Genomic DNA, 138,455 nt, shown 5'->3' on the forward strand with positions numbered 1-138,455 from the left:
ACACATTTTGGCACATTTAACACATTTTAGCACGTTTAACACGTTTTGACACGTTTAGCATATTTTTTACATTTTTTACACGTTTTTCACGTTTTTGGCACGTTTTGACATGTTTAACACGTTTTCCATGTTTTTGAGACGTTTTGACACGTTTAACACATTTTCACCTTTTCGACACGTTTAATACGTTTTTCACATTATTGACACGTTTCACCCGATTTTCACATTTTTGGCACGTTTAACACGTTTTGACACGTTTAACACGTTTTGACACGTTTAATACGTTTTCCACGTTTTGAGACGTTTAACACCTTTTTGACACGTTTTTCACGTTTTCGACATGTTTAATACGTTTTCGACACGTTTAATACGTTTTTCACACATTCAACACGTTTAATACATTTGACACGTCGGACACTATTTTCATGTTTTGACATGTTTAACACGTTTTTAACACGTTTAACACATTTTTCACGATTACGACACATTTAACACATTTTGACACATATTTCACGTTTTTGGCACATTTAACACGTTTTGACATGTTTAACATGTTTTTCACGTTTTTCACATTTTTCACATTATTAACACGTTTAACACGTTTGTAACATGTTTAACATGTTTTTCACACGTTTTTCACGGTTTTCACGTTTTTGGCACGTTTAACACGTTTTGACACATATTCCACGTTTTTGGCACGTTTAACACGTTTTCCACGTTTTTGGCATATTTTGATATGTTTAACACGTTTTTGATACGTTTAACATGTTTTTCACATTTTTAACACGTTTAATACATTTTCACACTTTTGATGTCAAACGTGTGAAAAACATATTAAACGTGTCAAAAATGCCAAAAACGTGTTAAACGTGACAAAAAAGTGTTAAAACTTATCAAAACATGTTAACGTGCAAAAAAATATGTTAAACATGTCAAAAATATGTTAAATGTGTAAAACGTGTTAAAATGTCAAAAACGTGTTAAACATGCCAAAAACGTGAAAAACGTGTTAAACATGTTATAAACGTATTAAAATGTTACAAACATGTTAAACGTGTTAAGAATGTGAAAAACATGTTAAACATGTCAAAAACTTATTAAACGTACCAAAATGTGAAAAACGTGTTAATGTGTGAAAACGTGTCAAATATATCAAAAATGTGTTAAACATGCCAACAACGTGAAAAACATATTAAACGTGTGAAAAACGTGTTAAACATATCAAAAACATGTTAAAATGTTAAAAACGTGTTAAACGTGCCAAAAACGTGAAAACCGTGTTAGACTTATCAAAAACGTGTTAACGTGTTAGTTATGTTAAAAACATGTTAAACGTAAAAAAAACGTGTTAAATTTGTCAAAAACGCGTTAAACGTATTAATCATGTCAAAAACGTGTTATTAGTATGAAAACCTGTTAAACATGTCAAAATTTTGTTAAACGTGCCAAAAATGTAAAAACGTGTTAAACGTGTGAATAACATGTTTTAAGTGTGAAAACGTGTTAAAAATATTAAAAACGTATTAAACGTGTGAAAACGTGTTAAATATATCAAAAACGTGTTAAAATGTCAAAAACGTGTTAAATGTGTCAAAAAACGTGAAAATCGTGTTAAACTTATCAAAAACGTGTTAAATATGTTTAAAACATGTTAAACGTGCCAAAAACGTGAAAATTGTGTTAAACTTATCAAAAACGTGTTAACGTGTTAAATATGTTAAAAACGTGTTAAACGTGCCAAAAACGTAAAAAAACGTGTTAAACTTGTCAAAAACGCGTTAAACGTATTAAACATGTCAAAAACGTGTTCAACGTGACAAAAACGTGAAAAACGTGTTATTAGTGTGAAAATGTGTTAAACATGTCAAAAATGTGTTAAACGTGTCAAAACGTGAAAACGTGTCAAAACGTGTCAAAAACGTGAAAACGTGTCAAAAATGTGAAAACGTGTTAAACGTGTGAAAATTGTGTTAAACGTGTGAGAAACGTGTTAAACGTGTGAAAAACGTGTTAAACGTGTGAAAAACATGTTATAAGTGAAAAAATATTACAAACGTGTTAGATGTGTGAAAAACGTGTTAAACATGTGAAAAATATGTTAAACATGTCAAAAACGTGTTCAACTTAAAATTTGAATATGATTAGTTTATATTGGATTAATAATAGAGAATTAAAATAAATTTATATAATTTGGGTAATTTGGGTAACCCTAACCCAACCCAAATTAAACTCAGCCCATACTCAACCCAACCCATACTCAACTCAACCCATATTAACCAACCCAAATTAATATTTTGGGTTTGGGTTTGGGTAAACCCATATTATGCTCACCCCTACCCACATTAAAAAAAATGCAATAATTAGTGGAGACAATTATATTTTCTAATAATGATTTTATTTTTGAATTATCAGGATACACGTTTAAATTGAAAACACTTTCAGATGGAATTTAAATGACATTTTGGTTTCTTAAACTAATTTTTACCATTAGACTATTTGATCTACTCTTACCACTATGTTACCCGATGCATGTTACATGGTGGGATAACTTTGAGTGTATTGTGTTATATTAATTTATTTATTTTTAAATATGAAAAACCAAAATCAATATATTTATATACATTTTAAAACAATGTGCAACACATATATTACAACACAATTATAGTATGGAATTCATTCTAATTTAAAGATGTGCAAATTTCATATTTCAATGCTCAAACCTTTGTAATTTATTCTTAAAAAGTTAATAATACCTTCTAATTTATATTGTCTGCCCTCATTTTAATTTAATGCATTTTTATTAATTACGTATTTTCTTTTTAAGTAAAAATCAAATTTAAGAATTGTTTAATATAACAATAATTTTGATATTTGATCAAATGTATAACACACAAAGCCAGGGTATATTTGAATGTGTGAAATTTAAATTTAAATTAACATTCAATTTAATTTCTATGCTTGAGAAAGCTATAAAATTGTAATTTAATCACAATTTATATGTTTGAAAAAATATATAATAAAAATAATTTTAATATATATTATTTATTTTATTAAAATATTAATTTGACATAACCAATTAGTATTGCTCAAGTATTAAAAAAAAAATTTAATTTAATTTCTTAAATTAATATATATATATATATTATAGTCCAAAATATTAACTTATTAGAAGGAAAAAAAAATATCGATTTAATATTTTAAAATTCTAAATTAAAAAAAAATATTATCTATTGAAAATTTTAATGTGTTCTAATAATAAAATAAAATTTGTAATTATAATTTCGACCTAAAAATAATTGAATTGAGAATTATAAAATTATACTATATTTTAAAATTCAAATTACAATTCTTAATATTAAATGATTATCCAAGAATTGAAATTAGAATTCCAATATCAATTTTAGATTTAACATACGCCTAACATTATCAATTTTAGATTTAACATACGCCTAACATAAACAAAATAAACATTAGAGTCAAAACTATTATAATATAACAAATTTTACTGAGAATAATATAATTGAAAAAAGAAAAAAGAAAATAAATAATTTCATTTAGTTCATATTATTATTTTTATATTGAGAAGGATGTAGAAATATGATGGGCTTTTTTTGTCGGAATATTTGGGCCTTAATAAATACCTAGTTTTCGTTCCCTTTTCCCTCATTTTAAAACATCTTTTTCTCCTTTCTCCCTCTTCTTCTTCTTCGCATACACACGATCCGATCAGGCACCAACGACGAGAAAAGAAGAAGAAGAATTGATCAATCAAACAATGAGGAGATTATTCTCAAGAGGCTCCAACGAATCACCTTCCCAGTCCTCTCCTGAATCCTCTACTCAACTTCCTTCGTCTTCTTCCACCGGTCCTCCAAGACCCATCCGTCTCATTTACTGTGACGACAAGGGCAAATTCAAAATCGATCCTGAGGCTGTTTCCATTCTTCAACTAGTCAAGGAACCCATTGGCGTCATTTCAGTTTGCGGTCGTTCTCGCCAAGGCAAGAGCTTCATTTTGAATCAGGTTCCCTCCTCCTCAATTTTCTCTATTTAGGGTTTTTTTTAGTTTTTTATTTGGCAATTGTATAATACTTTTTTGAATCTTCTGTTTTCTTTAGCTTCTTGGCAGAAGCAGTGGTTTTCAAGTTGCATCAACTCATAAACCATGTACCAAAGGGCTTTGGTTATGGAGTGCTCCCATAAAGAGAACTGCTCTTGATGGAACTGAATATAAACTTCTTTTATTGGACAGTGAAGGAATCGAAGCTTATGATCAAACAGTAAAGATCTTACCTTTCATATGTTTTGTTTGTTTGTTTGTTTGTTGGTCTTGGATACCCAATTAAACTATCTACTTGATTAGGAGCAGTTTGCTTCAAAATCATTTCCTTTTTTAAAATTTATTTTGCTGGTAGTCTGGGCATTATATCCAAGGAATGAGAAAGAAGTTGAAACATGTGAGAGTTATATGTCATGTTCCAATCAGAATCATTTTGATTGTTGAAATAGCTAACTATGTATTTTTTTTTTTGTTTGTTTCAAATGCAAGATTTCTCATAATTTATTTCTCAAAACTCTATGCAGGGAACTTACAGCACACAAATATTTTCCTTAGCTGTTCTTTTATCAAGCATGTTCGTATATAACCAGGTTTGGACTTCTTTTATAAATATTGCTTGAGATTGGTTTTCTCAACAAAACATAGAATTCGTAGTGTACACATATCTAATTCAAATGAATTCTACTAAACCAGATGGGTGGTATCGATGAAGGAGCACTTGATCGTCTTTCGCTTGTAACCGAGATGACTAAACATATCCGTGTAAGAGCCTCTGGAGGACAAAGTACAGCTTCTGAGCTCGGACAGTTCTCTCCTGTATTTGTCTGGCTTCTGCGGGTAATCTTTCTCAATTTGATGTTGCTTCAAATTATTATCAGGATAATAATATATTCTGTATAATCATTATAATGTCAAATTGTGTAAAAGATGTTGCCTCTAAAATTGTGTTAAAGATATACCTTTGAGTGTGTATGTGAATGAGATGGGGGTTGAAGGAGAGATTCTGAACTGAATCTAAGGATTGAATGCATTTAAGATTAATTTCCAAACAAATTTATGTTTTTAAAGTATAAAAAACCCAATATTTTTCTACCTGTATATTAGTATAAATGCCAATGTGTTTTCTTTCCAAACAGAATTTTAATGGTTTCAGTTGATTGAATTGCATGAAGGCATGATCCTCTTACACTAATTATTGTGATTTTCAGGACTTCTATTTGGACTTGGTGGAGGATAACAGGAGGATTACACCTCGTGACTACTTGGAACTTTCCCTGAGGCCAGTACAAGGCACTGGAAGAGATATAGGTTTCAAGAATGAGGTTATCATTTAGATCTTGACTTATTGTGTTCTACTTTGACCATTAAAGGTGTTTAAAAATTTAGCACCAAAGTGCTAGACATTTTAATGCTTGTGTTTGTTATCTCTAGATTCGAGAGTCTATTCGAGCCCTTTTCCCCGACAGAGAGTGCTTTCAACTTGTGCGGCCGTTAACCAATGAGAGTGATTTACAGAGACTTGAGCAAATTCCAGTGAGTACCTAGTATATTTCTCATGTGTGTTTGTTGATTTGTTTTTTTATGTCTATTATTTCTTCCCCTGATGTAGTTGGAAAAGTTAAGGCCAGAATTTAGATCCGGTCTAGATGCATTGACGAAGTATATTTTCGAAAAGACAAAGCCAAAACAAGTTGGTGGCACAGTAATGACAGGTCCTATTTTTGCCCGTATAACAGAGTCATTTCTAGATGCTTTAAATAAAGGTGCTGTGCCCACAATAACTTCATCGTGGCAGGTAAATACCGACTTAAGATTCTCTTTGATCTTTACTGTTGTCGATTCTATACCGAGGTTTTGAAGCATGGCTTTTTGCAGAGTGTTGAAGAAGCCGAGTGTCAAAGAGCGTATACTTTGGCTACTGAAGCTTACATGAAGTTCTTTGACCGGTCTAAGCCTCCCGAAGAAGTAAATATATTGTTTTGTTTTCAAAAACATAGATTGTATAGTTTTCTGATTTTGTTTGAATTTAGGTTGAGTTGAGGGAAGCACATGAAGAAGCAGTTCAGAAATCTATGGCCATTTTTAAGGATAATGCTGTTGGGGGTGGTTCAGTGAGGCTTAATTTTGAAAAGCGTCTCCAGAAGTTTGTAAAGAAGGCATTTGAGGTAGGTGTAGTTCCAAAAGGAAACATTTAATATATGCATTTGAACATAATGATATTTGTACTGCTTAAAAATCGTTGCTTCTGTTCCTATTCCTTATTATTTTTTAAATATGATGTGTACTGTGCAACCCATTGCTCCCACACTGTTTTAACCTCTAAGGGTTGGTGATATAGGACATAAAAAAAGATGCTTTTCGGGAGGCGTACCTGCAATGCTCCAAAGAGATTCAGAACATGGAAAAGACACTACGAGCAGTTTCTCGTGGTCCTGATGCAAAATTTGGTGCTGTCATTAAGGTAAAAAAGTCATTACCATATGAATGTTGTTTTTTATTGCTCCTTGCTTATTGAAGCGGTAGTTCTTGTGATTTTTATGAGAAAAAGGTTATAGTTTTGTTATTAATTGTCCTTTTATCTAGGGAAGACCAGATACAAGTACTACCCTTTAAAATTCAGATCCCTATGTTTTTAATTTGGGTGTTTTTCTCCTTTGAGATGATCTTAAGCTTTCACAACTTAATATGAATAGTATAGTACATACTTTCCTACTTTCTCCAAAAAAGTAAATTCCTGTTTCAAGTAATTTTATTAGAATTAATTGCTGCCTTGCTCAATATGACATGCAATCGTGTAAACTTGGCCTTTGGAATTATGTGATGTATTAACTCTTTAGATGCCGAGATATTTTAGGAGTTTTTAGAGGGATGCATGTATGCTACATATGGACTTTATATTTTCTTCTTCATAAGCATAATTTAACTGTAATTTTTTTTAAGGTTCTTGATGACATTGTATCCAAGTATGAAGCTTCATGTAATGGCCCTGAAAAATGGGGGAAGTTGGCAGCATTCCTAAAACAGAGGTACTTTTTCTTTTCTTTTTTTGTTTACTGGAGTCACTTATTTCAATGAATTTTCTTTTGATTCTCCTCTTATATTTCCAGCTTAGAAGGTCCACTCCTTGACCTGGTCAATAAGCAAATAGATCAGGTTGTGTCGGAGAAGAATTCTCTAGCACTGAGATACCGCTCAATTGAAGATAAAATGTTGTTGCTAAATAAGCAGCTAGAAGCCAGTGAGGCTTATAAAGTCAAGTACTCGAAGCGTTATGAGGAGGCTATAAACGACAAAAAGAAGCTTGCTGAAGAGTATACTAACATAATAACAAATATAGAGAATAAATCTAGCTCAATGGAGGAGAGGTGTTCCAGTTTGACGAAAACATTGGAATCTTCAAGGCAGGAATCAGTAGATTGGAAAAGGAAATATGAACAAGTTTTGTCAAGTAAGAAAGCTTTTGATGACCAGGCGAATTCAGAGATAACTATTTTGAAATCGCGGTGCAGCGCTGCTGATGCAAGATTAGCTGCTTCAAAAGAACAAGCTGAGTCTGCTCAAGAGGAGGCTGTGGAATGGAAAAGGAAATATGATATTGCTTTCAGGGAAGCTAAAGCTGCTTTAGAAAAGGCAGCTGTTGTTCAGGAACGCGCGCATAAGCAGACTCAAGAAAGGGAAGATGATTTAAGAGCAGAATGGTCGGTGGCTTTGGCTGAAAAGGTTTCTTCTTACTTGATTTCTATCTGCAAATTTCTTCTTATGCAGTTTTGTTGAGAACTTAAATGATATTATTGGTTGGTTACTGTAGGAAGAAGAAATTAAAGACAAGTCATCAAAACTCGAAAATGCAGAGCAACGTATGGCAACTTTGAATTTGGAGTTGAAGGTGAGTATGATATTATTATGCATCGTTTCCTGCTCAAATATCGCAGTTGATCTTACTTTAGATGTTTTTATATGTAGTCTGCAGAGTCAAAGATAAGGAGTTTCGATCATGAAATCTCCAATATGAAGCTCGAAATGAAGGAATTAATGGAAAGGTTGCAATCCGCTAACGCTACAACTCAATCATACGAAAGAGAAGCAAAGATATTAGAACAAGAAAAAACCTATCTAGAAGAGAAGTACAAGACAGAGTTCGACAGGTTCGAGGAAATCCAAGAAAGATGCAGAATAGCTGAAAGGGAAGCTAAAAGAACAACTGAAGTAGCCGACATGGCTAGATCAGAAGCTGTTCTTTCACAGAAAGAGAAGAGTGAGATTCAGCAAATAGCTATGGAAAGGCTAACACGAATCGAAAGAACTGAAAGACAATTGGAAACCCTGGAGAGAAGAAATAAAGACCTAAATAACGAACTAGAGAGACTCCGCCTAGCCGAAACAGACGCTCAATCAAAAGTGGCAATGTTGGAAGGAATGGTCGACGAACGGGAGAAAGAAATAGAATCGCTTGTGAAATCTAACAACGAACAGAGAACTGATACGGTTCAAGTGCTTCAGACTTTGTTAGACGCTGAGAGAAAATCGCAAGTAGAAGCTAACAACAGGGCTGAGGCACTCTCTATTCAGTTACAAGCAACACAAGGAAAACTCGATCAACTACAGCAAAAGCTGACTGAAACTCGTCTGAATGAATCAGCACTCGATAGCAAGCTTAGAAGTGCTTCTCATGGGAAACGGTCTAGAGTCGATGATTTCGATATGGGCGTGGAATCTGAAATGGAAAATCGATCGGTGAGACCAAATAAACGATCTAGAAGTACGAATACGACACAACAACATACTGAAGATGGAGGGTCGGTTTTTAAGGGAGATGATATCGACAGTCAGACTAACTCGGAGGATTACACAAGATTTACGATTCCGAGACTCAAACAGGAGCTTACCAAGTATAATTTCGGGGCTGAATTGCTCAAACTGAAGAATCCCACCAAGAAAGATTTTCTGTCTCTTTATGAAAAATATGTTCTTCCCCAGAAATCTTAGTGGTAAGTAAAGTAACCAAATTTTTAGAAATATATGCATTTGTTTTTTCTGGTTTAGTGTGTTTTTGGATAACATTTGTACTATGTTTGTGTATTATCTCAAAACTGTTGTGGTATTAAGTAAGTCACTGTTTTTATTTAATCATGATTTCTCATTTATAAACATTGAATAATAATAATTTTATATATTAATCAATTATATACTATAATGATGAAATAGATTTCTATGAACTATTATATCTTTTAAATTTCTCTACAAATTGTTTCAACTCTAATACAAACAATTTAAGAAAAAAAAATGGCTCATCAATTTTTTTTTTTCAAAACTGCTTTTTTTCATCCACATTAAATAACACTTTTCAAAAAAGATAATAAGTGACAAAACAAAATTTCACTAAAAGTGGTGAAAATTCCAAAATCAGACACAAACAAGTTACAAAGTTTCCAATGTTACTACAAAATCGCATTTTTCATGCATTCTTAAGAATTGCAAAATATCAAGTGACAAAATCTCTAACCGGACAGATATCGCCATATCAGGGGAAAACAACTTGACACGGTTTGGTATTATTCGTGTTGTTTTTACCCTCGATTAAGGGAAAACCAAATAGTCTACAAGAATGTGTAGCTCTTTCACCTTCGGTTGATGTTGCCATAAACTTAATAAACGTGTCCTTTTCTTTAACCATAGCTCTAACCGGTAATATTTCTTGACCTTGCAAGACCCTATTGTTGAATCCCATCGATTCAAAGAATCCCACGCTTCTGCCCCCATCATTATGGGTGATACACCTTGAATTGATCGGGTTATGATTCCGATCAATGATTTCTTGACCTTGCAAGACCTTCTGGAACCTCAATGGTTCGCCAAAGTCTGGTGGTTTCGTATGGGGCATATCAACTCGACTCCTCTTCACACCATATGGAATCAAATTGTTCGTTTTGGAAACCATTCCAGACAGCTCAATTTCCCATGGAGAAACTCTGTTGTTTCGAATTGTTTCTCTGTTGTCCCACCTTACCTGTTTTATGTATAAAAAACATTTCAGTCAACACATGCTACAAAACGAGAATGATAATGAAGAAAATACCTCGAGGCACCTCCACTTTGAGCATGGCCAACGAACAGGATCCACATCACTAACCCCGGTAATCACTCCAGCAGACCTACAACACAAGTGGGCAGTTATTAAACTAAATTGGCACGACCATTTCAAATTCCAACTCGAATTTCTCACCTTCTATCATCTCCATCTTCTGCATCAGCACACATTACGAACCTCGATCCAGCAACAAAGTTATGAGCAAGACTTCTAGCAAATCTATGGTATGGTATAAGAAAATCCAACATGATAGCCCTATAAACATCTTCAAATATTAGAACAACAAAGATTTATTTTATCATAATCGTGATCTTTAACAAAGAAAGACATACTTTGGATTGTAACAAATGTTAAAAACTCTTCCCATAGATACAGCATGAACAACATCACTCATCGTGCTACCCATACTATATACATTCGTAGAGTCACGGCAGTTCTTAAACTGATTTGCTCTTCTGATTCCTAATCTTAACTCGCCATCATTACCTCTGTTATCAACAAATCAAATTAATCATATTGTTTAATTTTGTTAGGGTTTCCAATTTTCCATACCTCAGAAAGAGCACAGCATCTCCAGAAATAAGCTTGTTCTTGTTCACAAATGCACTCCAGCCAGTGGTGAGTAGATGCCTTCGAGGTTGACCGCGATAGATATGGCGAAACCTCCATTCAATCCCATGCAAATCTTTCGCCACGAGTTCTTGAGACGGTCTCTGTTGTTTGTAGTCCTGCGGTTACTCAACAACAATAATCAGTTACAGAAACGGAATATCGTTTTGTAACTTCCATGACGGTTACTCAACAACAATAATCAGTTAAAGTAATAGATTAATTACCAATGGAGGAAAACAGTCTTCTGCAGCACGACGAGGGACGGAGAAACCGCCATGAGAGCTAGTATCAGAAGCGGTTAGAGTCTTGCAGAACATGTGAGGCGTGATTGATTTTTCATCTTCTTCTTCTTCCTTCTCACATTGTTCCACAATCTGAGAACAGAAGAGATTTCATAATTTCATTTTACAATCATTAATGAAAACGGTTACATACCTCGGGATCAGGAATGAGAAAAACTTGAGCATAAACATCATCAATGGCGGCATCTGCCTACAAAAGAGTAACAACAACATATTCGTAAAACTGAATGAAATAACACAATGAAGCAGTAGTTTACCAAAATTCAACTTACATGAAGGAGTTTTACATGAAGAACTCGACAGAAAACGTGAGGAGGAAGATCGGAGAGGAATTGGAGATGTGCTTGTGGAAAGTAAACCATAGGAGTTCCTTTCTTAGGAAGAGAAATGAGAGGACCGGCACAAGCTTGCCAGAGATCCAAACATAGCGATGCTGAAGGTGAATCGAACGGTGATGGTTCATCGTCGTGATGGATGGAGTTGAGATCGAACATAATGGAACCCTAGATGAAAGCGAGAAATGGAAATTGAAGAAGAAAGTATAGCTTAAAAGCAGAGAAGAGAAGGAGAATCCTCCGGAAATTCCGGTTTCGTTTACTACTACTGATGCAGATACACAGATACAGTGAATGAGTGATGGTGATTAAGAAACAGTAATGAAATCTCAAACTAAGCATGAACTGATCTCGCCTGCAAGAAGCTAGAGAGCTAGCCTGCTACCTGTTACCTGCTTCTGCGCTGCCATTGAGAACGGGTGGGAACAGCTATTGACGTGTGGCCTGGAGAAAGAAAGAAAGAGAGAGATAATAAATAAATAATTTTAGTAACTGTTTTTTCAAAATTATAAATTAACATTTTCAAACACTTTATTTTAATTGAACGAAATATTTTATTATTAAAATAAATTTATGTGAAATTATTTTAACCAAAAATTTGTAACTATCTCTCAAAAATTATCAATATTAGTCATTTTTTTTATTCAAGACGGTGATAATTGATTATGTCCTAAAATTAAAACTCTATTACAAGAAGGAGTGTCTGTAATGTTTAATTTTTTTCGATATATAATTCAGTCAATTCAGTAAGTGAAATCACGAAACCATTAGACCGGTGATTAAACAGGTGGAATTTCAACATATATGTCTTGTTTGGATTTGAATTTTTCAAATAATCCAACAAAATTAAATATCACTCTACTCTCCGTCTCATTTATTAATTCAATTAATTAACCAAAATACTAAAATATACTCTATTTGTAATTATTATTTATTTATTTATATCAATACATTTTAAGTTTTTTTTTATCAAAAAAAATATAATTATCTCCTCAAAATCATCATCAATAATTATATTTTTTTCACTCCAGGTTATTTAAATAACCAGGACGGAACAATGCCATAACAATGAAAATAAGTTCATAATACATCGTAGTTAAACTTTTAACACTACACCAAATGTGGTATAAAAATTTAAGTTTTGAAGTTATTTAAATACATTGGATTATTTGAAAATTAATGATCGGTGATGATTTTTTATAATAAATAAATAAAATTGATAAAAAAAAACTTAAAAGATATTAATATATAATGATAAAAAAATAAAAATAAAAAATAAAAAATATTTTTGTAATGAATTGAGTAGTGTAATCAAAGAGAAAAAAATGAAAAAAATGTTTTTTTTATTTGAATTATTGAAATATTTCAAACCAAATAAGGTAAACGTTTATGTTTATGTTTATTTATTTATTTATGCTAAATTAATATTTGTAGTGTGGTATAGATATTATTTAATGTGAAGTTGATGAAAGTATTAAATTTTTTTAATTCTCTCATGTTTATTTGTAAAATTAAAATAAAAATCATTTAGATTTTCGTAAAATTTATTTAAATTAATTTTGAGTTTACTTAAAAAGGTTGATTTTAAAGATTTAAATATATTTATTTATTTAAAAAAATTAAAAATATATTAATATACAATAATGAAAGTAAGAAAATATATGGATTTGATTGATAAAAAATTTGATAGAGGAACATTTTATTATTATTTGATTTTAAAAAAACTAACATTAGTATTTTGTTATAATATAGAGAAAGAAAAACTAATCTAAATGTAATTTTGTTGTTGAGTTATTTAGTATACTTTTTAGATTTTTATTTAAATAAAATTGTCTTTCATATAAAAATAATGTATTTTAAGTTTTTAATTAGCTAAATTATTTTAATATTTTAAATTTAAAAAATAAATTTTATGGAAAGAAACTCCCAAAGTGACACACGAAACAAGTTTGTACAATTTTCATCCTCACTAACTTTATTTTCACTAACATTAGTATTTTGTTTATATAATATAGGGAAAATTTTTATTTAAACTTAATTTTGATGTTCAGTTATTTATTTATTTAAACAAATTTTATTTGATATAAAAATAGTATATTTGAGTTTTTAATTAATTATAAATTATTATAATATTTTTTATTTGAAAATTAAATTTTATAAAAAAAATACTCCGACAGCCGGACAGAAAACAAGCTTGTACAATTGGCCATCATCACTCAAAATCATTAACGTTATGTCATGCAGGTTGGTCCGAAATATCTCAAAATGGTCCCCAATTATATATATCTTAAAGGTTCATTTTCGTGTTAATAAATTTGGTATACTATGGTACCCAATTATCTTGTTTATTGTCTACTGTTTATTTAATTTTATGTTAGATAAAATCCAACTTATTTAATTGTTAAATGGGTAAGTTTTGTTCAACTTATTTAATCGCTAATACGAGATAAGTTTGATTGAATTTATACACTTAATTTATCTAATAATTAATATTATATATATATAATTATTAACTTAATTTTAGATATTAATAAATTATTAAATTAAAAAATAGTTTATATGATTTTTTTAAAAAAAAAAATATTTATATATAATTTTAAATATAACTATATATTGAGTATGAATATGATATAAAAAAGTTTTTATTATGATTTATTAATATATTTTTTTTGTTAAAAAAGAAAAGAAAATATTACTTATATCCATTCTTAAACATGCTCATAATTTTGAATTTTTCAATTTTAATTTTTCATTCTCACTTTTAAATTACTTTTCATTTCTCCATTTTCAAATGTAAATAAACTCTATTTACATCCTCTTCAGAATAAATGAATATATATTTTAATTTATGTTTTATTAATATTATTTTATATTAATATATAAAAAAAAATAGAAAAAGAATGAATAAAATAGTAACAATAGATGAAATAAATGGAAAAAAATAATGCAAACCTAATTATCGAATCAAACACATCCTAAAACTTTGTATTTTTAAGTAAAACATATTTTTTTTTGTGTAGACCAATATAATGGCCTCGTTTGATCTTTGGGTTATCAGGATATTGTCTGGGTTTTTTCTAAAAAACCTATGTTTGATTAGATTAGGTAAAAATCTAGGTTTTTAAATTTTGTTCCTATTTTACCCTCCATCTCTCCCCTCTCACACCTCCTCTCTCCCTCTCGCACACCTCCTCTCCCTTTATTTATATATATATATATATATATATATATATATATATATATATATATATATATATATATATATATATATATATATTTTATGATTAATAATATTTTTTAAATGAAATAATTTAATTTATATAAAAAAAAATTTTAAAATATAAATAAATATTAAAAAATTATAAATATATTAATATTAACTTTTATTAATATATAAATAAAAATTTAAATAAATATTAATTTTATAAATAACTACTATTATAATTTAAATATTACATCAAACAAATAATATAGTATATTATAATCTTATTTATATTATGTATTTATTTTTATTTAATATAACTAATATAAAAATTTTACATGAAATTAATGTTATAAGATAATAATTAAAATTCAAACAAATTTATTAGAATATTTATTTAGAATAATAGTTTAAAGTTAGTTTATATTAAAAAAAAAAATTATTTAGAAAAATTTAATTTAAATGAAATATATTTATAAATTCATTAATATTTTTATTTAAATATATTTCACTTTATTTTCTAATATAATTATTTATTTAAACTATTTAAAATTTAAATGGTATTTTAGATAATATAGTAGGTTATAATTTTATTTATATTTAATATAATTTTTTTAAATAAAATAATTTATTAATTTAATTTATATGTAAATAAATTTTATAATGTAATAAAATAATATAAGATATATATATATATTATTTTTTATTAATATAAAATAAAATATTTAAGTAAGGGTAATTTGGGTATTTTAATTAATAAAATGATTGATTTGATTTATGATGGGATTGTTGGGTTTTGGGATAAAACCTGGGTTTTATCCCAAAAACCCAAAGATCAAACGAGGCCAATATGTGATAAAAAACAAGTCATAAATTATGTTAAGTATTATAATCAAATTGAAAGAGAAATTTGAGCTTGTTTGATCTTGGATTTTTGTAAGTTTTTTTTAATATTTGTTAAAACAACCCATATCTCATTAAATCTAAACCTTAAAAACCCATATCTCATAAAATTATTTATATTGCTAACTAAAATATACATTTTTTTTTGGTTGGGTGCTATGAACATTATTTATGTTTATTCCACTAGAATAAATAGAATGAAGGATAAAATAGTATTTATACAAAGAAACGAGGGTAGACCGGTTACTTTTGTAGAGAAAAGAAAAGGTCTCCACTTTTACTACGCGAGCTTTAATGAAGAAACGCAGTAATTATCTCTCTAGGCTTCTTCTTTCTTTATTTATTTACTTTTTTACAGTGGACAGTCTGTCTGGTCTGTCTGGTTTATTGGCCATTTATGGTAAAAACAATCTCAGTCTTTCATTCTACTTTTGTCGTTGTCTGTCTCTCTCTGTGAACCTCCTCAACAAAAAAGACCTCTTTTACCTTACCATGCTTCTTCTTTTAGCATCTTTCTTAAATGAACATTTCTTTTCAATTTCATCCTTTCTCTTATTATCAAATAAAAACCTCTATTGAACAAGGCATAAGTTACTACTATAAATTTATTTGGTATGAACATATATTATTCAATGGTGGGTAAAAGGGGATAGATGAAATTATATATATATATTTTATAATATTATGTGTTTAATATATGATTTAGAATTATTTGGATTAGTAGTCTGGTTGCAATTAATTAATTAATTAAAGTGAAATAATAAAAATAGCTTCGATTGAAGCGGGTGTGACGTGGCAAGAGTAGATTGGACAGAGAGGACCCAAAACCTAAAAAAGAAAGCAGAGCGGTCGTTGTCGGATCAGAAGGTGTCTGTCGGCTACTGACTGACTGAAAAAAAAGAAACAATTATTAATTACTATTATTTATTATAGCCCTTCAGAGTTCAGACAATAGTCATCCCCCCTTTTCTCGGGCGGAAGTTCAAATAAAATAAATAAATAAATATATTATTTATTAAAAAAAAAAACTTTTACATTTTCATATATTTTAAATGAATAAAAGTTATATATAATATAGTTGTTTTATGTGTCTAACCTTATCTGTACTTAATACATCAAAGAGCTTGTTTGATCTTGAGTTATTTAAGGTCTCTATAGAAGAAAAAATTATTTAATTTTAATTAGTTGGATTATTATAATTATATTTTATATTTAAAATATAATAAAATTAAAATTTATTTTATAAATATATAGTTGACTAATTGAATGATTGCATTCTTTGAAAAGAAATAAGAGTTGAATATGTATGTGTTTTTTATTTTATTTTATGAAAAAACAAAATATTTTGAATTACTTTAATATTTTTATATAAAATATTTTATTTAATAAAATAAATAGTTAAATTTATATAAGTTTTTAATAAAAATGGACCTTAAAATGTAATGTGAATAGAAAAGAAGGAAACTATTCTTATCAAAAACTTTATATAATTATGTGATGGATTAATATTAATAATAATAATAATAATGTTTATCTATTGAGCAAGGAATCTTACAAATTTTACAACTAAATAGTTATCAAATATAACCCGGTTAGAACCAGGCCCAACTAACCGTACCAAGTTTCCTTAATTGTGGCCTTTCAAGGCTACTAGAGAATATTATTGTTTTGCCCTTTAAGTAGATGCTCAACTTGGAATAGTACAAAAAAGTTTACATTGGCCTAAATGGACAAAAGTGACAAATATTTTAGGAGATCTTTCATTTTATTTGACTTTTTTATTTAAACAAAAATTATTTAAAGAAAATTAATTTATTTTTATATTTTAAATTTAAAATAAATATATTTTAATTATTAAATTAAGTAATTGAATAATTAAAAATTGATATATGAAACTAAAAATCCAGAAATTAAAAATAACATCCAAATAAATAAAGTTATATTATTTCCTTCTTATTTAAGCTTTTTTTATTATTGTTTTCAGCATAATCACTTTGTTTGTTGCTTATAAGCAATTTCTGATATGCACATGAAAATTGATACTTTGAAAGCAAAACAACTAACCTTTTACTTCAAGTCTACTAATTATTTATTTAATGAACTTAATTAGTTATAAATAATAAACATCTTTTTCTATTTTCCTTTTTAAACCCTATTTCTCTATGAGATTCCCATATTTTAAAAAATATTTAATTTTAAAAAATTAACAAGAACCAACTTCATTTTTTTCAATTTGATCCGAAAACTAAGGACCTTAAGCCCCTTATTCAAATATTTCAATTTACATCATAATTCATAACACAAAAGTTATTGTTTTCCTATTAAATGGAAAGAAAAATATAATTACATAAAGAAGCAAGCATATTATTTAACATTTGGCATTATCATGATATAATTTACTCATTAAACAGTCCTACACAAAGGCTGTTTTGGGGCTGCGACGCCGCCGTGTTTATGCAATGGGATCGTATTCGTGTCGAGATAATGTAGCAAAAGAACCATTCCCACTGAAGTAGCAAACATGGGTATTGGACCAAAGAACCAAAGCAACAAATTGATCGCAAAATAAAGCGCTCTAAGTCCCAAAGACCACATATCGCCACCGGTGAGAACAGCCCTCTCCACATACTTCACCGGGAAATCACTATCCGGCATGCTTATTAGATAATTAGCGTGTATGAAAGACCTCGTGGATTGAACAAAGCACGAGAACGCGAGAATGAAACACACGAGAAGGCTTACAAACTTAATCGATAGAGTAGATGGCCTCCTATCACCGTAAATTAATTCGCTCTGGAAAATATTTGAATTGTTAGCGATCCATGCACCGAGGAGAGAGCTCAGACTGAGGGAAACCGTCGCGAGAAATGTCGCCCCGGAGATGTTGGATCCCAACACGACCAGAGCGCTTTCCCTGTTCTCTTCCTGTTTTTGTTTAAGGAGAGATGACACAATAACATGACAAAACTGTAAAGAGAAAAACATGATGTATAAATAGAGATGCTTGCCTTCATGATTTTATCTACCCATGCGATCTTATCGTTGTTTTCGTAGCCGAAAATGGTTGTGTGGGGAAGATTAAGGTACCTGTAGAGAAGGAAGAGATGGTAACCAAACATAATGAGGAGACCAAATGGGACTAATACTAAATCAAGATTCTCCTTTTGGAAGATCACCATCTCACAAGCTTTCTTTTCTTGTGTCTGTGGAGGATATTAATGAATTTCATCTCGAGGCTTCATAAAGAAGAAGATATTGGTGTGTGATTGAATGAAACTGTTATTAATTTGACCATTTGTTGCTTCATTTTGCTGCAAATACAAAAAGGTGGCTTGCACTACACAAACTTCCCAATTTGACCCTGACTTTCTACAGAACAAATAAATAAAGGGGAAGAAATCTCGCTAAGAAAGTAGAAACTGTCAATCAATTAAGATCCAGATACATTTGGTATGAAGATATCATCGCGAATCTTTGCGTTTCTTGCACGACACTTTTGGGGTCCTGTAATTGTCAAACCTGTTAGGCTCATTTACCGCATCTGCCAAAGGCAGAGATGGGAAGCCTTTAGTTTGTTTGAGAATGTTGCAATAACTTGTGAAAAAGAAAGATAAGAAAAAACATAATTTAGATGTACAAGGATACATGTAGTTTTCATGTTTGTCAAAAACCCGACTGACTAATAGTTTGTTTCACTGGAGTTGTTGATGTACAAATTAAATCTCTTAATATAATCAATAACTTCATCTGCAGTCAAATATTTCACTGACAACCCCCTTGAAATGCAATTCCTGGAAATAAACAAAAACATAACATGAAAGACACAAATAGATCGGTGTTTGGGTGCAAAACCTCCAATTACAGCATCCACTTATTCAATTTGAGAATGAATTGGATTGAGACTTTTACCTTAGTTTTGTTGAACTAATTTGGTTTGGCACAACTTCATCGACAATTATAATGTTATCCTGCAGCAGCCAAATCCAATGCAAAGGAAAAACCCATCACTAAATAAGTGCTTCTTAGATGTAAATTGTTACATAAACTTCCTTGGTACCTTGTATTGTTTCAGAATATCATTATCACATATAATCTTCTCAATTTCCTGACCTTCTCTACGAATACAAATCACTCCATAGTCTTTGAATATAGCCATAACCTGAAAATTTCAGCAAGTTCCTCTTAAACAATGTAAAAGATCGATTCAAAATGCAAGAATGTTGTACCTGGTCAAGAATCCAAACTCCAGGAATGCCAAATGATTGAAGAAGATCAGACCCACAAACAAGCATTACTTTAAGCGATTCTGTGACAGATACAATACGGATGATGATCACGGTCTATAACCCCATACAATAAAGTGATTGATCCAAAGACCTACCTTTGGGTATTTTTGTAGCCTCACACAAATGGTTCTTAATTCTTGACAAAACAGTCAATGTGCGTTGATACGTGCTTTGATTTGCCTTAAAACAGATATAAAATTTAACTTCATCTCTTTTGTCTTCAAGTAGGTGGATTGTATATGACTATAACATAGGAATGAATAACCATTAAGGCCCAAAGAAGTACCTCCCAAGGATCCACCATTACAAAATCCGAGTTTTGGCAAACTAGGTCACACATTTGCACTCGATGTACAGAAGATACAAGACCCTGTAAAATGATACCCAGTTCAAGCAACCACAACAGTGTAATACTGGTCATGTGAATGAATACCTTTTTGTTATATGCATCGTTCACGGGTGACATGTAACCTCCAATAACACAAAACCCTTGAGTTGTCAACGCATCTCTTGCCAACTCTAACAAATAAATAAAGATCACAATCAAAGTCACTACTAATGAGCATACTTAAGAAATCATTTTGATTGAATCCCAGTTCACAATTGACATTTCTTGAATCATTGAGGAATAATGGTGCATAATTTTTCCAATTGGGGAATGAATATCTTTAGATTAAGAAATTGAAATAGCTTACCGAAGATGCGAAGATGCATGTACGTGGGTGGATTGAAGCTTCCAGTTGATACCAAGACTACATACATCTTTTCCCTATTGATATGACGAAAAAACAATGTAAGAAAAAAAGATTGATTACTGAGATATAGGCAATTGAACAGATTATGGAATCCTGATGAAGAAAAACGCACTGGGGTTCAGCTGATCCATCTCCAACTCCAATTGGCAACTTGTTCATCGGCAGTGACATATCCATCGGCAATAGAGTGAGTGATAAAGATTGCGTTTTTTTTTCTGCAGAGGATTAAGATAGCTTTTTTTTTATTGAAGAAAATAAGGAGGGAGAGGAAGAAGAAGAAAGAAAATAAAAGAGAGTGAAAGAAATGTTTTTTTTTAAGGATTGGGTTGCCCAAGTGGGTGGGTCTGCATAAAACATTGGGCTGGTTGGATCTGCCTCTCTTATGTGTAAGAGCAAAACTCTAAAAATCGCGAGTCTAAGAGTCAAATAAACTTGTTTAGAATCAAAATTGTGTAATTAAGTCGTGATTTAACTCGTTAAAATCGATAAGCCAGATGAAATCGATGTTATCCGACAATTTTACCTTTAGATTTTCCTAAATCTTTTTACAGATGAAATAGAGTAGATCCGGAATAATGAAAGAAGAATAAGTACATGAGTAGCGGCTATGAAAGGGAATTGAGAGAGAAAAATCCAACGGCTATGGAAGGAAAAATAGAGAGAAAGATAAATAGAAAGAAAAAAAAATTAGGGTTTCTTAGATTAATAATATAATTATTTGAATAATAAATAATATATATATATATATTATTCAAATTTATTTAGTTATTTACTATTTTAATATATATTCGTAAATATTTGTACTTTTTAAAAATTAATAAATAAAATTATTTTATTTTTATTTTATATATATAAATAATGACTCATAATAATTTAAAGAAATGATTAGGTTGAGAATTTTGGAAAAGTAAATTGAGAGAAATAATTGCACAATTGATTGGTTCTTGACATGTAATTCTTTTTTCTATCGCTCCTCAATAATTTAATAACTAATAATTTTTAAATAATATTAAATTATAAATTATGAATAAACAATTTAAATATATATTATAAAATTTAAATATGATGAATATTAGAACATATTAACATCTTTTATATATGAATTGATTATATACAATTTTTAAATAATATTAAATTATAAATTATGAATAAACAATTTAAATATATATTATAAAATTTAAATATGATGAATATTAGAACATATTAACATCTTTTATATGAATTGATTATATATTATTTAAAAAATATTTTTAATTATTAATATAAATAAATATTTATTTATATAAATTATTATGATTTTGGGTAAAATCTTGATTTTATGAATTTAAAATATACAAAACGATTTTACATAAACTCTTGATTTTAATAGTCTTGGTTAAGAGAAGGTTCATCAGTCACTCACTAATTTTTGCATTGTGAACTATATGGTTAGAGAGAAACCGTCGAACATTCAATTATCGTACTAGTCTGATACGTTTAATTCATAATGCTATTATTATGACGTTTTTTGTTATTCGTTTCGAAAAGTCCGTAAAAACAGTCGAGAAGTTAATCGTTTTTCTCGAGTACTTATGAGCTTGATAACTTATTGGATGTACTATCTAGTTGGAGAGAATTCGTCGATAATCCAATTATCGTAGTTGTCATATCATTCATAATGCTATTATTATTACGGTTTATAAGATTCGTTTTAGAAAGTCGATAGAATCGATCGAAAAATTAATAGTTATTCCATAATTGATTTAGTAACATGATTTTATTTTTATTCTTTTATGTCATTTTTATAGCGATTTTATAATTTTTAATATACATAAATCATTACATAAATAATGTAATTTTTTTTAAGAAGATTGTAATGCTGCGTACATAAACAGCCAAATAAATAACCAAAAAAAACAATCTTTCTTCCCATTTCCGACGTTTTCCGTGACCCTAGGCAGTTGTCATGCCGCCATTACGCCGGAAAGTTTGAGATCATGAGAAAGATTGGTTTGTGATTCCGATCAAACCGCATTTAACTATTTCTTTGTTTTATCTCTAAAAGTTGTCCTTTTGCAGCCACTGATCAGAACAGATATAGGCATTCATAGGATCCAGCCGCCGACGATCAATCAATCAATCAATCTCCGACTGAACAAGATCCTTAAACCCAGAACCTCAATCAAATAACCCAGATCAGGGACGACGGAGGGAATCATATCATAGCAAAATATGGCCCTTCCTGTCGTAAAACTCGGCACCCTCTTCTTAAAGACTCTTAGCAAACCCATTGCAGCTCGTCTCAAGAAAGAAGCTGGTTTGCATCCCAGGTTCCGTCAATATATCATCCGTATCGCCCAGGTATTCTTTCTTTCTTATACATCAGTCTTTCAATTTTATGTCCTATATATATAACCCTAGTATATTTGGGAATTTGGGAATTTGGTTCAGACAAATCATAGACTCACTACACAAATGCAAAGACGTATATATGGTCATGCTACTGACGTTGAGATTCGCCCTCTAGATGAAGAAAAAGCTGTTCAAGCTGCTGTCGACCTTCTTGGTGAAGTCTTCATTTTCTCGGTATTCTTCCAAATTCTACATTTTTTGCTTCATTCCCTGAAATTAATTGTAATCCCATTTTGTAATTTGGGGAAATGAATACAATGGATGAATCAAATTGAGATTAAGATTGGTTTATGTTTAATCTATAGGTTGCAGGTGTTGCTCTTATCTTCGAAGTGCAAAGAAGTTCTAGATCAGAAGCTAGAAAGGAGGAGTTAAGAAGGCAAGAAATTGATGTAAGTGAAACTGTCTGTCTGTCTGTTTTACATATGGCTTTGAATTTGATGATGATAATTGGGTTTGTTTGATTCAGGGATTGAGGCAAAGAGATGAAGATCTGAAAGCAGAAATGGAACAACTTAAACAGAAACTGGAAGAGCTTGAACAACTTGCGAAAGGAAAAGGTCTTGCGGGTCTTTTCAGTTTAAATCGACATTCAAGTTCACACACCGAAGATGATAGCAAGTCAGTTAGTAAAAAGCAATCTTGATCATTTTTCCAAGTGATTTTGGTCCATACAATAACATTTGCTTCGAATTCAATTCTAATGAGATGATATTTCAGATTTGATGCACCATCTGAAAAAAGGATTTTTAAATTACTGGTTGGTGACCCTACTTTTTTTTGTTGTTAATGTGTGTTCTTCTTGCCTTCTGTCTGGAATGGCATCAAAGAAAAGTGATCTTTATTCCTCCTCCTCCTTTGTTATTATTGCTTTCACTTTTCCTCCCTTCCATCATCCATTATTAGAACCTTATCACTAAACCATTGAATGTTTATGTGATTGCTTGGTGGTTTGTTCTGTAAACAAATATTTTATTGGTGTTGTAGGTGTCATGAAACGACATTTTCAAATAAATCTATTCATTATTTCTGGTGTTACTCGAAAATAGTCCGACTTGGAATAAAGGGTTTATCACTACATTGTCTTAAGTTCGTTTCTAATTGAATACATCTAAATTGAAGTTGTGTCATAGTTACTAAGAGTTTAAGTGGCCTGGTTTAATCGGTCTTTTCAATACACTCGCTTTTGTTGTTGAAGTAGGTTTTCCTAACTCGTGAATCGGTAGTTAGTTTGTGGATTATTGTTCGGTTTAGATGATTAGTTAATCTATCAGTTTCAATCTTTACCAACAAACAATAATTTCTAAAAATAAAATTTGTATCAGCTTAATGTATTTCTATTATTGTTGATAATAACAAAATTTAACAAGTTAAAGTGACACCTATGTTCATGATTGGACAAATCATAACCAAGAAAACCATATTACATTTTAATATCATTACTCTTAAGGCGTTTAAGTCGAAATCGAACCGTTTACCTTTGGTCTTGTTTAGTTGGTTTTAATGTTATAGGATTTTGACTATGGACAAATGAAATTTATCCTTAAAAAACAATAATAAAAAAACATATAACAATCTAAATGAGCCGTTAAGACCATCCTAACAAGTAAATAATACAAAAGATAACGTCTAGATTTCAGGATACAAATCTTCAAGCACAGATTTGCCGGCGCCGGCGGCGAATGAATCGTCGGCAATGGAGAAGGATAGAAGAGGGTAATGATCCTTTCCATTTCCAAGCCAATCTAAGATAGGTATCATATTCTTTCTCTCTCGATCAGTCTTTTGCTTGTTCCTTTACGAATATTAACTTTCCCCATTTTGAAGATTCCCATCATTTTCTTCTCCCACCCTTAAATATTCTGAATCCTCACTCTATACACTCTTCAACTCCACTTCTATTATCATTGTTGATCATGGGGAAGGGTTCCAAGATTGGCGGATGCAAATCCACTTCTCACCAACTCTTCAAGGATCGGGCCAAGAACCGTGTGGATGATCTTCAATGCATTTTCACAGATCTTCAATTTGCAAGGAAGGAGAGCCGCTCAATCGATGCTGTTGTGTTTGAAGAACAGGTTCATCAAATGCTCCGTGAGTGGAAAGCAGAGCTCAATCAGCCTTCTCCAGCTACTTCTCTCCAACAGGTTACTTACTGTTAGTGTTCATTCCTCCATTGGTGATGATTTCTTTTAACTATATATGAAACAACAAATTACAGGACGGGAGTCTGGGATCTTTCTCAACGGAAATTTATCGGCTATTGCAGTTATACGATGAAGAAGACGATGCTAACAGTGCCTTAGCTGGTCCAAAGGCTGAACCCGAATATGAAAAGGTTGAGACTTGAAATTATCCTTTGAAGTTCCAATTTTAGTTACCATAATTGAATACAATTGTTTGATGTTCTTTGCAGGACTTGAGAATTGCTACCCAGTTTGATTATCAGAACTATGATTTGCAGTTACAACAAGCTGAGCAGAATTTCTTTTCTTTTGATAATAATTATAATGAGATTGCCTGTTTTCTTCCTAGTATTTGCCCTCCTCCTTCTGCATATTTGGGACCAAAATGTTCTCTTTGGGATTGTCCTAGACCTGCTCAAGAATGTCAAGATTACTGCAGTAGCTTTCATGCTGCCTTGGCTATAAACGAAGGCCTACCCGGTATGACACCTGTTCTTCGTCCAGGAGGAATTGGGCTTAAAGATGGTTTGCTTTTCGCTACCCTTGTTTCCAAATCGGAAGGAAAGGATGTTGGAGTTCCCGATTGTGAAGGGGCAGCTACTGCAAGGTCTCCATGGAATGTCCCGGGTAGGTGATCTTTAAAAAAGGGGTAAAAAAATGGTGTGGAATTTTATTTTGTTTAATGATTCTTGATTTGCAGAGCTGTTTGATTTGATGGTTCTGGAAGGGGAGACTATAAGAGAGTGGTTATTTTTCGATAAGCCTAGACGGGCATTTGAAAGTGGGAACAGAAAGCAAAGGTCTTTGCCTGATTATAATGGTCGGGGCTGGCATGAATCGAGGAAACAAATGATAAACGAATATGGAGGTTTAAAAAGATCTTATTATATGGATCCACAGCCGAGGAAAGATTTTGAGTGGCACCTTTACGAATATGAGATCTTTAAGTGCGATACTTGCGCTTTGTATAGGTTGGAATTTAAGATGATTGATGGGAAGAAGAACACAAAGGGGAAGATGACGATGGCAAGAACGAGTGATTCCATTATCAAAATTCGCGGAAGGGCAAAGTCTATTATATCGAAAGAAGATCAAATGACTCCTAATGGGGAAGGATTTGATTATGCAGCATTTGATTATCTTGCTGAGAATTTGGATGGTTACTATTTGACTTAAGGATTAAGATGGCTAATTTGGATAATTACTGATTTCCTGCTTTGTTATATGACAATTAATGTCTGGTTATATGACAATTAATGTCTGGTTTCTATAATTTATTCACTGTCGATGCAACAATCGCGTTTGACTCTGTTTTTTATTTATTTTAAATAAAATGTACTGTTTGACTCGATTGATCGAGACAAATTTGTATTTGTCATCAACGAAAACAAAATCATGAATACAACCTTAACAGGTGAAAAACAGGATTGTTTTCTGCAAATCAGTTCTTTCAAGAAACATTGAATTATTAATCTATTAAGCTAGCTCAACTTTTAAAAATTGTGGAAAAAAGAAACATTGTTATTATTATTATCATCAACATCCTCAAGAAGTCAAATTATTTCAATACATACATATTAGCTAGCAAGCTTGTAATTGAGAAATATAGAGATTTTATTTTATTCCGAATCATCCTTATAAGCACCATCATCTTCACCTTCCTGGTTGTTCACCTTCTCACATTCATCTATCCATTCACTGTATCTGTAAATTTCGAAATTCTGGATGTCAGCAAAAACCCGCAAAGGGATAAATACAGCTTAAAAGAAAGCAAATTGCACTTACATATCGATTGCCTCGGATAAGGCTGCAAAGAAAAGTTAAGACCTAATTAGTATCAACTAACTCGAAACAATCTCTTTAGTAAAAAAAACAACAAATAGAGAATATAGACCTGTTATTGAAGTGCTAAAGCTCTCTTGACAAATCCTGCATGAAGCCTCTCCAATCAAGTTCTTCATATCACTGTCACAATTCACAAACATGTTCCTTATCAAACTAACACGACATAATTGAATCAAATTTGAATCTTTAATCACAACATTCATATGCTTACATTCGGCATTCAACACCAGTTCCGTGGTTGCAGAAAGGGCAACTAAAAACGGTGTCGAGTTTGTCCATTCTCTTCCTAGGAGGAGGCTTTGCACTAGATTTCCTCTTACCCATAATAGCTAGAGTCTTTCCCTATATGATAAAGATAACCATTATTGGAAATTGCAATTGAATGTTCTATGTTCCTCAATATCAAATAGATTTTGTGCAGAATGAATACAAAGGGTATGTATTAACACTTTTCTTTACATGTTATGGAAATTGCTAAAACAAAAAGTACCAATCTCAGGAGACAATCAATGGAACATAAAAGCCCTAATTTTAGGAAGATTTTTTATTCTATGAATAAAACCCTAGCTAGATCTTTTATCTGCGGATTTCCATGTTACACCAAATTTCTTCAGATATAGTTCAATACATGCGAAAGAAGACTTCAATATGAATGAAAAATCAAGTCGTATAAGGAATCATATCAAATTACAATCTTAAACATATCGAACGAACACAGTAAGTAAATACGAAAAACAACAATCACCTGAAAACAGGAAATCAACCTTCGAAATCGAATTGGAGAAAGAACTGGAAACGGAATCCAAATCGCCGATCGTCAAATCGCAAATCGCAAGGGAATTTCAGGAAGAAGCAAATCGATTTTGAAATCTCTTTCGGCCGTTTGGTTTATAAGGGTTCCTTTAGCGCAAAAATATCGGAAAATATTTGGGAAAATATTTGGGAAAATATTAATTATTTTGCCAATAAAGATTTGATGGATGATCGATTTGAACCTTATACTTTAGAAAGAATACGAAATGCATCCAATCAGCCTGTAAATACGCGTTATTCCATTATTGTGATTTTTGGGATAAGGTTCACTAAATATTCCCCACCGCACTACTTGTAAATTCATAAAGTTTAAAAAATAGGATTTATTCTTTTAATTTTTAATAACATTAATAAATATAATAAAAGTTAATCCCAAACATAGTTAAGAGTTCGTTTGATTTTTATTTTTTTTATAAATTTAATCACACTATCATTTACTCATATTTTATTTTTATTAAATTTGAAATATAAAAAATAGTTTAATAATTAAACCAATTAAAATATTATTGGATAATTAATTTTTTAAATAAACTTTTGTTTATTTATAAATTGTCGGTTTGTGTGATTTTGAGTAGATAATTTTTTTGAATAAGAATATTTAAAATTGATTATTATATAATAATAAAATAATTTTAAAAAAAATTAAAGTATTAAATATTTTAATTAAGTAAGTAATTTAATTAAGAGGAGTGATAGAGTGAGGGAATTTAGTGAGGAAATTTGGTGAGGGAATGACGTGGCATTACCTTCATTGGTTTGGAAAATGTAAAAGTAAGAGGAAAGAGAGAAAAGAGAGAAATTATTTGATTTTTTCAGCGAATAAAATTATGCCACGTCATTCCCTCACCAAATTCCCTCACCAAATTCTCTCACCTAATCATTTCTCTTTAATTAATTACCTAACGAATGAAATCATATTTGATTATAGTTATTTTTTTTAAACTTAACCAAACAAGACTTAAGCAAATTCTCTTAAATCATAAATTAATTAACTAAAATATTGGATATTTAAAAAAATTATATTATATATTAATATATTATATATTTTTATTATAAAAAATCGTATTTAAAATCACATCACTAAATCTTTTAAATAAAAAATAATTTATTTATTAGTCGAAATTTTATTTTAAATTATTAATTTTTATTATATAAATATATATTAAAAAATTTTAATTTTTATCAAAAATATCTCCACATATAATTTTACTGGACCTCATTATTCATTATTCAAAATATCATATTTTATAAAAGAGAAATGAATGGGGAGGAAATGATATGACGCAATTTGATTAACCAATAAATAATAAAATTTTTCTCTCTTCTCTCTCCTCACCTTTTATCATTTTTCTAACTAGTGATATAGTGACATATCATTCCCTCTTTCAAATTCCCTCCCCCCATCACTCCTCTTTATAAAATATTATCATTATATATTAAAATATTTTAAATCATTATACCAGAAAAATTTCCTTATTTTACAAAAATCATCATCAATTATCTTATTTAAAAAAAACACAATTCCATTAAATAACTATTTCTTTTTAAAACAAAATCAAACAAGCTCTAAATGAAAATGAAACATGCAAAATCTCAGTTCTTCCTTCTTCTGAGTGGAGAATGGATCAAAGAATTCAAATATTATAGTGCCCACAAACACTTAAGATTCTTCTCCCAACCAAGATCAATTCCATTCTCTCTATGAGAATCGTTTTGTATTGTAGGGTTTCTTTCAGAATCTCAAAAGATGAAGAAGATAAAAAAGTTGCAGGTTTTCAACTGGAAACAACCCCTCAATAAAGACTTGATCTTCTAACCAGCCAAGACTATACCTTGGCCTTCTTCTTCTGCAGATCCCATTTCTCTCGATAGTGTAATAACATGGGAAGGGGTAAGTTCAAGGGAAAGCCCACTGGCCGCCGTATGTTCTCCACTCAAGAGGAGATGAGTAAGTTTTCCTAAAAAAGATTTCATTTTTACATTCATCTTACTTCATTTCTCTTCTATTCCTGTTGCAGTTACAGGTTTATCTGCCCGTCCTCGTACATTTAAAAAGGAAGAGCTGAAAGATAAAGAACAAGACAGATCTGATGAAGAATTGGAACAAGACTCTGATCATGATCAAGATCAAGATCATCAAAAAGAAGAAGAAGCCAAAGTAATTTTAATGATTTTGATTGCTTTGCTTAAATCAGTTATAAATGAAACACCCATTTTTCATTACACTTTGAAAAACTGTTAAACAGAAACAAAAGGGTGTTCAAGGGATTATTGACATTGAGAATCCCAATTTAGTGAAGCCAAAATCAGTACTTAAAGCTAGAAACATTGATGTAAGTTCATTATTCTTATTATTATTATAATTAGATTTGAGCACAAATCTAATAATCTCTGTTTTTCTTCTTATATATAAGACTAAGAAGACAACAACAACAACAACTGAACTGTCGAGGCGCGAAAGGTATATAACTATTAACTTTAACAAAAACACATTCATTGCGTTTTCATTTCTTCTTCTGTTTGAACAGACAAGAAATAGAGAAACAAAAATCCCATGAAAGATACATGAAGTTACAAGAACAAGGAAAGACAGATCAGGCTAAGAAGGATTTAGGTATTCAATTGTATCCTTATTAATGTCAAACCAACTTAATAATAATGTTTTTCCCCTGTTTTTCTTACAGAGCGATTGGCACTTATTAGACAACAACGAGCAGAGGCTGCCAAGAAGCGACAAGAAGAGAAATCAAGTAAATGTTAATAATCTCCATTTGAATAACAAGAAGCTTGTATTTGAATTCCTGAATATGATTATTAATGTTACAAATAAAACTGGAAATTAATCTCAGACAGACATTACTGAGTTTCCTAAAAATGGTTTTGATTACATTTGTGAGTTTGTCTATCTGTCATGTCATGTGTGAATCTTCTAAATAAATATTGAACATATAAACATGGATAGAGTTTTTTTCTTTTCGTAAATTTGAATTTAGGAAGAACAACAACCGCCTTTTTTGACAGCCGATACGTCGTCTCTGTTACCAATATTTATGGTCTGTCCCTTAGGCAAAGCTGCAGGGTCCCCTCCAATATCAAGGGCCTTTCTACTAACCACATGATAAATTTGAGTCAAAACTTCTGTAAATGCATCTTCAACGTTTAAAGCCTCAAGAGCAGAAGTCTCCATGAAAAATGTATGTTCCCTTTCGGCAAATGCTTTTGCATCTTCTAATGAAACCGCTCTAAGATGACGTAAATCTGCTTTGTTTCCTACCAGCATAATGACAATGTTTGCATCCGTATGGTCTCTCAATTCCTTTAACCATCTCGCCACGTTTTCAAATGTAACGTGGCGAGTACCGTCATAGACTACCAGAGCGCCCACAGCTCCTCTGTAGTAAGCGCTCGTGATTGCACGATACCTGCGAATAACAACACCAATACCATCATCATACAATCATAATCTTTATAAAAATCATATAATTTGTTTTCAAAAGGGAGAAAAGCAAACCTTTCTTGACCGGCTGTATCCCAAATCTGGGCTTTGACGATCTTGTCATCAACCTGAATGCTGCGAGTTGCGAATTCGACGCCGATTGTGGATTTGGATTCGAGGCTGAACTCATTGCGGGCGAATCTTGATAAGAGATTGGATTTACCAACGCCAGAATCTCCGATTAGAACGACCTTGAACAAGTAATCGTAATCGTCATCTGCTCTGTAGGCACCCATTATTGGTTCATGAAAATTTTGCTGGCTAATCGGGATTATACAGATAATGTAGAGATTGAATTTGGATAGTCTGCAAATAGAGAAAGAGAGCGGGAGAAAAGGAGATATGATGAATTAGTTTAGTTCGTTAAAACAGAGAGAGGTGTCTGGTTGCAAATTTCATTTTTTTTAAACACTATTTTTTACATTAATTTGTAACACTTTAAGTTACTTTATTCTAATTTATTTATGTTTATATTTTTGCCTTTCAAAAAATTGTTTCATTATTTTAAACAATAATTAATATGAATCTTTTCATTTCTAAAATATAATGAGTTCAGTATATCATGTTTTTTAATAATATTAAATATGAACTTTTTCACTTATTTCTGTATTTTAAAAAATAAATATATTATAATAAATAAAATGATTTAGTGTAAAGAGGTGATATGAACTCAATTTAAATCCGTCCCACGGTAACTGAATCGAATTGTTTCGTTTGAAATGAGTTTTTACTGGTTTGATCGGTAGTTGACTGGGATGGGACGAATATAGTATTTATGTCCTCGCCCCGATCTCACCTCGATTATGCCCCTATATATTTATTTGTTTATTCATTATATTTTATAAGAGTTTTAAGTTTATTTATTCATAATAATATAAATTTTCAATATATATTATATTAAAATATTCGTTTATATAAAAAAAAAAAAATTAAAGAATATGATATAAACAGTATCCCGTGGGAATTTTTCAAAACCGAACGAGGCGATAATGGTAATAAAAAAATCTCCAAAGTAAAATTGGGGATGGTAAATACATTCTTCGATCCCAACGACCCAATGACATCCTACTTGACACGTACCGTTATGACATCTAATTCAATTAAGACTTTTTAAATAACTCTATCGAAACGATTCGAAAACGACGAATAAGTTAGAAGATGGAAACAATGAAAAGAAAAGAAGAGCGAAAAAGTCGCGTGTAGGGAATTGTACAAACTTCACTCGAATGGTAATTAGCTCGGAAAATGTCTAATAGACACTAAATAATATGGAAGTCGACTACGTCTCTCATTTTTTCGGGGGCTTGTGAGCTCCTAACGTGGTCAAATTTTTTAAATATTTTTTTTAATGACATGTGTTATTATAATTTCAGAATTTTTTCTTTTTTGTTGCAATGTTTGCGATTAAATAGATTATTGAATAAATGAGAATCAAACTCACTTCTATCAAAAGTTATGTATTTAAAATTTAATAAAATTATTTTAATTAATAAATGATTAATTTAATAATTAGAATGACAATAGACAAAATTTATACAAATTCAAAACAAAAAATAAAAATCTCAAATATAAATTGTTTCCTAGCTCTATAGTCAATTCAAGTGGCATTATCTTTTCTTCTTTTTCTCCCCCCAACTAATATTATTATTGGGTCACCAACTTGGACCCGGAATTCATTCTCAATATTAATTAAGACCAATCAAATTATCATTTGTATGATAATTTTAATCAAAATAAATTCCATTATTAATCCTATTTCAAACAACTTAAAAAGATACCATTTTGTAACGGGAAATTTGATAATATGACCCTAAAAATATGAGTATTTTGAAATTTAACCTTACTAATTTAGTTTTTGTTTTTTAACATTTTTTTATAAATTTTTCCAATTTTACCCCTCAATAACCTTTTTATTTTTTTTTTTTATTTTTTTTTATTTTTTCTTTTCTTTTTCTTTTCTTTTCTTTTCTTTTCTTCTTTTCCCCCGCTTTCCCCTTTCTCCCTTTCCTTCCCCGACGACCGTTGCACTTCCATCCAGCCTTCTTCCCTTCCGTTCTTCTTCTCCGTCACCTCCCTCCCCAGGTCCCCTTCTTCCCCCGTCAGCTTCCGTTTCTCCGACGCCAAGCTCCGCCGACGTTCGCCAAGAAGCTCAACCCTTCCAGCCAGCCTCTTCGTCGATCGCCAAGCCGAACTTCCAGCCAACGGACGATTTGAGGTTAGTTTAAGTTTATTGTTTAGGTAATCTTAGTTTAGTTTAGGTTTATTGTTTTAAATGTTGAGAATGCTGAGAATGCTGAGATTGATATAGTTTGAAATGCTGAGAATGTTTGTGAATGGTTTGTGAATATTTGCTTTGCATGTTTTGATTAGGGTTTTAGTTTATTATGAATGTTGAGAATGAATGACTGAGAATGATATATTTGATTAGGGTTTTAGGGTTTTAGTTTAGGTTTAGGGCTTGGCGTGGGGGTTGGGCGTGGGGCGTGGGTCTTGGGCGTGGGGTGTGGGTCTTGGGCGTGGGGCGTGGGGGTTGGGCGTGGGCGTGGGGCGTGAGGCGTGGGGGTTGGGCGTGGGGCGTAGGGCGTGGGGCGTGGGGCGTGGGGCGTAGGGCGTTGGGCGTGGGGCGTAGGGCGTTGGGAGTGGGAGTTTTTCGTGGGGCGTAGGGCTTGGGCGTAGGGCGTGGGGCTTGGGCGTGGGGCGTGGGTCTTGGGCGTGGCCCTTGGGCGTGGGGCGTGGGTCTTGGGCGTGGGGTCACGCAATATGTAAAACTAATTAATAAGTTTCTTAATAAGTGAGGATAGCTTAGTTGGGAGAATGTCAGACTGGAGATCTAAAGATCAGGTGTTCGATCCACCTTCACTGTAAAAGTTTTTATTTTCTATTGAAAATTTTTTAAACAGAGTGATGATATATATAAATATTGAAATGATTTTGATATGTATGAATTATTCTTTCAAAATGGTTGTGTGTACAACATTGAAATGATTTTGATATGTATGAATATTCTTTCAAAATGGTTGTGTGTACAATTTTTCTTGGGCCAATACTCTAGAATTGTTTACGCTCATACTTATTTCGCTAATATTGTGGCTCATGGTGGTTGGGATGATTGGGACCACATCAGTAACAAGAACAAGTATACATCTTTAATATACAAATCTTAAATATTCATGTACTTTTGATGCATATTATATTAATTGTTGAATTTTCTATATAGGACTGCCTTTTTCAGGGTGTACAAGTGTTATGGGCCTGGGGCGAATAATTAATTCAATTTCATTATTTATTGTGTAGTAATTTATTTGTTTCATTGATTCTTTCATAGATGTTGAATTAGTATAAATAAAAATGAATGGTGTTTGTGTGACTTATAAAAATTACATTATAATCTTCTCAGAGTCATTCAAATAGAAAATTATTAAACAAGCCATTTGAATAATTAGTTTCTAAGTTTCAAACATATTTCTTTTGTCTATGTTTTGGTTAATGATGAATTTTGTTTATATTACGCACTTGTTGTTTTCCTTTGGGCAAAAAACAACTTATTTGTTGCTTTGTGCTCTTAATAATTTTAAGTAAACAATCTTTATATATACAAAAAAATACAAGATTTATAAAATATAAACGAAAGAATTGAGATTCCTTTTCAAGAATAAGAATGTATGTATAATATACATGATTTGCACAATCCCATCAGTGAATTCAATTTACAAATTGTTGAGAGAAAGAGACAATTGAGAAAATAAGTACCTGACTTACTTATAATCACACCCTTCCATTACACACTGGAGGCTTTTCTCAAGTGCAGCAAATAGTACAACATATATATTACACAACAATTAGTAATTTGTTCAAATTTCTACTTCATAAAGCTCCATTTTGTGCTGCAAGTACAACAACAAAGCTCCATAACTGACCCTCAATTGCACACTGTAATACCTCTTTCTTTTTGCCAAAAACCAGAAGACTTTGTACATTTGCTGCTGTTACATAGATATGTATAATAAAAGTTGTTATAGTCGATTAATGCAAGCACAAAAACAAGAATATAGATTTAGCAAGGTTCATCCTAGATTAAGATTACCTTCTTAGCTCATATTAGAAACTTAAGTTCACATTGGAGATAATGAGAATGTTGGGTATTTTTTCTATTTTCAATTTCAATTTTGTAAGTTCTGCTTCGCTGTTTCATTAATTATAAAGTAAAAGGCAAAAAAAAATACTTTTACAATGAAGGTGGATCGAACACCTGACCTTTAGATCTTCAGTCTGACATTCTCCCAACTAAGCTATCTTCACTTATTAAGAATTTTATTAATTAGTTTTACATATTGCGTGACCCCACGCCCAAGACCCAAGACCCACGCCCCACGCCCAAGACCCACGCCCAAGGGCCACGCCCCACGCCCAAGGGCCACGCCCACGCCCTAGACCCACGCCCCACGCCCAAGACCCACGCCCCACGCCCAAGACCCACGCCCCACGCCCAAGACCCACGCCCCACGCCCAAGGGCCACGCCCCACGCCCAAGCCCACGCCCAAGCCCCACGCCCTACGCCCAAGCCCTACGACGAACCCCCACTCCCTACGCCCAACCCCCACGCCTCACGCCCCACCCCCACGCCCCACGCCCAACCCCCACGCCCACTCCCCACGCCCCACGCCCAAGCCCCACGCCCCACGCCCGAGCCCCACGCCCAACCCCCACGCCAAGCCCTAAACCTAAACTAAAACCCTAAAACCCTAATCAAATATACCATTCTCAGCATTCATTCTCAGCATTCATAATAAACTAAAACCCTAAAACCCTAATCAAAACATGCAAAGCAAATATTCACAAACCATTCACAGACATTCTCAGAATTTCAAACTATATCAATCTCAGCATTCTCAGCATTTAAAACAATAAACCTAAACTAAACTAAGATTACTTAAACAATAAACCTAAACAATAAACCTAAACTAACCTCAAATCGTTGGGCTAGAATCGTCCGAGGTTTGGCGATCGTCGTTGGCTGGAAGTTCGGCTTGGCGATCGACGAAGAGGCTGGCTGGAAGGGTTGAGCTTCTTGGCGAACGTCGGCGGAGTGCAACGGAAGGGAATAAGAACGGAAGGGAAGAAGAAGGGTCTGTGGAGGGGGGGAGTGCAACGATCGGGGGAAAGGGAAAGCGGGGAAGAAGAAAAGAAAAGAAAAGAAAAGAAAGAAAAAGAAAAGAAAAAGAAAAGAAAAAAGAAAAAAGAAAATAAATAAAAAGGTTATTGAGGGTAAAATTGGAAAAAATTTTAAAAAAAGATTAAAAAACAAAAAAATTATTAAGGAGGTTATATTTCAAAATACCTTTGTTTTCAGGGTCATATTATCAAATTTCCCTTTTGTAACAGGTCACTTTTTTTTATCCTTGCGATGTGTCACACTGGATGGCCCCACCTAATCAATGATTTAAATCCTGCTTGCGTCACCAAACAATAAGATCCTTTCTCAATGCTCTATGCTTGCTTTCCAAGAAAATTATTATTTTTATATATGTGAATATAATTAATAAAAATAAACCATAGAATTATTCCAGATTATATTAATCATTAATCTCTTTGGAAAAAACAATTATATAATATGAATATATTAAATAATATAGAGGAGGTATAATGTCATATCTATCTAATTAAGTTTTAAATATGGTTTTATACATCATTTTGTTTGAAATTATTATATTATATATATTTAGTTTTTTTTTTTTTGTTTGAAAGGGTTAACTAGTTAAACTCTTTGAAATAGTAATGAAAAACACACCTCTTAATAATTATTTTTAAATCATTGATAGCCTAAAATTTCAACTAAATTGTATTTTTCAGATTTTGATTAGAGCTTATTTTTATTAATAAATTAATTTTGTCTTTAAAACAAATTAATTACCGTCATTTAATGTAAATTTTATCTATCACATATTCAAACATATTACTATATACTAGCAAATATCTCTTTGCACGAGTAAAATATAAAAAACCGTGAAAAAATTTTACGATAAAAATGTTTATGAGCAGGTCAACCCACAATCCGACCCAAGTATCTATTTACTCTCACATATATCCAAATTAATCATAGTTCTCGACCTAACAATCCAGACACTTTAAAAATTAAGCATCATTATATATATATATAGTTTAGTTAGTTAAAAAGTTGAACTTATATTGTTAAAATATTATACGTTCATCAAATTTGGTGTTAAATTTAAAATATAAAGTGTTATTAGCCTAGTTGGTTAAAGAATTGTACTTGTTTTGTTAGGTTACAAGTTTGAACCATAGCTATAACATTTTTAATTTTATTTTTAATCGTTTTAAGTTTATGGGCGGGTCAACCCACAATCCGACTCAAGTATTCATTTACTCTCACATATATATCCAAATTGCCCACAACTCTCGACTCGGCAATCCGGACACTTTAAAAATTAAGCATCATTATATATATAGAGAGATTAGACAATTTCCTCCTTTTGAACATTAATATTCAATTGTTTAAAGATGATTTTAAGGTACAATGCAAACATACCATATTTAAATATAAAGGAGACTAATAAGTAGCAACATCGTCGTTGCCTTTAGTATGCAACATCATCGTTGTCTGAAAATGAAACTAAGACGAAAATGCGTCGTCGTTTAATAATGGAATCGAACGTACAATATTTAAATATAAAGGAGACGAATGAGTAACAACATTACCATTGTCTTTAATATGCAACATCGTGAGCTTACTCGTCTGAAAAATTTGTGCATATTTTAACACAATTTAACAGTTTTATAACTTTTTTTATATATTTATGATATAAATTTAAATAAAAAAATGTATAATGAACAATTTCAAATAAAAATAAATATACATAAAATAAAATATAAGGAGATATTTAAAATTTAATTAAATAGATATGAATGTTATACACAAAAATAAATTTATTCAAAGTCTTGGACTATAGAATTCAGTTTATTCTAAATTCAAATGTATTTACTAAAATGAATAAATTTTATAATATTCAGTTTCTTTAAATGACTAGATTAAAAAAAAAATAGAATTCATGTACTAACATAACATGGGGAAATATTTGACAGGATGACCCTGGCTTTATTGGACTTTTTGATAGATGATGGTGACATTTTTTTTTTTTTTTTTTTTTTTACGAAAATGTCCCCGTAACTGGATGCATTGTGAAAAGTCCACAATCGCGAGACTCAAACGGCATTCGCGAGACAATTTTTTTTATTTTTTTATTTTTCTGAAAAAAAAAAACTCGTCTCGCGAATACCAGTTGCGTCTCGCAACCCCGGTTGCGTTTCGCGATTGTGGACTTTTTATAGAGCATTTGTGGACTTTTTACATGGCATCCGGTTGCATCTTGCAATCGACGGTTACGTCTCGCAACGAAAACATTTTCATCCAAAAAAATAAAAGAGTCACCAGCGCATTAAAATTGCCCCGACCACGGCTATAAATAAAGCAATCTTTAGGGTCATCCTGTCAAATTTTACCATAGCAGGTAGGGATGACAATAGGGCGGTTCGGGGCGGGGAATGCAATTACCATTCCCGCCCCGTTTTAATTTCGGGAATTTTTTAATACCATCCCCGCCCCGTTCGGTTTTTTTCGGTTTCGGGAAATCCCGCGGGGCACCGTTAATAATTTTTATTTAAAAAAATAAATAAATATTATAAAATAAAATTATATAAACCAATTTTTTAATATAATATATATTGTAATATATTAAAATTTTATATTATTATAAAGAAATAATTTTTTTATTATATTTATTAAAAACTAGAATATTAGTATTAGTTTAATAAAATATGTAAATAGAAATATCTTCTATCACCTTCCTCTCTTCTTCCTTTTCCAAAATGAAAGTTCTAAAACTCAATTCTCACCCCTCATCAATGGCGACCAACTTAAATACTACTTCCAGTCTTCAACAAAATCTATACCCATTACTAATTTTCCTCTTTCTGAAGAAGAAGAATATAATGGTTCCAACGCCATGCCAAAATGAGTTACCTTTCAATGAGAACGATTCACAAGAGATGTTCCTCTTTGAACTCCTTAACGAATCCAATTTCTTCTCTACTAATGGATTCTCTTCATCGTTATTTCCCCAAATCGCAACGGTGAATGATGATCTCCAATCGAGTCAGGGTACGTCGGAGAAGAAGAAGAAGCATTACAGAGGCGTTCGGCGACGGCCGTGGGGGAAATTTGCGGCGGAGATCCGCGATTCGGCGAGGAATGGAGCTAGAGTATGGTTAGGAACGTTTGAGACTGCGGAGGAAGCGGCGATTGCTTACGATAGGGCTGCCTTTAAGATGCGTGGCGCTAGGGCTTTACTTAATTTTCCGGCTGAAGCGATGGCGGTGGATGGACGATTGAAGAGACGTTGTTAGGATTCAAGATTGAAGAGTAATTTGCAGACTTGAAAGCTTCAAGTAGATGATGATCCATATCCATCTATGGCGATTGAGCTTTTCTCAGCCATGGCGGGGACTGTTTTGGATTACTTCTTATTATAAAATAATATATATAAGGACACCGTTTAAAATAAATAAATTTATAAATAATAAAAAAATAACATCTAAGAAATCAATATTAAAATTTAAAATTTCAATAGGGGAGATTATCATATTGAAATTTCTTGACGGTGACTTCAGCTTCAACTATGGAACTCATTTGAGTTATATTATTATTAGTGAAAAAATGGAGCAAACTGAATAAACCAATTGTTCTCGAAAAAAAATTTACAAAATATTCTGAGATCCGATAAATTGGTAAGAAATGCAAAAAAAAAAAAATTATGTCATTTTATAATCGATCATATATATATATATAATCAAAATAATAAAGAATTTTTACAAATCAAGAGGGCAAAAATCAACTTAAAACTTTTTTATTAAGCAAAAATTAAACAACTTTAAATTTGATAACTATAATCTCTTCTGTTACCCAGAAGACGATGTATATAGACTCGAGAAAATATCATCAAGATAATTGATGGATATTAACAAAAAACGATCTACGTAAAAAAAATAAGAGTATTATTTGGGACGAAAAATTCAATCCAATGTTAAGTCGAACAAAATACAACACTACTAACTTTGAATATTAGTGGTGAAAAGAAAAATTTGGGACTATCCCATGTGTCATGAACAAAATGACTTTTTTTTTTTTAACTTATAGAGAGAAATACGAAATAAGATGATATATTAGAATAGAAAGATCCTCTGTTACGGGATCCCATATGTCCCTCTTCACAGGGAGGGGTAAACGGGAAATTTGAGGAAATGACCCCATTAATAGGCCTAATAACGGATAGTGCCAGCGCATAAATTAAATAGCGCTGGTGACTCTCTTTTTTTTCTGACGAAAATGCTCAGGTTGCGTGACGCAATTTTTTATTTAAAAAATAATTTATTTATGAATTTTTTTGGAAGAAAATGGACCAGTTGCGTCACGTAATCGCGTCACGCAACCCTAGTTGCGAGACGAAAAAAAAATCTCGCGATTCCGGTTGCGTCAGGTTTTTTTTTTAATCTCTGCACTTTTCACAATTGCCCCATTTTTAGGGTCATCTCCTCAAATTTCTCGGTAAAATGATCATATTAAAAAAATAAAATAAAAAATATTTTGACCATTTTATCATTCTCTGTGAGGGGATCCCGTAACATGTGATTTTTTCTGATATTAAAATTGTTCGGAAAGTCGGTAAAGTCTGATAGGGAGTCAATCATTTTTTCGAGAACTTACGAGTTTGTTAATTTATTAATTTTTTTTTTCATGTCATGTTTTATTACTATGTTTAAACATTTTTATCATTATAATATACATTAACTTATATAAAAAAATAAAATAAAAAAATTAATATTTTAATAATCAATTGTAAAAATTTAGAAAATAAAATAATTCTTATTAATATATATATTTATTTTTTATGAAAGAGCAAAAAAACTTCCAAGTTTGAAGGGCAAAATAAATAAAAAAATTGAAGGGCAGAAAAACCTGAGGTTTGAAGGGCATATGCAGTGCTTTATAAGGGTCCTGTAGAACTAAATGCCATTACAGCCACCATCATCGCTGTATTTATCTTTCTATCTCTAATTGACATCACACAGTCTGTCTGTTTCCAGAGATTTGAAGAGCGCGAATATAGTCGAATCGAAACCCATTCGCAACTTACCACATCTTCTCTCTTGTCGTATCTACTTTAATCACCTTCACCTGCTAAAAATGACGGATGTTTCTTCGGACGACATTGAACGGCTATACGAGTACGGCGATAGACTTAGCGAGGCAAAGGACAAGTCTAAGGTTCGTAAATTCCCCAACTTTCCCATTTATTTTCTAGGGTTTTATTGTTGTTTATCAGTTTCAATACTTCCGTTTAAATTTTGAATCTCTGATTGATTGGTTGGTTGGATTTGGGATATTGCAGCTTGTTGAGGACTACAAGAACATTATTAATGCTGCTAAAGGCAATAGTGTGAAGGCAAGGCAACTGGCTGCTCAACTTATACCGAGATTTTTCAAGTTCTTTCCTGAACTCTCGGACAATGCTGTCGATTCCCATTTGGATTTATGTGAAGCCGAGGAGTTAGGGGTAAACAACTCATAAATGCTTACCATATTTCTTTGTGTTTTTTATATCCATTTCTGCAATTGACCTGTTTAGTTAACAGTAGCTATTTAGGACTTTGGCAAACATTTAGACCCTGGTTTGTCTTATCTTTAACTCTGGAATGAAATTTATGTATAGTTGGCTTTATTAGATCTGGCAGTAAACACACAAGCAGTGTTTGAATACTGTGACTATGCATATTCTCTTACACAAGGTTCTTTGTCAGATTAGTAGATTGAGTTTTATTTTATTGCTGGTTACACATCTTCTAAGACAATATCAAAATGTGAGAAAAAAATGTGGTTTTGATTTTAAATTTCTTACGGTATAAACCCTAACTTGTTGCAGAAATAAGATCCTAGTCTTTGCCGGATATCTATTAATTCGGCTGAAAATAAAGGTCTTATATACTTATTGTGCTTATGCTTTCCAACTCGTTACTGCTTCAAGTTTAGTCTCTGAAAATTTGTTTTTGATCTATAATTACAGATTAGGGTGCAGGCGATTCGTGGACTTCCTCTTTTTTGCAAGGATACACCAGAGCAGATATCCAAGATAGTAGACATTCTTGCTCAACTCCTAACAGCTGGTACAGACTGAATTGTTGTTACCGTTGTTCAGATGTTAGAAAAGAAACAGAATTTTAGAGACCTTCAACTTTCATTTTTTGGCAGAAGAAAATGTTGAGCGCGATGCTGTACACAAGGCCCTTTTATCGTTACTGAGGCAAGATGTGAAAGGTAACTAATTTTATGTTTTCATGCATGAAGAGTAAGTTAAATTGCTACAGATTAAAGTGCTCAAGAAAAATACAAAATTAGGGTCCATCTGTTGTGCTGCAACATATAATCTGGTTAGGAGTTTTAAAGTTACAGTTGACCTTACCAAACTTATTCTTGTTTTGTGAGGTTCTTGCCCCATGATTCTTATCAAAGTTTACAAAAACAAAACTAAATTAGTTACCTTACCAAACTAAATTATTGTTTCATTTTTAAACTAAATTACTATTTTGTGAAATTTCTTATTTATATGTTATCTTGGTGTTGATTACATGGTTCAGTTTCTTGTACCAATCAATAGCATGCTCTAGTCACGTGACAACTTTGCTTCTGTAGCTTCCTTGACAGCCCTTTTTAAGCACATTGAGAGTGTTGATGAAAGGGGGACGGATGAAAACCTTCGCGAGAGGACTTTGATTTTTATCAGAGACAAGGTGAGAATCAATCATCTCTCATTTGTTTTTTCACAGGAATAAGTGGACTAATGTAGTTCCTTGCAGGTTTTTCCTCTAAAAGATGAGCTCTTGAAGCCTCGTGAGCAAATGGAAAGGCATATAACTGATTTGATAAAGAAAGTATGTTGTTGATATTTACCTTCTTATATAAGATCCATCTGCATCATTCTTTTCTCTTTTCTTTCTGTCATGTATATGAGCCTAAGTTCCCCTATGTTTCTTTCCAACCATGGATGGTTATTTACAGTCTCTTCAAGATGTTACTGGAGCAGAATTTAAGATGTTTATGGATTTCCTGAAAAGTTTGAGCATTTTTGGTGAAAAAGCGCCTCCTGAGCGTATCCAAGAACTCATTGAGATTATTGAAGGTCAAGCTGATCTAGATGCACAATTCAATGTGAGTAACTTCTGGCACGTAGTGTTAATTATGAAAGATTAAATGGTATTTGACTTCAGCATCCTCTACCTAAGAACTTGAATTAAGAGCCCAGAAAGGCCTCGTATGTCTAAATTTTGTTTGTTATTTAATGTGTTAAGATATGCTCCTATTATGATAGGTTGAGGTTTCAAGTTCAATTCCCACTGAACGCACCTTGAGTGAAGGAGGGGTTATGTGCTAGCCTCCTCGAGGGAAAAAACCATAGTCTAAAAACAGAAAAAGGAAAATAAAAGATGTGTTCCTATTATGCTTATTTGATATCCATCTGTTTTTCTCTTCTTTGTGGGCAAGTTCTCCAGAGTTTTCAGTTATTTTGGATAACATAAGTCATCTTCATTTATGTATCAGCTACCATGTAATATACTTTGTTATCATGCTTGTGCACGTCTCTTCCATCTCCGTGGTTGCTTTATGGTCTTTATTCTTATTTTGTTTTAAATGCGCCTAGTAGGGGTGGTCTTTATTCTTAATATGAAAGGAGAAAAGTGCTTTAGAGATCAGGGCTACTTCCAGTTCACTTGATCTTGAAGTTTGGAATCCATAATCTGCTATTGCCTTATTGTACCAAATCTCTCCCATGCCATCTAGAATTCATTGTTATGGTATAAAATGCAGGTTTCAGATGGAGGGGACCATATTGATAGATTGCAATCATGCTTATTCATGGCTATTCCCTTTTTCATGGTATGTTTTGCTAACACAGGACTTCTTTCCTAGCCAGTAGTTGCACTTTCTTATTTGAAATTATCCATTTCATTTCATACAGCGTGGTGCATCAACCGGCAAGTTTCTCAGCTATTTGAACAAGCACATCTTGCCTGTTTTTGACCAGGTAACATATGTCTCTGAGTCTGTTATTGTCTCATTATTAGTTTAGCTAATGAGAAGATATTTAAATTTTAGAGGGTGGGGAGATGAATTTCCTTGATGCTGTTATGTTTATTACTGGTGATGCTTCATCATCAGTTTCTTTGATTCACATTAAAACATAGTAATGTTGGAAATCAAACAACTCCAACTACAAATGTCTTTTAGAGTGTAAATACTGAGAGCTTGTTTGATGTAGGATTTGTTTTTGAAATAATTCTGTTATTTGGAAAACAAATCCTTGTATGTTGAAAAAGTGGATTATTTGGGTTAAATGACCAACATATCCTTTGCGTTTAATATTTTAAAAATGTTATAAAAAATAAAAGGGTATTATAGTATTTTAATTAATGATTTGATTGATGAGAAATGATAGATGATGGAATAAGGGGTTATTTGGATTAACCCTTCATCAAACAAGGCCTTATCTTCATGTTTTTAAGGCAGTTTTGTACATTTTCAAATCTCAGGGGATTATTTGTACCTTACACAGTTCTGGGGTTATTGTCATTTTGTAAAATCAATATATTAATTTGTATCTTTCTTAAAGCCCACTATGTAGTCATTTTCTGAAAACTTTTGGGCTATCTTGGACCTTTCTAGAGTTTACGGGTTTGTTTTTCTTCTCATTTAATTTAAAGTAGTTGAGAAACCCTTGATACAGTTACATGAACATACTACTAGGATGTAAATTAATAAATCGAAACTAATTTCTCGATTATCTAATCGCGGTAGAAATACATTGGCTGTAACGGATTAATTATCATTTTTGTTTTCCCAAAAGTTATGTTAATACCTTTTTTTACCAACTTCACAACATCAAATGTATTATCTGTCTAGTGTAGTCATAATTGCTTCTTTTTCTGCTGTTTTGATTTTGATTGTTTTTTTATTTTCCATTGCCAGCTTCCTGAAGAGCGCAAGGCTGATTTGCTTAAGAACCTCGCAGAGAGTTCACCTTACACTATCTCACAAGATACCCGTCAGATCCTTCCCTCCGTTGTCCAACTCCTGAAGGTACAATCTCCTTTTATGAAGTTATTACAACCCAAAATGTTCTCCATGACTTTTGCTTAGCCTTGTCTTTGTCTTGTTAACGATGATATCATTACATCATTTATATTTCCTTTTTTCTTTTCAGACTTATATGCCTCGTAAGAAGTCAGCAGAAGAGATGAACTTTACTTATGTGGAGTGTTTGTTATATACCTTCCATCATTTAGCTAGCAAGGTAAGTGCATTACACAGCTCCTTGTACCTCATTTGTAGAATCTTTAGAAGTCCGGCTTGAGTCTCTTGATATTTACGCAGGCTCCCAATGCAACAAATAGCTTATGTGGTTACAAGATAGTGACTGGCCAACCATCAGACAGACTCGGGGAGGATTTCTCTGAGCAATACAAAGACTTTAATGAGAGGTGAATTTTACAACCTTATAATCCCATCTATAGCTATATATGATATGTATGGTAGATCAGAACCTTTTAAGGGCACATTTGTCATTTAAACTTTGATTTAATTTATATGATATCAAAAGTATTATATCACATCATGAAAGACTATTTGGGTTACTCCCAAATAATCACAATAAACTATCCCAGTGTTTAAAATCAGTTAATTATTTGGATGTAACTCAAGTTAAGTTTAAAATAAGCTAGAAAATCTGGTTTAATTCGGTAAGCTACAAATGACTTAACCATGTAGAAAATTTTAACCCCTATAAATTAATCAAATTGTGTTATTACTCTAAAAGGAGTAAAATAGTCTGTAAGTACTTTTTTGATATTAGTTCCACATTTTATCAAATTAAATATAAGTATTTAAAATTCAGATATTTTCATTTGATTTATTTAACTAATTGGGCATGAATGTTCATCACTTAAAAATACTTAAGAGATTTGATTGATTTGACAGGTTAAGCATTGTAGAAGAGCTTGCTAGAGCTACTATAAAGAAGCTAACTCAGGGGATGGCTGAGCACAACAAATCATTGGCTAGTGCTAAATCTGACGAAGCAAAGGCTAATGTTGTGAGTACTTGGAAGATATATTTCATTGTTTACTGCGTTTCTTTGTTGTTGTTCCTTTTACAAGTCAAATACGAATTGTTTTATTGACAGAGAACTCAGCAACAGAATACTACATCGGGGTTGCGAACTTGCAATAATATCTTGTCGATGACACAGGTAAGATAATGGGCTGTTTTGTTAGCAATTTTTTTTTAAATTTTATGTTGGTTATGATGTGAAAATCTACATTTGTTATGGTGGTCAAAAATCGGATCTGGATGATAATTTGATCATGATCCAAACACTAATATGATCATTGATTGGGAAAAAATCTCTATACCAAAAAAATGATAAAAAAAGAAGAAGATAATTTGTATACCAAAGGAAACAACAAAAAATATACTATAATATAGATTACTATCTAAAAAATAATCTGATCATGATTGCAATTTTCCAATAAGGTGGTGATTGGAAATTGTGTCAAAATATAAATTTCGAAATAGGCTGAATGTATGTATATACCTGTGAGTTATAATTATCTATTTTATGGACTCATTCTGATAATTTATCCTTCTGTGTGTGATACTTCTTCAGCCATTACATTCAAAATCTCCTTCATTTATTGGCGATAAGAAGAAGATTAACCTATCGTGGAAAGAAGCTGCAAAAAGTACAACTAATGCTGCCACTGCTGCTGCTGGGTATTACCCTAAACCGCCATGTTCTATTATTGATGTAATCTGCAATAAAACATAAACATTTACTTGAATAATGAAAAGTAAACAAATGGCAGAGTTTTTTTCCTTACAAAACTAACACCAACCCTGTGCAGAAGGTGAAATTTGCCGAGTCTCATATGTTTGTTAATTGTGTGACAGTGGGAAGCGACCTCTGAATACTACAAATGGTTCAAGTAATGCTGGTCCAGTAAAAAGGGGTCGTGGAGCTGGTTATGCACCAAACCAGCTTGTTAATAAAGCATTCCAAGGTCTCTCTTCATATGGTAGTGGAGGTGGCGGCGGCGGCGGTGGTGGAGGAGGAAGGGGCCGAGGTAGAGGTGGTTGGGGCCGACGAGGAAGAGGAGGAAGGGGTAACTGGTAGTTCTATCTATCTTATTTATGTTATCTATTTATTTTGCTATTCTGTATTACAAATTTTCCATATTCTATTTTGTTGGATAATTTTCCATTTCTGTCGGTCTGTCACATCTAGGCATTAATATTATGTTAGCCAATCTCTTTTGCTATATTGGATAAGCCACATGTCTTAGATATTAATTTTCTAAACTCTTGATCATTATAGTTAAGTTGTGTTTTATTGCTTATTCAAAATTGGGTTATTCAGATAGTTCTTTTTCTAAAACTTTAAATATATGGTTGTTTGAAGAAAGAATAAAATAATATTTTTCAATCACCAGCCAAAACCAGGTGATAATTAATCAGCTACCAACTAAAATGAGACCCCAGCAGCAGCCATACTATTCCAAACAGCAAATCACAAAACAATTGATTATCTGGACAATTATGATCATGATTAAAAGTTAAATAAGACTAATTATTACTTTATGGGTTTCATTTAAAACTATATTATTCTTAATGGGTTTCATTTAAAACTAGATTATTCTAATGTTAGTTGCATTAGATAAAGAAGAGAATGTTAATAATAGTTGTGATTAATAAAGAGTTGATGAATGTATCAAAATTATTGAGATGGTTTGTTCTGCTGTCGCTATAGCTAGCTGCCTTCCTTCCTTCTTCTGGTTTTGTTGACTAAAATCCAAAACTTTCACATGAGCCGTCGGTTCATCCCTCTGGTTAAAATAAACCTAATCAGACTGTTGTTAACAAGTTTTTATATTTAAAAATCAAGAAGAAAGAAAGTCTATGGTGATGATGGACTCAACTGGGTCCAGTACCAGTTCTTCAATACCCACCTTTTTATTCAATACTTCTTGCCCTGCCTTTCCACACTTCCACCATTGATTCTCTCTCTCTCTCTCTGTCTCTCTCGCTCGCTCGGTCGTTCTTCTTCATTGACAGGCTTTTTCTCAGGTAATATATGGTTTACTAATCTCCTTTTTTGAAACCCATTTGTTAATTTGAAGAGAAGATGGTTCTTGGTTCTTGGTTCTTTGATGTGTAATTAATGAATAACTTGAAACTGATTAGGTTTAATTTTCAAGCATCAGCTCAATTCTGTTGTTATGTTTAGACTTTAGAGATATGAACTTTTCAGTACTGTTAATTTCTTCCCCCATATGCAGGATTAGCTAGCATATATATGGTTTTGTGAATAATGGGGTCAGGAGATTGGATTAGGAATATCATTAGATTCAAGAAAGTCAAGAGTAAGAGTAAGAATAATAATAATGGATTCAAATGCCATAATCAGTCGAGTTGTACCCTCGTTAAAGATTCAGGGGATGATCATCTACCAGCTGAATCCATGGCAGTAGTCAAGATTCAAACTGCCATCCGGGCTTACTTGGTATAAATTTACTCCATTTAATCGAATGAATGCTATTATTATCTCATATAATATCGAATGAAAGCATATAATATCATATTATCAGGCTAGGAGAAATCTTCGTCGATTGAGAGGAATGGTAAGATTAAAGAATCTAGCCCAATGTGAGTCAGTTAAGAAACAAGCTGTAAATACTCTTAGCCATCTCCATACATGGAGCCGTATACAGTCCCAAATCAGAACACGAAGATTCGATATGGTAACAGAAGGGCGTATTCGACAGAAAAAGCTTGAGAATCAGTTAAAGCTTGAAGCAAAACTTCATCATCTTGAGGTGGAGTGGTCCGGTGGGTGTGATAGTATGGAGGAAACTGTTTCTAGGATTCATCAAAGAGAAGAAGCTGCAGTTAAGCGAGAACGAGCCATGGCTTATGCCTTTTCTCATCAGGTACTTGCAAAAGGAAAACAATCTTAATTATTCTGTTATATGTGTTTCATTCATATGAATGTGTTGTGTGTAGTGGAGGGCAAACTCGACATTAAACTTGGGACCTAACGCGGTTGAGCTTGGTAAAGCTAACTGGGGATGGAGTTGGGTAGAACGATGGATAACTGCTAGACCATGGGAGAACCGGCTACATTTTCAATCTTCAAACAGCCCCAAGAAACTACACAATTTTACTAATAATAATAATAGAGCTTCTCCGAAAGCTAATAAGAAAGTAATGGCTGCCAAATCAATCTCACCGTCCAACAGTGGTGGTGGTGGGAAAGGGAAGATAAAGGGTCGGAAATTGAGCTACTCGGAAACAACAGATGTTCAAGGGGCGAAAGAACAGAAGAATGAAGAAGATGCAAATGGTAATAATCAAAAAGATTAAAGAATTGTTTTCAATAATGTTATTATTTTGTGATTTGTTAGCTCTATTTTATTATGGGTGTGGTCATGATTGTGTGAATATCATGTGTATGAATCTGGTGAGATATATTCTATTGTCTAATAAAATATGAGAGGCTGGTTATTATTTAAGTGATGATATCAATCATATCATATAACAACTTGGCATGTCTTTTTTGTTATGGATGCCAACTTGGTGGATCATGTTTGGACAAATTAAAATTGTCTCATCCATATTTCCTTCTTTTTGAAACTTTGAAATTTGTTAGGTAATAACCAAACTTGGGTGGAAAATGAAAATCACATGAGGGAAAGATGTAACCACCCAAGATATGCTGAATTTCTCATTAATTATATGATCCTAATTAGGGGACATTGGTATAGGAACTGAAAAACATCCTATTGGTTGGACATATGGTTGAATATAAGGTTTTGGTATAACAAAAATTTCAAATTTAATAAGTATAATCCGACTATGGATGATAATGTGTACTTGTATACTTCGATACCCATGGGTAACAAATGATCGGATTCAGGTATTTTAAATTAGGGTCGGGCATAAGGAGTGAAGAAGGTATCCGATCGGGTTTGGGGATGGAGAGCGTGTGAAACCCATAACTGATTATATTAAAAACAAAATGTGTTTATTTTATAAAGGTTTAAATTGACATTTCATGTAATACTAATACATACCCACAGATAACACAATAAATACATTATTTATTTTGTTATTATCCACGTTACACTTTTTAATATTTCAAGATCATTTATTTTTATTCTTCTTTTAAAATTTACAATCTTATAGTATTTATTAGGGTTGAGATTGGGTATTAAGCAAATTGGGAATGAGATATAAATGAAGATACCCATTGGGTCGAAGATTGGTTTCGGGTACTTAATTAACCGGCGTATAAGGTACCAATTTCCATCCCTAAATCCGACCCATTACGATTCTTGGATCATTTTAAATGTAATGGTTTCAATTTCAAGCAACCCAAATGCTAAAAGTCTAATGCTTTTTAGTAGTGCTAATTGAAGGACAATAGTTTAATGTGTAATATTATTGTCTCTTGAACTTATAATTTGGATGGATGATCCATTTACAAAAACAAAGAAACCTGCAGCTTTGGCCATTCTTCTTCTTCCTCTTCCTCCTCTTCCTCTTGTTGTTATTTTAGAAGAATAGATATAACAAATAGGAACTTAGTTGAAATGTTGTGTAGAAAGCTTCTCCATTTCATCCTTAAAAGCAGGAATAGCACTCTTTTTCAAATGAACCATAACCTTAAACCCATCTTTTGCAGCTGAATAAGGCAAAAAGAAAGTAGGCTCTGGACTCCCAATTATATACCGAGAAATTGGGAAAACCGTCAACGGCCCTCCCCACCCAAAGTCCACCGACGAGTGTCCCAAATGTCTCCAATCCGTAAACCCACTCACCTCCTTCCCACCGGTGATACCCTTCTCGTAATTAACCTCCTGAAAGTCCACAAACGACCGAACATACTCATTCGTTATGCTACCTTTACTCTTCTTTATCAATTCCGCCGTTTCCCAAATGGGTTTTTCCAATATCTCCTTTGCAATTGCCTGCGCAAAAATGGGTACACATCCGTTTCCCCAATAACCAAACGGCAATGGCGGCTGTACTGTCCTTCTTATGTTGGTCGCGTACACATATTTCACCTTTTCATCGCCAGCAATTCTAGAAGCCTTCACCCTGTTCAATCCAATCAAAGTGTTTAAGGTTTCAGTTTTGATCAAATTCCAACCAAAATTAAAGACTGTACCTTGCTCGCCATAGGAAGGCACCCAAGGCCTCAAAGCTAGTGTAATTTGAACCAGATTGTTGAACAAGAAAGGCTTTAAGCAAATCCAACCATTTTTCCTTAACCTCAAAGCATTGTCGGATCACAGGTTCATCCTCTGCCGCGTAAGGAGAGAATTCCTTATCCAGACACAACACTTCCTCCATAGGGAACTCTACAATTGGTGGGTTTCTCGGTCCGAGCAATGTCGTCCGATCCCAGACAGGTTTAACCTTAATCCGAGTCTCCCCACGAGCCAACTCAGCCATACTGTTGAAAAACAACGTCGCACCCATTCCATCGCACATCGCGTGATGAAGTGCTGTCCCAAGAACGAATCCACCGCAGGAGAAAACCGTCACTTGTAACATAGCCGGAGTTTCAAGAGATGAATCATGATCTGGGTTAGGTGCTAATTTCTCGATCCAATCGGCTGATGGGTCGTTTAGGTATCCGACCGATTCGAGGGTGCAGTCTACGGAGGCGCGGACAACCGGAAGTCCATCCCCTGCAGCGCAATGGAGCTCCAAACGGCCGTCGGTTCGGCGGCGGAGAGAGCCGGTGAGAGGGTAGTAATCGACTAGGGTGGGAGAGAGGACGGAGGTTATGACTTGGAAAGGATCGGCGGTGGGGTTGTTAATGTTGGTGGCGGCGTAAACGCGGAGGTAACGGAATGTGACGGCGAGGTTACGATCGTTGTCGAGGTGAGAAAGCGGGAGGATATGGTCTTCGTTGAAAGGAGAGGTGGATGGGTAGAAAATGGTGGTTCCGGCGACGTTAACTTCCATTTTCCGGCGAATTGTGGCGGCGATTTGTATTAATGGGTCGATCAGATGAGCAATTTGTAGACGATTTGAAAAAAAAGGAAATGACAGCCTTGGTAGTAGGTATGGGACAGCCGCCTCACCTACCAGCACTAGTCAATATTGTCAATTTTCTTTGAAAAATTATCACAACCACCATCTTTTAATAGTTTTTTTTTAATTATTCATACATTTAGAAATTAATAATAGTCTAAATAGGACATTAATGAAAAAAAATTACACAAATATTACAAAATTAACATATGCATCTTTTAAAAAAGCAGTAAGCTCTCTGATTGAATTTGTAGGCTTCGTTCCATCGAACCTCATATAATGTTACTATGTTAGAATGATAACATTGTGAATGATACGTAACACTCGTTTAAGATTTCTCTTCAACTAAATTATCCATTAAAAAATAATAGGGATATAACTCTATTATTTCATGCCCGCAGATCTAGTTGTCTCAATCTACAATTCTCAACACGTACTAATGGTTCCCGTAATAATCAAATTAATACCAATAATACTCCAAAGAAGACTCGAAATATCAGCAACACCCTTACAATGTAAAAAAAACGAAGGGTCGTCTCCACCTCCTTAAGACACATACGACATCGACTAATTAAGATAAAACCCTTTCGCATACATATATTATTAGTTAGAATATCACCGTGGATCAGACCCCATCCATCTGGAAAAAGAGATCTTAGTGAAATTATGGGAACAACTCAATTAGAACGAATCTATCACATAAATAATAACAATATCCCATGTTAAACTTTTCTATAAGAATGTCCCACTTTAACCATAGAAATAATATAATATAATATATTATTTGTAATTCTTTCTGTTTCAATATAAATCATTTAAAACATATTAGATAATAAAGAAGTCTAAAAAGTAATAAAAAACTTGATTAGTAGAAACCATGAAAAAAGCTGATATTTCGATCCATAAGCTTCCATGATCCATCCTTAAGTTGAACCATACCCTTGTTTCTATCACACTTCCAATAACCCGGAACCCTATATTCCTCCTTCAACGCGTTCATATGTTTGTTAACCAACGCTATGTCGCGTTTAACAACTAACTCGAATCCTCCTTTAACTCCTTGTGTTCCAGCAACTCCATGTAAATATGCCTCCAAGTTATGCCAAGTCAATAGGTTTCCGGGTGCTTTTAGGTATTTTGATTTGCTCGTTTTTATTGTGAGTTCTTTTCCTACGTCATGGTAACCCGTTAATGGATAATGAGGGACCACATCTAAGGAATTGCGTATCCTTAGGACCCGAAGGTGAGTTAGGCTATGACATAGTTCTTTAAACGACGAATCACCAACTCTTGGACTCGCGAATGTGATGGCCGTCACTAGGCAAGCCTTGGTCGAGTTGGAATTTGGTTTGTTTAGTTCGTTGGAGACAATGTCGGCTGCGTTTAGGGTTGCTAATGCTGCTCCCAAGCTATGACCAACTATTGTTATACTTGTCTCTTCATGCTTGAATTCTTCCATTAGCCTCTTGACTTCATCGATAACCTAAACACATACATGATTTAAAGTGGCGGATTCAATATCTTTCTTAACATTTAAAATTAGGGTTTCATTAATTAGTTTACCTGGTTTCTTGCAGAAGTGCAACTATACGACGATAGAGAGTTTACCGATGTGTACATGGAGTACCAACCATGGTGCACCCTTGGGCTAAATTGCTCACCACGCACAATTGATGCCGGTACCAATTTGAATTCTAAATCCTTGACCCATTCGGTTTCCTCAACAGTTCCTCTCCACGCAATCACAATATCTCTTCTCCCTAACGCGAGTTTCCCTTTATTCGTGGCTACAGCTACAAACCCTATCCAATTTGTTTCCTTGTGACTCTCCTTTCTCGAAGTTGTCTGAAAAAAGAACTTGTCTCTCATTTTCCCCGAAGATGTAGCGTACAAATACTTTGTTACTTTGTACTTGAAAGGATTTCCTTTTTCTAAACCGACCATTCGAAAAAGGTCATTTGATGCATACAGACTGTGCCCTACGTGTTCGGAGACCTTCTGCGAGTTAAAAGTGTCGTAGGTTGCTTGGGCCATCTCTCCGTAGTGAATTATGTATCGACGAAGGTCTATGTCTAAAGGGTCGAGTAAACTCGTCCAATTGTCCTCTCCACTAAGAACCTTCCATCTTTGTGCAATGTTGTTTTTATCACCTTCCAAACAAGTAATCATTATCTTAGTTAAAAAGAACGAATAAAAACAAATGAAAATACCAATAGTCTTCATTTTCTTAATTGATTTGATTAATTCCGGGATGGTTTGGCTTTATATATATATATAGTTTGAGTGTCAAGATATCTCCCAAACACGAAAGATAAAAACAATAGATAAAAAAAGTGTTCTTTATGACATTCTTATTCTTTCTAGATACTTTAAATCTTATCATTAATTGAACATATAAGTATTATCTTGTTGATAAGATTCAATCCTTCCATTTTAATTTAATGGAAAAGACATTTAAAAAAAGATATACAAAAGAAAAAGACTAATATCTCAGGATATCATCAATCCTATATATTAAATATGCCTTATCATAAAAAAGTTAGATCAATTAAAAAAAAGGTCTTTAGCGACAGTTGTTTTTACAACTGAAAAAATTGTTGTAGGATTTGTGATTTTCAATTCATTTTACAACTTTTGTAAGTCAATAAATTATTGAAAAAAAGTGTTGTTGAATTAGTTGAAAATTGTTATTCAAATTTCAACATCAATTAGTAACATTTTAAATAGTTAAAATCAATTTTCCTTTTTATTTGTGTTAAAATTAGCTGTTAAAAAAAGAAAAAGTTGTTATTAAAATAAATTCAAAATAGAAAACCGTCGCTAAATAAACTAAGCTGCTTCAATAATAAACAGTGTCGTTTAAATAAATGAGCTGGTAATATTTGTGATAGAAAACAGAACATTTGAGGTTCTTCATGTGTCACTCTAGTCGTCGGTTAAACTATATTTAGTGGTAATTTTTTTTACCAGCGTAAAAACACCTTGCCGACATAATAATTGTGTCGCTATGTCTTTACTAACGGTTCTTGTCTGTTATCTTTTGCGCCGCTAATTCAGGTCCTTTTAGTTTCTCTTTTGAGTATCCCAAATGAATAGGCAAGTAATAAACCAAATTAATTGTAGATTGCTAAAATTATCGATCAAATCCACTCATTTAATTTCTCAAAGAATAATGAAATGAAACTCTTCTATTACTACCAACAAAGTACGTCTTTTTATAAGAAAACATCTCGATAAAACATGAGGGGCCATGTGCGTAGAATAACATCTCGATCACCTATAGCATTCATCTCAAAAAGTTAGGTCCAACTCAAAATCACTTGCATCATTCGTCCAACACAACGTCATTGCTGAGAGAAACCGTTTCTTGCCAATCATCAACGAAATACGAAAATCAAAATCAAAATCAAAGCTAAATGTAAAAGGGAAAAGATGAGCCCAGATCCACGAAGTCACCAATCAAATTGTACTAACCTGGCCGTTGAGTTGATTTTTATTCTTAACTTAATTTGTTGAATTATAATGTTTCAAAATGTGTACATAATGCTAACCACTAAAAATAATTGTTTTCTTTTAGAGAAAGTAAATTGAGACTTCAATTTATATGATACTAAATTAGACATAAAGTATTTAATACAATATTTCTCTAATTCTAACAATAATTAGTGATTATGGTATCAAAAATAGATAGAACATATATCATTTCATGAAATAGATTGTCAATATTAAGTTAGGTTAAGTTGAACATTCAATAGTCATCAACAAGCTCATGATCCATCAATTTCCAGGATCTATTTGGCAGTTGAACCATTCCTTTGTCCTTCTCTACCCTCCATGAAGAAGGAACACAATATGCATCCTTCAAAATGTCCATTGTCTTATTCACAAGGGACACATCCCTCTCAACTTCAAGTTTAAATTCCCCTTTTGACCCATGTGTTCCCGCCACCCCATGCAAATAAGCCTCCAAGCTATGCCAACTCTCAATATTCCCGGGGCTTTTTAGGTACTTCGACTTGGAGGTGTCGATCCCTAGTTCTTCTCCCACGTCCGTGTATAAAATCACAGGGTAGTTTGGAACTATGTCAAAGGTATTCCTAACCCTAAGGACTCTTAGATACTTTTGCCCCGAGACAACCCTCTTGAAACCTTGGTCACCTACCCTAGGGGAAGCGAATGCAAAAACGCTTACCAAGCAACCCGTAGGCAAGACAATATTCACACTTATATCCGTCGCATTTAGGGTTGCTATCGCACCCCCTAAGCTATGGCCAACCACGGTTATGCTTATTTCTTCATGCTTGTATGCCTCAACAATGCTTCTAATCTCACCAAGAACCTGCAATTTATTTTAACATATGCTAACATTATTTAGTTTACACATCTCTATTTAGAAACAATTTATAAAAATCTAAATTAGGATCTAGATGAGAAACTGTTAATACTTTTTTGAATTTATATTGAATGAGTTCTATTCTCATCTCGACATCTAAATCTAATATTTGCAATGAGCCCATAATTGTTAATGAGGATTATTATTTTATTTGAAAATCAAGATTATTCTATTGAAAAACTAGAACAACATTAAATTTTTTTTGATCTAGCTATTAGAGAAGACTGTTTCTACTTCAACTATTTTGGTGAGTTATATGTACATTAAGTACCTGATCTCTAGCGCTGGATTGATTGAAAGGCGACTTAGGATCGTTAGAAGTATAAATAGAGAGCCATCCTTGATGAACTTTAGGGTTTTGGTCAGCCCCGAGTATGCTGGCTGCCGAAACCTGAATGAACTCCAAATCATTCACCCATTCAAGCGCTTGTATCGTTCCTCTCCATGCGACGACAATATCCCTCCTCCCAATCGAAGCCTTGGCTTCGTCTGTAGCCACAGCAACATACCCTATCCAATTGGATTCCTTGCTCCATGCCTCCCTAGACAATGACTTGATAACGAAGGCATCCGGAAGAGGAATAGAAGAAGTGGCATAAAGATACTTTGTCACCTTATAAGGAAAAGGGATATTACCAACTTCCAAGCCCACTTTCGCAAAAAGGTTCTTCTTAGAATACCTACTAGCTCCGGCATATTTGGATTTCTTTTCGGAAATGAAAGCGTCGTAGGTTGCCTGAGCCATATCTCCGTATCGTATTATGTATCGCCTCAGATCGATGTTGAGAGGATCGAGCATGTCGTTCCAGTGATTTACGCCGCTGAGAAGCTCCCATTTCTTGGTTGGTTTGATGTTTGTATTGTTTGTATTGTTCTTTTTCCCTCGGTTTGTTTTATAGCTGAAACAACCCACCATATTTGGAGCTTTTGGATGAAGAGTTTTGACCTAGCTAGATGTATTGATGATTATTTCTTTCTCTCGGGTACTTAATTACGTGCATATATATGACTTGAAATTGAAGGAACTAATTAATGAATTATTAGATCATGACATATTGACATGATTATATTTATTGATAAGGGTGGCTTGGAAGCTATGAAGAGTATATTATTTGCCTTACAAATAGGGCATGCACATATATTATATAAGTTGTGACAAGTTTTATTTTTCTTTCATATTTTTTCTTGTTAAAATCTGAAGTTTTAGTAATACAACATTTTTTTTTTTGTTCAAGAGTATATAAAGAATAAGATATATGTATTTATATAAAGAATCTTGAGAATTATTCAACCCAACAAACCCGATATAAGAGTAAGCAAACCTTGAATATATGAATCGGAAAGAAATCTCAACCAAATATTGATAACTATGTGGTTAGAAAATAACGACCATAAATTATATGGAGATAATCATGGATCTAACAAGCTTAAACTTGTAAATTAATGTAAACCAGTCCAATCCAAATTTAAATTTTGTGACTCCACTAAATTAGAATAAATAAAATAATTATAAATTTTATAAAAAAAAACATGTTATACAAATTAAATATATAACAATATTAACTAGTATAAGATTTTTTATTGAATATTAATAAGGAGAGAATAAATAAAATTTATAAAATTTATAAATATAAAAATTATTAATTAATATTCAAATAAAATATTATCCAGTGATTCCTCAAATCAAACACTATCGATCATAGTCATAGTCTTAATCAAATACTGAATTAATTAATTATAAAATCGGGCCCATTAATTCTTTGAATATTGGCCCATATAAAATCTGGCCCAAAATAATTGAATGGTAGATAGTTTTATGAACTCAAAACCACTAAACCAAACTCAAAAGTTCAATTATTTGGTTTAGTGATGGTCACATATCATTGTCAAAATTTTAAAAATTAATTGAAACCCAAGTTATGGAGATGGGTTTGAACTTTGAACAATTTTTTTTTTTTAATTTACTTAAAAATTATTTTTGTTTTAAATATCTTATTAAATTAAATAAATAATATTTTAGAATAAAATTTAATTAGGTATACAACTTAAACTTCAGCCTTTCCAAACAGACTCATATTTATCATTAATACCTAAATATTTATTTTAAGAATTATAAATACAACATTTGCATGATTGTTCCATCGTCTTTATTGAACTTTTTTATTTTTATAAATTGATCATATAATTTAATAATAATTATTTTGATTTTATAGATACTATCTTATATTATTTTTTCTTCTTCTTAATTTAACTCTTAAATTAGAATTAACTTTTTAACAATAAGAAAATAATTTATATCAGCAACTATGTAAATAACTAAATCTATTTATTTATAAATTTAATTTGGTAACATCAATTTTAAAATAATATTTTGAGAGTTTTTTTATTTAATTTAAAAGGATGCGACGATCCTTCGTAGTCATGATCCTATTTCAACTTGATTCGAAATAAAAGACAAGCCATATTATTTGAATTACCTTTAATTAGTTGAAGAATAAAATACAAATTATATAGTAGAAAGTAGAAGATTGATTGATAAATGAAAATATGTATTTTGGTATTGTACATACACTTGTTTTATATCTAAGTTATTTAAAACACTACACAATTTATAATATTGATAAATGTGAACCAATATTGATGTGACTATCGGTAAGCTTAATGTCTCCATTGTGACCCTTGAGTTTTTATTAAACCTAACATCCTCGATCCCTCAAGCAAAATGGGGTGGCACACACACCGTAAGCTTGTATCACAAAAAAAAATCAAATCTATTTGATGACAATTATTTGGTGAGAATGTCAACAATTTGATTATAAGTGGAGATGTATTTAATTGAGGGGTCTTTCGAGCAACACGCTCACGAACGTAAAAGGACCAACTGAAGTAGCTTAAACTACGTGGAAGTAATTGGTATCACCCAAATCTTTGAAAGAAAACATGACACTTAACCACATATAACAAAAAATAAGTCGAGACATCACACATGTAGTAAATAAAGAATAAAGTATCAGATTTAGACTCAAGAAAATCAAAGGAAAGTAATATTGTGCAAAGAGTGGAGTGTCGTGAAACTTGTTTAAGTCCATAAATGACCTTTTGTACATGACATACATGATGTGGCAAGTTAGGAAGTATAAATCACAGTGGTTGAGTCTAGACTTTTCACGTAGTGTGCCATGAAGACATATATTGTTTACATCCAATTGACGAATGGGTCAATCGAGTGTAATAACAAGTGAGATAATTGTTCGAATAGTAGTAAGTTTGACTGCAAGCCTAAAATTTCCCAAATTATGAGCATAACTAGGGAATACTAGTCCAAATATTGTTATAAACTAAAGAATTGAACTCATAAATCATTATTGCTCTTTAGATAGGATTTTGGTTAGTCTAAAAGACATGTGGGTTCAATGGTAGAGACAGAAGAAAAAATAATATTGAGGTTATGGAATCTAGTTATCATAATAACCCTTAATTATTAATTATAGAACATGCATTCTAATAGATTGATAATTATACGGGTCCACTTACATATTATTCTTTTAGTTTTAGTATTTAATGCATTGTATTTTTTTCAAAGCTAATAATATGAAATATTTGAAATCTTCTTGGAAGATTTTAATGGTTAATTTTGATTGTTTCTTGGGGCTGAAATTGTCCTAACCTTGATAATTGAAAATTCTTTTTATTTTTTATTGGGAAGCCGAAAACTGTGACCGTCCTTGTCAAAGACAAAAAAGAATATAAGATTTTTTTAAATATATATGTCACATCTTTCTACTTGTAAATTTTCTATCGATTTTCTCCTAGATCCGACAAGAAAATAAAATTAAATACAATGCCCTAGGATGGCAATGTTATTCTTTTTAAACATTTACACGTGAATATTACTAAACAAATTAACTATAGAACAATCATTGATCAATTTGTAATACAAATAATACAATCCTTAATTAGCTGTCACACACACACATATATATATTATAAGATATTCAATTATGAAAAAAATGATTATTTCAGTTAAATTACTAAAAAACAAATATTTAATTTTTTCTTTTATAAAAATAAATAAAATTATTTAATTAATAAAAAGAGTGTAATATGATAGGGAAGAATGTCAAATTTATCATCGAACTATAACGAAATATTCATGTATATCACTGAACTAATTTTTGTTCGTTCATACCACTATAGTTGAGTTTAATGTTTATCTATGTCACTGCTGGAAAAAACATCCAAATTCGTTAAGTTTTCCGTTAAATGATGACACATGTGATTGAAATGTTATTTTTTTAAAATTAATATATATTATATATTTATTTTTATACACTATTTCTAAATAATAAAATTTAGTTTATATTTTCAAAAGCAGTAATCAAATAAATTATACATTTTTGAGCAACATTAATAATAATTTATTTTTTTAATTAATATATTTTCAACATTTATTTTTATTAACATTTCTAAATAATAAAATTCGTTAAAAAAAATAAATGTTAAAAATATATTAATTTAAAAAAACTAAATTATTGTTAATTTTTCTAAAAATATCTAGATTTGTTTAATTAATGACTCTGAAAATATAAAAGTTTTATTATTTATAAATTATAAATAAAAATATAATATATATTATTTTTTTTTTAAAATGACATGTCAATCACACATGTCATCATTTAACGGAAAACTTAATGTCATCATTTAACGGAAAGCTTAACGAACTTGGATGTTTTTGTTAATCAGTGATATAGATAAACATTGAGTACAACTACAGTGGTATGAACGAACAAAAATTAGTTCAGTGATATACGTGAATATTTCGTTATAGTTCAATGATAAAATTGACATTATTCCCTAATATGATATTGAGTTTTAAAAATAATTGAATGACCTACCTACAATAAAAAATCATTGATATATTATATTATATATATACTTTTGTTTATGGTTAAAAATAAGGAGTAAAACCCGTTTTTTGGGATTCTATGCGGTGACGTGACCTGAATAACTTTAATGTGAAATATTTTTACATTTTGTTTAATAAAGTTAGTACGATGGATCTTTGTTGGGAAAATTTATGTGATTCTAAGATACCTACCAAAATCTTTATTTTTGGTTAGAGTATTATTCACTACGGAATTCTCAACGATGATAGATGTATAAAAAAACGTGATTATTGTGAGTCGTATGTGTTATAAAGAGCTTGAGATATTTCCCCCCAAAAAAAAGAGTTTGAGATAACTTCTTATTTACTTTTACATTGTCACGTTGTTACAAGTATATGAAGTTTTTTTTGTGGAATTTGATTGAAATACAATGTGTTATGCCGGAAACTATTAGTGGCTATTGAGAGACATGAATTGGGACAACTAAAAATGCGAGACTTAGAAGATGAGTCTCTATCCCTATAATTTTCCAATGGACTATCTGGTTGGAAAAAAATTGAAAAACTTTTAATAATAAAAATATGCAGTTAAAAATTATTCACAATGCTATTATCATTACGATGTCAGATATTAGGTCTAGAAAAACCGTGGATTCGTGTGAAAATCTTATTATATTTGAATCAATTAATTAATTTAATGTATTTAATTTCTACTTAACTTTTTTCTTCTTTCTATTGTTCTATCTAAATAAATTTTTAATTAAATAAATTATTTAAAAAATAATATATATATATTATAGCTAGATGGCATCAAATTCAACCTCTTAATTCTATTAAAATATAATTTCCTTAAAAGACCATAATTTAAAACTTCAAAAATAGAACAACATTAAAAAAAATATTGGAATGCTTCTTCCAAGGAGCTAGCAAGTCTTATTTTTATTTTTATGAAAACCTAGGTAAGATAACACAAAAAGTTCAATCCATCTTTATTATAATCATTTTCAATTTAATTAGTGTATTAAACTAGAATTAAACATAAAATCTAGGTTACCAGGCTCCGTAGTTACAATCACTTTATTTAGATAGCCCAAATATTGACACTATTTATAAACACCTTAAGAGCTTAAATTAAAATTTTTTTTGTTCAAACTAAAATTCAGAGTTCGAATTTTTCTATTTATTTCTTAAGATAAACAAATATTGGAATGCTTGAGTAAACCTTAATTTTTCTTTAGTATGTTTTGCACTATTATGCAAACATAAAAACCAACCAATCATTACAACCCAAGTTCAATCAATGATGTTTTTGAAGAAAAATGAATTTACAATTCTACTTTTGAACCTATAGTAAGTAGGTACTAATATTGATAATTAATGATGGAACTGCAATAAAGAAAAAAGGGAAATCAAAGAAGATGCAATTGATACAATTACATAATCAAAGCTGCATAAAGGAGCTGATTCCAAGTATCCGGCAAGCCAGGAAGACACCAATGGCTACAATCATTCCCGGAAGGATCATTACCATATATAGAAGGATGTGCGTCTTTTCGCAGCTGCGAAAGTGTGGTGATATCAAGAAGATACACAGGTTTCTGTATTTTTCTCAAGACATTGTTCACAATAATGGCTGCAGGAGGCAATCCAGCCGGATAACTTGAACCACTCAATGGCTGATCTTCTCCTTTGCAGTTCTTCGATCCCAAATTCCAATCTTTTCCCCTAAAAATTAATCAATAATTTGTATTAATTTTGTATATATAGTTAAAACATATGAAATGTATTATATATATACTTACATGTAGTGAGTTGGAGAGATTCCTTGAAAGAAGACTTTGGTTTTATTAGTGTCAACATTCTGATCAACCCATCTTCCCCATGTGGTCAATCCTTTGGAAAATGCAATCAGACGGTCCATATCTTTTGATATGTTTACACCATCTTGAACATAGTCCCATCTGGATCAATTCAATTATGAATTATAAACTTGTTTCAGCACATGCATCAAGGAATGATGAAGATAATCAATCTTACGGTTGAGAGTTTCCAGTGTGGATCCACCAATGCCAGGTGTTGAATATCAAGACATCCATGAGTTTCCATGAATCACCACCTTGGATTGAATCAAGTTTCAGAACTCTACCGATGTTTTCTCTCACGATATCTACTAAATATGTTGAGTGATACAGAGATACAACCACTCCATAATCCTGCAAGATCAAACAGAATGAGTACTAATACTATCACATAATGAATGATTGATTAGGCCAGCCCCTTCAAGACAAAGCAATGTTTAAGACGAGCTCATAGCTCAGAGCATAAGAACTCATGTCCTCAGGGTCATGAATTTGAGTCTTCACAAATGTATGATGTTCTATTCTCACAGGATTATTTGAAAACAACCCCAAATAACTCATACTCAAACCAGGCCCAAGCAATCTCATACCATGGGCCATTTGGAAACACTTATTGAACTTGAAACTAAATTTTGTTTGTGAAATTCGGAAATAATTGGCTATTTCTCATTTAAACAAAGTCACAAATCTAAATTCATAAAGTAATTTCTAAGGGACCAATAAGTTCTAGTGGGTGGGACACAACATGTTTGAATATACTCAATTTGTTCCCAAAAGACAGCAAGGAAGAAACAAAGAATCAAATTATAACATATGCATGAATGGCGGAGAGTAAGAGAGAGATAGAGAGAAAGACTCACGTCAAATGAGAGAGAAGAGATTAGACCCTGTTTGGAAAAGGTAGTGATGGCAGTAGGCACCGACGCATGAATCATACAGAGCAAAGACTGCCACTGGTTTAAGCTCAAAGAATCCCCAACAAACATTATCTTCTTCCCCTTAAACCTCCTTAAAAAATCTACTCCATCAAACCTACTCATAAAACCGCCATTTACACCATTCATTCTTCATCAAATTACACAGTCACAGAGTAAGAGAATTAAGAATTACCTGGGTAAGTCACATGAATCAGGTTTCCATACATACTTGAGAAACTGTGTATCAGGGCGGCCAAATTTCTGACAATCAAATTCAGGATCTACAAAAGGGCAGCTTGAAGATTGATACAATGGATATGAATTAGAAGTATCCATTACCCACGTTCCCTGAAATAAATTACATCCAGCGGCCAGCTTCCCTCTTTTGATTTTCGATTTGGCTTTTGCATTCAAACGTGCATGCTCAGTTTTTGCTTCTTGTACAAAGACAGCTCCTATTATCACAAAGCTTAACAGAACTGCTTTGTACAAGAAACCCATCTCTGGCTTGCCTTTGATTTTTCCTTTCAGTGATCTATGTGCCCATCTATTTAATATACAATTGTTTCATGCATATTGAATAGAGAGAAAGAGAGAAAGAGAGAGAGAGTTGTTTAATGGAGAACAGAGTATTATCAATATAAGCTTGTGACAATATTGGAAGGATGGATGGATTCAACTAGTCACATGTTGGTGGGGTTTCACTATTCTTGTTTTTTTCTGTTTAATTCTAATAAAATATGTTCAATGGTTGATTTTTCTGAATAATTTATTCTTGGTAAGGGTTATTCGAATTGGTTTCTTACATTATGAGTTTCTATTATGAGAAGATACTTTGAAATGAATTCTTACATTATGAGTTTCTATTATGAGAAGATACTTTGAAATGAATTCTTACAGTAATCATGAATTGAAATAGTAAATAAAATTGGTTGAGATGAATAATTGAAATGCACATTGTTTTTATTATGAATACAAACGTACCTTGGGGAAGTGGCAACTGAATTAGAGCAAACAACTGTCAAAGTTCACGGGGTGCCCATTTTGGGACCCGCACTAGGAATTTGGACCAATCTATCTATGAGACAAACAGAGAAGAAATGGTTATCAACTTGTCAAGGTATAGCTCTAAACACACTAGGCAAACAAGTTGCCTTAACATACAATTAATAATCAAAATCACAATTCATTTTAAGCAATTTGGATTTCTATATGATAAAATACCAATAAGATTGATGGAGGACAAGTGATGGGCTTCAGTGGATATAACTTCCACACGATAGAGAATTTTTAGGACTTCGAATCCAACAACTCTCGGTATGGACAGAAACAGAGCATCTTCAATAACCGGAGAGTTGTCTTGGCTGTTTTACCTGAAAAGAAAAGGAAATGAGATGGAACATCATAACCCCTTGTTTTACATCGAGTTCATTGCTTTCTACCATCCTTCTGTTTCTTGTTTTTTCTCGAGTTCCTTGAGCAATAAAAGAAAAGTATAGTACATATTTGATATTTCCACAAGATCATCTTTTGATGAAAGACATGAGAAATTGTTCATAATGTATCTCTACAAACACAAATCATTACATAATTAAAGACATAATCCTTATTCTAGTTACATTTACCCAAATAAGAAAACACATCGATATATTTATTTGGTTTGTTTCATTTATGTATCTTTTATGCTTTCTCAAAATTGAACTTACATGTATTATTAGTCGACAAACTTTATTAGAAGAATAAAATATAAAGATATGAATAGCTAATTGAGGGTCCCCAATAACATAATAATGCGTACAATTTTTCTAAAGTTGACTAATGTGTATGAAAACAGCTAGATTCCATTTCAAATCAGAAACCCATCTTCAAATATGTTTCTTTCAGGACAGGGTCAAAATGAACCGAAATTATCCACCAATATACAACTAATGATATCAGATTGATCAATGTAAACTCTTATTGCGGTTTGTTGCATCCACTAAAATGACATGATCTGCAAATTAACAAACTTCTATGTAAAGAATTCATTGAAAAAAAAATCATCTTCAAAGTGTAAGTAATACAAGACACAAACTAAAAAGATTTGAAGCTAGTACACAAAATCCTCTTTGACAGATTAGCTGTCATGAAATACAGAGAGGCTAAAGGTGCAGCACCAAAATGTACATCATTTCCCCATCATCATGAATCATTTAAACCATTTGCGCCCAAGAAGCTCTTATAACCTGAATCAAACAGGCATGTATACCCTCTCAGGATCTCAATATACCATTTACTTAACTAAACATGAGAACAAGAAGATCTTGATCATAGAAGACTTCCATGAAAAAGAATGAGCTAAAAAATGTAAGATCAAAAACTACCCAACAAATTACCTCATTAATAAGGATACCTTCCACTAGGAGGTAACGGAGGAGCAAAACTAGACATCCCATAATTCCAACCATAGGGCCTGGGGGGATCCCTGTACATAGAAGAAGCAAAACCAGTTGGCCCAGCACCACCATATTGTTGACCTCCTCCATATGGACCGAGAATACCACTAGTGCCGCCAAACGATGATGGCCTTTGATTCCCATAGTATCCACCGCCATTTGAAGAATTCAGACCTGCATTGCCACAACTTCCCATTCCAGAGTTTGGGTTTGGCATTGAGTATCCCCCATAGGGCTTGGGGGGTTCCATGTACATAGAAGAAACATAACCAGTTGGCCCAGTACCACCATGTTGTTGACCTCCTCCATATGAACCGAGATTACACCCACTACTAGTGCCGCCAAACGATGATGGCCCTTGATTCCCATAGCCACCGCCATTTGAAGGATTCAGACCTGCATTGCCACAACTTCCCATTCCATTGTTTGGGTTTGGCATTGGGTATCCCCCATAGGGATTGGGGGGTTCCCTGTTCATAGAAGAAACAGAACCAGTTGGCGCAGCACCACCATGTTGTTGACCTCCTCCATATGAACCGAAATTACACCCACCACTAGTGCCGCCAAATGATGATGGCCCTTGATTCCCATAGCTTCCACCGCCATTTGCAGAATTCACACAGCTTCCCATTCCATGGTTTGGGTCTGGCATTGATATGTTTGACGGTGGCAACTGAGCCCCATCTGAATTTGGAACGTTATTTGAAGGATTCAGACCTGCATGGCCACAACTTCCCATTCCATAGTTTGGGTTTGGCATTGGGTATCCCCCATAGGGCTTGGGGGGTTCCATGTACATAGAAGAAACAGAACCAAAACCAGTTGGCCCAGCACCACCATGTTGTTGATCTCCTCCAAACGATGATGGCCCTTGATTCCCATAGCTTCCACCGCCATTTGCAGAATTCACACAACTTCCCATTCCATGGTTTGAGTGTGGCATTGATATGTTTGACGGTGGCAACTGAGCCCCATCTGAATTCGGAACGTTATTTGAAGGATTCAGACCTGGATTGCCACAACTTCCCATTCCATAGTTTGGGTTTGGTATTGGGTATCCCCCATAGGGCTTGGGGGGTTCCATGTACATAGAAGAAACAGAACCAGTTGGCCCAGCACCAGCATGTTGTTGATCTCCTCCAAACGATGATGGCCCTTGATTCCCATAGCTTCCACCGCCATTTGCAGAATTCACACAACTTCCCATTCCATGGTTTGGGTCTGGCAATGATATGTTTGACGGTGGCAACTGAGCCCCATCTGAATTCGGAACGTTATTTGAAGGATTCAGACCTGCATTACCACAACTTCCCATTCCATGGTTTGGGTCTGGCAATGATATGTTTGACGGTGGCAACTGAGCCCCATCTGAATTCGGAACGTTATTTGAAGGATTCAGACCTACATAGCCACAACTTCCCATTCCATGGTTTGGGTCTGGCAATGATTTGTTTGACGGTGGCAACTGAGCCCCATCTGAATTCGGAACGTTATTTGATTTCTTACTATTTTTAGCCAACTCACACTTTAACTGGTGCCCGTCAATTGTGTGTATTCCATCAATTAGTGAAGCCCTAGCACCTTCCTCGGTTTTGTAAATAAAGAAAGCAAACCCGTTGTGTTTCCCAGATTGTTCATCAAAACCCACAGGCCCGAACTCAATCCCACCGTAAGCTGAAAAGTGTGTCAGTAACTTGTCTGCTGACATCTGTAACGGGATATTACCAACAAATATCTTTCTCAATGAAACATCAACATCATTAGTTCTTACAACAGAATGATACGTCGTCGTCTTCCGCCCGTCAATTTTCTTGATCGGTTCTTGTAGTGCTGCCATGGCGCAGTCGATATGCTTGAACGTGACGAACCCATGCCCTTTCGACCTTCCGTTGGAGTAATCCTTGATGACCCTGCTCTCTTCAACCTCGCCGAAAAAGGAAAAGACGTTTTGTAGTGTCTCAGTCGATGTCTTCGGTCCAAGACCTCGTACGACTAGTTTCCTATTGGAAGAATCGATGTCAGCAACGGACCGCACAGCGTCGAGGACGTCCTGGTGGCGGAAAACGGCGGGTTGGAGAATTTCGATGAGTTGCTCTTTACTCAAAGGATCAAGTATTTTCCGGGCGTCATATGGGGATAAACTGTTCTCGTCCGTTCTTCGTTTCTTTGATTGTTCTTCCATTAGTTCCAAGATTCTTGGCTAAACGAGAAATACCCAAAAACAGAAAATGCAATAGGAATCGAACCCGGGTTTTAAATTACTTCAATTTATTGGATATGATCATCATTTTATATGATGTTGTTACATTATAAGTAAGTAAGGTAAGACATAAGTAATTAATCATATGATCATCATCACACGACAGGGTAAGATGGTATCATGGCTAATCCACACATTCCTTCATCATAAGTAATATCTTTAGCCATCCTCAAATACCCATCTTCTCCCCAATTATCTCCCCACGAGTTCTTCATCAGCCAATATTTCCTCCCCGAATCATAATCCTGACCATACCCAACCGCAATGATCCCATGGTTCAATTGGGTGCTACAGAATCCTGACATAATACCGTAACTATAGAATTGAAACTTAAAACCACCAGCATCCACTGCAACAGAGACGGGTTGATTAGCCACCGCCATTTCCAGCGCGGTCTCGTTGTTGCCGGGGACATCCTCGTACCCTGTGATTGTCGCTGACACCATGAGTGTCTTGTTATCGTTGCATACCCCGTTATCGGACCCAATGTAGGGGTACACTTCCTCTGTCGCGAGACCTTTGTTTTTAACAATGAAATCGAACGCATCGTCCATGAAACCGCCGTTGCATCCGTTGTTGGTCCCGTCAACGTCGCAATCCACCAGTTGTTGCTCCGAAAGGGAGACCAATTTTCCGTTTTTTATTTGGTTAATGCTTTCCACTGCTCCCACGGCAGAAAATGCCCAACAAGCTCCTGTAACCAAGGTTGAAGGTTTCTATTAATATAAGCAAATGTTTGTTTTGAGATCTTAGATGTTTTTTCATTTAGACTATTTGGTTGTATTTTTTCACATGTTTGTTTTGATTTGGTTGAATGTTGTTTGCTATCAAATTATGTTAATTTTGTCAATAACTTGTATTTGTTTGGTTTATGTTAGCTTACCACAACTTCCTTGGTTCTTGATAGGCGTGACAGCGCCTAATTTTCTCCAGTCGATGGACTCAGGAGGGTTAGTATCATTAGAATACCTAAAACCGGCGTTAGGTTTTGTAACCCTAGATTCCATCTTGTAACCGGTTAATGAAGCTCGAAACTCGTCATTTGTCATGTCTGCAAAGCGGTTTACTGCAAGCTTGAAACCGACATCCTTTTGGGCATTGAAATCTTCAATAAGCTTGACGTTCTCCAAAAATATTTTGTGTCGCTTGGCCATTTCTTGCGAGTCCTTGTAGACACGCCCATGTTTAGTCATCCAATTACAGTACATTTGGTCAGTATTGGAGGACTCTACAAGTGGACGGGACAATGCCAAAGAAGACACTACAAAGAGAAGGGAGAAGAAAAGCCAACTAACAATGTTGGTTCGAGAGATCGAGGCCATGTTGGCTTGAAGTTGATGATTCAATGAGGTTAATTGCTAATGAAAGTTGTGTAGTTAGGGTTTTTATAGGCTAACATTCGCGAATATAACGTGTAAGTTTTTATCTTTGATTACATACGAGAAATATTGAGATGAAGGGAATTTGGTATTTACCGTTAGAGTTTGGTCCATGCATGATGTATTTCATGCATACACACAAAATTAATGTAAAGAGTTAGAGTGGAATAAACAAATTAGACCAATAAAGGCAATTTAACATGTAAAATTGGATGATTTTTTTACTTTATTAGGCGGATAAATAAAGTGGTTTGGTAAAAAGTTTAAAAAGCTTAGTAACTCTATTGCCTAGTCTTATGTATTAAAAATAGTTATATATGAATGTAAATTTATATAAATAAAAGATCAACTAAATGAGTTAATATATGAATTATAACCTTTTTAAACAAATAATTATCCTGACAAAATAAAATTATATTATATTGGAACTGAAACTTATTCAAATATTAATTAAAAGGAAACATTATTACTTATTTTCTGAGACACCAATAATGGATAGTCTCCACACAATGAACCCCATAATCCAAATTAAAATTAATACCTCATAAGAAGTACAAATAACATGCAAATTAAATCAAACACTAAATAAAATCCCCACATAATTCACTGGCCAGCTGCAAAGGCTTCTACAGGAAAGGTCTTAGTGATGCCTGCCAAGCTCTTGAATTGGATCTTTCCGGTGGGCGGGTCATCGAGGATGATCTCGCTCACCGGTGGCCACAACATGAGCTCCTTAGCCTTTACACCCTTCAATTTCTTGATACGTTTCTTCTCCATGTAACCCGTGATTTCAGTGCTATAACTAACAAGTTTGCTTATCAACTTGAAATTGTGCTCGATCTTTTTCTTTTGCACAATCCACATGTAGCCAGTGGCACCAACGAATCCAACCTCGACCACATCAGCTATGGGGAGGAGTCCGACTGGCAACTCGAATTCTTCGAGGAGTGACACCGCCATTTTCAAACCCTCTTCGTGACCTTTCTTTACAATTCCTCCTTCTTTTGCAGCCATTTTGTTGTTTTGATGGATTGTTTAATTAACTTATTTGTTTGTTGATTGTGAGATGAATTAAGTAACATATTTATAGTATAGTTAAATGTGACAAAATAGTCAGTCGATGAAATCAATATTTACTATAGCATTGTGTTTTCCACCAAAATTTGTTCCATCTCCTCTTAAATTGGCTGATTAATTTATTCACTTTCCAGTTAAACCCAAATTTAAAATGTCCAACAAAACTATATAATTAAATTAGAAATAATTTCATATTAAAATTCTATTTGAAGTTGTTGCCTAGTTATAAGATTGTAAAATCCAAGAGTTTATTTTAAATTGTAAAAAGTATTTTAGTTAACTAAAAAAATGTCACAAAAAAAATTGTATTTACATAATTAATTATATTATTTTTAATATTTATTTTAATGTAAAAAACTAACCTGATCCTATAATCATTACCTCTAATCTAATTTAAATTTTTTAAGTGGAATTGAACTATGAAGTACTATTTCTCTTTGAAGAGTTTTTTTTTTTTTAATTTATAAATATAAATTCGAAGATATTTTTAAACTTGTAAATTTTATAAATCGTAAAATTTTAATTAATTTAATTATTTATTTAAATCAAACTCGATAATTTACTCTAAAATTATAAGAGTTAACATATTTTAACTAATTAAATTGTTTATTTAAATCAAACTATAATTTAGTCTTACAGAGGGAGCATACATATATTAAGTACTTTCAATTGTTATTTTACTTAAAAATAATAATCTGATTAACCTAAGAAAATTAACATAGTCAGATTTCATTTATTTATTTATTGGTTTAATTAGAATTCAGATGTGCTTTTGTTTCCTATTAATCTTAAACATGAAAACAAAACCTAGAAAAAAAAAAGTTGGTGTTAATATATTAAGTAAGGGATTAAGTTATGGGCCTGGGGCGAAAGCGGTTCGTGGAGTGTCTTGGGCTAGAGAATTGGACTATGAATTGGCTCTTTGTAAATGGAAGACACTGGATTGCACCTTTAAATGCTTAATACAACAAATAATTAATTTAATTTCATTATTTATTGTGTAGTCATTTATTTGTTTCATTGATTCTTTCATAAATGTTGAATTAATATAAATAGAAATGAATGGTATTTGTGTGACTTATAAAAATTACATTATAATCTTCTCAACAATAATACAAAACTGTATTTTTTAATCTTGTTCTAATAATCTAGAGTGTTATTTTCATCATTCATGAATTTGTTGGATGGAATTTTTATTGTCTTTTTAGGTGTTTTACAGAGTTTTCTTCTTGAATGCAAATTGAGTTAATTTCGCTGGTTAAGGATATTCTTTTTTTATTTGAGTTAGTACAACTCTCGCATTAACTATCTTTATTTAAATTAGAACATTCTTAGTGAGAATCAAATTTAAAGTCATTCAAATGGAAAGTTATTAAACAAGCCATTTGATAAATTTGATTCTTGGTTTTAGCGTTTTTGGGATATTCTTTATTGACAAAAGAGCTTTAGGAACAAAGTGAAATGTCTCTAGTTTTAAAGTTTTTAACATCAATATTGAGAGGATGAATAATTAGTTTCTAAGTTTCAAACATATTTCTTCTGTCTATGTTTTGGTTAATGATGAATTTTGTTTATGTTACGCACTTGTTGTTTCCCTTTGGGCAAAAAAACAACTTATTTGTTGCTTTGTGCTCTCAATAATTTATAAGTAAACAATCTTTATATATACAAAAAATACAAGATTTATAAGATATAAACGAAAGAATTGAGATTCCTTTTCAAGAATAAGAATGTATGTATAGTATACATGATTTGCACAATCACATCAGTGGATTCAATTTATAAATTGTTGAGAGAAAGAGACAACTGAGAAAATAAGAACTTGACTTACTTATAATCTCACCCTTCCATTACACACTGGAGGCTTTTCTCAAGTGCAGCAAATGGTACAACAGATATATTACACAACAACTAATAATTTGTTCAAATTTCTATTTCAAAAAGCTCATTTCCTATATCCTATAAACTATCATATAAACTATCATCATCATAAAGTATATATGTCTTACAAGGCATAATCTTGCAGTGTCCGAATATGGCTCAAATTTCGCCTCTGCCAATATATAGCAATTATGTGCTGCGACAATCTGAAACAAAAGTTCACATCAGATCGACAATTCTAGTGTATTGGCCCAAGAAAAATTGCACACACAACCCTTTTGAAAGAATAATTCATACATATCAAAATCATTTCAATGCTTATATATCATCATTCTATTTAAAATTTCCAATAGAAAAAAAAAAACTTTTTCGGTGAAGGTGAATCGAACACCTGACCTTCAGATCTTCAGTTTACACTCTACCAACTGAGCTATCTCCACTTATTAATAAACTTATTAAATTAGTTTTACATATTGTGTGGTACGCCCAAGCTAGAATATGCAAAAACTATACATTTCTCAGATCTCACAGCATTTCAAACCAAAACTATAGAACTCACTAAAGCCTAAAACTTTAAAACCCTACTCAACATGCAAAGAGAGGAGCAGTCGAACTAACCTGAATGCGATGGGCGAACGTCGGGTAGACGGGCTCGCAGGGGCTTGGCGATCGTCGAGGGGAGAGTGGGTCGCGGGGAAGAGAGAAAGGAAAGTGTGAAATGGGGGAAAAGGAAAAGGAAAAGGAAAAGGAAAAGGAAAAGGAAAAGGAAAAGGAAAAGGAAAAGGAAGAAAAAAAAAGGTTAATAAGAGTAAAAGTGTCCAAAATTTATAAAAATTGTTAAATATAAAAATTCAAATTTTTTAGGTTAGTTTTGGAAATGACCCTCTTTTGAAGGTCATTTGATCAAATTTCTCTGTGAAATGGGGAAAAAGAAAAAGGAAGAGTAATAAAAAAAAAAGAAAAAAAAGGTTAGTAAGGGTAAAAATGTCTAAAATTTAAAAAAAAAATTAAATATAAAAATTAAGATTTTTAAGGTTATTTTCAGGAATGACCCTCTTTTAAGAGTCATTTGATCAAATTCCCCCCATTTCTTAACCATCAATTCTCCTACTAAGCTGAGTCTTAAGGGATTTTTTTTATTTATTTTTGAAATTAAAGTTTATTATTCGGAAGCTAACGTAGTCAAAATATTTTATTAACTTAAGACTTTTTTTTAGTAGAAATTAAATACTAGAGGTTAAGAGTAATTGATGCAGATTTATAATGTGAATTTGGAATATGCTGGAGTTGAGTTCTTGGATAATGATATGAACATTTAGTGTTTGTTATTTTCCCTTATTTTGTTGCTTTCTCTTTGTTCCTCTTTGCATCATCTATTATTTTAGTATTGTTAATTTGTTATACTATATATGTTACCCAGCCTTGACATGAACTCAAAATGTGTATATGGAATAAATGTGTACATTTATCTAATTAAAAATGTGTACAAGATGGTTAGCTTTTGTTTTAAATCAATGTATTTTATGGAATAAATTCAAGTGGCCCATTAGATTTGTATATAGACACTCATAATTAATTGCTCATTTAAATTAATTAATGAATATGCTTATTACATGTTTATACAAATCCATAACTTGATAAATAAGTTTATGTGTTTTACAACTATGTTAATATGTTAGTATTTAGTTGTTCAAGAAATGAAAATTCATAATATATATTTGCAAGATATTTCAAATGCAAAAGAATAATACTTCAGTGCTAGAACATAGTTCTAGAAACTCATCATCATGTCCTAAAGTTTGTGAGTTTGAGTCTCAAACAAAGCACTTAGATGTTTTCAATGTTGTAACTTTTCTTATTATTTTTTGAAAATTGATTATTTGCTTTTTATGTAATTTAATTTGTCTAGTTAATATGTTGTCATTATATTTTTCATTTTTTTTGAGAAATTTGTCTTGTGTCATATCGTTTAAGTGTGGTTATAATGAAATAATCATGTGAATATTCAAATAAAAACAATTTTTGAGACCTAATTGATTTTAATAATAAAAAAAAATCTACCATCTTAAAAATATATATAAATTTAGAAAAAAAAGCAAATTGTTTAAACTCAAATTGGAATCGGATTTGGGGTTTTAAAAACAATTTATAATTTAAAAAAAAAATCTTTTCTAATATATAGATGACATGATATTAGATATTATTGATCAATATACTTATAATAATATATATATATATATATATATATATATATATTTGTAAATGGTCAAAATACAAAATTGAAACTTATCACAAAAAGACATGAATTAATATACTATATCACTCAATTTTGAATATTAATACTTTTTATTGCTGCACAAAATAAAGTTAAACAAAATAAAATAATTGACCTTTTCAATAGAATTGAAAATTTGTCAAAGTTTTCATACTTAAATATATTTTACGTTTTTTTATGAGAATACATAAAACTGGGCAATGAGTTGGGCAACACAAATCAACACGATATTAGTACAAAACGACACAATACGATATTATCTTTCTTAGGTTGTGGGATGAACACGACATAAACACGAGATGAAACAATCACGGCATAATTACAAATTACACGATCACGAGTGGTCACGATACAAACATGAGCAGAGTCTAGAAACGAATTGAAAATGAGCACAACTAGTTACATGACCTAAGTATGACATGTCAACTCTAAATCTATTCATTTTCTACCCACCTTTATCATTTCATTTCTCAAACTACTCACTTTTACATTAGCATTGCAAAGACATTCACGATCTGTTGACATTACATATTTCCTTCACGATCTACTTTCTATCGATGTAGGTTCGATGTAGGTTCTTGGGATATCAAGATACCTTATGTGCAAGAAGTAACACATAATTTTAAAGAGTAATGTCCAGACTAAAGTTGGGTAAATGGGTTCGGTCAATATCGATAGGTTCTTAGGATATCAGGATACCTTATGTGCAAGAAATAACACATAATGAAAACGAGTCTCGAACCGACACGATTGTGTCGACAGGATGACCAATGACACAACACTATACATGAGTTAAATGACACGAATAAGCATGTTTACACGAGTTAGCACGATACGAATGAACTCATTAATCATGATATTTTGAGCAGGTCAAGACATGATACGACACATATGAGAATAAGTTTCGACACGACACAACACAATTGAAATTTTGACACGAATTGTCCGAGTCGAATACGACTTTTTAAACACAATGTACAACATTACTTAGTTCATTAAAAAAATGATCTTTTAAGTTATTATATATTTGTACATGTGAAATCCAAAATGAAGAGTACAATATTTGTCATTGTTTTTGCCATCGATCATTTTGTCGCTCTTTAGTCGTGGAATTTGCCTTCCTCAAGTTATCTATGTTGCAAAAGATGGAACCGACAGTTACAACACAATTGGAGATGATGTTGCAACATCTCCCAACTATAGTACTTCTCGAAATTTCATAAAGGTAAAACTCGAGATCTATAGAGAAAATGTCATTGTTTTAGAAATGAAGATCATATCCTCATACGGTATGTCATGGAAAAATCTCATTGTGTCGGGTGATAGAAATAATGGAAGTGGGTTCAATACGAACAAGACAGTCACTTTAGATAAATTGAGATAACCACGTTAGATAAATTGAGATAATATAATTCACAATACTAATAACTTCCAAAAACAAATTGTAGACATATATGGGGAAGATTTTCTTAAGTAGACCTTGCATTTGAAAATACAACAGGATCGACACACCAACCTGCCATAGCATTGCGAAGTCATTCATGATCTACTTTCGATTGTGGGATATCAGGATACCTTATGTACAAGAAGTAACACATAATTTTAAAGAGTAATGGCCAGACTAAAGTTAGGTAAATGGGTTCGGTCAATATCGATAAGTTTCTGGGATATCAAGATATCTTATGTGCAAGAAGTAACACATAATGAAAACGAGTCTCGATCCGACATGATTGTGCCGACACGATGACCAACGACACAACACTACACATGAGTTAACATGACACTAATAAACATGTTTACACGAGTTAACACGACACGAATAAACTCATTAATCATGATATTTTGAGCAGGTCAAGACACGATACGACACATATGAGAATAAGTTTCGACACAACACAACACAATTGAAATTTTGACACGAATTGTCCGATACGACTCTTTAAACACGATGTCCAACTCTACTTGGTTCATTAAGACATGATATTTTATAATAATGTACATGTGAAATCTAAAATGAAGACTACAAGATTTGTCATAGATTTTGCCATCAATCATTTTGTCGCTTTTTGGTTGTGGAATTTGTCTTACTCAAATTATCTACGTTGCGAAAGATGGAACCGACAGTTACAACACAATTGGAGAGATGTTATTGCAGCCTCTCCCAACTATAGTACTTTTCAAACTTTCATAAAGGTAAAACTCAGGATCTATAGATAAAGTATTGTTGTTCTAAAAATGAAGATTATGTCCTCATAGGGTATGGCATTGAAATTTTTTTATTGTGTTGGTGATAGAAATAATGGAAGTGGGTTCAATACGAACAAGACAGCCACTTTAGATAAATTGAGATAATATAATTTTCAATACTAATGTCTTCCAAAATTAAATTGTTGACATATATGGGGACGATTTTCTTGAGCAAACATTGCATTTGAAAACACAACATGACCGACACACCATCCAGGCCATATCATTGCAAAGTCATTCACGGTCTACTTTCTATCGATGTAGGTTTCTAGGATATCAAGATACCTTATGTGCAAGAAGTAACACATAATTTTAAAGAGTAATGGCCAGACTAAAGTTGGGTAAATAGGTTCGGTCAATATCGATAGGTTCTTGGGATATCAAGATTCCTTAGGTGCAAGAAGTAACACATAATTTTGAAGAGTAATAAGATTAAAGTTGGGTAAATGGGTTTGGTCAATACATACTATGATGGTTAAACAAAGTATTGATAATGAACGACACAATATTATAATGATCTCACTTTGGTTATGGACTGGACACGACATAAACATGTTACGATCGACAAAATCACGACACAATTACAAATTGACACAATTACGAGTCGACACGACACAAATACGAACATAGACACGACACGAGCACAAGTTTACAAACGAATCCAAATAAACACAACTAGTCACATAAACTAAGCATAACATGCCAACTCTAACTCTAGTCAATTTTTACTCAATTTTTCCATTTTCCTTTTTAAACTAAACATCATTCTTAACTATTTACATCTCTAAATTTACGTAGGTTCTCTCTAAATTAATAAATTATTTAATTATATATATATAATTATAATTCAAATTAAATAATTAAAATTAAATAAAATTTAACTTAATAATAAAAATTAAATAAAATATATTATATAAACATTAAAAAAGTATATGAACAAAAATAGAAGAGTCTCATAATTTCTCTATTTTATTTAACATGACTTTATCTAACAAATTTTTTTTATATAAATAATAACGAATAAAAATATCTCTTTATACATTATATGTATTTCTAATAAGTAATGTGTGATATTTATCTAAAATTTAATATTTAACTTACTGAATATATTAATTAATAATTTAAAATAACATATAACATATTAAACTAACTTAACTTATTTATGTTAGATACGATTGTGTCGACATGATGACTAACTTTAGGTGACACAACACACCACACTAGTGTAAACACGAATAATTATGTTGACACGAGTTAGCACTTCATAAATGAGTATGTGCATCATAATATTGTGAATAAAAAAAATAAAATAATTTGGCACGACACAACATATCCAGGCCCGGCCCGGAGGGGCAGCCTAGGACCAAAAAGGGGCCAATTTTTTTTTATATATGCTAGGTATTAGTAAGGATTTTTAGTTTCTTATTCTTTAATTTTTTTTATTATATTAGAATTTTTGGCCCATGGCTCTATAGCCCAAATAGAGAAACAAACTAACACTATCAGAACAAAAAATTGAAAATCCTACTATCTGTCTCACTGTCTATCTCTCTCAGTCTCTATATCCTACATCGACAACGAAACCGACAACAAAACTCACAACGAAACCGACAACGAAACCGACAACAAAATAATTTCGACGGTGGCTCTATTTCGCTGGGTTGAGCCTTGAGGTAAGGACCGTAAGGTTTAACCATTAAAAGTGAAAATTCAACATCAGGGTTTGATTGTTATTTATTTTTATGCTTTGTTTTGAGATTGTGTATTTGTGTGGTTAAGCCGTAAAGATCTTTGAAAATAGTTACTTGTTTGATGGCGCCGAAAAAATATTTATCTGGATATGAAAAACGAAAAATGAAAGAATTAGAAGAACAATTTGTTAAATCTCAAAGTGGTGCGCTTGACAAGTTTGTTAAAAGAACAACAAAAGTTTCTGAAAATTTAGACTCCACTGAAGCGATAAATGCTGAAGAAATTAATATAGTTTTGAATTTATACTTGGTATGGTTATTTGGTATGAAATCTTGTTTGCTATAAATATGGTTAGTGAGAAAATGCAGTCCTCATCTATGTGTATTGATTCTGCCATTAATCAATTGGAAAGCTTAATTGCATTTTTTGAGAAGTTTCGAAATAGATGGGTTTGTCTCTAGTTTAATTATTGCAAATGATATTGCATGTGAAATGGACATAGATCCTATTTTTTCGACTAAACGTGTTAAGAAGATCCCTAGAAAATATTTTGATGATAATACTTCTAATGTTGAACAACAATCGCCAGAAGAATCTTTTAGGATCAACTATTTTTTAGTATTGGTTGATATGTCTCTTGCATCTATAAAACATAGGTTTGAACAATTGAATGAGTTTAATGACTTATTTGGGTTCCTTGTGAATTCTGGAAAGTTGAATGCATTGAATGAAAGCAAATTGAAAGAAAAGTGTAGCACATTTTGTAATGTATTTTCTCATGAAGGTACGTGTGATGTTAATTTGAGTGATTTGTTTTCTGAACTAAAAATACTACAAGTTGCTTTACCTAGTTTGGATATGTCCGCTGCTGAAATTCTTGATTTTATAATGTCAATAGATTGCTACCTTAATGTCTCTATTGTATATCGAATTTTACTAACATTGCCTGTTACGGTAGCTTCTGCTGAAAAAAAAAATTCTAAGTTAAAATTATTGAAAAATTATCTAAGATCTTCGATGTCTCAAGATAGATTGAATGGACTTGCTATTTTATGTATTGAAAAAGATTTTTTGGAATATATTGATTACGATACAATTATCAATGATTTTGCATCTAAAAATGTAAGAAGAAGTCACTTTCGATGACAATTTATGTTGCATCTTTGTAGATATTTGAAGGTTATTGAAGATCAACGGTGAAACACAAGTGAAGTTTATGCGTAGGGCCCCAATTTCGTGCTTTCGACTAAGGCCTAAAAAATCTCAAGAACGGCACTGAACATATCTATATATATATAATGATGCTTAATTTTTAAAATGTCTGAATTGTCGGGTCGAGCGCTGTGGTTAATTTGAATATATATGTGAGAGTAAAAGGATACTTTGGTTGGATTGTGGGTTGACCCGCCCATAAAATTAAAACGGTTAAAAATAAAATTAAAAATGTTATATGTATATTTTGAACTTGCAACCTAACAAAACAAATACAATCATTTAACCAACTAAGCTAATAACACTTATATTTTAAATTCAACACCAAATTTGATGAACGCGGGACATTTTAACAATATAAGTTTAACTTTTTAACTAACTATTCTATATATATATATATATAATGATACTTAATTTTTAAAGTGTCCGGATTGTCGAGTCGAGAGTTGTGGTTAATTCAACACCAAATTAGATGAACGCGAGACATTTTAACAAGTTCAACTTTTTAACTAACTAACTAATATATATATATATATATATATATAATGATGCTTAATTTTTAAAGTGTTCGGATTGTTGGGTCGAGAGCTGTGGTTAATTTGGATATATATGTGAGAGTAATGGATACTTGGTCGGATTGTGGGTTGACCCGCCCATAAACTTAAAACGGTTAAAAATAAAATTTAAAATGTTATATGTTCATTTCGAACTTGCAACCTAACAAAACAAAGCAAGTATAACCCTTTAACCGAGTATGATTGTGATTGTGATGTGATTTGTCGAGCGATAATAAACCGATATCAATTGAAAGTGGTTTAAAAATATGAATCAAATATTTGATTGACCAAAGTGTGAGGTCACGATGTTAAATATTAAAAACATACGAATCACATATTTGATTGACCAAAATAAAAATGTTAGGTCACGAAATGAGAGGTTCATTCGGAAAAAAATATGTTGTTTTATCGAAGTGAATAAAATGTGAAATAAGAGTGTTTTATTTTTATTTTAATATATTATTCGTAATTTATTAAGAATTTTAAACCTTAAATACATATTATTATTATTTTTATTAAATTTATTTTACTTATAACTATTTATGCAAAATGATCCATCACATCTATTCCCTTTTAATTAGTTAAAACATGAAGTGCAAATATAGATAATCTTACTATTCAAGGTACTGAAAATTAATATCATTTATTATCAATAAAATAATTAGGTACCTTGTTTGAGTGTGGAACCGCGTCTCCAGTTAACAAATCCATCTTTTTAGTACAACCAGGCACTATGTATCTTAATTATATATGTAAGTGGGTTTTATATTTTATTTTTGAAAAAATAATTCGTTAAATAAAAACATAAAAGTTGTTAAAATGAATATTTATATATAAAGACAATTTAAAATATAAATTTATTAAAAATAAATATTGATCTCAAAATTATATATGAAAATGTGGGATTCAGCCATCCCAATTTTTTTTTACTTATTTTCTAAATTTAATTCATCATTTTTCCTATAATTTAAAAAGCTTATATTCTTCACTCGTTTTATTCCTAACTTTTTTATTATTCTTGATACACTCCAACTCTAATTCTTAGATTCGTCGCTAACCCTAAATTTCAAATAGTTATAAAAGACTTGTTTTTCTTTAATATTTTTTAAATACTTTTTCTTAATATAGACTTTTTTTGTTCTAACTAAGTGAGAATCAAACCTATAGTAGTTTATAATATTAGTACTAATATGTTATAAATACTTGTATGAATCAATACATTTTGAACTTTAATTTAGTTGTATAATTGATCAGTGATTTGTTCGGGTATTTATAATTTCTTGTCCTAGCTGGGGTTTGAGGCATTACAATTGGAATGTTTTCCGACTTTCTATTATGATTAACTAACCAAAAAGAAAAGAGTTTTTTTTTTAAAAGAAAATAAAATTGAAATGTGATTGAAAAAGAATCTTGATTATGGCAGCAAAATAAGACCAATGGCCATGGTATAGAGCTAGCTGTAATTGCAGTTCAATTTCTATGCAATTTCATATATATAGCTCCTTAAGAAAGCAACTTGCTTACCAATTAAGAGAAAGATACACGTCTTGCTAAAACAAAAACATTTATACCTATATATATATATATGAAGTAAAGCCACAACACGATCTCTTCTTCATTAATTTGTACTTCGCCATAATTATTTGTTATACACCATGACGGTATTTCTATATCTCTTCGCGTTTATATATGTTATGTGGTTTGAATGAAATATGATGTTAACAATTTATAATAATTACTTGTAATTGGATTCAGATAGTGGAGATGCAGGTGCAGATAGATTGTCCTGGATGCAAGAGAAAGATCAAGAAAGCTCTAAATAAACTATATGGTACAAGTGAAATGATCAATCAAACTTACTATTAATTAAATTAATGATATATATCTAAATTAATTGATCATGATCTTGTTAACTCGTAGGAGTTGAATCGATTGACATTGATATGGATAAACAGAAGGTAACCGTGACGGGAATTGCAGACCAAGAACAAGTGTTGAAGGCGGTGAGGAAGAAGGTGAGATCGGGCGCAGAATTGTGGCCTTACCCGTATAATCCAGAGTACCATGATTTCATGCAACGTTACTATGGTGGTCAGGAAATTAGTTATAATAATAATAATATTAATGATGATATTGATGATCCAAATTATAAACCCCCACCTTACACAGCTCTTATTGATGAAAATTCTAGTTACATGTTTAGTGATGATAATGTCAAATCTTGTTCTATAATGTAACACATAATATTGTAATTAAATGTTACTTTTCTTTTCCAATACAATCTGTATTTTTATTTTTTATTTTAAAGATATTTATATTTATGCGTTTATTACCCTATAGTATTATTGATACATAATTCATATATGATTTTAATTCAGTTGTTGTCATTTATCAATAAGTTGGCGTTAAAACCTTATTTTCCGTCGTTATTGATAAATGCCAACAACTGAAAATTTGTTAGGATAATACGAAAATGCTTTCGTTAATTGTTGTTTAGTAATTCTTGTTGGTTTTGAAATCGATGACCAGTATATGATAACGGCACTTCAAATCACTTCAAATCGTTATTGACTATCACTAAAGATGTTTTTATACTATAGTTAATATTACAATTTTTTACTTAGTGATGTTGATGTCGTGTTATTTAGATTTAAAAAAAAAAGTTTAGAAAAATAACTTATTTGGGTTTTAATTGATTCAATTACTATTATTTTTTATATTTAAATTTTATAAAAATATATTAAAATATTTTAATTAATTAATTTAGTGGCAGAAATATTAAAGGAAATTAAGATGACACATAGATTAGTTTTTAGAAGAAAAAAAATTGAACATTAATGGAACTCTTTAGAGCTCGTTTTAGGGTAGTTTTGAGAATTTATCGCGTTTTTATAAATTATATATCTATTAAATAAGTATTCTAATCATTAAATTATTATTTTTATTCACTAAAATATATTTATTTTATCTCTATTAAATTTAAATTTTAAATATCACATAAACATTTTAATAATTAAAAACACAAATATATTTTTTTACAAACAATGTTTTAGAAAAAAAAAAAAAACTAAGATCAAACAAGCTCTTGGTGTATATATAATGATTGTATTATAATTTGTTTATTTGAAATGCATAAACAAAATAAATGATCGTTTTATAAGCATACATTAATTAATTATGTTGTATCAAGTGACAGTATTATAATGTATAGAAATCAGAATTTATTCACAAATTTAAAATAGTACGATATATATATATATTAGAAATGACAGCTAAGATATAAATATTAAATTAAAACAAAAGAAACCGAATGAGTATTGACTTTCAACTTTGAAACCTGCTGTCATCTCATGATGCTGACGAGGCTGTTGTTCTTACTAAGCAACTTCTAACTAGTTTTTTATTTATTTTAAAAATAGTTTTTCTAATAAATCACTTTCATCAATTGACCTTAATCTATATATATATAATGATGCTTAATTTTTAAAGTGTCCGGATTGTCGGGTCGAGAGCTGTGGTTAATTTGGATACTTGGGTCGGATTGTGGGTTGACCCATTTTTAAATTTAAAACGGTTAAAAATAAAATTAAAAATGCTAGAGGTATGTTTCAAACTTGCAACTTAAAAAAACAAGTACAACTCTTTAACCAACTAGGCTACAAAGACTTTATATTTTAAATTCAACACCAAATTTGATAAACGCGGGACGTTTTAATATTAATATAAGTTCAACTTTTTAACTAACTAATATATAATGATGTTGAGTAAATGAATACTTGTGTCGGATTGTGGGTTGACTCACCCATAAACTTAAAACGGTTTAAAATAAAATAAAAAATGTTATCCGTAATTTTTTTTCACGGTTTTTATATTATTACTCGTGCAGGCTAAATGCTAGTTTAATTAATTATGTTTTTAAACAAGATAATTTTGAATTATGTTAATCATTGTTTTTATTTAATTTCATATTACCACTCTTCTTCAAATTTAATTGGAAACATTTAAGAAAAACTAGTCAAATATATTTTACCTTATAAATTGATTTGAAACGCCTTGCAAATCCTAATTAATTATAAAACAAACAGTACAATATTATTTAAAATTAAGGCTTATATGATTTGAGTTTATTAATTCTTAATTTAGACTTTATGAAAATAATAATTTATTTAGGTTAAAGTAAACAATATCTATCATATCATGTTTAATTTAAAATATCATACAGAATAAAATGTCATCATAATTAATGATTTAATATAAAATATAATTATATTGTTGTGCAAATAGATGAGCAATAGGGTTTATGCAATTTTGAAAAACAGACTAAAACAATTAGACATAAAATACATGGCAATAATTATGATAGCAATGAGGCGTATCGAGATTGAGAGTTAACTTATCATCTCGTCTTGTTCTAGTTTAGTAATATTTTTTATTACTCTCCACGTTTATTCAGTTTCAGTAAATCCACACATATTTAAATTTATAATGAAATTATCTTCTTTTTTTGTTATGTTTTTTATGAATGTTCAAAACAAAGTTAGGGAAAGACATAACTACCCTCCTCTCTTTTCTCGGTTAATTATCAATCAAACTTGACAAAATTCATTCCAAACACGATAATTCAGATAAAATAAAATTATGGGACTTGTGTCTAATGAATATAGATGCCATAAAAGCTAGACCAACCACCTGAATCAATCTCAACCTCAATAAGCTTTAAATGATTATTAGATTATGAAATATCACAGTTCATTATTTTTGTTAATAAAAGATCATATAATTGATTAATATCTTTATTATAATAAGAAACAAAAGATCCCAAAACTATTATATAATTGATTTTAAAAGGGTGAAATTATTAATAGAAGATTTCGTGTAAAAAGAATATCTTTGAAATGACTATTTTAATTTAATCATTGATTAAATGCACTTTAAAAAAATGGATGAGACAGCTGTTATGTACATCACCCTTGGATCGATCACTACCAATAACAATATCATCATATAGTAAAAATGACTTAAATGCCACTCTTTCTTTCTTAAAATATTTTATTAAAAAAAACTACAAGATAAGACAAACAAACAAACGCATCATCAACAACTTTGACCGGCGGAGGTGCTTCTCCGTCTTTTGACCGGAAAAACCTGCGGCAAACCCGGAGCGGTGATCTGCCATTCCTCCCCGGCACAATTCTCCAACGACGGTGACTTGTTTTTCCGGCGACCGGCTCCGACAGGAACGTTTCTTAAGGCACCTCCAGCTGTCCAGTAACGTTGACATCCCTTACAGAAGTGTCGTGGCTGATTAACGTTGTAATTGTTGAAGTAACAAAATTTTGTCTCCATGCTTTTGCATCTTGGACACTGGATCGGTTTTTCCGGTGCCCTGTTTGATGTTTCTGTTTCTGTTTCTTGATCGGTTAATTTGTTGTTTGCTGCTGCTTGATCACGATCATGATCATGATCGTGATCTTGTTTTGATGCATCATCATCGTCGTGTGTGGTGGTGGTGGTGGTTGCGGTTTGAATCGGAATTGTTGCACCGAAGAGCCTGATGCCGGGCGATTCTTGAACATCCATATATGATATATGTATAATAATTATGGATAAAGTGAAAAATGGGTAAAAGTGTAGAGATGTTGATCTTAGAAGGGCTATAAATGGATCATGAGATGCAAAAAGTGCACGAAACCCAAAATTATAGAGAGAGAAAAAAAAAAGAGATGAGAGAGATAGACGAAGTTGACGAAGACATGGGAAGGTGCTGATATAGGAAATGGCAAAAACAAAACAAACGTAAAAGGGCAAATTGGCATATTATACTTAAGGCTATGTTTGTTTGTTTTGGTATTAATATGAACAAAATGAAACTATATCTTATATTTTTTTTTATGTGTAATCTTGTTATAAGGAAATAAGATTAATATGATTTTTTTTTTTGTTATAGAATACATCTAGAAAATATTATAACAATATTTTGAAGGATCATCGACAAATATTGGTGTTGACATAGTTGAAAATTATTTAATATGCAATCGAACATTTTAGAAAACTGAAATTTTTGTCTGGACATCATAGTTTTCGGTCCCAATTTTTTATTTGTTAGGATTTCGGGGTCAAATGTTACTACTATGATGTAATCTCTAATTTGATTTTTTCAATAATTTTTTTTTTCTTCTGATAAACGTAAAAAAATTTAATTTTAGTGAACCATGTTAAAAATTTTTTTCCTTTTTATTGTTTAGACAATCTTTTAAGGCATAAAAAAAATTAAATCATCAAATTTTAAATGGGCTTTTCACAATAATTGTGCAATTAAACTTACAATTACAACCATACAAAGATGTTTCTAGTTCTAAATTTTGATATGGACGGTTGTAAGATAGATGAAGCATGATTAAGTAGTAATTGATTTGTTTTTGTTTTTTTAATTAATGAGAATTAGAATGTTACTTATCGTTGTGATATCTCGTTTTAACTCAAAACGCTTTCAAATGTAATTGAACCTGTGATCCACTTCAACTCAAGCGCTTTCAGATAAAATCGAATCCGTGATCTTTTTCTAGTTTTTAAGTTAATTCTTAGCCCTAAGCTACTTTGATGGATTAAGTAGTAATGTCCCAGTGATAATATGAGTTCACCAATGTGGCAAATAAATATGGCTCTTGGAGGATGTTAACAAGATTCTCTCTTAAAAGTTATATCGATTGGAAGAAAATGAAGGTTAGTTTTAAGTTAGATTTTCTTAATTCATGACATTTGGATGTTGGTTCCTCGTAGTCAAATGTAGATCATATTAAGGTTTAAGTCAAGGTTTAAATGAAAAAGTAATTCAATTGGTTCTTTCAAGGACCCTAGTTTCACCCTAATATTACAATTATATTTTTTTGATTTTCCAATATTTAAAAAAAATAGATTATCAAACATGCCTTAAAAAACAGATGGAGTTAAGGAAATGGATCCAGATGCATGGAAAAAGTTTTCATTCACCTTTTTGTCATTTTCTTGAACTATTCCCTTTTTTTCCAATTAATTTAATATTACCTACTTGTCCTCTTCATTAAGTATTCCCTCAAGTCTTTCCTCAATGTTTGTGAGATACTCCATCCGTTTTAAAGTGATACTTTTTCTATTATTTTAAAGTGATGTTTTCATTAAAAAAAAAAAAAAAAAAAGAGTAGAATTTTTTAACATATTGTGTTAATTTCTTCATTATTTAATAACATAATCTCTTATTTTTTTTTGTCAACACCTATAACTAATCAGATTTTTAGATTTTCTAAATATATTAATTTTAGTGGATATTTCAAATGTAAAAGAGTATTAAAACAAAAAATCAAACTATCAAGTTATATATATAGTTTTAATAAATAAACTAAGCAAGTGTGTTAGTTGAAATGAAAAAAAAGGGTATTTTAGACTTTACTCCAAGGGATTGGATCTCTCATGGGCCATATATATGTCCATTAAAATATTAATAGTGTCTGTAGAGGCAGGCCAAATAAATAAATAAAACTATATATTAAAAAATGAAATCCTTAAAAAGTTAAATATAAGAAGCATATGTAAAGGGTGGAATTTATTAAACAAGTTGCTTAATTGGGGCCTATATATATAATAGTAAAGAATATCAACTTGCCTTTTTTTATTAATAAACAATCAAATCAATAAATAATTAGATTATTGAAAAGGATAATATATATAGTATGGTTAATTATTTTTATTTTATATTTTAATATATATATATATTATTAGTATTTAATATATTTTATGAACTTTTATATATATATTTATAGAAATAATTAATAATTATAAAATATTAATATCAAAATATATTAGTTTATAGTTGTAAGACTTATTTTTATAGTAATTAAACAATTATTATTATTTTTAATACATAAATTATTTAAAATTGAAAAAATTAAAAAAAACATTTATTTATTATAATTTATAGATTTATATATATATATATATATATATATATATATATATTGAAATAATTAATATTTTTAACTCAATTCAATAATAATTTTTTTATTATTTAAAACGATTTTAAGATGAAATGGAGGTCAGGTCAAGTTAGCTTTTCAATATTAAAAAAGTAGTTGATATATTATATTTTAACAAATTTTACAGAATTAATACATATTTTTATTTTTTTTAATTATTATAGTATTTAAAAGTATAGATTATTAAATAAAAAAAACTGATATTTAAAAAGAAACAAAAAAATATATAATAAAAAAAGTATAATTTTAAAAAAAGTTTGATGAAAAATATAATAATAAATATTTAAATGTAAACAATCAAATTATATTTATCTAAAAAGATTACCTATTAAAGATAGTAAAAGAATATTTGATAGTATAAAAAGTAAACATATATTATGTGTATATATTAATCAAACAAATATTTTTTTAATTTTTTAAATTTATGTAAAAACTATATTTTTTAAATATTTTATTAAAGTAATGATTTAATTTAAATAATATTATAAAACATACTTTAATTAATTATGTATATATTAATAAATATAATAACATTTATTCTTTCAAATTTATAATAAAAATATGTCTTTCATTCGACCATTACCATTTAAGAAAAGGTCTTCCTCTTTTTCAGGAATGATATTATATAAATATAACCGAATCTGCAGTGTTGGATAGATACATAATATGGCCCAGATCTAATCTTAATACATCAAGCAATGTTATTTCCACACAATATTATTTGATTTTCCTTTAGATATCCTAAGATAAATATTATTATTTTTTATTCAATAAAGGAAATAAGCTTGTTACAACTTTGAAAATCTAATTCAAACACTAAATGGACCAAAGGCCCAAGGACATAGAGGGAAGAACCTTAGTTATCTTCAACAAGAGCAACAAGCCCATTATCTATCTTAATTATTACATGTATTACTTATTAGTCTCAAGTAAAATATGAGGTTAATGTGGGAAGACTTTAATTAATTAAATTGAAAATAGTTAATTATTAAGATATAACATAGGTGTTTATCTTTTATCTTTGGGGTTAGAAACATGTACTCGCATCAAGATCAACCTCGAGAGGCAAGGCCAAGTGATCTAATGACCGATCTTGTTTGTTCTTTCAATTTTTAGATAGGAATATATAGAACGCCCTATTTTTGACATAATTTTTAAGAATGGAAAAAATACAACACTAAAGCAAAATTTGAGGATTAGAGAGGTGTTACGTGTTAGGGGAAGGAAATGAAAAGAAAAATTGTCGACTATTTGTCGTTCTTATATGTTTGTTTCTTAGTTTATTGTGGGAGTGGTTACGTCGCTTTCACAATGAAAGCTAACCCCATAAATTAGGTTGATCCATTTTTGGGCCATACCTAACATGGGTTGTTGATCATCTAGCTAGGTCTTCTTCCAATTAAATTAATTAATCTAAGGTTGAAGTTATATATACTTTATCAAATGGAACGAACATATTAAAGAAGAGAAAAAAGCGTTGTCCCCGCAATGTTTCTATTGAAGTTTATGGGCAGCTGGGGGGAACCAAATATATTGGTGGGCAAATTAATTTTGAGGAGAATAAAACGACAAAGTTTTAATAACGTTACTATCTTGTCTTATTGTCTAGTGTCAACTTTCCTATTGGAATTCCATTTGATGTTGTTGTATATCATGATTTCAGCCTAAAAATATGGCAATCTTGATATCTTGGAATTCCTTAGTTAAAATATGACATCCCCAAGAAAAGTAAAGAAATTAAGCTAGCTAGCTAGAGTGGTCCCATAATAATTTAATTATATATACACACAAACAAACACCCATCACCAAGCATGCTTTAGATCTACTATACCTCAATTTTTTTTTTTTAACTATATAGTTAGAAAGAAGAGTATGGTATTGCAATAAAATGATGGAAGTGATATAAATTTGGATTAGATTGCAATGATAATTTATTTATGCATGCTAGCTAACTAGTTAAGTATTAATTGGGACCTGAATTCAAGCATATATGGTGGGATATGAGATCACAAGCTAGGGCATGGGGAAATGAGACTACCAATAGAATGGGAAGAAAGATGGTTTAATTAAATTAATCAATTCTTTTTAAAAAAAAATAAAACAACTTTTAAGGGATGGATGAATGCCCAATTGTTAGTGCAAAAGGGCAAACATATGAAGGAAATGCTAATATATATTAAGATAGCTAGCTTGCATTAATAATACTTTATATTATATATCATTCATGGGATAAAAGCAATGTGGGGATAATTATTACCATCGTACTTTACTCAACCAATTGGTCCTAATTAAATCATCATGTGTTATTCCTATGTACAAGCTAGTCCTTAAATCATCATCATATATATTCACAAAATATTTGGTTCTTTATAAATAAATGATCAATATTTAAAGTTTTCCCTATTTCCAAAATGAAAAGTTGTTTATTTTGGATTCTTCAAATTAATTTTCTAGTATTTGATGGTGTCTTGTTTTTTTTTCTATCACTCAAATTTAAATTGGTGTTTTACTTTGTTCAGCTCAATATTTTGTTAAACCATAACATATTTTCGTCTCAGATTTTTATAATCAAAATAATTTTCACAACCTTTGGTGAATCATTTGTTACTCATACTCTCATATCGTGTTGCTGATTATTTCTAGAGTTCGTATATGTTCCCTTTTAACAACAAATGAGGCGAAATAATCGGACTTCGAGCTATTTTTTTTTCTTCACTAAATAGTTATTGTAATTGGTCTTTCATATGAAGGTACTCCTACAAGTATGTCTCTTTATTTGTATGAATTTCTCACTATTTTGACTATATATATTTCATTATAACCACGAACTAAGAACAATTTTAATTGTCACCAAAAATATTTGGTAGAGAGTATTCTGATTGGCTTGTTCGACTTTCTCTACTTCAATACTTATCGTTCAATAAATTAAATGAGTTCGTCTTTCGAGTAACTCTCAACAAACTGTCTAATCTTATGATTTTTTCTCGATTATTTATTTTGATTTTGTAGATGTTATTTTATATTATTATTTATTAATTAATTTTTTTGTATAATTTTTACTTTATTCTAATGAGAATCAATATTTTTTTATAGAAATAAAATAATAATAATAATAATAAATGATTAAACAATTTCATCTAATTTGGTTAGTTTGAGCGAAAAAAATTATTACCTATTCGATTCTAAGTAAAAAATCAAATGTCAATTATTCGATTCTCAATAAAAAAACAATATATATTATAAGACAACAAGATCATGAATGTGGAGATTTTAAATTATAAAAATATATAAAAAATCAAACAGTCCCATAATCAACTAAATCTCCCTGGTTTTGTGGAAACCTAAACCATCAAATTCTAAAAAAAATAATGCTTTCTAGATAGTCTTAGTAATTAATTTATAATATATTAAAAAATATTTTTATTTACTTAAAATTATTTAGTTAACTTATTTATATTAATAAATTATTTATTAGGTGTCAATTTTAGTCACTTATCAAAATGACATAATTGACCATGTTTGACCATTAATACAACTTTACTTATTGATAAATCTTTTATCAATTGATTGAATGAACTTATATAAGAAGAGTAATTTTATAAAATTATTATGAACTATTAAATATCATGAATATAAATGTAAGTTTTTCAATATATATTCATATTTTAGTTTCTATAAATTGTCATCTCTAATCAAATTAATAACAAACATAACATAACATGAACATTTTTTTATAATTATTATTCTCGGGATATTATTAAATATTATGAATATAAAAGTAAAATAAATAAATATTATGCATTAAGTTTCTACCCATATTTTAATTTTTGTAAAATGCATATATATTTTAGACAATGCATCTAATATATATATATATATATATATATATTAATATACATCAATTCAATTGAGTGAACATTAATGTAAATTCAAATAAAAATAAGAAAACGCTTTCTTAATTTTCTGATAAATAAGATATTTTTTCCATAAATTAAATTATACATGTATAACTAAAAAAACACTATTTATTTATTTATGACAAAATAAAAACAAAAACACAATCAAGAAAGATAAAAAAAAAAACTTAATAAAAACCCTTCAACATATATCAGTCGCCGTCTCCGTTATGCTTTCCAAATGAGGCCTCCAAACGCCGGCACGTCCCCTTCGTTTAACAGAGAGTTTCTCCGACGTAATATCGGTCAAATACCGGTCCGCCGTCGATACATCACATGAACCGGTATTGTTTTGATCACCGGCGGCTTTTTTCTTCTTCTTCCTCGTCGTAGTCCGGCGAGGAGCTGTCTTTTCAGAGACAACCGGCGGTACCGGAATTAGAAAGTATATGTTTCCTCGCCGGAGCTCGGCGGCGGGTGGGACGATTACAATCTTCGGTTGGGTCCCACAAACATCGATTTGATCGGACGATGAAGAATTAGGTTTTTTGAGCACGTGGTTGGGGTAGGATTTGATTATGTCGGCTGCCCGGACATGATTGCCGGTTATTTCTTCAACTTTACCGTTTGAATGAACGATTCTGATCACGTCTAGGGATCCACATGGGAGAATGCATGATATGCAACATCTGATAGTGTTCTTCATTTGGTTTGGTTTGAGAAGAAAGATGAGGAAATAAATTGAGGATCTTGATTTGGGGAGAGGGGAAAATTATGTAGGAAACAAACGGGGATTAATTTATAGAAGAAGAAAAAAAAAAGTTGTGTCTTTAATTTCCTTTTGAAGCGTGTGAATGTGTGCGAGATAGATGGGCATGTGTTGGGTTGCTTTTTTATTTATGTTAGATATTTTTAATACTAATGATTCTCTTCTTATTATTTAATTTGTACATATAATGATTCTTAGTGTTTTTTTTTTCTTTTGAAAAAAAGTTTGATTTTCTTTTCTACTATGATTCATCCACTTTTTGGTGGTTTAGCTAACACTTGTTTGATGATGGCGAGGTCGGAAACCAATGTTGTGTAAGTTTTCAATGTCTCTTGAGGGTTCTTTGTTACTAAGTTTAAGGATAGTGTTAGTTTCTTCTCTTGTCCCAATTTCTTCTAGTCAATGCATTTTTAACATATTTTTTGAACTAAGTTAATTGTTTTTGTAAATATTTATGTACAAATAAAGTGGTGGGTCAATTAGTTATTATACTTTTTCATGATATTATGTTTTTTTAAACATTTGCATTTTTAAGGTGTTTTAAACGCATTTGTTAACAAGATACTTACTTGACTTTAAAATTATGAATGACACAATTTCAAATGAAAATTAGAAAACTAAGATTATAATAAAACGCTAACAAAAAGAAGTGAAAAAAAGTTGCTTGAAGCAAATTGATCATATCAAAAGAAAATTGATGGGTTGACACCAAATAATTTCGTTCTAAACGAGCTTTGTTAGGAGGCGTTTCCAGAATTTAAGGGTGTCACATTTTACAGTAAAATTATTTTTTAGGGGTAGACTTCAGCTCACACAAGTCCTAACATAGATTTGCCCAGTGACAGAACCAAACCGGGGCAGCATGGGCTTAGGCACTGATTGAATCCTAGATTAGATAAAAAAATATATATATGATAAGTTAATGTAATATCAAGTAGTCGTAGTATAGTGGTAATTAATCTCATTTGTCACCTGAGTGACAAAAGTTTGAGCCCGATAATGATTTTTTTTTAAGCCCATCTTGAAATTTGCTCATAGTTTCACCGGCCTAAATATTGTAAAGCAAAAAAAATAATTTTTATTTTGTGATATGCATTAAGTTCTAGTAAAGCTTCCTATTACAAATATAAAACAATTTTTTTTTTATAATTTGTTTGTTTTTTCACAAGTAACATAATCTTGGTGCATGCCAAGTTTGAATGAATCGATTTTTTTTTTAAGTAGTTTATTTATTTTAAAAATAATTTAAACATAAAGCATGACATATAAAAAAAAAATTACAAATTTACTTAAATGGGATCCTCTGCTCCCAATTAACTCGTGCTCCCCATATTTCCTCTGGGAGGGGGCAAAAAAATCTTTTTACAAAAAAAAATCCAATTTTACCCTTCCTAGTGAGAGGGAACAGGGGAGCACGAGTTAAATGGAACAGATGATCTCATTTGAAACTTACCCATATATTTTTAAGAATAGCGAATAAATAATAATACAATGAAAAAGTGGCCAACTCTCTTGTGATTGTGATCCCTTAGCCTAGTTAGAGTAGTGTACAAACAATTTGTACTTGTGATGGTTGCCTTTAATTTAGACATATTGAAATATTAATGAAAACCATATATATCAACATAAAAGTAAAGATTAATTACACTGAAAACATCATCATGATCACTAAAGAATCAACTTAGAACAAAGGAATAAGACAACAACAAAAAAAAGTAATATAAGCAAAAAAACACCACAGAAATGGATATCTATTATTGAAAGGAAAAATGTATTAATCTAGGCAAATTTGATTTTTTTTTTAAGTATAAACAATGAAAATGATGATTTGGGTTGGGGGGCCTCATAGCAGGCATATGTTTTCTTATGACTGGGACTGCCATGTGGAGTCATGTCACTGGCCCCAGGAATTATACAAGACTATGACAGGTGGTTGAAGCAGAATATGACACCTGTCAACATTATGCTGACATGGCTGGGGAGTGGGTATAGAAGTAGTTGTAGAGTCATATTTATGCTTGCCCGTAGGCCACTTATGCCTGCATGGTTTATCCTTAATTATTCTAGTCAAATGAGAGAGAGACAAAGATCCGCAATACTGTATTTTCATTCGGGTTTGGACCGATGATAACAAGTGTCTCATTGGTTGTTTTGTGTCAAATTCAGGGGCAGGCCCATCCCTAATTCCACATCCACCCAAAATTAGTAAAATAAAAACATAATAAAGTTGGATACATTTTTCATGTGTTAACAAACATTAAACCAACTAAATTTATTAAAATGCTTTATGTTTATTTAATATAACATAAATATAATTACAAAACTAAAAATTAAAAATAAATATATTTTTTTAATCGGATTACATAACTAAAACTATTATAGGAGGTAGAACGTCTCAGTAAAAGTATTCCGAAAGCGACAAATCTTTACTTGTCTCCCACTATGACTAATATAGAGACTACACTTTCAACCTTTACAGGTATGAAGTAGCTAGCAGTCGAATTAGTTGTCTGATTAAATAGAACCAACCATGCTAAAAAAAAATGTAGGAATAAATTCAGTTAATTTTAGATTGTCTCAGAACTTGATAAATTTATTTTAATAGGAAACATAGTACAGTACCAAAAATACTCAAAATTAAACTTAAATAGTTGAGATATTCAATAACACAACTCAACTTAGGGCTCGTTTTGACGAGTTCTTAAGTTTTTCCCTAAAAAACCCATGTTTGATAAATTAAAAGAAAAATCAGTTTTAAATTATTATGACCAAAATACCTTCAATCAAATGTCTTTTATTAATATTAAATTTTATTAATATAAAATAAGTAGAGGGTAATTTCGGTAATTTTGATATTTAAATTGATAAAATGATTAACTAGATAGGTGATTTGATTGTTGAGTTTTGGGATAAAAACTTAATTTTATTCCAATAAACAAAGATCAAACAAGCCCTTAAAGTTTTTATTAAATATAGTAAACTAGTGCAGGTAACGCGGCACTTCATACGTCGCTAAATAACCGCGGGTAAGAAAGACTTTCCGACGCAAAATACCCAAATACCGACTCTTTTATTCGTTGCTATACGCAAAAAATAGGGTAAGTAAGACTTTTTTTTTGGGAAAAGGTAAGTAAGACTTAATGCGGCTTAAAAATGTAGAAATAGTTTATATCTCATCCATCACATGGTCTAAATATAAACACAATCTGAGGATCGATATCCGATGGTGAAGAACTGACATTGACATTATCGAGGTCGAGTCTATAAATTAATTAGAGTTAAAGTAAGCTTAAAAAGAATTTGGGGTGGACTTGAAAAAATAAGAGACAATTATAAATAAAACGAATGAATCAAAGTGGGTCTCTGCCATTTTTTTTAGAATTAGAAAAACATAATTATTTTGATTAAAAATTTAAGAAATTGAAGTTTCATGTTACCCTATTCAAAAAAATTATATATATTCTTTTTTTTACTAGCTTTATCCTTAAGATGAATCCATCTCGAATATTGTAGGAGCCTGAAATTGTTCCTTATACTTTATAAATATTTTTAAAAAACTCATCATTTCATTTACCATATATGCAACTGTGTTAGCTTATATCTTGGTAATGGTGTTACTTGTTATAATGGTGTGATAGTTAAGATTTGTATGAGATTAATTAATAATGCCATTGAAATTGAAATGTTTCATTCATTTCATTATTATTAGCTTGCTCAATAATTTTGTTTGCATGTGTAAAGTCTTCTTTCCTAAATTTTATCTAATTATCTTGACTTTTATTTTTTTCTTTCAAAAATCAGGATTTAACTTATGGAAAAAGATAACACTACTCCACATACATAACCCCTAATTTCAATTAGGAACTTTTAATGTGAATCGAATTTGATATATTTAAAACTACTATATATCTTGAGTTTTACACATAGCTCAATAACAATTAACATATCTTTTTCTTGCAGCTTTCCATCTTAATTGGTACAAGCACAATCCATTCTTCTATAAGCCACTCTTAACTTCACTTTCACCATCTCCACAACAAACTTATGGTTCAAGCTTCAATGAATAGATATCAAACACCAACAGCCACCATCATTTGTCACATACTAATTCTCGGAATGACGACGACTACACAAAAAATTTACTTTGCTCTGTTTTTCATCATCTGTGTTTCCTTTTCATTCACCAGTTCAATTACTCTTCCTAATGATGATCAATTCTCTATTCTAGACCAGTCCATAGATGGGATTAATCCAGTTTCCGAGGAGACAGTGGCTGAACTATTCCAAGAATGGAAGGAGAAACATGGGAAGGTGTACAAGCATGCAAAGGAAGAAGAGAAAAGGTTTCAGATTTTCAATAACAATTTGTATTACATAATGGAGATGAATTCAAGGAAGGGTAGTAGTTCAAGAACAGGGCATAAGGTGGGGCTGAACAAGTTTGCTGATTTGAGCAACTTTGAATTTAGAGAGGTTTATACGTCAAAAGTGATGAAAAATAGGAGCGAAAAGAAGACGGGTCATGTGGAGAGTTTTGATGCTCCACCTTCTTCGCTCGATTGGAGAAAGCTTGGCGCTGTCACAAGCGTAAAGGATCAAGGCATATGCGGTTAGTTTAACTTAGTTTATTAGAGCGTATTGTTAATAACGTGAAGATTGAGATTAATAATTTTTATTTATTTATAGGAAGTTGTTGGTCTTTCTCTTCGACGGGAGCCATGGAAGGAATTCACGCTATTGTGACTGGAGACCTAATTAGCCTCTCATCACAAGAACTTGTTGATTGTGATAATATTAGCGACGGTTGCAACGGAGGATATATGAATAATGCCTTTGAATGGGTTATTAACAACGGAGGCATAGACTCTGAATCCGATTACCCTTATGTTGGATCTGATAGCATTTGCAACACTGAAAAGGTCTAGTCTTACTTCTTCAGAACTGTCGTTATCGATAAAACTTTAGCGACGTTTTTTTACTTTTCTAATTTCTTATGAAATTCCAGATAAACGAGAAGGTGGTGAGTATTGACGGCTATAAAGTTGTCAATGTCGATGAAAGATCTCTTCTTTCTGCGGTTGCTGGCCAACCGGTTAGCGTCGCTATAGATGGAAGTGCAATTGATTTCCAACTCTATACCGATGTAAGTCCTATATTTTTTTAAATGTCTTAAGTAAAACGAAACAAAACATTACATTAAAAAATTAAAATACTGAAAGGCAAACAAAATTAACTTGTATCAAGGAGAATTTTACCTAGAAATCAAAATAACGCAGGGAATCTACGATGGGTTTTGTTCGAGTGACCCAAATGCGATAAATCATGCGGTTCTTATAGTAGGGTATGGGAGCGAAGGAGACGAAGAATATTGGATAGTTAAAAATTCATGGGGGACCGGTTGGGGAAAAGATGGTTATATCTACATTAAAAAAAACACAACAAATATTTACGGGGTTTGTGGTATTAATTCTTTGGCTTCATATCCAACTATGGAAACTTCTTTCCCTCCGTCTCCTTACCCTTCTCCGGTTGCTCCGCCGCCTTCTCCTCCTCCTCCTCCTCCTCCGTCACCTCCGACGCCGTCTGTTTGTGGGGAATTCGCTTACTGCTGGGCAAATGAGACATGTTGTTGTGTTTTTGAGTTATTTGATTATTGTTTATTATATGGATGTTGTGAATATAAGAATGCTGTTTGTTGTACTGGCGGCGCTGGAAATAATGGTGGGGTGGACTTTTGTTGTCCTAGCGATTACCCAATCTGTGATATGAAAGAAGCACTCTGTCTCAAGGTGTGTAAATATAAATATATATTACAAACGTCGCTAAAAGTTAATTTTTAATATTTTCTTTTTTGTTGAATTGGGGTTTTACAGAATGAAGGAGACTACTTGGGGGTGGCGGGGAAGAAACATAAAGTGGCAAAGCTTAAGCTTCCATGGAGCGAGAAATATGTAGAGAAGAGAGTCGAGAAAGAGGAGGAGACGAAAGTAGATCTGCAATGGAAGAGGAGGAACCCATTTGGTGTTGTATGAATTAGATTGATCTTTTCTCCTTTTGAAAAGGGGCTGTTATCTCATGTTGGATGTCATCTTCATTGGACATTATGAACGTTTAAAAGTATATTAGCTACTGTTGTCACTGAAAATGACAGAATTGTAATCAGGCAGGATTGGATTATATTAACTACTAATTTTACTCAAAAATTGTTTCGTGGGTCAAAACTCAAAATAATATCGTCACTTGCATATTATGTGAAGACTTGTAGCTTAGAAGACTCGTAGCTATGGTTCAAGTCTTCACACTAAGAGACGATCTAGTAAATAGAGGTGGGTGAGTTTAAAAAAATTTGTGGTGGATTTGAAGAATTAGGAAATCATGTCAGTTTCTTAAAATAAAATAAAAAAATGGGATGGGCTTAATTTCTCTTGAGTGTTTTTAGTAAAAATTCGAATTGTAATTTTGAATCTCTTATGCACAACTGTTATCATTTCAGTTAGTCTGTAATCTTTTATTTTCTACCCATATCATTGTATTTTTAGTATCCATTATTAGAGACTTGGTTTTCAAATATGAATTTAAATTATATTTATTTTTAGTATTTATAGGATATTAATCTAAAACGTTGCTAATAATCGTCGCTAAAAAGTACACAATCCCGGCGTTATAGCGACGTTTATTAATGCGGTAGAAGTGAATTATTTCCTTAATGCATGGACGCCACTCTTGGGACGCAAAGATAGCTTTAGGTAAAATTTATGGCTGCGCTATGAGTTATATTTATTGCATTGGACAAAAATATATCTATTTATAATTTGTAAAATTAAATTATGATAATAAAATTTTATATTTTACTTGTTTTTCAAATAAATCCAAATATAATTGAAATTATTAATAAATAAACAAGATTAAACATTTCATGTAGGTTCCAAAAGTAGTTTGAATGAGATAAGTACTTGCCTAGCTAACAGCTACATGCGTGCGTGCATGATCCTAATGTATTCCTAGAGGTGACATGGCGCCACCTGTCTAGCCATGTCATTATGTCAAAACTCATTGCCGGAATCATGCTGCTGATGGACGTGAACTGAATTGTGACATGGCGCCGACGACGTGGGCACGTGGCATTCTTTAACGTTTTTATTGATAACTACTTATAAAGAAAGCGAAAGCATGGTGTTAATATCATGAGTTGAAGCCATGTCAGTACCCTGTCCATGGACATTGACTTCATCATGGGCAGACCTACTTGTGTAATCCTGGTTTAATCAAATTTAATGAAACTATAAGATCATGATATCATCAAAAGAAACCTAACTTTAAATAAGGGCAAAAAATGAGATATATAATTAAAATACCTTAGGCCAAAGGTGAGGGATAATATTGTCATTGTCTCGATATAACAAATGGTTAGAGTCGAATGGTTGCGGATGCCATTTCCTGGTGACTTTGCTAGGTTTTAAAGGTTCATCTTCATACTGCAAATGTTCGTCTATGGCTTCCATAATTAGGTTTGATTTCGATATGTGCTTGTCTTGATTTCTCTTCTTTAAGTTGTCGTTATCTTCAACATTGCTGCATGTGATTATCGTTTTTAATGAAAATAGATTTTCTCAAACCATAGTGATTCAAAACAATTCCTATAAATCATATTTACATAGAATATGTTGCAAATAAATCTTAAATAAAAAATTTGAAATGTCAAAATCAAATTCCTATATTAATGTACCTTAAGTAGTCGGATCTAAGGCCCAAAGGAGGCTGATCATGGATAAAAAGTGGAAGGAAGTGTTGATGAGATTCATTTTCGTCGCGAAAATGTGCACATTGTGCTTCTACTAGAAGTCTATCATTCACCATTTCCTCTTGTTGGAGACTACTAATTTCTTTTATTACTCCACAATTTAATCTTTTCCGTCCTCTACGAATTCCTTCAATCAATTGATTTCGAGGTAAAACTGTGGAACAATGTAATAATTTAAATGAATTTTCTACAACATTAATTAGGTAGAAAATAAACCCGATATCCAAAAATTACCTTGACCAAATTCATCAAGCTTCTTGTTGCGATACATCTGAAAATAAATATAAAATTAATTACTCGTGAAAAAACTTCTGAATTTTTCAAAAAACACTAGAGAGTACAAAAAAAATATGTATTTATTATGTTTTAGAGAAATATATATATAGAAAAGAAAATACCTGGAGGTGACTTTTAATATGAGAAATGGTAAGTCCTTTTACATTCATGGATTGAAGAAGTAATTTAGGAGTTGCTTCTGCTAAGTAAGTAATGAATGAATGAATGGATTAATTAATTAATTAATTATATAAATTGAAATAAATAATAAAAACTTACTAATTTGTTGGTGATGAAGGATTTGAAGAGCATTGAGAAAGGATAGATGAAGGTCGTGAGTCCACCGGAGACGAGGAATATTTGATCGGACATATTGTCGAACATTCTTTTTATTATTATTACTATAAATGGCAACTTCTTCTTCTTCTTTCATGTTCAACTGATCATGAAAAGACCACATGATGTCTAATTCTTCTATGCCGGCTGCTGCCATTAATAATATTACCCAGAGATCGATCAACAAGAGTAACATATATATATATAAAGGAGATGGAATAATAATTATAATAATAATAATAATAATATATTGATCTGGTTCAACGAAAAGGTTTTTCAACAATGGAATTAAATTACATGCAGGCAGGCACAGATCTCTAATATTCCTCTAATGACTTTCGAGGCCAGAAAGTTTTCTCTATCTAGAAAAAAATAATAATGTTGTTTTTACTCATCTTTTAGGGCTTGTTTGAGGAATGTTTTTTTTTCAGGGTTTTTTTACTTAAAAAAAACCTTGTTTGATAAATACTTTTTAAAACTAGTTTTTTGGTTAAATTATCAAAATGGGTAATTTTGGTATTTAAATATATAAAAATAAATATTAGATAATTGAAACGATGGTTGAGTTAATTTTGATATAAAATCTTGGAAAAAAAAACACACAAAAACAAAATAATGATAGGGAGAGCGACATTGAAGGCAGCGACTCTCCAACATCCCCACTTGACAGCCATAAAAAATAAAAATAAAATTATCATGTATGAAGTTAAAGAGAAAATTTATAAATATAAAAAGTTAGAAAGAAAAAGTCATGTCCGAGAGCATCCCGTCCCGAATATACTTTTTCTATATAACATTTTAGATGATAAATTTATTTTTTTACCGAGCTTATTTTTTAAATGTGGTTGAGGTTAGCAAAGGATGTTCCCTATCATTACTCCATCAAACAAACCCATAATTGCATCCGATTGTTCTTTATTTTATTTCAATAAATAAATATTTTTTTAAATATCCAATGTGAAATGGAACCACATGAGGTTATAATATCTACCAAATTATGAGCCTCCACATCATAACTCAATAATTATTTATATATTTATTTAACAAGCTGGGCTAATATATATATATATATATATATATATATATATATATATATATATTAGAAAGTGTATATGTACTCAAACTAATTAACTTCTTTAAAATTGAATTATTGCATTTTATTTTTAAGTCTATAAAAACTTAATATTTTTAAATAAATTAATTAATCAAGCAATGTCTTAAAAATAATTGGAACCCCAAATTTGTATGTACTAATCATTAGTCATCAATCATGCATCATGTCTCTTAATTATATTAAAAGAAGCTACATGTTTTATTCATGTATAAATAACACCGACCATTAAAAGCTAGCTGCCTGCCTCTGATTTCAATCTTAGATTTGTTTCATATTTGTGCTTTATTCATGCATATTTTCTTAGATTCTTTTATTTCCTTTTCAAAAAAAGTATTTTTCTATTAACCTTGAATTCTATTTACACAAAAACAAAAATCACTTTTTGAAGAGTCTTTAACTTAACAAATTTATTCAAATAAACACACTATAAACAAGACATAAGTATTTGTATGTTATCTATTTTTTATGTACTTTTTGGTAAAAAAGAGTACTAATTTTTTGTTTACAAATGTTCTGATTATGAATAGTTGAACTCCATCATATCTTACTAATAAAAAAAAAATTTAAATCAAACTTTCTTCTTTGAAAAATCTAATACAATCTCGGCTTACTAAAATGGATTTTGCAATTTATCGATGAGCTGAATAAGTTTAAAAAAAGTAGTTTTAAACACGTAAAAAGTCTTGATCTATATAAAGAATAGTATGTAAAACAATGAATGGAAAATTAATAAAAAGACCAAGACAATTTAACTTGTTTTGCAATATGATTAAAAACACTAACATTAGACATAATAAAGACTTGATTTTTTAGTCTGACTTTTCAAAGATTTTTTTCTTGGTAATACAATATTATAACTAATGAATATATATATAGTTAGCTAGTACTATAGTATAGATAGCTTGATGATTGGAACATATACATAATACCTCATATATGCAGTTTGCTCAATTGATCTGCACCTATATATATATATATTAGTTTTTATTTCTGAAATTCTGAAAAACATAGATGTTACTATGAGCGTGAAATAACTCATCAAGGTAGTCCAATAATAAGAGTCGGTTTAAGAGACAAAAATATCACGAATTTGATTCCAACTAGAAGCTAGGGTCATGACGTGGGATTTAATATTGGTTCTCCTTAATTCAAACAAAACACAAAATCCTTTTTATGTGACAATTTTTCAAAGGTTGGTAGGAAATTCCTACAACCCTTTATTTAATTCCCATATAAAATCCAATTATTTTGAAATTGGTTTATTCTTCTTATTATAATTTTTTATATTTAAAAGTGAATAAAATAAAATGTTCTCATAACAATAAAGTAAATTTATTTGAGTTTGAAGATTTTCTTTTTTCTGACAGTTGTTCCACATAAAATAATCTCTCTATATATATTAACGCAATCATCTCCACAATAGTGTTGACCTTTTCCTAGACTATATATATATTATAGATTTAAGATTATTTTTATAACCATAATTTAATTCCTTATGAATATATAGTTAATAATTACTGTTAGTACTACTAAATTATAAGGAGATAGGTCGCATTCAACATTTGTGACAAAAGTCATTTAATTGATTATTTCAAAAGTATGGCTGCTAAATTAAATTATTAATTAATTATGCATCCCCTACCTAAACTCAAGACTTTTTTCTCACTTTTTCTTTTTCATTCTTCCTTCAATCTATCTTTTCACTCGTGGATTACAGCCGTGAGCACATTTAAAAACAATTGACCTTTCTTATATATTGAAAAATGTCTATTTATATTAAAAATTAAAAAAAAATTTTGTTTAAACAAAGACAAAAACATTACATGAAAAGAAAAAAAAATATATATTATTAATTTACTAGTCTATTTAAAAAAAAAAAATCGTTGTTTTATTTTTATATCAACTCCAGAAAAAAGCACGTTACTAAAAAAAAAATATAAAACATAACAACCTTTATTTCTATTTAAAATAAGGTGTTCATATTAATACAAACAAACATGCACTGATCTCCAAAAAAAAAACACGTTACTAAAAAAATAAATATCAAACGTATCACCTATATTTATTTATATTTAAAATTAAGGTGTTCATATTAATACAAACAAATATTGCTGATCAGTTTTTAACTTGTTATAGTGTGAACTACAATTAATTAGAAATGTCAATCTATGATTGAAAACAAACAAAAATAATTTAAACATATAAAGTAAATAACTTTTTTTATTATTATTATTAAATAAGTGGTTATTATACAAAGTACGTGTCACCCATTTCAATTTAGAGATACTCTTTATCTTGGATATTTTAAAAATATTATAGGATTTTATAGAAAAGTAATTGTTAATAAAAAATTATTTTAAATTTTTTAGGATGAATTACCAAAATTTATTTTTATATTTAATATATATAATAATTTAGTAAGTTATTATCATTATTATGTTCAATTAACATGTTTTAAATGAAAATTATATAATTTTATGGTTAGAATAATGGTAATACAATATAAAATATTTTTTATGAAATAAAACAAGATTAATTCATTAAGGTAGGTAGCTAAGTGACAAAGTCGTACTCTATGCAGTTCAATTTTCACTTAAAACACTTTAAATTCTCGTAAATTAAAATATATTTATGCATATTTATTTGTATTTTAATGACATTTTAAAGGAAAACAGTCTCTTTTTTTTGTCTTTTTTTTTTAATAAGTGTAAACGTCTTATATTTAAAAATAGGTTAAGAGTTCTTTTATTTTTTTAATTTAAAAAAAAAAAAAGTAGAATAACTGTACAATAATGACTTTCACATTCAACATTTGAGTTACCTTAATATGTTATACTGTTGGAGAGTTAACTATAGAGACTTTGAACTATCTCCGGACACATATTTGGTGAAATAGTTCATATAAGACCATAGATCTAACCCTACATTTGACTCTATAATCTAATTTGATTGATATTATAAGGATTGAACCGTTCAAATTGGTTTGAATTGAATATTCAAAGAATTTTAAACATAACTCATGACTCTACCTCAAGTGAAGTCATTTTTATTAAAAAGGGAAATTTAACCCATTGCATTTTTTTTTAATGATTTTTCAATTAAGCTACTCTAAACGGTACATTATAATCCATATCTTGACAACATTAAAATTTTCCATGCATTAAATAATACACTAGTCAAAAATCAATAACATCTTTCCCGTTCATGACCTCAGAATTATTAATTGATGCCTCTGATGAAGCACGTACCTGGCTGAATAAGATTGACTCCAAATTCAAACAATTACTATTATATATTATATTGTTGCTATTTTCCAATCAAACATTCTGGCTTAACGGATCCATCATTCCACGACCATTCAAACTTGTTATCCTCCAATAAATTAATTAATTAAAGTTCCATTTTCCCTTCTTCTGTATAGATATACCTGCATAAGTTCACACAAGTCATGGCGTCAGGCATGGAGGGTTGACATTCATCACTTAATTAGCCTAGTAAATCAATATAAGCAAATGATGTGTCACTATATCGCTGGTTGGAAAAATGATAAAAGGTAGGGAGAAAAATGAGTGTAAAAAATTTATTATTTTTTCGACTAATCAAATTGTGGCACGTCATTCCCTTACACGTTTCTCTCCCAAATTCACTCCCCAATCAAATCATTTGTCATATATAAATATATTTAAAATGCATGAGGGCTGTCGGATAAGCTAAATCTGTCTGTTTCATATATATATATTAGTTGCTAGCGCCCAGAATTCCAACTAAAAAACACAAAAAATCAAAGGTTTAACATATAACTATTATTAAACTTTATGTGAAGCTGAGCTGTTCTTCAAGATCTATACTAAATTAATTAAATAAATGATCTAAATAATTATATACTCTATTATAAAACTAAATAATGCACTGCAGCTGGGCGGTGACCATACATTGAAAGTTGTGTTATTTAGGATGAAGTTTATTTTTCAAACTTATATATATATATTATATTAATACTGCAAATTAATAGCCGGAAAATTAAACCTAACTATTTGGTAAGATCTTGCATCATTCTTCTATATTCTTACCATATATATTGAAGATTTGAATCATTTCATAAGAAAGAAACCACTAAAATAGACCATTGAAGATTCAACAGAATTTTTTTCTTTTACTGAAATTGAATCAAGTTATCCTTTTAGAAATAAATAAAGTTATACAATTAATCTTGCAGCTTAAAGTTTAATTAAATAAAAAGACCAATTAAGCTTGGATCATATAATACATGGCCCAAGACCAATTCTTAAAAAAAAAAAAAAAAAAAAAAAAAAGGCCTACTCTTTCTTTTGTAATTTTTGTCTTATTTAATATCACAAATAGTCTACTTGAAAAATGTAATTTTCTAAGTTGAAAAATTAAATTAAGTTTTATTCTTAAAATAACTTTCATTGGTATATGTAGAGCTTGTTTGAGGAAGGGGTTATTTGGATAAATCCTGGGTTTTGTCCAAATAACCCTTGTACGATGGAATTGATAAAAAACCAGGTTTTTTAAAATTTATACCAATTTTACCCTTTCTATATAATATATATAATATTTTGTAAATGACATAATTTAATTTATATGAAATTAAATAAAATTTTAAAATATAATAAAATAAATATTAAAAAACTTTAAATATTTTAATATTATTATTAATAAAAAAAAACTCTATTTATTTATATATTATAATTAATAATACTTTTTTTAAATAAAATAATTTTATTTATATTAAATTAAATTTTGAAATATAATAAAATAAATATTAAAAAACTATACATATATTAATATTAACTTTTATTAATAAAAAATAAAATTTTAATATATATATATATTATAATTAATAATACTTTTTTTAAATGAAATAATTTAATTTCTATTAAATTAAATTTTAAAATATAATAAAATAAATATTAAAAACTATACATATATTAGTATTAACTTTTATTAATATAAAAATAAAATTTTAAATAAATATTAATTTTATAAATTATTATTATTAAAATTTAAATATTATATGAGATAATATAATATGTTATAGTTTTATTTATATTATAAATTTATTTTAATTATTATAATTAATTAAAAAAACTAAATAAAATAGTTTCAGTGGTCTATAATTATAATTTAAATGTTATTTAATTTTATTGTTATTATTTTCTTAAATTACATTATAATATTTTGATTTTATTAAATTAAAAAAATATATTAACTTAAATTAGTTAATATATTTATTTAGAATGAGTTTATATATATAAAAATAGAATAAATTTCTTTATAAATATTTAATTTATATGAGATATATTTATAAATTAATTAATATATGTTATTCAAATATATTAACTTTATTTTTTAGTATAATTATTTATTTATTTGAATTATTTAAATTTTAATAGGGTATGTTATAATTGAATTTATATTGTGATTTTATTTTTATTTGAGATAATTAATAAAATTATTTAATATGAAATAATTTTATAATTTAATTTATATTAAAATAATTAAAATATAAATAAATATTATATATATTAAAATAATTTTTTATTAATATAAAAATAAATATTTAAGTAGAGGGTAATTTGGGTATTTTAATTAATAAAAGGATTGATTTGATTAATGATGGGATGGTTGGGTTTTGGGATAAAACCTGGGTTTTATCCCAAAAACCCAAAGATCAAACGAGGCCGTAGTGACATGCTTATGATCTTTATGGTGCAGTTGCAAATTGGACCGACTAAAGAGCTTGGGCTGCCCAATACCATAATCTAGAAAAATAAATAAAAATAAAAGTACTCTTGTATATAAGGGTGGCCAAACCTACGGATCGGATAATCCGATCCGAAAATACCGGATTGGATCGGCCAGCCGGATATCTGCAGATTCGGTTTTTTTTTTATATTTTATTTTTTTCATATGCTAGAAAATTGAAATTGTTATATTAAGGATTTCAATTATGAATAATGACGATTTGAGAACAGATCTAAAGGGAAATGAGAAGAAAAACAAATGAAAGAGACATATTTTTGTTTGGGTTTGTAAAGGAAAATGGGAGAAAACATAAGGAAGAGAGATTTTGTATTTTTGTTTGGCTTTGTAAAGAGAAGAAAGAAAGAGATAGATTTTTGTTTAGTTTGTAATTGTTTAATAATATTTTTATTTGGGTTTGTGAAGAGAAACATGAAAGGAAAATATTGGAAGAGAGAGATTTTTGGTTGGGTTTGTATTTATTTAATTATATTTTTGTTTGGGTTTGTTTATTTAATAAATTTTAAAAATGACCGGATCGGCTTCGGATATCCGAAATCTTTTTTGCCCGATCCGTATTCGATCCGGAAATCCGGCAAAAATATCGGATCGGATCAATATCCGAATCCGATCCATCGGATACGGATTTTTTCGGATCAGATCGGCCGGATCAACGGATCGAATCTTTCTGATCGGATTTTTTGGCCACCTCTAAGTTATATATATATTAATCCATCTATTTTCTTTTCTTTTTTTAGTTGTCTATTTTATTCTTTTCTTAAAATAAATAATTTCTAGAATTTAGTGTTATTTTTCTTTAAAAGAATATAATTATAGTTTAAAAAATATTTTATATTAATTATAAGCTCCATTTAAATAAAGTGGAGACTTTTCATTACTTTGTTAGTTTATATTTAAACATCTGAAGAAACCCACTCAAAAACATGTTAAAAACAACAAAATTCCATTGCTAAGAAAAAGATAGTAAAAACCCATTTCAATAAATAAAAAAATTATATTAATACAGCCTGAGTTACAAATAGGGTCAACAATATTCTCAACTAGAGGATAAAAAAAATAAAAAATAAAAACTCATTTGAAAGTTAAGTAATTTACAGTTTACTTAATCAAACAAATTCATCATCCTCTCTTAAGAGAAGGGGTGAGACAGAACACAAAGACTGTCTTCTTCATATCTATTCAATATCTATAGGCAAAGGTAAAGATAAAGAAGAAGAAGTTGAAGAACTAGAACAATCTAAAAACGAATTTGATGAAGCAGTAGTAAATGAAGAATGTAAAGAAGAAACATGTTGATTATGATCTTCTTCTTCAACAAGTGTCTTCAAAACTGGTTTCAATTCCTTATTACAAAACTCTTCAAATTCAATTCTATCCCCACCTTTTTTCTTCACCTCCACCACTCTCAAATTAACAGTCAATTCAAATATCTCAAACCCTATTGTCAACGGTCCTTTCACTCCATTCCTAGACCCTTCCAAACTCACCCTGCATTCTTTCTTCCTCACAGTAAAGCTCACAACTTTAGCCATCTCTTCCAATTTCATTATAATCTTACCAACTGGTGCACCTGTTAAAAACCTACTTCCTTCTTCATCCCCACCTTCTTCAAATAACCCAGATAGATCAAACCCTTTAGAGAACGATATTAAATCGAATGCATTCAAGCTCACAGCTCTCGGCAAACATCTTTTATCAATCTCAATCTCGGAATCAGATTCCGACAGTGATTGATCAGATTCTATGTCGGAAACGCAGCACATTTTATCATCTTCTATGTAGAATTTCAATTGCTTATACCCTTTTCTAAACCATCTGTTTTTCATAATCTCAGGGATTGTGATTCTTGTTTCAGGGTTTGTATCAAGTAATCGAGATAGTAAACGGGTTAATTCAGGTGAGAACCATTTTGGGCAACGGAATTCTCCATTGTAGATTTTCTTGTACATTGCCATTACGTTTTGATCATGAAAAGGTAAATAACCAGCCATTAATACAAACAAGACAACCCCACATGACCAGATATCGACTTTAGCAGCATCGTATCCTCTCCGGGCGAGAACTTCCGGCGCGACATACGCCGGCGTTCCACAGAATGTATGAAAAAGACCATCTTGTCGAATCTGATCTGAAACAGCGCTGAGACCAAAATCAGACACTTTAAGATCACCATTTTCATCGAGAAGAAGATTCTCCGGTTTGATATCGCGATGGAATACTCCCCTGGCGTGGCAAAACGAAACGGCGGAAATGAGTTGTTGGAAATATTTACGAGCGATTTCTTCTTTCAATCGCCCTTTCGCGACTTTATCGAAAAGTTCGCCGCCGCGAACGTATTCCATTACGAAATAGATCTTCGATTTCGTAGCCATAACTTCGAAAAGCTTAACGATGTTTGGATGTCTGACGCGACGGAGGATCGCGATCTCGCGTTTGATATGACCCATGAACCCGCCTTTCAAAATCATCTCTTTATCGATTACTTTAATGGCGACGCTTTCGTTGGTTTTGATATTACGGGCGAGATAGACTTTGGCGAAGCTTCCATGGCCGAGAAGTTTTCCCATTTCGTAACGACCGAGAAGAAGGGCGGATTGAGGGGAAGATGGTTCCTTTTTTGAAATTGGAGCCATTTTGAATTTCAATTCTTCTTCTCGGCCGAGTTTTGAAATTGGGAAATTATATTTGGGGAATTGATGAAGGTGGGTCGGCGGCCATGGAAGAAGGCCTGGGCTGGCGATGAAGATTTTCTGGTTTTTGAAGAATGAAAACGCAAAATGAAGATGGAGCGGTAAAGGAGGAAGGAATTGCTAAAAGTAGATTCTTTATCAACCCTTTTCAAATAACGGCTATTATTTTAACATTTTTAGCAATTTGTTAAAATTAATAATATTTTTAATTAAATTGAAAGTTAAAGAAATAAGTTTTAATAATACAGCTTGTTAATAGTTGTTAGTTGATTAATATAGGAATATACAGCTGTTGTTAAGTAACTGTTATTTATTTTAATTTAAATGTTTACTATTTAAGGTTTAATAAATAAATTAAGTCTCTCATGAAATAAAAATTAGAAAAAATTAGAAAAATCCTAAATAAGTTGTTAATACAGCTTGTTAATAGTTGTTAGTTGATTAATATACAGCTGTTGTTAAGTAGATGTTATTTTTTAAAATTTATATGTTTACTATATAAAGTGTAATAAATAAATTAAGTCTCTCATAAAATAAAAGTTAGAAAAGAAAAATAAAATTGAAAGATAAGATGACTAGTGGGCCGGGTTTGTAATTCCTTAATATGGATAAGCCCAATTTCAGACCCAAATATAGTAACATTTTGTTTGAGGTGATATATATGTAATTTAGGTCTTATATTAGGTTGTTATATTTTTAGTCCAACCAATCTTTGTTTTTCGTATGATTTTGTATTAATTGAATTTTTGCATTTACAAAACTAAATACAATTTAAAAAACTGTTTTAGAAGTCTTACTTACTGATTATCAATGCAAAAACTGTTACAAGAACGTTTACAAATCTAGAATTTAGAGTTCTATGAGATTAAAAAAATTACGAGAAACTTTGGATAAAACGAGTGGTTAATTAAAACTTTTACTATTTTCTAAATAATTAGATAAATAATGAATTAAATTAAAATTATTTAAGGAATTAGAGGGTTAATGTAACATTTTACCTTTAAATTTTTTTTCTTTTTCTTTTTCGAGTTTACTGAAGCCTACATGGATCCGCTAATAACAAAAATCATTTCTGGTAAACATAATAGCAACTAATAAAAACCATTACAAATTAGAACATAATTGATCGGGTGATCATTAAAACATAAGTTTTTTTTCTTCTTATTTTCATATTTTATGAATTTTATTTTATCTCTATGTCCAGATTCAATGGTGAGATTCGGATGCCCTATTCAAATTTTGTTTGGTGGCCTAGATAATTAAAATAATTATATTAATTAGAAGCTTAAAAATATATAGACATTAAATATATAATTGTAATAACTATTACTATATACGGAAAAAAAAATCAATATAATAAGTTATAAATGAAAAATAGGCATATCATTCAACAAAAAAAAAATAGAGAATTTTGAGATTTGTCAATAGTTAAAAAAAATCGAACATATTAATGAATCTTTCAAACCTATATATATATTTATTGCTGTTTCTTTTACAAGCATTTGATTTATGTTTTCGAAACCTTACTCAATTCTTACTATTTTTATCCTCTTTTGTTATTTATACACAATAATTTATAAAACCATACATTTAAACTTAATGTATTAAGATTTGTTATTAAACAACAAATAAAATATGATTATTTAATTAAAAAAATAACTTGATTATTTAAATAGATTCAATATTTTAAAAAGTAAAATAAAAAAACTTCATAATCCAGCGAAGTTCATTTAGTAGAATTGTAGAAAGTGATTATTGAATTTAATCTTTTCAATTTTTGATGATATAAGTTCATTTGTGTTAGGATCTAGGTCGCCGCTGGTGGACCGGGGGTTGAACCGGTTAGCGGTTCTCACTCGTAGGGTGGTGGTTAATCCTGTTAGAGATTAACACCGGGGTTTCAATACTACACAACCTGTCACAAACCCTTGAACTAGGTTCAAGTGCGGAAGAGGTTTGCTTTCAAGTTGAAGCGGTACACGTGTATGATAGGCGGAGTCGGTTTCGGATGATGGAGATTTGAAGGATGGTGGGTCGGTTTCGGCAATCTGGATACTTGGTGTGGTTAATGTAGATTCGGTTCTGAATGATGTTGTTAGATTAGTCGGTTATGTAAAGAAGCCAACAGAAAGTAAATGACACAACAGATTTTATGGATGTTCGGAGATAAAACTCCTACGTCACCCCTTCCTCTCGAAACCGCGAGAAGGATATTCACTAAGGAATACAAATACAATCCGATCGAGACTTATTTCCTGCTCGATAACACTCTTACAATTCACACCGAAATTGTAACACACACTTAGAGTTTAGCACTTAGGCTTTCTTAGAATGCCACACTGTTATCACTTGTAGTAAATGCACTTAATGTTTGTCTCACTTAGTAATTCTGGTAACTGCTCAAAAATCCCGCATTTACTCTTCTGCAACTGCCTCCTTTTATAGGTGAAATATGCCAACGGTCATATTTCAAAGCCTTGAATCTGATTGGCTGGTCAGCGGTGCAGTGATTCAGTGTCTCAGACCTGCGGTCTTCTCCTCAGACCTGACAGTCAATCTCAGACCTGGCATCCTGTTTCAGACCTGCCGGTCTGTTAAAGCAAACCTGCCGGGTTTGTCTTTTACTCAATGTAGGCACTGTCTGCTTGGACAGTTGTCTGTACTTTGAAGATTTCCTTTCTGGCTTATCCCGAAGTAGAAGGATCCGGTAGTACTGTTTTCTGCAGTCTACAGTCTTTCCTCAGACTTGCATGGATATGGAAGTATTCAGTCTGTTCCTTTGGTATCATTCTCAACAGATACCCAAAGTGTCTTCTTGTACTAGTCGGCCTCTTGACTTGGCCTAGGTTGGCCACTTGACTTGGCCGAGTATCTTTTGATAGTGAAGTGACCGGACTTCTTCCGGTCTTGTGGATTGATCGGCTTTTGAGCTTTGGCTTTTAGGCTTTGGCCGATCCATCCTCTGTGCGGTCACGTACCGAATGCTCTTGATTGGTTTGGTATCTTGACCGGTTCGGTACCTTGACTTGGTTTTCTTATTCATCCGGTCCGGTTCCTTGTTCCTGCATAGGAAGTTTGTTTAAGTTAGGTTTATTTGAACCGGTATGAATTTATCTAACAATTTCTCCCTTTTTGATTATTTTATTTAAAATTATCAAAATCATGTAAGTTTGCAACCGTAGGCCGGTTGTTTTGTTTGGCCGATTTTTGAAAAAGACTTAGAGAATTTTTCGAAAAAATTTTAAGGGAGGGGTTTTAAAAATTTCTGGTTTTGGAAGAATCTCTATCATTTATCTAACAATTCATTTATCTAACAATTTCTCCCTTTTTGATTATTTTATTTAAAATTATCAAAATCAAGTAAGAATGCAAAATAAGGCCGGTATTCAAAAATAACTTGATATGTATTTATAGCGAACCGAAGAAGATAAAGCCTAAATACTTAAGACAAATAAGAAAAGGAAGGAGAGTCCCTATTCTGAGTCAGTGAATTCGTAGGCGCTCTTCTTTCTCTTAGGTGGTGCTGGCGGTTGCGGTTGAGAGGATTGTGGCCTTTTTGATCGAGACCGCAACTGATCTACGACTTCTTCCTCGATTAGGTCTTCTTGCTGCGCGGGGCCCGTTTCGGCCGGTTCCGAGATCGTGTTGAGCGTCTCTAGAATTCGAACTTTCTTAGAAGCCGGCCTCTTTCTTTTCTTTGATGCCGAAGCCGAGGCTGCCGGTGCGGAGACGGAAGTTGCTGGTGCTGAAACGGAAGCGGCTTCCTTCTTCTTTTTCTCATTTTCCTTTGCAAATCCTGCCAGCCGTCGCTGCTCCGTTTCTAATCGTTCGGCATCCGCCGCAGCCAGTCTGGCCACTTTCTCGGCATATCCCGGGAATAAGGCTTCGCCCCTTCTTGCTCTTTCGGCCTCTAATTCGTCTTCGGTCAGCTGAGTCGCCCGTGGCGCCTCTTTGTCTCTGCCAATCTCGGCGTCCAGCCTTTCCTGGACTCTCTTAGCAACTAGAGCATCGGCCTCTATAGCCGCGGCATCCGCGGCTTCCTTAGCTTTCAGAATCTCGGCCATCTGTACAGTGAGTGCCTTTACCTCGGCCTCGAGATCTTCGTTCTTCTTTTCCAGTGCCGAGACTCGTGCAATTGTTGGGTCGACCCGTTCGAAATCCTTCTTTAATTCCGAAGTTAGATCCTCCAGAGCTAAAATATGTTGAGCACAATTTGCTCGCTCACCGGCCTCTTCCCATAGTCCGGTGGTAAGTTGCTCCAGGCGCTTTTGATGGTAATCCACAACGTCCTTTGTCACATCGGCGAACTGCTTGGCCGAATCGAAAGCGGTCTCGCATCTCTCCTTGAGCGGTTGAAGCTTGGAGACGTTGTGATCAAGTATTCGGTCATCAATCTTCTCTGATGTTGATGTGTCAAATTGCCGGAGTCGGTCCTCAATCCGCTTTGAAACAACTACTTCAAATTTTTGAAATAGATCATCAATCCATTCTTTAGGAGGAACCGAGACGGTGGCTGCCGGTGGAGGAGTGGGAGCGGACTGCTCGGTCTGATTAGGGTCGGCTCTCTCAACATCGGAGTCTAGGATCTCAACAACCTCAGTAGGTACATCTGATGTGACCGTCTCCTCCAAGTTTAGTGCCGCATTTTCCAGGATCGGTACCTCAACATCCTCTAAAGTTTGTGCCTCAACGGTTCCCGGAGTCGGTACCTCGATTGTTCCCGGAGTTGATATATCAACAGTTCTTGGAGTCGGTACCTCATCAGTTCCTGGTACTTCATCATCTTCTGGCATCGGAGTTTCAATGTCCCTCGGTGTCGCGGTGTCTTCTCTTGAAGTGGATGCCCAGTCCATTTGAAAATCGTCGACGACCGGAGCGATATACACCGGAACTTGTTTCTGAGCGCAGATTGCTTCTAACCGCGCTATCTCTTGATGTAACTCCAATTTGCCTTTTTCGAGTTTTTCTAATACTAGCGGTGCTACGGTAGACACCGATCCCCCTTCGGCATATTCTTCCGTGATCTTTCTGATACGCCTTCTTATCTGTCGAAGATGACTTCTCGGTATCAGCAGGCCAGTTCGGCATTGTACCTCATGAATGGTATTGGATTTTGTGAGGCTTAAGATATGGTCCTCCACTTCCTCCAATCTGTTGATGCACTTTACCGAATCGTAATCCTGTAGGATATCTTTATATTTAGAGTTGAACCGGTAATCGTGCCATTCCAAGTACAAACTGATAACGTCCTCGTTTCTTCTGATAATGCCCTGAAAGATATTCTGGGCTAGTCTTTCGGCCTCGGCCTCATCGGCTTCTTCCCTGCTGAGGCCTTCATTATCGGCTTCCTCATGATTCCCTTCCCCACCCTCGGTGGTCTCAGGATTGAAGCTTTGTTCGGCATCTGTCTGAGTCCGAGCCGAGAGATCGTCCTCATGGACCGTTTCATACCCGGTTCCTTCTGTTTCGGCTTCCTCATCAGCCCACTCCTCATCCTCTGTTTGTTGAGGTGGTTCTTCGAAAACTACCTGTTCCTTTCTCTTTCCTCCGGTGTTTTCTTTCGCCGGGGTCTTTTTCTTTGCGGCTTTCTTCTTTTGGCCATCTGTGGAGCTTGAAGCCGACGGCTTTCGAGGAAGAAACTGCTTTGATTTGATGATGCTACGTTTTATTATCCCGACACCGGGACCGACTTTGACCTTTAGGTGTAAGAATATCTTACCGAGTTGTACAGCATATCCCCAAGATCTGTCCGAGCCCGGTCTTACCATTCCCATAAGGTTGCTGAACACCGCCCTTGCCCAGTTAATCTCTGTTTCATCCATCAGACGAAAAATCATCTTTATTTTGTCCCTGGTTAGATTACTGAAGTTTCCTCCCCTTGCCAGGATCGCCCTGGCAAAGACGTCACATGCCGGAATGAGCTCCGGTCTCAGCATTTGTTTCTTGCCGGATGTAGTGAGCGGTTCGTTGGTTGCCGATAGAAGGTGGCAGGCTGTTCTATATGTATCCTCGTCCATCTCTTCCATAGCATCCATGCCGGTATTTGGGAGACGCAAACTCTCGGCCACTACTGCCTCGGTAATCTCTATTTGAGAGCCGCACACCGTTGCGAGGATCCTGTCGTAGGAGATGGTTGCGGTTTTGAAGAACTCTTCTACCGCTTCCTTGTATATTATGTGAGGACCGTTAAGTAGATGTTCCAAACCGGTCTCAATCAGCCGGTTAGCTACTTCTTTTGCCTCGGTCGTTCCATATTGCCGAATCTCCTCAAAATCTACTTGAGAGTATAATTTGAACAATGCCGCATCACGACGAACCATGTTTTGACGAACCATGTTTTGAGGATTCTGAAAATGAAAGAAATCGGCTTCGAAGGATTTTAGAAGTGTAGAGAGAGAAAGTGAATTTGTGAGAATGAAGAGAAATATGACGAAGGCCCCCTTTTATAGGCGCGGTTTGGAAGCCAAACCGTCCCATCACGAATGGGCGGGAAATTTCCCTCCAAAATGAAATGTGTCAGTCTGAGCGGTTTCGTACGAAACGGTGGGCGGTTTTGTTAGGCGGGAGATTTCCCTCCAAAATTTTGGCTATGTCATCGGTGACGCAATCTTTTCCTTGATACCGAATGACGGATCGGTTTCTAATAGTGTTTCGGATATTTTGATCGGTGTTTAGCATTTTTAAACATTTTATGAAACCGGATACGAACGATATGATGCCGGTTATGTTAGATAAATGCAAGAAGTAAAGAGAGGCGATCAAGACTGAAACAGTATTTTATTATAATTGAAACCGATAGGATCGAAAGGAAGACATTTAAATAAAGATGTTTAACCAGTAAACACGAATTTTGAGTACTTTTCCACCACGGCATCTTTATCGAGAATGTTTGAGGGGGATGCCGGTGTGCCCGGTCCAAAATCTGGCCGGTACTTGAGGATGAACTTGCTGATGTGTGGTGCGAAGCCGAGACCTTTCTTGGTCCGCACCATTTTCCTCAATGTTTGAAAAAGGACCGCTGCCCAATTGATGGGCGTGTGGTTGTAGATGTGGGTCATCATATTATAGGTATTCTTTGAGAACCGCTGATTTACAGATTGGCACAGAATGGACCGAGTGACAATCTCAAGAAGTAGTTGAGTGCTTTTACCGAGGCGGGTTTTTAACCCATAGGTGTCCACCGTCTCGAAGGTTCCTAAGCAGCGGTACACATAGTAGTACTCATCAGTGCCCACCAAGGCCGGAAAGTCAGAGAACCCTTCCTTGGGCAGATTGAAAAGGGCAGCAAATTCGGCTTCATCGAGCCGGAAGGTGTGGTTCCTTACAGTTGTGACAATGCGATCTCCCCAGTTGACCGCATTTCTGAAGAATTCCTTTACATCCTCAGTTAGTATGGGGCCGGATTCGGCAAGGAAGGCCTGTAGGCCGGTAACAATGAGACTTTCAAACATGTGTTTCTTTGGGTGATCGTAGTCCCATTCGGCCAAGCATGAGCCGAAGTCCACACTTAGAAAATTTCCCAAAGTTCGGCTTGGCATGATGATGATGTAGAGAGAGAGAGAGATTCAAGAGGGTGCAAGTGATCGTGAATGTGAGAAAGTGAAGGGAGAATGGCTCCTTATATAGAATTGTTTTTGGAGGGAAAATCAGAGCATTGATTATCAGTTTTGTCTTATTAAGGAAGAGAATCTTTTCCTTTTAATGATGCATGGGGAAGGAGCAGATTGCAAGTCTCGAGGTAAATGGTAGTTGAGAAGCAACCAGATTAGTTGTAGAGTAAAGATGTAGGTGGTTGGGAGTTATTTCATTAAATAAGATTATCTCATTAAGTGCATTTATCACATAAACAACATTGATTAGATGGAGACCGAAAGTGATAAAGCCGAAATATGTCATACAGAAATGAAAAACAGAAATAAAACAGAAGTGGACATGGATGAAGCCGATATGGTCAGATCTGAGTTGAATAATAATACATCCGGTGCATGAAGCAAAATGACCGGATGCAAGAAGGAGTGATCTAATGGTTCCTCCTCTCTTCAACCCGATCGTAGAACGAGTCGATGATTTCCTTGGTGAACACTTGGCTGCGGTCCAAACCTTCGCCTGGACAGGTTGGGACCCCGAGCTCCTCAAACAGCCGGCTGATCTGGGGAATGAACGCCACCGACCTGGTGCCGATTATCCAGATCAGGGCATCGAACAGCACCCTGGACCAGTTGACCGGCGTCCTCGTTATGATGGCTGCCATCATATTGAACGTTACCGTGCAATATGTGTGGGTTACATCTTTCCCGAGGATGCTCCTCCCTATTATGTCATTTAGGAGCTGGTATTCAGCCCTCAAGGGATATTTGGAGCCATGATCATCGACTGGCTCATCTGACCGAGAGAGGGAGAGAGAGACCTCAGCCTTGGTGTCGGCTGGAGGATTAAGGTCCGTGAGCCCTTGTTTGGGCAGATTGAAGCACCGAGCAAAGTCTTGCTCGGTGAAGTCAAAGATAGCACCCCTAACTTTTGATTGGATGTGGGTGTTGAAGTAAGGTGTCCCCCGATACACCCTGGCATTGTTGAAAAACTCAATGACGGACTGAGGATAGATGAGTTGATTATCATCTAGGAAGTACTGGAGACCGGTATCCTCCAGTTGTTTGATCATTCGGTATAGATCATAGTGATCTGTACTGGAGCATGATTCGAAGTTCACTTGTAGGATGTTTGTGAAGGTAGACATTGTCAGGATGCCTTAGAGAGAGATGATGTTCTTGTGAGTTTCTTTGCTTTAGGGAGGGAAAGAGTGTATTGAGTTGTGAGTGATTAAGTGAAATGACGCTTCCTTTAAATACTGTTTTTGGGGCTAACCTATTGTCCAGACATTAAAAGGAATGACCTGTATTAACTGCAGGATAAAAGGTTATTCACCAAAATGGGTATGTGTGCAGTCTAGGTGTCGGTCATAGGCCTGATCCGTGAAAGATATCAAAAGATCTTCACGTCTTTTTAGGCGCGACCAGTTTTCTTTGAAAAGGAAACATTTCAGAGCAGATATCTATAAGCATTGGTAGTTGTTCCACATCTGTGAAATTCAAATAATCTGGGATGACCTACTTCCGAACCGGTCAGTCATCAGTTGTTCATCCCGATGCGGTTAGCTGGTGTTTCCACCAAGTAACCGGTCGATTTACTCTTTCTGATGAACTGGGCGGTTCTTCCATAGGCATCTTGAGAATTCAAAGATCAGCAGCTTAAGAAGAACTACTTGTTTTATCTGTCGAAGCCGGTGTTCCTTTTTAAGTATCCTTAGGAAGGATCTGACTGATGTCGGTTAAACCGAGAGTAAGTCTAAATTGAGAGAACTTAGCTTCCTGTAGAGGCTTTGTGAAGATATCGGCGACTTGTTGATCGGTGGGTACGTATTCCAGCCGGATATGCTTCAGCGTGACATGCTCTCGAATGAAGTGATGCCTTATGTCGATGTGCTTGGTTCTGGAATGGAGAACCGGGTTATATGTAATCGCAATGGCACTTGTGTTGTCACAGAAAATTGGGGACTCTTCGGCTGTAATACCGAAGTCCTTCAGCTGCTGTTGGATCCAGAGAAGTTGAGAACAGCAACTTCCGGCCGCCAAGTATTCAGCTTCTGCGGTTGATGTAGCCACGGATGTCTGCTTCTTGCTATGCCATGATACCAATCGGTCACCAAGGAACTGACATGTTCCGCTGGTGCTCTTTCTGTCAATCTTGCAGCCTGCATAGTCTGCGTCTGAATAGCTCGTTAGATTGAATGATGAGTCCTTTGGGTACCACAGACCGACATCAGGTGTGCCCTTTAGATACTTCAGTATCCTTTTTGCGGCTGTGTAGTGGGATTGCTTTGGATTTGCTTGAAATCTCCCACATACACCAACTGCAAACAGGATGTCCGGTCTGCTTGCTGTCAGATATAGCAGGGAACCGATCATGCCCCGGTATGCAATCTGATCTACTGATTGCCCTTCATCATCTCTGTCCAATTTAATGGATGAACTCATTGGAGTGGCCGCCGAGGAGCAGGTGTCCATGCCGAATTTCTTTAGAAGCTCCTTGGTATATTTCGGTTGACTGATGAATGTTCCTTCCTTGAGTTGCTTAACCTGAAGACCTAGGAAGAAACTTAATTCTCCCATCATACTCATTTCAAATTTGTCAGTCATCATTTTTGAAAATTTGTCACAAAGCTTGGGGTCAGTAGAACCAAAAATAATATCATCCACATAGATTTGAACAAGTAGGATATGTTCCTTCTTTTCAAATTTGAACAAGGTCTTATCCACTGAACCGATGGTAAAATCATGCTCTAATAGGAATGCGGTCAGTGTATCATACCAGGCTCTTGGTGCTTGCTTTAGACCGTATAAAGCTTTGTTTAGCCGGTATACATGGTTTGGAAGTGCAGCATTTTTGAAGCCGGGTGGCTGTTCAACATACACTTCCTCTCGTATATCACCGTTCAAAAATGCACTTTTAACATCCATTTGAAAAACTTTGAAATTTTTGAAAGCAGCAAATGCAAGAAAGATCCTAATGGCTTCAATCCTGGCTACAGGAGCAAAAGACTCTTCAAAGTCAATGCCTTCTTCCTGTTTGTAGCCTTGAGCCACTAATCTGGCTTTGTTCCTCGTGACCAGACCGTCCTCATTGAGTTTGTTTCTGAATACCCATCTTGTTCCTATGACCGATTTATCTTTTGGTCTGGGAACTAAGTACCAGACTTTACTACTCTCGAACTGGTTTAGTTCTTCTTGCATTCCCAAGATCCAGTCCGGATCTGACAATGCTTCATCTATCCTTTTCGGTTCAATCTGGGATATAAAAGCAGAGTTAAAATATCCTTCCAGAAGTTGACTCCTAGTTCGAACAGGTTCTGAAGGGTCACCTATAATTTGCTCAGGAGGATGTTTACTGTTTCTTCTGAGATTCAGTTCAAGGGTGTCTACCAAGTTACCGTTTGATTGATCAAGGCTAGACATGTCGGTAGGCTGACCAATATTGTCAGACCGACCGGCTTCCTCGGGTTGGACCGAAGTGTCAGCTTCCTGCTGTGAAACAGCTTGATCCGGCTGGGTATCAATATTACCCATTAGGTCATGGACAAATCCCCTGAAGACCGGATTCTCATCTTCACTATCAGAGTGAATATCGTTATTTTCCAGTCTGTTATGAAGATCAAAGCATGAAGCAGTATTGCTTTCAACCGATTCATCGAAAACAACGTGAATTGTTTCCTCCATGGTTGCAGTTCTATTATTATACACTCTATATGCTTTGCTTACTGAAGAGTATCCCAGCATAATGCCGGTATCGGTCTTTGCATCAAAAGCAGTAAGTTGGGTTTTACCATTATTATGAATATAACATTTACAACCGAAAATCCTGAGGTATTTGAGTTTAGGAACTCTGTTAAAATAAACCTCATATGGTGTTTTGTTGTGAAATCTGTTTATCAGAGACCGATTTTGTGTATGGCATGCAGTGTTGATAGCTTCAGCCCAATACTTTTGAGCAATGCCGGAGTCGGCTATCATGGACCGTGCGGCTTCCTTGAGAGTCCGGTTTCTTCTCTCGGCCAGGCCATTTTGTTGAGGAGTCCTAGCACTAGACAACTCGTGTCTAATGCCGGATTCATCAAGATATGCAGTTAACGTGCTATTAGTAAATTCGGTACCTCTATCGCTTCGAATGCAATTTATACGAGTTGATTTTTCATTTTGCAAACGTTTAAGAAGATTTATCAGATTTGATACGGTTTCGCGTTTAGATGGTAAGAATATTACCCATGTATATCTAGAGTAATCATCAATAACTACCATGGTGTAGAGCATACCGCCTAGACTAATGACCTGAATTGGTCCAAATAAATCCATGTGAAGAAGATCTAGGCATCGGCTAGATTGGAGATTTCCTTTGCTCTTAAATGATGACCTAGTTTGTTTACCCATCTGGCATGCTGAGCAAACCTTATCCTGGTTAAATACTATATCTGGGATGCCTTCAACTAATTTCTTACCACGAATGTAGTTTAAGGTTTTCATGTTTAGATGGTTTAATCTTTTGTGCCATAGCCAGGTTTGATCAGTTTTAGCTATCATGCATATAGGATGTTCTACTCTAGTTTTCCAGTCTACCTTGTAGATGTTACCTATCCTATTTCCGGTTAGTAGTACTATTCCTTGAGAATTCTTAACTAAGCATGCATGTTTAAGAAATTCTACCGTGTATCCGGCGTCACACATCTGACTAATGCTAAGTAGATTAAAACGTAGGTTTTCAACTAGAAGTACATTATCAATAGTTAGGTTACCATGGACAATCTTACCCTTGCCCACGGTTTTACCTTTAGAGTTGTCACCGAAAGTAATTGGAGCACCGGTTACTGATCTGATGTCGGTTAGCAGATTGCTATTTCCGGTCATGTGTCTGGAGCAACCGCTGTCCAAGAACCATTCAGAGTTTCCTAGCCGTTTCTTTGGATCCTGCAAAATGTACATATTTACAACTATTTGGTACCCACATTTACTTGGGTCCACATGTGATTAGTCCCTTAGGTACCCAAACCTTGATAAACCGAACGGTCTTCTTTGCTAAAGTTTCAACTGTTCTCCTCACACTTGGTCTGGTGTATTTCGGTTTCCCTACAGATGACCTAAATGATGATGGTCTTTGGTTTGACGATCTATAGGTTGACTTACGTGGTTCAGGAAAGTCTTTCTTATATTTGAGGATTTCTGCTCTCCTTTTCTCAAGGTCAAGCCATGAATCGGTTGGGCCAACATAGTCATACTTTGTCTTTTCTTTTCTATAGTATTCGGTCTCTTCTTCCTCAGCTGTACAGGTGCTCTTAAGGAATTTTATAAAGGGGAGGTTTCCTTTTGTGAGCTTTGCTTTCCATATGGATTTTCGGTCTTTAGATCTGTTCTCTGTGTATCCTAGGCCATTCTTACAGCGTGGATGCCTGTATTCTTTATTCAGGTTCTTTACTATGTCGCTAGATCTCCTATAGGCAGCCATTGTGTATTCAAAACGGGCATTCTCTCTTTCGGTTAGTTCTCTAGTCGGCTCACTAGGTTGTTCGATGTTAAGGTCTAATTCGGTTTCTAGGGTATGAGTATCATCAGGTTGTATGGCTTCTGGTTCGGTTATGATGGGTACCTCTGGTTCTACTGGAATCGATACTATGGGATCGGCTTTAAGGTTGATATGCTTAGGTAGCATGGTCAGTAGGTTCTTATATTCTTCTACCATGTCATTCAAAGCTTCATATAACTCATCTTTAGTAAATTCATCATAGGGAGAGTCAAATACCTGTTCCTCATTTGCCATGAGACAGGTGAGGTCATCGTCACTGTCACTGTGAGCCCATAGACTTCCTCCATCGTCGGCTATCAGTGCTTTCGGTACTTCACTTCCTTCACCGGTTTGTTGATAGTTCCGATTATTTTGGTAGTCTGGTTTCTGTGTATCTCTCCTTGGTTTCCTGCATTCCCACTTAAAATGTCCCATACAGTTACAGTTATAGCATCTTATATTGGATTTGTCACCATAGTAGTTGTTTGTCGGTTGGCTCCTTTTCATGAACCTCCCAAACTTTTGTGCAAGCATTGCCATGGCGTCCTCAGTAAACTGTTCGGCGGTTCTGATCGGTGCAGGTGCAGGAATCGGTACCGGTGCAGGTGTAGATATAGGCGCAGGAACAGGTGCGGCCGGTTCCGTAGATGTGAACAGAGCTCTGGTTGACGTTGAGGCCGACACTTCCTCTTCAGTTCTGGAGTTCATCTCGAACTCATATGCCTTAAGATCTTCGAATACATCGTATAATTTCATCTTACGTAGGCTCTTTGATTCTCTCATGACCATCGTCTTTATATCCCAGGCACTTGGAAGAGACCTCAAAACCTTCATGATGACCTCTTTGTTGTCGTACCTTTTGCCCAGATTTGCCAACTCATCTAATACACCAGTGAACCGGTCACTGTATTCCTTCATAGTTTCCCCTGGTTTCATTTTGATGCTTTCAAACTTCTGTGTAGCCACCATTATTTTGTTCTCCTTTGTCCTTTCATTTCCCTCAAAGATCTGGATGACCGTGTTCCAAGTCTCCTTCGCGGTTGTGCAATCTCTGATCTTGCAGTATGTGTTTCTGTCCACGCTGTTGGAGATCCGGTTTCTTGCATGGTTGTCCAGATTGTTCCTTCTCCTATCATCAGCTGTCCATTCTTTTCTGTCTTTATCAATGACTATCGGTCCTTCGGTTAGAACGAATTCCATTTCATCATCCAAGGTGACTAGATGCAGGTGCATGCGTGCCTTCCAGTTGGCAAAATCATCACCTTCTAGCATTGGAGGCCTATCTTGATACATGTCTGCTTGAGTATTGAAACTAACTGCTCTGATACCAATTGTTAGGATCTAGGTCGCCGCTGGTGGACCGGGGGTTGAACCGGTTAGCGGTTCTCACTCGTAGGGTGGTGGTTAATCCTGTTAGAGATTAACACCGGGGTTTCAATACTACACAACCTGTCACAAACCCTTGAACTAGGTTCAAGTGCGGAAGAGGTTTGCTTTCAAGTTGAAGCGGTACACGTGTATGATAGGCGGAGTCGGTTTCGGATGATGGAGATTTGAAGGATGGTGGGTCGGTTTCGGCAATCTGGATACTTGGTGTGGTTAATGTAGATTCGGTTCTGAATGATGTTGTTAGATTAGTCGGTTATGTAAAGAAGCCAACAGAAAGTAAATGACACAACAGATTTTATGGATGTTCGGAGATAAAACTCCTACGTCACCCCTTCCTCTCGAAACCGCGAGAAGGATATTCACTAAGGAATACAAATACAATCCGATCGAGACTTATTTCCTGCTCGATAACACTCTTACAATTCACACCGAAATTGTAACACACACTTAGAGTTTAGCACTTAGGCTTTCTTAGAATGCCACACTGTTATCACTTGTAGTAAATGCACTTAATGTTTGTCTCACTTAGTAATTCTGGTGACTGCTCAAAAATCCCGCATTTACTCTTCTGCAACTGCCTCCTTTTATAGGTGAAATATGCCAACGGTCATATTTCAAAGCCTTGAATCTGATTGGCTGGTCAGCGGTGCAGTGATTCAGTGTCTCAGACCTGCGGTCTTCTCCTCAGACCTGACAGTCAATCTCAGACCTGGCATCCTGTTTCAGACCTGCCGGTCTGTTAAAGCAAACCTGCCGGGTTTGTCTTTTACTCAATGTAGGCACTGTCTGCTTGGACAGTTGTCTGTACTTTGAAGATTTCCTTTCTGGCTTATCCCGAAGTAGAAGGATCCGGTAGTACTGTTTTCTGCAGTCTACAGTCTTTCCTCAGACTTGCATGGATATGGAAGTATTCAGTCTGTTCCTTTGGTATCATTCTCAACAGATACCCAAAGTGTCTTCTTGTACTAGTCGGCCTCTTGACTTGGCCTAGGTTGGCCACTTGACTTGGCCGAGTATCTTTTGATAGTGAAGTGACCGGACTTCTTCCGGTCTTGTGGATTGATCGGCTTTTGAGCTTTGGCTTTTAGGCTTTGGCCGATCCATCCTCTGTGCGGTCACGTACCGAATGCTCTTGATTGGTTTGGTATCTTGACCGGTTCGGTACCTTGACTTGGTTTTCTTATTCATCCGGTCCGGTTCCTTGTTCCTGCATAGGAAGTTTGTTTAAGTTAGGTTTATTTGAACCGGTATGAATTTATCTAACAATTTGTTATATTTTAAAAAAATTATATATCTTTATTTATAATTTTAAAAATTATAAGGAAAATACAAAAGAATGGAAGACACTTAAATTTATAATATAATTAAATAATAACTAATTATATTATAATATAAATAAGGGTGGTTTAAGTTTAACAACAACAAAAAAATATTACAAAATATTTAAGAAAAAAAATTATTAAAAAATTATACGATACAAAAATGTTCACTAATGACCAAGAAAGAATAACAAAACCAATAAACTTTAATGAGTACGGAAGGTTCTCAATAAAATCAAACACATCGGTCGATAACGATCCCTAAATGTTCTACGATTCTTTTTAAAACCAAATGGTGCACCAAAAAATAAGCAAAATAAGGAACCAATGGGTCAGACCAACCGAGCTCACCGTCTAAATCTAAAATTCTCAACCGCTAACGATAGATTCTAAATAACCCACTGAATACTAGTCATATTTTATAATAAGTTTTAAGTCACAACCAATCTATCACAGTGTAAGAGCAAATGAGGGTCGACTCCGCCTCTTTATCACATTCTACAATGACTCGTCATAATACACTATTTTTTATGCATCTATCATCCGTTAAAATCCCTTCATACATGATACTGTTAGAATCTTTAATCTAGATCTTTAATTCTTAAGTCTATAATCATTATACTCTATGTCGATAAGTTGCGGAAACGTACATGAATGTGGAATAAAGAATGGTTCATTAAATCGTTCTACGTTGTTCTTCGGATTTTCTCTTGATCTTGGATCTTCTTGTTCTGGATCTGGACTTGGATCCGAATGTTTAATGTGGGTTGGGTTTAAGTCTTCCAACCTTATATCGATAGCCTTTCTTAGTGTTCTTGAGAGATTAACATAAACTTTTTTGTCTGATGAGATAAACATAATAGGTATGCTATCTATATCGGTTGAGGACCTAACCCTAATATACCCATTTATTATTCCACCCATCAACGAAAATAATAAATGGTATTTCTACTTCTACACAAATATGTCCCCACATTTATTATAGATATTCAAATAAGCCCATAACTTTTATACTTTAATAAATCACTTTAATTGGCTTTAATTTTTATATGATAACAACTAATATACAATTACTAAATATTATATTACCCAAATGTTGGAATTAATTCCAACCGATACTCCATCCAAAAAATGAGATATTCGATGAGAACTTATAGTCTCACAACTTCTCCAACATGAGATCGTAAAAAATATTCTTTGCAATTAAATAATAGCAATAACTAACCTTAAATTATCAATATCTTGTCAACACAAAATATCACACGAAAAAAGATTCACATCTTTGTGCCCCCACTAAGTTCAATACTCTATCATTTTGAGTCTAACTCTTGAACATTTTATCTTCTCTTATACCTGATTATCATTACAAACCAATCGAACTCACGTCAAACAATTCTTTGACCGTAACACCTCTACCGATAGCGATCAAGGCAAGAACAAGGAACGATAAGTAAAGTCTTCTGACAATACATCATCTCAAAAACTGATAAAAAAGTTATTACCAACCAAAAATCTGCATTATTGTCCACCAAAAGATTTCAACATTAGTGATATATGACTCCAAATACAATTGTTGATATTAAGGAAATACTCTATCCCGATTAAAGTCTCTTATCATTTTGATTATGTGAGTTAATTAATAATAGTGGATACTCATAGTCTAGTGGTAGGTCTTGAGTTCTACCAAATTATGTATTTTCAGTAATAATGAGTAATGACATGGATAAATATGAAAAGATAGGAAGAAGACAAAATGCTTTAAAATGCAAGACGATAATTTGGCAGTCCATAGGGAAACATGTGAGCTTTTCGATTTGAACAAGTCATTAGACATTAGTAGAAGGTTTGACGAATGAAATAAAAAAAGAATTAATGTATTTAAATAACTTAGTTTGAATTCTCATAAATAGAATTATATATGGTTGGAAGTTTGAGAAAGACTAGACAAAGAAAAAGGAAAGGAAGGTTATAATAAAGTTGATATATAAGAGGAAATGTGTAAGACAGAAAAGGACCTCTTAAAGCAGCCTGATCATCAAAAAAAAAATATATGTCACAAGGAACAAAAATTAAACAAAAGGCCGTCAAATACGCCTATCTATTTATTATATGCAAACTGCTACACTCCAATATGTCTCCAACTGTTGTTTCGATATTCATGGATAGGATATATATACTTTTCTTCCTTTCACTTTCATTGCTATATATTAATAATTTGTCACGAGATATTAATTCCATTTTTTTTTATCTTTTACTAATTCTTCATTTCCTAAACCCTTTTCAACCCACTTCTCTATATTGCAAACAAAAATATGGGTTTTCATTTTTTTCTCAAAATAATATGTGGGTTATCAAAATCTGTTTGTTTTGCTTCATTTCTCAAAAAAAAAAAAAAAAAAAAAAAAATTGTTCAAATGTTGGTCTTGAAATGAGTCATATTTTGAATTATTATTATTAATTGAGGTAGGACAGGTCTTTTCAATTAGTGGCTGTGCTCTGGGCTATGTCTATGGCATGCAATATTTTTGTACACTTTCATTAGCTGTATTTGTCTTTGGTCTTTTCTGTTCCAGGGAATTAGGAATATTTATATATATTTATGTACACTATTATTTCATCTCAACTTTTCCCGTACTCAAAATAACAAGTAAGAAAAAAAAAATTGATAAATTTGTTTTCAAGATATTAGAAAATAACTATAATATATGTTTGTGTGATGCCTATTTTCACCAAATCTTGATTCCTTGTGTTTTGTTTTTTGGGTTTTTGAATGTATTATATATATATATTAATCAAATTCAATGGGGATGAACTTCTATGAATATCTTATATATGATTTTGAATGTTAAAACTAAGAACCCTAGAGTTAAAATGTGTTAACAAATGGGCTATAATAAAAAAAAAACAAAAAATAGAATTGTGTAATATAGACAAGATAATAAAGCTATAAATGGGATATTGTTGAGGCAGAAATAATTGGGGGGGCAAAGGACAAGTATATAAAGATGGGATGATGGGATATTGAAACAGTGAAGGCTGCAATATGCTTTATTATACCTCCTTTTTTATGTGCATAGAATAAACCCATCACCCTTCTTCTCCATTTTTATTTTTATTCTTAAAAATTAAAAAACAAAAATATTCAAATTCAAATATATGGTAAAATCTTCTTTTAAAAGTAAAAGTAAAAACACAGGTCGGTTGCTCCACTTAACAATAACTCGTGACCCTCACCCCCCTCTGCCACATGATCAGATATCATGTTTTTTTATATATTAGTGAAGACAAATTTTTCATTTCTAAATAATATTAATTATATATCTTTGTTTGTTTGTTCTGACCCATTTTATAGACTTTTGTAACATCTTATTTCAAAATAAATATATTACTAACTAAATCAAATAAATCTTCAAAATATTGAGAGAGAGAATTGCATCTATCCCATCATAACTGACATCTCCATTCCCATGCTTCTTCTGCACTACCTATCTTATTTCCCTACTATTATTATTATTATTTTTATTAATTATTATTAATACTTTATGATCACGAGAGTGCTGTCCTGTCTGTGTGCATTATGCATCATCCAATGGCTCTTTCCTTTCCTGCTCAGATTCATTAACCTAATTTATTTGTTTCCATATATATAGGACATAGGGAGTGTGTATTTCATCATCCCAATTTATTGACTAAAACAATGGCGGTTTCGATGTTTCAAAAGAGAATGGCATTGAGAAGAAAGCTTCTTATTTTAAGAAATCTCACCAACTCCAAATCTGTAAATAACATACATATTCATCATCTTGCATGCATGCATGGTTTCATTCATTCATTCATTATCTTGTTATGTTTTGTTAATTTGTTTGATGGAATATGATTTTAGGTTAAGAAGAGTTCCATTATGAAGGATGCATTTCTCCACATCTACAAGTTGAAGATGAGGGTTGAAGCTATGAAAAAGGAATATCTTGATTTAATGCAACATTTTGAGGAGGTTAAGGTGGAAAAGATGGGTGAGGGTTTGTTTGGTATAAGAGTGACTAAATGCTGCAAAATTAAAGGGAAAGATAGTATGATGGTTTCTTTGCTTGAAGGGTTTGAAGGAATTGGGGTCAATGTAATGCAGGCTAAAGTTTCATGCAACTATTTCTTTCATATGGAGGCTATTCTTAAACCTCAATCTGTTTCTCTACTTGATGTTGATCATGTTAAGGTTATCACTCAAGCTATTCATCATGCTATTAACTCTACCCATCAAATTTGATTAATCAATCTTTATTAGAAGTTTGTCTTTTAAGTTAGTAATGTATTCTGAGTTTATTGCAACAAGACCATTAGAAGAAGAAAAAAAGCTTATGAATCTTAGCGAGGTTTGATATATTAATTAGATTCATTAACTGGGTTTTATATTCATTTCTTTATTATTATTATTGTTCACTATTATATTTTCTGCATTTCAGTTTTACATTATCTAACTCTATTTGGTAGGTTTTTTGGTATTGGCTTTATTGAAAAATTGTTATTATTGTGATTTTAAGGGCCAGAACTTTTATTTTGATAAAAAAAAAAGAAAAAAAAGAAAAAAAAAGGGTAAAGCAAGGTATTAATATATATATATTATTATTATTATTGTGAGAAAAGAGTATTGTAATTAATTAAGGACCCAATTACTATTTCAGTTTGAGCTTTGGTAAATTTTATTAAAATGAAAACTCAAAAACATTGAATTGCTATAACTGCTTTGTTCAGATAAGAGTTTTTGAACTAGGGTTATTTGAAAAATAATTATTGATTGTGAGAATGGGAGGATATTTTTTTGGTAAAAGAAAATGTATTAATATATAATAATAAAATTAAAAAAAATTAAAATATAAAATATTTTAGTATTTTAATAAATAAATTAAGTGATTTGATGGAAGGGAAAGGGAGTAAATTTATTTTTTGGATTTTAGTTATTCAAATAACCCAAATTGAACAACACCCTAGACAATCGTATGTTTTTTTAAATATATATATTTTTTAGATTTATTGATTCTATTTTGTTGGATGTGGTTAATGTAATTTTAAAAAGTGTAATCTAAAAAAAAGATTTGAGAAAAATTAAAAATAGATAAATTTTATATAAAGTACATGTAATTTGATGTCTAAAAAAGTGTGAAAAAAAATTAAAAAAAGTAGATAATTGTTATTTTATATTTTCTGTAAATTATTTAAGAAAAGAAAAATATTACAAAAAAAAATAAGAAGACATGTTCAAATCTCATTTTCAATAACATCTCAAATTAGGGATGATGTAGTTAAAAAAAATGGATGAAATGAAGTTAAAATATAGTTCAATTTAGAAAAATGAACCAAAAAAACACAAAAATACCTGCATAATCACCAAAGCTAGCTTACTAGGCAAATCAATTTAAATTGAATTCATAATCAGCAAAATAATCCAAAGATTGGGTTAAATGACACTAGCCGAAATTCTTCAAAATTCAAATGCAGAAATTACCATTCTCTATCTCCTTATGTAAGACATATAATTCTAAACAACCAAATTATACAAAGTATAATATATAAATGACCAAATAAGACCAATCAAGATCATAAATAAAATAACCCTAGCTTGAGCAACAACCACCTTTCTTCATCGCAGACACATCTTTCGTCACATCGATCTTCTCCCCAGTTGGGATCGTCGATCCACCTCCTTCCTCAGCTTCCATCGCCTTCTTACTGACTATACGATAAATCTGTGTGAGTACCTCTTCAAATGCATTGTCCACATTAGTAGATTCAAGAGCTGATGTTTCCATGAAGTAGAGTGATTCCTTCTCAGCAAAGGATGTTCCATCCTCAGTTGAAACAGCAACTAAGTGTCGAAGATCTGATTTATTGCCTATAAGCATAACAACAATATTTGGATCTGTGTGATCCCTCAATTCCCTCAACCACCTTTCAACACTTTCAAATGTTGAATGACGGGTAACATCGTATACAAGTAAAGCACCAACCGCTCCTCGATAGTAGGCGCTAGTTATGGCTCTGTACCTGCAAACTCAAGTTATAACAAATTTGATGTTATTGATACTATGATAATTGGGCTATTTTGATATACCATTTGTTTTTATGTTGAAGATTAATGATTCAAAAAACCTATACTTGTTATGTTTTTCTTTTACATAGTTTTAAGACAAATTTTTATCATTTGAGCTATAATGCAGTTTGGATCATGATCCCAACAAACGAAGTATACCAAGGAAACATCAAATGTAACACAATAATTTGGATCATTAATATCTATAAAAACAACAAAGTTGACTTCTTTTGACAATGTGATTGTGACCCTAGAAGATTCCATCCAAATAGGCTATGTTGTGTGAATTGTACGATTTGTGTCAAACCCATTGACATAAACCCTACTTACAGATGTTATTAGGATTCAAAAGACATGGAAATCAAAGGGACGATTCATTGTGGCTAATTAAACCTCGTACCATTACAAAACAGAGTAGTCAAAGATCTATTATTAGCTCATACATGTTTCAATCCCGATCCACTTGAAAAAACAGTAACCATTTACATATAAAAGGCAAACAGATCAAGAAATCTTTCTATTAAGAACAAATCTAAAACCCTAATGTCAGCTAGTGAGAATCTGAAACACCCAGATCAAATGAAAGAAACCCAGAAGGAATCGGATGAGAAAAACATGAATGGAAAGGTAAAGTTCATACCTTTCTTGACCAGCGGTATCCCAAATCTGAGCTTTGATGACCTTACCATCGACTTTCAAACTTCTGGTAGCGAATTCAACACCGATAGTGGATTTGGATTCGAGACTGAATTCGTTTCTGGTGAATCTTGAGAGTAGATTGGATTTACCCACACCAGAATCCCCAATAAGAACAACCTTGAAAAGGTAATCATAGTCATCCTCTGCCCTGTATCCAGCCATTAATCTTCTCAAATCAGAGCTTGAGATTGGAAAAAGACTCCGCCTTTCTCTCTCTCTCTCTCTTCTATCTCTCTGTTTTCTCGATTTGAATTCTGAATTTTTTTTACACCTTTTACTTTCTTTTCTATTGATGAGCTGTTTAGGGTTTAGGGGAGACTCGTTTTTGCTCGACAAATGAAGAAAACGTATGCACGTTGAAGCTTCAATTTCAATTTACGAGCCGATTTGACTTTCTTTTCAAAGAATACGAAACGTATCACTAATTGTAGTAAATTATTATTTTTACAATTTTAAATTAGTGATAAAAAAATGTTTATTTGAAAAAAAATGTTTAATTTTTAGATTTTATTAGTATAAAAAATGTAAACTAATATTCAAACATTTATAATTTTAATAGTGTATTTAGTTTATTTTTGCTAGTTGGGCTCAATTATTTTGATAGATATACCCAATAATATTGCAGGCCTGACCCAAACTTTCATAACCAAACACCTAACCGGTCCAAACATTTTAGAGCTTATTTATTTAAAATTTATATTTTAATGGGCTTAAGTTCCCATGATCATCAACCTAAATAATATAAAGAAATAACAAAGCTCATTAGTTTCATCTTTTTTTTTTTTTTTTTTTTTTTATTTAAATGCAGAAGCTAACGAAGTTATAATCAAAATATTTTTTAACTTAAAATGTTATAAGGGAAAATTGAATATATTATATTTTATCTTTTGTGCATAAATTATTTTCACTTAAACTAAACTTAGTTTGTAAAAATAAAAATATTATCAATACAATATAATCAATAAAGGATATAACAAAATTTCATTACAACTCCTAATGTACGAAGATAAACAAGTAATAAAGAACATAATATTTCCACAATTAAAAGATAAAAATCATTATAAAAATAAAAATTGATTCTAATCGAATCCAAAAGGACAATATTACACCTTAAATCTGGCTCAATCAAGATAGTAAAGGTGCTTTTAAGTTTTTTTCTTTTTTTTTTATAAATAAGAGATAACATCACGTACCCTTTAAGTTTATTAAAAGTGAATGTTGTTATATATAAAGTACCGGTTATTTAATCTATCTTTGAATTAATGAAGTTGGAAATATTTAATTTCCAATAAAAAAAAATATAAGAACAATAAATATCATAAGGAATATAAGGAATAAAAACATAATGGTTTTGAGAAAAGTGATAATGTCAAATATGTGATTATTGCTCGGAAGGGTGTTAATAGAGTCGGTCCCGAGTTTTGAACTGTTCAGTCATCAGATGAAAAAATATAAAATTATTTTTTGTTGCCCTATATAGTTTAAAAAATTGACAAAAAAAAATATTTTTAATGAGATTTGAATAAGAGTTCTTAATTTTTATCTTGAACAACTGTCAACATCTTTTGTTTAAATATACAATAAATTTAACTAATTATCTTAGTTTTTTTTATTAAACATACTTTTTTAGTAGTGAGCTGACTGCCTTAGTCTGAGGGCATGTTAGGCTTACTCCAGAAATCGACCATGTTAATGTAGCATGAATCAACCAAAGATTTCTGGTACATTCACAAAGGAAGTGGGGCTAGTTCATGATGCATAAATTGATCACAAAATATTTCCAAATCAATGTTTGTAACTTGATCAATCATCTCTTGAAATAACTAAAGTAAAACAATAACAAAAGATAAATAAAAAATAAAAAACTATAAAGCCCAAAGTTTATCCAAAAAAAATTGATTATTTCCAATTAGAATCCGAAGGTCATTCATAGTACCTAAATCAGAATCATTTATTAGAAAAATGGGGATTGGTAATGATATGAAGTAAACCCAAAAACACATTTAGAATTGTTGAAGGTCCTACAAAGTTATATTAGTTAAATAATTCACCACAAAATAATGGAAATAAAGTTACATTATTTATTGAGTTCCACTATTTTGGTCGCCCAGTACATGCTTCACAATTGGGTGTATTTGGTAGGGGTGGCCAAAATATCCGATCCGAAAGATCCGATTCGGCCGATCCGATTCGAAAAAATCCGTATTCGATGGATCGGATTCGGATATCGATCCGATCCGATGTTTTTACCGGATTTCCGGATCGAATACGGATCGGGCAAAAAAGATTTCGGATATCCGAATCCGATCCGGTCATTTTTAAAATTTATTAAATAAATAAACTCAAACAAAAATATAATTAAATAAATACAAACCCAACCAAAAATCTCTCTCTTCCTATATTTTCCTTCATGTTTCTTTTTACAAACCCAAATAAAAATATTATTATACAATTACAAACCAAACAAAAATTTATCTCTTCCTATCTTTTCTTTACAAACCCAAACAAAAATACAAAATCTCCCTCTTTTTTATGTTTTCTCTCATTTTCCTTTACAAACTCAAACAAAAATATGTCTCTTTCATTTGTTTTTCTTTCCATTTCCCTTTAGATATGTTCTCAAATCGTCATTATTCATAATTGAAATCCTTAATAGAACAATTTCAATTTTCTAGCATATAAAAAAATTAAAATATAAAAAAAAAATCGGATCAGCGGGTATCCGGCTGGCCGATCCGATCCGATCCGGTATTTTCGGATCGGATAGTGGTCGGATACCGGATCGGATACGGATCGCAATTTTTGAAAAAAATAAAAGCGGATATCCGATCCGAAATACCGGATATCCGATCCGTAGGTTTGGCCACCCCTAGTATTTGGTAATTATGGAATTAAATTAGAGAGTCTAATTTTAATTTATTGGTTTGGTAGTTTAAAATTAAGAATTAAAAATAAAATTACAATAAAATTCAAACTAATGTGTTTTATAATTTTTAATTTCACTGTTTTAACTCGGAATTGTAATTAAAAAAAATTATATGTTTTCTAAATAAAAATATATTCATATTTTATCATTTACAACACGATTAACACCGTAATTTAGAAAGTTAAGGTGGAGGGCATATTTTTTTTTTAAATTTAGTAAATTAACATTTGGAACTATTTTTTTTATTTATTTAGAAAGTTAAATTATATATTTTTTTAATTTAGTAAATTAACCTATAAACAAAAACATGTTATCCTTGAGTTATCTTAATATATATTTAAATTAATTTTATTATATTTGTTTCAAACATAAAAATTGTAAATGAATTACAATTCATAATTTTTTCAAACATAATAATTGAATTATAATTATTTTCAACCCTCCAAACTTTTGTGAACTCAAAACAATGTAGGAAAATGTGTTCACTTCCTCTGAATGCTCATAAATTTCAAACTTTAGTGACCTAATGTACACTATCTTTAGATTAGTAAAAACTAGATATTTATTCTTCATTATTAACTCATTATTCAAATATTCTAACATTAATTAACAAATAGACTAAATTTCAAAATACCATTTTGAATTGCAAAATTAGATGACATAAAATCAAACTGAAACAATGCAAAAT

The 138,455-nt window shown here is 32.1% G+C and overlaps 26 protein-coding genes and 1 long non-coding RNA gene across 31 annotated transcripts; 10 read left to right on the forward strand and 17 right to left on the reverse strand.

Annotated features, from left to right (window-relative positions):
- Positions 1-3,697: 3,697 nt before the first annotated feature.
- On the forward strand, positions 3,698-9,184 carry LOC124911889 (guanylate-binding protein 3-like). Its single transcript, XM_047452421.1, has 14 exons — positions 3,698-4,024; positions 4,119-4,280; positions 4,585-4,650; positions 4,754-4,897; positions 5,269-5,382; positions 5,492-5,593; positions 5,670-5,855; positions 5,936-6,025; positions 6,091-6,225; positions 6,399-6,521; positions 7,001-7,086; positions 7,168-7,780; positions 7,869-7,946; positions 8,024-9,184. The coding sequence occupies exons 1-14, from the start codon at positions 3,776-3,778 to the stop codon at positions 9,044-9,046; spliced, it is 3,171 nt and encodes a 1,056-aa protein (XP_047308377.1). The 5' UTR covers positions 3,698-3,775; the 3' UTR covers positions 9,047-9,184.
- Positions 9,185-9,459: 275 nt separating this feature from the next.
- On the reverse strand, positions 9,460-11,835 carry LOC124912159 (auxin response factor 3-like). Its single transcript, XM_047452721.1, has 8 exons — positions 11,335-11,835; positions 11,196-11,252; positions 10,985-11,134; positions 10,701-10,876; positions 10,481-10,636; positions 10,284-10,403; positions 10,137-10,212; positions 9,460-10,067 (listed from the first exon to the last, which is right to left on the reverse strand). Exons 1-8 carry the CDS (start codon positions 11,554-11,556, stop codon positions 9,582-9,584), a joined length of 1,443 nt encoding a protein of 480 aa, XP_047308677.1. The 5' UTR covers positions 11,557-11,835; the 3' UTR covers positions 9,460-9,581.
- Positions 11,836-17,743: 5,908 nt separating this feature from the next.
- LOC124911782 lies at positions 17,744-18,957 on the reverse strand. 2 transcript variants are annotated; one of them, XM_047452298.1, is made up of 3 exons: positions 18,679-18,957; positions 18,511-18,589; positions 17,744-18,427 (listed from the first exon to the last, which is right to left on the reverse strand). In XM_047452298.1, the coding sequence occupies exons 1-3, from the start codon at positions 18,729-18,731 to the stop codon at positions 17,906-17,908; spliced, it is 654 nt and encodes a 217-aa protein (XP_047308254.1). In that variant the 5' UTR covers positions 18,732-18,957; the 3' UTR covers positions 17,744-17,905. The 2 variants fall into 2 exon arrangements, with proteins under 2 accessions (XP_047308254.1, XP_047308253.1); XM_047452297.1 differs by having other exon boundaries at positions 17,748-18,427; positions 18,511-18,957.
- Positions 18,958-19,107: 150 nt separating this feature from the next.
- Positions 19,108-20,824, reverse strand: LOC124911781 (nicotinamide/nicotinic acid mononucleotide adenylyltransferase). The gene is made up of 9 exons (XM_047452296.1): positions 20,656-20,824; positions 20,484-20,557; positions 20,222-20,307; positions 20,075-20,158; positions 19,884-19,968; positions 19,729-19,808; positions 19,560-19,661; positions 19,412-19,470; positions 19,108-19,293 (listed from the first exon to the last, which is right to left on the reverse strand). Exons 1-9 carry the CDS (start codon positions 20,718-20,720, stop codon positions 19,182-19,184), a joined length of 747 nt encoding a protein of 248 aa, XP_047308252.1. The 5' UTR covers positions 20,721-20,824; the 3' UTR covers positions 19,108-19,181.
- Positions 20,825-22,437: 1,613 nt separating this feature from the next.
- LOC124911156 (OPA3-like protein) lies at positions 22,438-23,790 on the forward strand. Its single transcript, XM_047451602.1, has 5 exons — positions 22,438-22,532; positions 22,602-22,883; positions 22,974-23,108; positions 23,240-23,326; positions 23,404-23,790. Exons 2-5 carry the CDS (start codon positions 22,755-22,757, stop codon positions 23,578-23,580), a joined length of 528 nt encoding a protein of 175 aa, XP_047307558.1. The 5' UTR covers positions 22,438-22,532; positions 22,602-22,754; the 3' UTR covers positions 23,581-23,790.
- A 715-nt stretch (positions 23,791-24,505) lies between these two features.
- Positions 24,506-26,564, forward strand: LOC124911155 (transcription factor VOZ1-like). Its single transcript, XM_047451601.1, has 4 exons — positions 24,506-25,081; positions 25,156-25,272; positions 25,351-25,747; positions 25,821-26,564. Exons 1-4 carry the CDS (start codon positions 24,851-24,853, stop codon positions 26,294-26,296), a joined length of 1,221 nt encoding a protein of 406 aa, XP_047307557.1. The 5' UTR covers positions 24,506-24,850; the 3' UTR covers positions 26,297-26,564.
- A 56-nt stretch (positions 26,565-26,620) lies between these two features.
- LOC124911158 (transcription elongation factor 1 homolog) lies at positions 26,621-27,869 on the reverse strand. Of its 2 annotated transcripts, none has more exons than XM_047451606.1 (5): positions 27,711-27,869; positions 27,177-27,307; positions 27,015-27,085; positions 26,906-26,927; positions 26,621-26,824 (listed from the first exon to the last, which is right to left on the reverse strand). In XM_047451606.1, the coding sequence occupies exons 2-5, from the start codon at positions 27,287-27,289 to the stop codon at positions 26,740-26,742; spliced, it is 291 nt and encodes a 96-aa protein (XP_047307562.1). In that variant the 5' UTR covers positions 27,290-27,307; positions 27,711-27,869; the 3' UTR covers positions 26,621-26,739. The 2 variants fall into 2 exon arrangements, with proteins under 2 accessions (XP_047307562.1, XP_047307563.1); XM_047451607.1 differs by having other exon boundaries at positions 27,730-27,868.
- Positions 27,870-29,569: 1,700 nt separating this feature from the next.
- Positions 29,570-30,751, forward strand: LOC124911157 (28 kDa heat- and acid-stable phosphoprotein-like). Of its 3 annotated transcripts, none has more exons than XM_047451603.1 (6): positions 29,570-29,726; positions 29,797-29,936; positions 30,025-30,111; positions 30,193-30,239; positions 30,307-30,392; positions 30,463-30,751. In XM_047451603.1, exons 1-6 carry the CDS (start codon positions 29,660-29,662, stop codon positions 30,537-30,539), a joined length of 504 nt encoding a protein of 167 aa, XP_047307559.1. In that variant the 5' UTR covers positions 29,570-29,659; the 3' UTR covers positions 30,540-30,751. The 3 variants fall into 3 exon arrangements, with proteins under 3 accessions (XP_047307559.1, XP_047307561.1, XP_047307560.1); XM_047451605.1 differs by having other exon boundaries at positions 30,025-30,087; XM_047451604.1 differs by having other exon boundaries at positions 29,580-29,726; positions 29,803-29,936.
- Positions 30,752-30,767: 16 nt separating this feature from the next.
- LOC124911159 (ras-related protein RABA1f) lies at positions 30,768-31,571 on the reverse strand. Its single transcript, XM_047451608.1, has 2 exons — positions 31,290-31,571; positions 30,768-31,200 (listed from the first exon to the last, which is right to left on the reverse strand). Exons 1-2 carry the CDS (start codon positions 31,508-31,510, stop codon positions 30,768-30,770), a joined length of 654 nt encoding a protein of 217 aa, XP_047307564.1. The 5' UTR covers positions 31,511-31,571.
- A 7,598-nt stretch (positions 31,572-39,169) lies between these two features.
- Positions 39,170-39,863, forward strand: LOC124911707 (pathogenesis-related genes transcriptional activator PTI5-like). Its single transcript, XM_047452217.1, has one exon. The coding sequence runs from the start codon at positions 39,196-39,198 to the stop codon at positions 39,694-39,696; it is 501 nt and encodes a 166-aa protein (XP_047308173.1). The 5' UTR covers positions 39,170-39,195; the 3' UTR covers positions 39,697-39,863.
- A 1,494-nt stretch (positions 39,864-41,357) lies between these two features.
- Positions 41,358-47,795, forward strand: LOC124911706 (apoptosis inhibitor 5-like protein API5). The gene is made up of 16 exons (XM_047452216.1): positions 41,358-41,614; positions 41,739-41,903; positions 42,411-42,510; positions 42,596-42,661; positions 43,037-43,134; positions 43,201-43,275; positions 43,403-43,552; positions 44,210-44,278; positions 44,361-44,426; positions 45,368-45,478; positions 45,603-45,692; positions 45,773-45,879; positions 46,376-46,490; positions 46,581-46,646; positions 47,064-47,170; positions 47,348-47,795. The coding sequence occupies exons 1-16, from the start codon at positions 41,534-41,536 to the stop codon at positions 47,568-47,570; spliced, it is 1,689 nt and encodes a 562-aa protein (XP_047308172.1). The 5' UTR covers positions 41,358-41,533; the 3' UTR covers positions 47,571-47,795.
- Positions 47,796-48,227: 432 nt separating this feature from the next.
- Positions 48,228-49,970, forward strand: LOC124912057 (protein IQ-DOMAIN 9-like). The gene is made up of 4 exons (XM_047452613.1): positions 48,228-48,520; positions 48,733-48,956; positions 49,042-49,383; positions 49,457-49,970. The coding sequence occupies exons 2-4, from the start codon at positions 48,765-48,767 to the stop codon at positions 49,814-49,816; spliced, it is 894 nt and encodes a 297-aa protein (XP_047308569.1). The 5' UTR covers positions 48,228-48,520; positions 48,733-48,764; the 3' UTR covers positions 49,817-49,970.
- A 914-nt stretch (positions 49,971-50,884) lies between these two features.
- Positions 50,885-52,497, reverse strand: LOC124911746 (omega-hydroxypalmitate O-feruloyl transferase). The gene is made up of 2 exons (XM_047452260.1): positions 51,624-52,497; positions 50,885-51,553 (listed from the first exon to the last, which is right to left on the reverse strand). The coding sequence occupies exons 1-2, from the start codon at positions 52,427-52,429 to the stop codon at positions 51,037-51,039; spliced, it is 1,323 nt and encodes a 440-aa protein (XP_047308216.1). The 5' UTR covers positions 52,430-52,497; the 3' UTR covers positions 50,885-51,036.
- An 866-nt stretch (positions 52,498-53,363) lies between these two features.
- Positions 53,364-54,667, reverse strand: LOC124911733 (phospholipase A1-II 1-like). Its single transcript, XM_047452240.1, has 2 exons — positions 54,062-54,667; positions 53,364-53,981 (listed from the first exon to the last, which is right to left on the reverse strand). The coding sequence occupies exons 1-2, from the start codon at positions 54,665-54,667 to the stop codon at positions 53,364-53,366; spliced, it is 1,224 nt and encodes a 407-aa protein (XP_047308196.1).
- A 1,579-nt stretch (positions 54,668-56,246) lies between these two features.
- Positions 56,247-57,827, reverse strand: LOC124912556 (phospholipase A1-IIgamma-like). Its single transcript, XM_047453193.1, has 2 exons — positions 57,163-57,827; positions 56,247-56,837 (listed from the first exon to the last, which is right to left on the reverse strand). Exons 1-2 carry the CDS (start codon positions 57,805-57,807, stop codon positions 56,247-56,249), a joined length of 1,236 nt encoding a protein of 411 aa, XP_047309149.1. The 5' UTR covers positions 57,808-57,827.
- Positions 57,828-62,988: 5,161 nt separating this feature from the next.
- On the reverse strand, positions 62,989-65,167 carry LOC124912091 (protein trichome birefringence-like 38). The gene is made up of 5 exons (XM_047452650.1): positions 64,746-65,167; positions 64,496-64,667; positions 63,814-63,989; positions 63,579-63,737; positions 62,989-63,501 (listed from the first exon to the last, which is right to left on the reverse strand). The coding sequence occupies exons 1-5, from the start codon at positions 65,051-65,053 to the stop codon at positions 63,210-63,212; spliced, it is 1,107 nt and encodes a 368-aa protein (XP_047308606.1). The 5' UTR covers positions 65,054-65,167; the 3' UTR covers positions 62,989-63,209.
- A 1,443-nt stretch (positions 65,168-66,610) lies between these two features.
- On the reverse strand, positions 66,611-69,169 carry LOC124911735 (uncharacterized PE-PGRS family protein PE_PGRS54-like). Its single transcript, XM_047452243.1, has 2 exons — positions 66,928-69,169; positions 66,611-66,777 (listed from the first exon to the last, which is right to left on the reverse strand). The coding sequence occupies exon 1, from the start codon at positions 69,167-69,169 to the stop codon at positions 66,932-66,934; it is 2,238 nt and encodes a 745-aa protein (XP_047308199.1). The 3' UTR covers positions 66,611-66,777; positions 66,928-66,931.
- A 173-nt stretch (positions 69,170-69,342) lies between these two features.
- LOC124911739 (ervatamin-B-like) lies at positions 69,343-70,569 on the reverse strand. Its single transcript, XM_047452249.1, has 2 exons — positions 70,131-70,569; positions 69,343-69,941 (listed from the first exon to the last, which is right to left on the reverse strand). The coding sequence occupies exons 1-2, from the start codon at positions 70,567-70,569 to the stop codon at positions 69,343-69,345; spliced, it is 1,038 nt and encodes a 345-aa protein (XP_047308205.1).
- Positions 70,570-71,229: 660 nt separating this feature from the next.
- LOC124911742 lies at positions 71,230-71,640 on the reverse strand. Its single transcript, XM_047452255.1, has one exon. The coding sequence runs from the start codon at positions 71,638-71,640 to the stop codon at positions 71,230-71,232; it is 411 nt and encodes a 136-aa protein (XP_047308211.1).
- An 11,582-nt stretch (positions 71,641-83,222) lies between these two features.
- On the forward strand, positions 83,223-83,804 carry LOC124911743 (heavy metal-associated isoprenylated plant protein 45-like). Its single transcript, XM_047452256.1, has 3 exons — positions 83,223-83,228; positions 83,323-83,398; positions 83,488-83,804. Exons 1-3 carry the CDS (start codon positions 83,223-83,225, stop codon positions 83,802-83,804), a joined length of 399 nt encoding a protein of 132 aa, XP_047308212.1.
- A 2,633-nt stretch (positions 83,805-86,437) lies between these two features.
- On the reverse strand, positions 86,438-87,367 carry LOC124912581 (dof zinc finger protein DOF1.5-like). Its single transcript, XM_047453222.1, has one exon. It carries the CDS (start codon positions 87,145-87,147, stop codon positions 86,662-86,664), a length of 486 nt encoding a protein of 161 aa, XP_047309178.1. The 5' UTR covers positions 87,148-87,367; the 3' UTR covers positions 86,438-86,661.
- A 6,214-nt stretch (positions 87,368-93,581) lies between these two features.
- LOC124912578 lies at positions 93,582-94,235 on the reverse strand. Its single transcript, XM_047453220.1, has one exon. It carries the CDS (start codon positions 94,176-94,178, stop codon positions 93,675-93,677), a length of 504 nt encoding a protein of 167 aa, XP_047309176.1. The 5' UTR covers positions 94,179-94,235; the 3' UTR covers positions 93,582-93,674.
- Positions 94,236-98,331: 4,096 nt separating this feature from the next.
- LOC124912553 (low-temperature-induced cysteine proteinase-like) lies at positions 98,332-100,386 on the forward strand. Its single transcript, XM_047453190.1, has 5 exons — positions 98,332-98,850; positions 98,928-99,160; positions 99,247-99,384; positions 99,518-100,030; positions 100,115-100,386. Exons 1-5 carry the CDS (start codon positions 98,358-98,360, stop codon positions 100,271-100,273), a joined length of 1,536 nt encoding a protein of 511 aa, XP_047309146.1. The 5' UTR covers positions 98,332-98,357; the 3' UTR covers positions 100,274-100,386.
- Positions 100,387-102,295: 1,909 nt separating this feature from the next.
- On the reverse strand, positions 102,296-102,663 carry LOC124911342. The gene is made up of 3 exons (XR_007096612.1): positions 102,598-102,663; positions 102,441-102,517; positions 102,296-102,313 (listed from the first exon to the last, which is right to left on the reverse strand). It is a non-coding gene; the product is annotated as an uncharacterized LOC124911342 (long non-coding RNA).
- An 8,067-nt stretch (positions 102,664-110,730) lies between these two features.
- Positions 110,731-112,249, reverse strand: LOC124911745 (CBL-interacting serine/threonine-protein kinase 12-like). Its single transcript, XM_047452259.1, has one exon. It carries the CDS (start codon positions 112,186-112,188, stop codon positions 110,731-110,733), a length of 1,458 nt encoding a protein of 485 aa, XP_047308215.1. The 5' UTR covers positions 112,189-112,249.
- A 19,498-nt stretch (positions 112,250-131,747) lies between these two features.
- LOC124911123 lies at positions 131,748-132,321 on the forward strand. Its single transcript, XM_047451567.1, has 2 exons — positions 131,748-131,835; positions 131,941-132,321. Exons 1-2 carry the CDS (start codon positions 131,755-131,757, stop codon positions 132,319-132,321), a joined length of 462 nt encoding a protein of 153 aa, XP_047307523.1. The 5' UTR covers positions 131,748-131,754.
- A 1,133-nt stretch (positions 132,322-133,454) lies between these two features.
- LOC124912372 (ras-related protein RIC2) lies at positions 133,455-135,155 on the reverse strand. Its single transcript, XM_047452982.1, has 2 exons — positions 134,783-135,155; positions 133,455-134,096 (listed from the first exon to the last, which is right to left on the reverse strand). Exons 1-2 carry the CDS (start codon positions 135,001-135,003, stop codon positions 133,667-133,669), a joined length of 651 nt encoding a protein of 216 aa, XP_047308938.1. The 5' UTR covers positions 135,004-135,155; the 3' UTR covers positions 133,455-133,666.
- Positions 135,156-138,455: the final 3,300 nt, after the last annotated feature.

Source organism: Impatiens glandulifera, chromosome 8, assembly GCF_907164915.1.
Source record: "Impatiens glandulifera chromosome 8, dImpGla2.1, whole genome shotgun sequence".
NCBI lineage: Eukaryota > Viridiplantae > Streptophyta > Magnoliopsida > Ericales > Balsaminaceae > Impatiens > Impatiens glandulifera.

Bases quoted from the DNA above. Each gene is read 5' to 3' on its own strand.
- LOC124911706 (XM_047452216.1), top strand. From the start codon at position 41,534: ATGACGGATGTTTCTTCGGACGACATTGAACGGCTATACGAGTACGGC. The intron at 45,693-45,772 runs GTAAGTGCATTA...ATATTTACGCAG, and splicing joins TCCATCATTTAGCTAGCAAG to GCTCCCAATGCAACAAATAG. The intron at 46,647-47,063 runs GTAAGATAATGG...ATACTTCTTCAG, and splicing joins ATATCTTGTCGATGACACAG to CCATTACATTCAAAATCTCC.
- LOC124912556 (XM_047453193.1), bottom strand. From the start codon at position 57,807: ATGGTGGGTTGTTTCAGCTATAAAACAAACCGAGGGAAAAAGAACAAT. The intron at 56,838-57,162 runs GTACTTAATGTA...AATAAATTGCAG, and splicing joins AATCCAGCGCTAGAGATCAG to GTTCTTGGTGAGATTAGAAG.
- LOC124912159 (XM_047452721.1), bottom strand. From the start codon at position 11,556: ATGTTCGATCTCAACTCCATCCATCACGACGATGAACCATCACCGTTC. The intron at 10,404-10,480 runs GTATGTCTTTCT...AGATGTTTATAG, and splicing joins AACATTTGTTACAATCCAAA to GGCTATCATGTTGGATTTTC. The intron at 10,068-10,136 runs GTATTTTCTTCA...TACATAAAACAG, and splicing joins CAAAGTGGAGGTGCCTCGAG to GTAAGGTGGGACAACAGAGA.
- LOC124911746 (XM_047452260.1), bottom strand. From the start codon at position 52,429: ATGGAAGTTAACGTCGCCGGAACCACCATTTTCTACCCATCCACCTCT. The intron at 51,554-51,623 runs GTACAGTCTTTA...TGGATTGAACAG, and splicing joins GCCTTCCTATGGCGAGCAAG to GGTGAAGGCTTCTAGAATTG.
- LOC124911782 (XM_047452297.1), bottom strand. From the start codon at position 18,681: ATGGTGATCTTCCAAAAGGAGAATCTTGATTTAGTATTAGTCCCATTT. The intron at 18,428-18,510 runs GCAAGCATCTCT...AAACAAAAACAG, and splicing joins GGGTAGATAAAATCATGAAG to GAAGAGAACAGGGAAAGCGC.
- LOC124911155 (XM_047451601.1), top strand. From the start codon at position 24,851: ATGGGGAAGGGTTCCAAGATTGGCGGATGCAAATCCACTTCTCACCAA. The intron at 25,082-25,155 runs GTTACTTACTGT...AACAAATTACAG, and splicing joins CAGCTACTTCTCTCCAACAG to GACGGGAGTCTGGGATCTTT. The intron at 25,273-25,350 runs GTTGAGACTTGA...TGTTCTTTGCAG, and splicing joins CTGAACCCGAATATGAAAAG to GACTTGAGAATTGCTACCCA.
- LOC124911745 (XM_047452259.1), bottom strand. From the start codon at position 112,188: ATGGCTCCAATTTCAAAAAAGGAACCATCTTCCCCTCAATCCGCCCTT.
- LOC124912057 (XM_047452613.1), top strand. From the start codon at position 48,765: ATGGGGTCAGGAGATTGGATTAGGAATATCATTAGATTCAAGAAAGTC. The intron at 48,957-49,041 runs GTATAAATTTAC...TCATATTATCAG, and splicing joins CTGCCATCCGGGCTTACTTG to GCTAGGAGAAATCTTCGTCG. The intron at 49,384-49,456 runs GTACTTGCAAAA...TGTTGTGTGTAG, and splicing joins CTTATGCCTTTTCTCATCAG to TGGAGGGCAAACTCGACATT.
- LOC124912578 (XM_047453220.1), bottom strand. From the start codon at position 94,178: ATGAAGAACACTATCAGATGTTGCATATCATGCATTCTCCCATGTGGA.
- LOC124912581 (XM_047453222.1), bottom strand. From the start codon at position 87,147: ATGGATGTTCAAGAATCGCCCGGCATCAGGCTCTTCGGTGCAACAATT.
- LOC124912372 (XM_047452982.1), bottom strand. From the start codon at position 135,003: ATGGCTGGATACAGGGCAGAGGATGACTATGATTACCTTTTCAAGGTT. The intron at 134,097-134,782 runs GTATGAACTTTA...TTGAGTTTGCAG, and splicing joins GATACCGCTGGTCAAGAAAG to GTACAGAGCCATAACTAGCG.
- LOC124911739 (XM_047452249.1), bottom strand. From the start codon at position 70,569: ATGGCCTCGATCTCTCGAACCAACATTGTTAGTTGGCTTTTCTTCTCC. The intron at 69,942-70,130 runs GTAAGCTAACAT...CCTTGGTTACAG, and splicing joins CAAGAACCAAGGAAGTTGTG to GAGCTTGTTGGGCATTTTCT.
- LOC124911735 (XM_047452243.1), bottom strand. From the start codon at position 69,169: ATGGAAGAACAATCAAAGAAACGAAGAACGGACGAGAACAGTTTATCC.
- LOC124912091 (XM_047452650.1), bottom strand. From the start codon at position 65,053: ATGGGTTTCTTGTACAAAGCAGTTCTGTTAAGCTTTGTGATAATAGGA. The intron at 63,990-64,495 runs GTGAGTCTTTCT...TTGATCTTGCAG, and splicing joins TCTCTTCTCTCTCATTTGAC to GATTATGGAGTGGTTGTATC. The intron at 63,738-63,813 runs GTAAGATTGATT...GAATTGATCCAG, and splicing joins CACACTGGAAACTCTCAACC to ATGGGACTATGTTCAAGATG.
- LOC124911156 (XM_047451602.1), top strand. From the start codon at position 22,755: ATGGCCCTTCCTGTCGTAAAACTCGGCACCCTCTTCTTAAAGACTCTT. The intron at 22,884-22,973 runs GTATTCTTTCTT...AATTTGGTTCAG, and splicing joins ATATCATCCGTATCGCCCAG to ACAAATCATAGACTCACTAC. The intron at 23,109-23,239 runs GTATTCTTCCAA...TTTAATCTATAG, and splicing joins GTGAAGTCTTCATTTTCTCG to GTTGCAGGTGTTGCTCTTAT.
- LOC124911889 (XM_047452421.1), top strand. From the start codon at position 3,776: ATGAGGAGATTATTCTCAAGAGGCTCCAACGAATCACCTTCCCAGTCC. The intron at 5,383-5,491 runs GTTATCATTTAG...TGTTATCTCTAG, and splicing joins ATATAGGTTTCAAGAATGAG to ATTCGAGAGTCTATTCGAGC. The intron at 7,087-7,167 runs GTACTTTTTCTT...TTATATTTCCAG, and splicing joins GCAGCATTCCTAAAACAGAG to CTTAGAAGGTCCACTCCTTG.
- LOC124911123 (XM_047451567.1), top strand. From the start codon at position 131,755: ATGGCGGTTTCGATGTTTCAAAAGAGAATGGCATTGAGAAGAAAGCTT. The intron at 131,836-131,940 runs GTAAATAACATA...ATATGATTTTAG, and splicing joins ATCTCACCAACTCCAAATCT to GTTAAGAAGAGTTCCATTAT.
- LOC124911742 (XM_047452255.1), bottom strand. From the start codon at position 71,640: ATGGCTGCAAAAGAAGGAGGAATTGTAAAGAAAGGTCACGAAGAGGGT.
- LOC124911159 (XM_047451608.1), bottom strand. From the start codon at position 31,510: ATGGGTGCCTACAGAGCAGATGACGATTACGATTACTTGTTCAAGGTC. The intron at 31,201-31,289 runs GTTTGCTTTTCT...TGTTATTCGCAG, and splicing joins GATACAGCCGGTCAAGAAAG to GTATCGTGCAATCACGAGCG.
- LOC124912553 (XM_047453190.1), top strand. From the start codon at position 98,358: ATGACGACGACTACACAAAAAATTTACTTTGCTCTGTTTTTCATCATC. The intron at 99,385-99,517 runs GTAAGTCCTATA...AAAATAACGCAG, and splicing joins ATTTCCAACTCTATACCGAT to GGAATCTACGATGGGTTTTG. The intron at 100,031-100,114 runs GTGTGTAAATAT...GGGGTTTTACAG, and splicing joins AAGAAGCACTCTGTCTCAAG to AATGAAGGAGACTACTTGGG.
- LOC124911781 (XM_047452296.1), bottom strand. From the start codon at position 20,720: ATGGATATGTCACTGCCGATGAACAAGTTGCCAATTGGAGTTGGAGAT. The intron at 19,809-19,883 runs GTAGGTCTTTGG...TATCTGTCACAG, and splicing joins GGCTACAAAAATACCCAAAG to AATCGCTTAAAGTAATGCTT. The intron at 19,471-19,559 runs GTACCAAGGAAG...TGGCTGCTGCAG, and splicing joins ATATTCTGAAACAATACAAG to GATAACATTATAATTGTCGA.
- LOC124911157 (XM_047451603.1), top strand. From the start codon at position 29,660: ATGGGAAGGGGTAAGTTCAAGGGAAAGCCCACTGGCCGCCGTATGTTC. The intron at 29,727-29,796 runs GTAAGTTTTCCT...TTCCTGTTGCAG, and splicing joins CTCCACTCAAGAGGAGATGA to TTACAGGTTTATCTGCCCGT. The intron at 30,112-30,192 runs GTAAGTTCATTA...CTTATATATAAG, and splicing joins TTAAAGCTAGAAACATTGAT to ACTAAGAAGACAACAACAAC.
- LOC124911733 (XM_047452240.1), bottom strand. From the start codon at position 54,667: ATGATTACTTGTTTGGAAGGTGATAAAAACAACATTGCACAAAGATGG. The intron at 53,982-54,061 runs GTAAACTAATTA...GTATGTGTTTAG, and splicing joins GCACTTCTGCAAGAAACCAG to GTTATCGATGAAGTCAAGAG.
- LOC124911707 (XM_047452217.1), top strand. From the start codon at position 39,196: ATGGCGACCAACTTAAATACTACTTCCAGTCTTCAACAAAATCTATAC.
- LOC124911743 (XM_047452256.1), top strand. The intron at 83,399-83,487 runs GTACAAGTGAAA...GTTAACTCGTAG, and splicing joins AGCTCTAAATAAACTATATG to GAGTTGAATCGATTGACATT.
- LOC124911158 (XM_047451606.1), bottom strand. From the start codon at position 27,289: ATGGGTAAGAGGAAATCTAGTGCAAAGCCTCCTCCTAGGAAGAGAATG. The intron at 27,086-27,176 runs GTAAGCATATGA...GAATTGTGACAG, and splicing joins ACTGGTGTTGAATGCCGAAT to TGATATGAAGAACTTGATTG. The intron at 26,928-27,014 runs GTCTATATTCTC...TTTTCTTTGCAG, and splicing joins CTTTAGCACTTCAATAACAG to CCTTATCCGAGGCAATCGAT.